This window comes from Micromys minutus (genome assembly GCF_963924665.1).
Source record: "Micromys minutus genome assembly, chromosome: 6".
In the NCBI taxonomy this organism is placed as follows: Eukaryota; Metazoa; Chordata; class Mammalia; order Rodentia; family Muridae; genus Micromys; species Micromys minutus.
The window spans coordinates 51459991-51603810 of record NC_137975.1 but is presented as its reverse complement, the minus strand read 5'-3'; the positions used below and the strand labels follow the sequence as shown (position 1 = coordinate 51603810).

Genomic DNA, 143820 nt, shown 5'->3' with positions numbered 1-143820 from the left:
TGTTTATGCAGTACCATGTTCCAGGCAGCTCAGAGCACTTGGCAGGCTTCTTGCTGGCACTGCCTGACTGACTCTTAGAGAGACAAAGACTGTAGCTGGCCGGGGTCTCTGTCTACACCAAGGAGTCCAGGGGCACCTATCTATGCCTATGCTGGCGCACTGTGCACACCTCATCAGGGGTGTGACTTTTACTACTTTACCCTCTAGATTTCTCCCCTTCCCTTCCTTCCTTTCCCTTCATTTCTGTTACTAGGTCTACTATGGGACCCAGTCTGCTGGCCTCCTGACCCTCCTGCCTCGCCCCCCCCCCCCCCGCCCGCCTAAAATGCTGGGAGTAACAGGTATGCCGCATCACTTCTGAACCATTTGGGGGAGATCTAGCTTTCTTTCTCAATCCAGAGGAACCCTGTCCTAGTTTGTTTTCCGGTTCTGTGATAAGCACCATGGCCAGAACCTGTGGAGGAAGGGGTTTGTTTCATCTTATAACTTGCAGTTTGACAAGAAGGTAAGTCCTAGAAAGAATACAAGGCAGGAATCTGGAGGCAAGAACTCAAACAGAGGCTGTGGAGGGATGCTGCCTGCTGGCTTGCTCTCCATTGCTTGCTCATCCCACTTTCTTATATACCCAGGACCGCCTGCCCAGGTGAGCTCTTTCTCACCCATCATTAGTCAAGAAAATGCTCCCATGGACTTGCCTATAGGTAATCTGATGAAAACATCTTCTTGGTTGGGGTTCCCTTTCCCCTGGTGATTCTAGGTTGTGTCAAAATGGCAAAAAGCTAAACAGGATAATTCCAAATATAAAGATGTCCCTGGAGGAGTTAAAAATGAAATTCCATGATTGTATCCATACTGCCACTGACGGCCATATCTGGGTCCATGGTCCCATTACAGCCAGGGTCATCTGTGTTGATGTCCATGGCCCACGTTACCATGTCTGTGCTGCAGCCTGAACCCATATTGATGTCCGTGGACTATGCTGCCACCAAGGACCATGTTGGTGTGAGTGGCCGTCATTGCCACCTGAGGCCATGTGGATGTCCTTGGCCTGTGCTGCTGCTGAGAGCTGTGACGGTGTCCACTATGTGCAGTGGCAGAGGGCCAGGCCGATGTCCATGGTGTGTACTGCCACAGCAGACTACGCTGAGGCCAGCAGCTAGGGGCCGTGTGTGACTCCATGGTCCATGCTCCTGCTGACTGGAAAAGGAAAGCTACTGCTTTTCATAGAATTGATGACTGCAGACTCACAGTTGAGAAAGAGGAACATAGAAGACTTCTGGTGCAAACCCTACTCCCTGCCCTACCCCCCAAAAAACAACACCGTAGATAGTAAGCCACTAAAGAGAACTCTTAAAAATTGTGATAAGGGGGCTGGAGAGATGGCTCAGAGGTTAAGAGCACTGACTGCTCTTCCAGAGGTCCTGAGTTCAATTCCCAGCAACCACATGGTGGTTCACAACCATCTGTAGTGGGATCGTCCCATCCTCTTCTGGTGTATCTGAAGACAGCTACAGTGTACTCATATACATTAAATAAATAAATCTCTTTTTTAAATTATGATAAGGATGCTGAAGTGTAGCTCTCCAGAACTGATGGCTTTTGGCAGGTGTGCAGGTGAGGAAGAACTCAGTGTTCTTTAAGGGTCTGGTTAGTGAGAGTCTGACCATGCGCCAGTGAGTATGTGAACAACAGAAATTGGACTTCTTCGACTTCTTCTTCTTCCTCCTCCTCCTCTTCCTTATCCTCCTCTTTTTCTTCTTCTCCTCTCTCTTCCTCTTCTTTGGGGGGGATGTCCCAAGGGTGGAAGACAGACTTGGAGGACTGAGAAGTGAGGATGCTCAGGATTCATGATTTCATGATGATGTGAACTTCCCAAATAATCAATAAAACTATGATGAAAAACTGAAACTTCAAGGAAGGTCATTGAGAGACATATATGAGACTGCTGATCAAAGCCACATGTGCATGCAGCAGTTCTGAAGAGCAAACATTAACTGGGTCTACTTGGTGTACAAAGAGAGTTCCCATGCCCAGAAGCTTCCAGAAGGAGAACACCCATTCCTAATCACCTTAAAAAAAATAGTATAACCAGGAATGGCCATATAGCTTAGTTGGCAGAGTATTTTGCCTAGCATGCATGAACCCTTTGGTTTCATTTCCAGAATTGTATAGTAGTGACAATGTAAACCCAGCACTCAGAAAGCAGAGGCAGAAGGAATAAACTTCAAGAACATTTTTGTCTACATCCGTAGCAGGTTCAAGGTCCGCCTAGAATGCATGGGACCTGTTCAAAGGGAAAGAAAGGTGAAAGAAAGAGAGGGAGGAAGAGAGGGAAGAAAGGGAGGGAGAGAAGAAAAGAGAGAAAGAAGGAAGGAAGGAGGAGGAGGAAGAAGAAGAAGAAGAAGAAGAAGAAGAAGAAGAAGAGAGAGAGAGAGAGAGAGAGAGAGAGGGAGAGAGGGAGAGAGAGAGAGAGTTGAGAGGAAAGAAGAAAAGAAGGCAGGAAATCCCAAATCTGACATGGTGACTGTCTTAGTCAGGGTTTCTATTCCTGCACAAAACATCATGACCAAGGAGCAAGTTGGGAAGGAAAGGGTTTATTCAGCTTACACTTCCATATTGCTGTTCATCACCAAAGGAAATTAGGACTGGAACTCAAGCAGGTCAGGAAGCAGGAGCTGATGCAGAGGACATGGAGGGATGTTGCTTACTGGCTTGCTTTCTTATAGAACCCAGGTCTACCAGCCCAGGGATGGCACCACTCACAATGGGCTGGGCCCTCCCCCCTTGATCACTAGTTGAGAAAATGCCTTACAGCTGGACCTCATGGAGGGATTTCTCCAGCTGAGGCTCCTTTCTCTGTGATAAATCCAGCTTGTGTGAAGTTGACAGGAAACCAGCCAGTACAATTGACCCCTTGTCAACTTGATACACAAACATATTTCCATTAAGACTCAACCTTTACTTTCTTATTTATCCCCAAGATCTAAATAACGTTAAGAGTCCCAGTCTTTACAAAATCTTATATATTAAAATTTCAGTCCCTTTAAAATATCAAATCTCTTAAAATTCAAAGTCTTTTTTCAATTCAAAGTCTTTTTAACTGTGGGCTCCACTAAAATACTTTCTTCCTTCAGGAGGAAAAAAATATTATGGAACAGTCACAATCAAAAGCAAAATCAAGCTCTGATCATCCAATGTCTGGGATCCACTCACAAACTTCTGGGCTCCTCCATGGGCTTGGGTCACTTTTCCAGCTCTGCCCTTTGTAGCACTCACCTTGTCTTCTAGGCCCCAGCTGCCTGTTCTCCACTGCTGCTGATGATGGTCATCTCATGGTGCTGGCATCTTCAAAACACTATTGTCAGTCCTGGGGCACTAATTGCAACTGAGGCTGCACCTTCACCAATGACCTTCCATGACCTCTCACAGTGCCGAGCCTCAAATGCTCTCCATGACCCCTTCATTTCTTCGAAACCAATACCACTTGGGTGACTCTTACACATTATCAAGTCCAGCCACAGCACAAGGTACAACCTTGGTTATCTCTGGAACACAGTTTCTATGTGCTCTCAGGAAACACTTCACAGAAGATTTCACCTCAGTAATGTTAGTCTCTTTTTAATCACCACTAATTTCTTAGCTCCAGCTGACCAGCATCAATAGTTCCAGTAATGCAAAGATTTTGCTTTAGCAGTTCTAGTATCGTGTTAATCACAACTGATTCTTCAGTTCCAGCTAACCAAAACCACAGAGTCTTCACAATCAAAATAGAAACAGCCCTGAAAGAGTCTTTAATCTTCCCTCTGAAATTTATAACCCAGGCCCTCGTCTTCTGTATTGTTCTCATTATCTTTCAGGCTTCTACAGAACATCCCACAGAGCTCTCAATATCCCAAATGGCTCTTCTAGCTCAAAGTTCCAAAGTCCTTCCACAGTTCTCCCCAAAACATGGTCAGGTTGTCATGGGAATATCCCACTATGCTGGTACCAATTTGTCTTAGTCAGGGTTTCGATTCCTGCACAAAACATGACCAAAAAGCAAGTTGGGAAGGAAAGATTTATTCAGCTTACAATTTCCACATTGCTGTTCATCACCAAAAAAGTCAGGACTGGAACTCAAGCAGTGACTCACACCTATGATACTAACACTTGAGAGGCTGAAGCAAGAGGTTTACTATGAAAGGTAAAAAAGATTATCATGCATCCAAGACCAGCTTGAATTACAGAATAAGACCCTATTTCCATAAGAGAAAGAAGAAAAGAGAGAGAAAAAAGAAAGAAAAACTCACTTTCAGGTGAATTATACTTTAACAATTGATTGTCTACATTTAGATTGATAGTGCCTTGAGTTATCACCAAATATAAATAATTTGGGATGTTCCTTAGTGTCTTCTGTCTAGACCTTTAAAACTCTTCACAAGTATTGGCTACTTACAATTAAGTTTCCTGCTTTCCAGAGGGGTGCAATTCTGACTTCATCAACAATTTTCATAGTGGTTTTAGGCAAGTGACTCCTCCTCCCTGGCTCTGTTTCTGAATTGCACACAACTGTCAGCTGAATGTTTTAGGACCCTCCCACCCTCTACCATAAGTACATTCCAGACAGGTGGATTTCAGTCATCAAGGTAACTGTAACAAATGGGTTGCTGATACATGGTAGCAATGAGTATGCTGTTTGTCATGCACAGAAAAGATTCTTGTCAATAGAATGTCAGGATCACCAGGGTATCTGCCCTGCTAGACAGTCTCAGGATACCAGTGTCTACAAGTCCAGGCAAAGCAAGATGAAGTTCAAAGTTCAGGTTGTTTAGCCCATGGGTGACAGGTATAATGAGATCATTTCAGAATTCTGGATGAACAGAGAGAAACAGGACACGATGAACAACTTGCCAGCTTTTTAGATGCTCAGATATTGTTTGGTTCCCTATGGCTCACCACTATTTCAACCTAGGTTTGTTTGTAAAAGCCACATAGGATTTAGTGTAGTTCCATTTTTAGTTTATAATGCCTAAACTTTCCAGTGGTAGAAAAGTAGAATTTTGATCTATTCTCATGTTACATTTCAAACTACAATACTAATTGGGCAGCCATAACAAGCTAGAGCCCAAGTCTCTATACGGATATGACAGGGAATAGCTTATATTGCACAGTGTGTTGTGCTGCTAAGTTTCGCTGTCTAGTAAGCTGTATTATGATCTGAACACTTGGTTCCTAGCTCATTGTTTTGGAATGTTATAGAACCTCCAATTTGCTGAAAACAGTGATTCACATTGGACATGGGCCTTAGGGTTTCATAGCCTGGTTCCACTGTCTGTTCAGTATCAGTTCCTGGGTGTGGATACATTGTAACCAACCAAACTCCTCCTGCTGCCATTGCTATGCTTTCATTTGCCTACCTTTCACATCATCATGGACTGTGTCCCTCTGGAACTGTTAGCCAGAACAAACTCTGACTCCCTTAAGTTGAGTTTGTTGAGGCATTTTTAACACAGCAGCAAAAGAGAAACTAAGACAGTTTGGGTGTACTAAACACTTGTGTACAAGTAGAAATGTGTTGTAATATTGTATAATCCTTGGGTTATGATGAACTAATGTCCCAAGGAACCCATCATTTGTGGAACATGTCATGAGTCAAAGATGTGTTCACCACTTCAAAGATAGACTCTGGTTTATGTAAGTGGGTCCCAGATCACTAAGGTTCTAGCTGTCTCCAAACCATTAGGTGACCTCTAAGGGTGACAGTGTTCTGTACACACTCCTGCTGATATTTCTACCATGTTACCAATTTTCTTCAGGTTACCTTTCCCCACAAATCAGCATTTTATAACTTTAGTATAAACTACCAAAATTCTAGTTTCCTGTGTTCCAGTTATATAGAACTTACTATATACCTTATCTGCTAAGTCTGGCGTGGCTACAGAAGGGATGGTGTGTGTAACAAGGTTTCTGCCCCTGGAGCAGAGCCAGCAGGGGCATCGGTCTTCTCAAGTGCTAACAGTTGCTGTAGGCTTGAGGCTTGTTTGTGTAATAATGCATATGTTTTATTTTATGTTCCTCCTTCATGGAATGTTTTTCCTGCCAAGATTAATGACTTCATAATAATCAGAAACAACATGGTTCCAGAAAGTAAAAATGTGTCTGGTGTTCCTCAGCAAAATGGTAACACTGTGACCTTTAGAACAGCCCTTAAGGCTGTGGGAAAGAAATCTGAAAAACATGAGTTCAAGAATATACAAATCAGTGTAGAAACTGTTCTTTACAGGATTTCTCAACTATGCAAAATATAAGGATGCAATGTGAATTGTATGAGGAGCTTCACAGACCTGAAAGAACAGAGGCAGCTGCCCTATGAACCATCTTGCCAGACAAACATTAAGGGAGGAGATAAAGTAGGATCTTAAAGCAAGATCCTACTCAGCTAAATTTATTGTTTGTGTTTGCAATTGAACAAGAAATAGTTTGGCTTTTTAATCTGGAATTAACTACATTCCAGAAGTGGAAGGCACACTTGTGATTCAGATCTTAAGGCTGGAAGACAGGGGCTTTTGATCTGGATCTTGAAGAATAATGGCCATGAAAAGCTTAGGCCCAGGCATGATGGTACACAACTTTAATCCCAGAAGACAAAGGCAAGTAGATTTCTTCATTCAAAGCCAGCCTGGTACAAAGCAAATTCTAGGTTTAAAAAAAAAAAAAAACTTAGGTCTAGGTGTAGTGGTGTAGTGGTACATGCCTTTAATCCCAACATTCAGAAGACAAGAGCCATGCAGATCTTTGAGATCAAGGTCTGTCTACAGAGCAAGTTACAGGACAACCTGTAAGGAAAAGATGACGGGGCACCAATGAAAGGAAAAGTCACAGGGCACCAATGTTGTGAAAGGATAACGATCCGAGTCACGGCACCAATGTTAGGGGAAGGATGAAGAGAGTGGGGGGCATATGGCCCATGGAGGTGCGGCGAGGCCTGAGGGCAAGGAAGATGCCTCTGAGGGGTCCATGTTGAGAATCCCTTCCCTGAGGGACCAGCCACACAACAGTATAGTACGGAATAGAGTTTATTCAGGTCATGGGAGAGTTAAGAGGGTGGTAGAGGCAGAGAGAGAGAGAGGTAGAGGAGTAGAGGCTGGCCATGAGCACGTGGGAGAGAGGGGGGAAGGGAAGGGAAGAGGGAGGCTGCAAGAGCACAAGGGCAGGAGAGGCCAAGAGAGAGAGGAGGGGTCAAGCAGCTCCTTTTATAGTGTCAGGTCACTGGGGCGGAGCATACCTGGCTGTTGCTAGGTAACTGAGGGGTGGGGTTTACAGAATCCCAACACAACCAACATCAGGCAGTGAAGGAGTTAGAAAACAGAAAACTGGTGATTATGTTATAAAACAAGGGGGTCATGTTCCAGTTCCAGCAAGCAGAACATGGCAGCTTTGGCCATTTAGTTCTGTCTTTAGAGTCAAGGGGCTAAGGTTATAAAATGCTGATTTGTGGGATAATCAAAAGGGAACCTGAAGTAAATGATTAAACTGATATGCAATTCCTAAGGAAGTATCTTACACAAAATAAAAAACTGGGCTTTGGTCTGCAAGAGAGAGCAGAGGACAGAGCTGTCAGCCTGCATCCATCACTGATGCTGGGTCATTCTCCCATTCACCCCTTCCTCAGGACCTCCAACCAAGCGGAGGCTGGCTCTCCACACTTATCTACATATTTATCCCTCTAAAACTTAGAGAAGCCATCTTTTTTGGAAATCCCACATTGATCTATAATGTTCTTAAAGACCCAATCTCAAATTATGCACATATACCTCACAATTTGGAACAAAACCCAAACCCCAAAGACTAGGAAATTATTTTCCCAATATATAGGTTTAGTAGCCTTTTAAAAACCTATTTTTAAATAAAACACACAAATCATGAAGTCAAGTTGATTAGCCATAAATACCTATTCATTTGAACCTTTAAACTGAGTTGAGACACAATTTTCAAAAGTTGTTTTTAGGGGCTGGAGAGATGGCTCAGTGGTTAAGAGCACTGACTGCTCTTCCAGAAGTCCTGAGTTCAATTCCCAGCAACCACATGGTGGCTCATAACCATCTGTAATGAGATCTGATGCCCTCTTCTGGTGGGTCTGAAGACAGCTGTAGCATACTCACATGCATAAAATAAATAAATGTTTTTTTTAAGTTGTTTTTAGGACCTAGCTGAATCACACCTAGCAAGGATTATTATGATAGGATGAATCATTTGCTCAATTATGTTCATAGCAGCTTCATTCATAATAGCCAGAAACTGAAAATAACCTAGATATCCCTCAGCCGAAGAATGGATAAAGAAACAGTGGTAGATTTACATAATGGAATGCTACTCAGATATGAAAAACAGTGACTTCATGAAATTTGTAGGCAAATGGGTAAAACTAGAAAAGATCATCCTGAGTGAGGTAACCCAGACCCAGAAAGACAAACTCAGTATGTACCCACTTTTAAATGAATATTAACTGTGAAGTAAAGAATAACCATGCTGTAATACACAGACTCAAAGAAGCTAAGTAACAAGGAGGGCTCAAGGGAAGATGTTTCAGTTGCACTGAGAAGGGAAACAGAATGACATCAAGGGTGGATGCAGGGAGAATGGCACAGGGATAGGAACAGGAGAGACTGGGTGGGTGAGGGGAGGAGGGAGGGAGAGAGTACTGGGAGAGGCAACTGGAATGGGGAGGGAGGACATCTCTGGGACAAGCTAGAAACCTAGGGCAATGGAAAATTGCAGGAACCTATGAGGGTGACTATAGCTAATACTCCTAATAATGCTGGATAAGGAGCTTGATCAGTAAGACTTCCAATACAACCCAGCCACAAAACCTTCCAAGTACAGTTTGTGCCTACGAGATGTGCAGGGGGTAAAGATGGAGCAGAAGTTGAGGTAAATATATATACTGTATATTATACTACTATACTTGCAGACAGGAGCTCAGCATAATTATCATCAGAGAGGCTTCACCCGATAACTGATTGAAACAGTAAAACAGATGCAGAGACCCACAGCCAAACATTAAGTGGAGCTTGGGGAAGCCAGTGGAAGAGGGGGAGGAGGGTTGAAGGAGCCAGAGGGGTCAAGGAAACCACAAGAGAACCTGTAGAATCAATGTATCTGTACCCATAGGGCTCACCGGCTGAACCAGCAGTCAGGAGGCCTGCACAGGGCAGACCCAGGCCCTCTGCACATGTGTAAAAGTGTAGCTTGGTCTTCATTGGGGTCCATAACAACAGGAACTGTCAGAGAGAGAGAGCTGTCGTCTCTCTGCCTTCGGGACCCTTTCCTGCACCAGGCTGCCCTATCCAGCCTCAATAGGAGAAGATGTCCCTAGTCTTACTGCAACCTGATATGACATCCATGGGAGACCTGCCCTTTTTGGAAGAGAAAGGGAGGAGGAGTGGATAGGGAAGGGAAGACTAGGAGGAAAGGATGGAGGGGAAATTGTGGTCAGGATAGAAATTTAATTAATTAACTAATTTTTTAAAAATTCTTTTTAAGTTGTTCTTAGGTTAGGGTGAAGTTGAGTGATAGAGAGCTTACTCAGCATGCATAAGGCCCTGGGTTCCACATGCACACACACACATAAATACATATACATACACACATACATATATACATACACATGTACACATGTGCACATGCATACATACACACATGTACACACACATATACACACATAACATACACACAGGTACACACACATGCACACACATATACATATAGCATGCACACAGGCACATGCACATGTACACACACGCACAGACATATGCACACACATGCATGCACACACATATGTACACATGTGTACACACATACACACACGCGCACAAACACATATACACACATAACATACACACAGGCACACACACATATACACATAACATATACACAGTCACAAACATATACATACATATGTACACACATGTGCACACACCTGTATACACACATGCACACACACATGCACACACATGCACACACACATGCACACACATGCACACACATGCACACACATGCACACACATGCACACACACATGCACACACATGCACACACACACGCACACACATACATCCATAACAGAGGACATCAAGTGTCTCCTATCACTCTCACCTCTATGTCCTTGAGATGGAGTCTCTCTCTGAACTTGAAGCTTCCTGGTCCCACTGGGCTAGCTCTCTAATGAGTGTCCGAGATCATCCTATTTCTATCCCTCAGCAATAAGGTTAGGAACACACATGCATATCTGCTTTTATGTAAGTAGTGAGGATGTGAACTTAAGTCCTCCAGCTTGTGAAGCAAGCTCTCTACTGAGCCATCTCCCCAGCCTGGCACAAAGGCTTTGCCTAGTCAAATACTAATACAAAAAAATTAATACAGGACGAATGGTATTATGACATCTGATCAAGTCTTAATTCTAGTACAAATAACTACACAGACTAAAACACCACTCAGGGCAAATCCTGCACATTTTTATGTGACTGTTTATTTATACTTTTCCTCTCTTGGCTCCACAGAATAATATCTTGTTCCACATTAAGTATGTTTATTTCCCCCTCACTGTCTGGGAGTCTAGTCCAAGAGTCTGGCAGAGAACCTTGATAGGGGACTGCAGAGAGTGGTCTGGCCATCAGACAAAGAGATGCGGAACACCCATTGCCATCCCGGAGGCTGGGCTCACTAGGTGTTGAGTGGGCCACCCAGACTAGGAGATACCAGTTGGTTTCCTTTGGCTTTAGACTACAGTAAATTCCTTGGAAGCAAGGAGATTTTGTGGTTAGAATGGAGTTTAAACACCAGCAACCTGGGCCTGAACATTCACTCTGCCATTCCTCCCTGTGCAGTTATAGGCCAATCACCTGCATCCCATGAGCTCCATTTTTTTCACCTGTCACAGCAGGTTGAAGTGAAGAATGCGCCCAGTGATGTATACAAAGAAGGACTTAGAAAACTACAGTTGACAAGGTATTGCTAGAGGTGCTGCACACATTAGCTCTTGGCAAGCAGGACTAACTTGGAGATTTCCACCGAAAGTCTCTAAGCTCTGATGCAGGAAGTATGGAGTCCAGCTACCGCAGGGTAGCTTCCTTTATGTGGTCTGTTCAAATCAATAATGTGCTGCTATAGCAAGATGCCCCCGGCTCAGTAACATATCATACGTAGAAATGCGTTGCTTTGTCATTCTCGACACTGGCAAGCCCCGGGTGAAGGAGCTGTCACTCCAGTGATGACTCACTCACTAAATCATCCTATGGCAAGAAGGCCAAGAATGGATGAGAGTTAACTCCTTCGTGGGTGCATTTGTTGCCTCACATTTCTCATGAAGTCCCACCTCCAAGCATTGTTGCCTTGGGCTGAGGTTTCTAACACAAGTTTTTAGGAAACGCACTCAAACCAGAAAAATTATCTCAGGGTGCTAGCCAAAAGGTTGATCATCAAACACGAAAGACATGTAAGAATGACCCAGTTAAGATGAAACCTAGCAATATCTGACAGACCTTTACTGGTTTTTCCCTGTGTGCTGTCCCGGACAGAGACCTTCAACTTCTCACTTGGTAAAGAAGGAAAAGGCTTCTTCATATCTACATGGTTGCCAGGAGATAGCTTCTGGTGAACTGGAAACACAGAATACTTAAAATAAAACTCTGGACTGGGACAACGGTTCACAGGGTGAAATGATCACCATATAAGCACAAAGACTTAAGTTCATATCTCCCAAGAATGGCAGCGTGTGCCCATAATTCTACTGCTGGGTAGGCAGAGAAAGGGAAGGTCCTGGAAGAATGCTCACTAGCTCATCCTGTGCAGTTGGTAAGCTCTGGGTTCAGTGAAAGATGGTCCTCAAAAGCCATAATGGCATGCAACAGAGAAAGGTCCCTATCGTGACCCCTCACCACTACACACATGCACACGGTCATTCTCTACCTGAGCAAAAATCTTAAAGATAAATTAAATGATTAAAATAAGACAAATATAATTTTTCAAATGATTCCTGCAAAAGTCAGGGGTGCGACGGTGCATGATTGTAATCCCAGCACTTGGAGGACAGAGGCAAAAGGCTCGGGAGCGCAAGATCATCCTCCATTCTGTGGTTCATAATGATATACTGTTCTAAACTAAGGTAAGCAAATAAATATCTCCTGAAGACATTAGATGCCATAAAAACTTGATGTTAGTCATAAGTCACACACACACACACACACACACACACACACACATACATATACGACCTCATTTTAATAGACAAAAAATTATTCTGTTAACTTGATTTTTTCTTTTCTTTTTTCTTTCTTTCTTTTTTTGTTGTTGTTGTTGTTGTTGTTGTTGTTGTTGTTGTTTTGTTTTTGAGATGGGGTTTCTCTATGCAGCCATGGCTCTCCTGGAACTCACTCTGTAAACTAGGCTGATCTGAAACTCACAGAGACTGGCCCCCTCTGCCTCCTGATTCCTGTTATTAAAAGAGTGCACCACCTTGTAATTCTTTAATTGGTCTCCCATAAGTAGCAAATAAAAAATATATATAATTATAAATGGAATTAATTTTTAAATTTCCTGTGGCCCCTGGTGTTGATGGTGGCAAAGAAATAAGTAATTTATCTAGACAACATACATACATAATTGTATAAGTAACCATTAAACACAAAATGCACACTTACATGGGACAAAAACACTATCCCTAAGACCTCTTCCCAAAATAGGCAGGTCCTCACAACCTTACTCCTCCTTTGCAATCATTGTTGATATCATTGTTACAAGTCCTGTGAGACCCTCCTTATGGAAAGAGGCAAATTCTAATGCAAAGGAGTTCATCATGAGAGCACTCATAGCAAGGATTTCATCGTGGGAGCACCAATTAATTACTCAAGCTGGTGCTGATGAGGTGATCTATCATCAAAATTATTTAATGATTGGATTCTCTAGCAACTCGATTAGGTCTTTTCTCAATTTTCATGAAAACAAAGAATCAGAAATCTCTTGGGATTTGCAGAAAGATGTATTACTCCATCAATAGATCATTCGTTTTTCTTTATTTAAAAACAAAAAAAAAAAATGGTTTTGGTCTGGCTTCCCAGAGTACTCATCCCCTGAGGCAATGAGATGAGGGATGGCAAGGGATGTACCTTGTGTCTGTGATGTGGTTATTAAAGGAGAAAACTCAGAAAGGAGAGCCCTTAATTCCATCTAACTGCTCCTCACTATCCAGTGCTCGAAAGAAGTATTTTAAAAATGAGTAAAATTTAAAATAAATAAATCCCTAGCCCTGTTTGACCTTAGAAGGCATCATCTATTCCTGAGGATCCAAGTACCCAAACTGAAGGTCTTGAATCTATGCTTGGAGCTAAATCTCAATGCAGTGAATGGCTGTTCAGTTGGGGCTCCTCTGACATCTTCAAAGGGCATTTTCCAGGCCAAGCTATGGCCCCCATACCACCCTCCCAATCGTCAGAGCCCTAGGAACTCTCAAAGCAGGGAATTCGGAAGTACGCCCTATTTTATTGTTCTTTATTTTAGAGATTCACAATAAATCTGCTGTGACACTCCAAGCCGAATCTCTTAAGCTTACGTATAGGGCCATTCAGCTAACTGTTCAGTCTCCAGAGAGACTGAGATCCTGGTCTTCTCTCAGTGGACAGCTCTGCCTTCTGCTCTGGCTTTCCTGCTAACTCTAGTCACGCCTTAGCGCTAGCCACGCCTTGTTAGAAGAGTTAATAGATCAGGAAAGTCTGAACAACCATAAACATAAAGATGTTTCCTAAGTGTTTGTATTCATTCTCGAGTGCAAGGTGAACGCGGTGTTTCCCTGGCTACCCTTGCCATTGGACAGTATGGAGCCAGTCAAGAAAGTATTATCCTTAAAATGTAAAATGAAATTTAAAATATAGATTGAGTGTACATATATAGAGGTTCGTGTGTGTGTGAGAGAGAAAGAGAGAGACAGGGAGAGAGAGAGAGACAGAGAGACAGAGAGAGACAGAGAGACAGAGAGAGACGGGGAGGTAGGGGGAAAGAAGGGAAGGAGAAGGGAGGGAGGGGGAGGGAGGGGGAAGGAGGGGAAGGGGAGGAATGGGGAAGGGAGGAAGAGGGAGGGAGGGGGAGGGAGAGGAAAAGATTGCATCTGAGTGTGTAGGCCTGCCTTTCATTATACTGTATGAGCTGTATGGTATTTTTTTAATCATCTGGTTTAAATTTTCCATTTCTCGTTGCAAAACTCAAAGCGTCGGGCTACATTATAATGGAGACGAGGGTACAGATTTCGAGTCCCACAGCTGGGGAGCAAGACCTCCTAAGTTGTTTACTGCATGGGAGTGAGGGTCAGGTCTCCAGAGTTCGTATATGCTATGGGACATCTTAGCAGCTGTGATGTCTTTAGTCCTCAGAAGATACACAAAAATAAGCCCTTGCAGGCTAGAGAAACCACAGGTCGGTGGGCAATGTGCTTGCGGTGTAAGTGTGGGAGCCTGAGCTGAGTCATCAAATCCCACATTCAGTACCACATCTGAACTCCCGGAGCTGGCCTAGGGGCCGGGTGTTCAGCGGGATAGCCTACTGCGCAAACTCTGGGTCCATGATGGGGCTCTGTCCAGAGGGATAGCCTACTGCGCAAACTCCAGGTCCATGATGGGTCTCTGTCCAGCGGGATAGCCTACTGCGCAAACTCCAGGTCCATGATGGGGCTCTGTCCAGCGGGATAGCCTACTGCGCAAGCTCCAGGTCCATGATGGGGTTTTGTCTTAAAAAAAAAAATAAAAAATTTAAAAAAATAAGATGAATGAATCTGAAAAACAACAGCCAAGGTTAACCTAGAGCCTCCACACATACACACACATACACATACATACGTGTGCATCCACAACACACACGTGCTACACATGTCAATACACACACACACACACACTTCCTCTCCTTTTATTCAGCAGCAAGACTGTAAGTTAGAAGTTAACCAGTTGTCTATGCATTCTTTATGTACATTTTGGTTAGCAAAGAAATGACATCAGTCTCTCTATCCATGGCTGGTACTTAAAATCCACACAAATCAGGTGGTATCTGTTGGGGGAACTGGGGGGGGGGGAGAGAGCATGCAGTGCCTATTTGTTTTTCCCTTGCATGCAGGAAGCTATAGAACTGTCAGAAACCTCACCTGTGAAGCTAGAAAATAGCTAATGAATATTTATAAGCCTCCCCCAGCCAAGGAAGGCAGATGAGAACAGTTGGAAGAAATAAGATAAAGAATCAATCTAGCTTTAAAAAAAAAAAAAAAAAAAAAAAAAAAAAAAAAAAAGGTGAGATGTCTTGTAGAATACAAATCCTTTTGCAGGGGAAGCGAGAGCAGGGGAAAAAAAATTCGGTCCTCACAGATGAAGAGGGAATTTAGCACCCCATATCATGACGACAGGACCAAGCCCTTAGTACCCCATGGCCAACGGAAGCCTGGAAGCTGTACCCCAGACGCAGCAGAGCATCTGTTGGGGGAGCAGATGCATTATAGAGCTGATTGAAGGCGATCCCAGGTGTGAGGAGCAGCTTGCTAGAGCTGATTTCCCAGCATGCCTCTGCTGATTGAGTCCCTGAGAGAAAGAAGCCCTGCTTTCCTCTCCTTGGCCTCTAAGGAGGAAGTGCGGGATTTGAGAGAAGCCGGCAAGGCAAGCCTGTAGCTCAGGGGTATTTCTGTTCTAAACACAGTGTTCCATAAATCTGTCCTGAGGATTTCCCTGGAGATCAGCTTCGACCCTGAGCAACGGAAGTGCCTAAAGTTCCCCTGAGTTGGAGGTGTCAGGCGCATCCTTTGTCAGGGCCACGGGTGCAGATTTGTGGGTTTCTGTGCTCCAGCCTGCGAGTGTGTCTGTGCTGACCAACGTCTTATGGATGCACAGGAGAAGGAAGGCATCCCTTTTCCCATCGGTCTGTGAAGCTGTCATGTTGCAGGAAATCAACACGCAGAACGGTGGGTTCTCAACCTGTGAGTCACAGCCACCAGCCTGGGAGAAATCGTTCTGATGGTCTTAGGAACCTCCAACCATACATTTATTTCCGTTGCTCCTTCATAACGGTAATGTGGCTACTGAGTGGTGTCTCAATCCCTAAGGCCGCTGGAAATGGGCGTTTACCCATGGTCTCGAATCACAGACTGAGAGCCACTTCTGTAGGCGAAGGGTGCAAGTTCTTAAATGTTTAAATGGGCTACATATGTGGAAGGACTGGGTTTAGGGGCTGCGACAGGGTCTTACAACACATCAGAATCAAAGTCAGATATGCCCAGCCTATGTTAGACAGCCCATGGGCCACACATGTCCCAAGACAGCCATGACTGTAGTCCAGGACATTTGTAGATGATGATATTATATTGCAATGTGGAGAGGTTAGACAGGACTGCAAGATGCTGGGTTTTTGTTTTTGTTTTTGTTTTTTAATGACATTCTGATTCTGCCCTAAATGGCATCCAAATCTTTCCGACTCCTATTGGTTCTTTTCCTGTTTATCTTGGTCACATCCTGTACCTTAGCTGACTTGCTATGGAGAGAAAGGAGGATCGCCTCACCCAACAAGAGCTTTTGAGGAGTGATTTGACAGTGGTGTACCATTGGGCCCAGTGTGGTGTTAAAAATGGCGGAGGAGTGGTCAAGGATGTAACTCCACTGGTAGAATTCATGCCAAGCATACATGAAGCCCTGAGTATGATACCCAGCACCGCTTACCAGTGTAACAGTGAATGCCTGTAGTGCTAAAGGTAGGAGCATCTGTAGCTTAATGCCATGCCTTTCTGCTTAGCGAGTTCAAGGACAGCATGGTTACATGAGATCCTGCCTTGAACCACCAAGCAGGTGGGGAAGCAGCAAGACCCCAGCACTCGATGCTGGTGGGCCATTGTGTGCAGTTCCAGACCAGATGCTGACCTTCAACTGTCTGTCTCCATCTTCCTGCCTCTAAAATCATGCACTGACCGCACACAGCACTGAGCACCTCTGCCATTACACTGTACAGAGCAACCTAATACCGCCATAGCAGCTACCGCTGTGTGAGTCTTCCTTCAAAACCAAGGTAACAGTCACTGGGGGAACCATGGCACCGATCCCAGGTTAACTGAGGCTCCTTCACAGAGAGAGGCTGAGCTAGTAAGGATAGGGAGGTCGCTGGGAAACATGAGCAGACAGGACGTGTGGGGTCAGCCTCCCAGACGCTAGAGGTGATGGGGTAAGAGAGGATAGCAGGGGATCAACCATGAATCTGAGAGGGTCAGTTCCCAATGGTCAGGTAAAGCGGAATGTCCTGCACTTTAACCAGTGCTTCACAGCAAGGAGTGGAACAGGGTTCATACCTCAGGGGTGCCTCCCACAGAAGACATATGAGGCTGTTCGCCTAAGTATGAGGGCTCCCTCTTGAGGGACCTTGGGGAGACACAAGCTGGAGACACAAGCTACTGAATCAATGTGGTCCCCAAACTTTGTCTATTGCTTTCCTTCTATCCATTCTTTGTTATGGTGGTAGTTCCTGATACGGATCCTGAGGTCCTGTACACACACTATACCGCTGAGGTACAACCTTAGCACTGTGACTGTTTATCCATGACTCATGTTTTTGTACCAGTGTAAACATGCTAAGGGCAGCTTAGATTCAAAAAGGGGCACAGAGAGATCTGGTGTATGGCATTGTGCCTACAGGTAACACTGTATTCTGCACTTTGAGATGTCTCAGCACTTGGGATGCTGAAGCAGGGGGATTACAAGTTTAAGGCCAGGGAGTCACTGCCAAAAGAAGGCAGGAAGGAAGGAAAGAAGGAAAAAAGGGAGAAAGAAACATAGAAACAAAGAGAAAGAGAGAGACAGAGAGAAAGAGAGAGAGGGAGAAAAAAAGGGAGGGAAAGACAGACAGACAGAAGGAAGGAGAAGGGGAAAGGAAGAAATAGTTACAGCTTCTTACTGAACCTAGATCAAAGTTTAATTTTTTTCCCTTCATCCTCAAGTCTGGGTATTCCTGATCTCCTAATTCTAGTAATACTCCTTACTCTAGTAAAGGCTTTTTCCTCAAACTTCAAAAGGATAATAAAACCCAGGGCTGCAGATGCAGGTGGAAGTCAGAGCACTTGTCTAGCAAGCTGGAAGCCCAGGGTTCAATTCCCATTGTGTGTGTTGGGGAGTGGGATTAAGAGGCAATTAAGCCGCCATTTCTTGATCGTCGCCTGTGAGAGAGCGTCTGTGGGAGCAGAGCCAGAAGGAAGCAGGTGAGCCTGTTGGAGTGTTAGGATTTGAACTTGGGTCTTTTGAATCCAGAAACTCGAGATGATTCCTGTCCCTTTGACTATGAGGCTTATGTATGTAATCTTGGAAACAATGGGAACAAGACTGAATTAGAACGGGCTTTTGGCTATGGACCACTCGGAAGTGTGCTAGTTGCTCGGAGCCCTCCTGGCTTTGCTTTCATCGAATTTAAGGGTCCCCGAGATGCTGCTGATGCTGTCGAGAGCTCGATGGAAGAGCACTGTGTGGCTGCCGTGTAAGAGTGGAGCTGTCTGAGGGTGAAAAGAGAAGTTGGAGTCGTGGCCCTCCTCCCTCTTGGGGCGGTCATCCTCGAGATAATTACCGCAGGAGGAGTCCTCCACCTGGGCACACATCACCAAGGAGAAGCTTTTACCAAAGCCCGAGCAGGTCACGTTCTAGAGATAGAAGAGAAAGGTCTCTGCCTCGTGAGAGAAATCACAAGCCGTCTCCATCCTTCTAAAGGTCTCATAGCCGATCTAAGTCAAGTGAAAGGAAACACAAGACCAGTTTGTACAGGAAATAACTTCATTTGACAGGAGCATTACAGGAAATTGAAGTTTTGTTTGAGATTTCATAAGCTCGGTGCATTTTTAAGATGTTTTAGCTGTTCAATTTTGTTTTGTCTCTTGGAACAGTGACACACAAAACGATGTAGTTCTCTATGGTTTCAAATTGATCCTATGAGTCATGTGATATCAAGAATTGTTACTTTATAGTGTTCCCTTAAGCGAGATTGAATTTTCTTTGAATTTTAGTTTTTCATGGACTAAAATAAACATAGATTCTGCCCAGTTTTAAGTGATGTACTAATGATATAAAGCAACAGGCAGAAATTGAATAAAGCTATATAACCTCCCCACCCCACTGGAAAGAAAAAATAGAAACAAAATATATATGATTGGTTAAAGGCTAAGTTATTCCAGAAGTCAAAAGTAAAATAGTCCAACTCTTAGCATTGATGTAATACAATTGTAACATCAGCATCAGGTTGTCATAAGCAATTATACAGTTGTAACATCAGTACCACATTGTCATGAACAATGATTATCAGAACACAGGGGTGAGTGCCCAAGGCTGGGGTAGCAGATCAGCCACCCAATGTTCCCTTCTCCATCTGCACTGCCAACTCCACTGCGCACCGCTCCGCATACATGGTGTGAGTATTTTTAAAACCCCAGCAAACTCACCTCTGTGTTTAGAATATGAACTGTGCTCTCTGTGGTGCTTTGAGAATGTCCCCCATAGGCTCACAGATTTGAATACTTGGAACTATTTTGGGAAAGATTGGGGATGTGACCTAGAAGAGATGTGTTACTGGGTGAGAGCCTTGAGGTTTCAAAAGACTCATCCTCTCTCTCTCATTCTCTCTCTCTCTCTCTCTTTCTCTCTCTCTCTCTCTATCTATCTATCTATCTATCTATCTCTCTCTCTCTCCCCTCTGCCTTCTACTTTCTGATCAAATTATAAGTTCTCAGCTATTCCTGCCACCTAGCATAGGCTCCACCATCATGGAAACTGTAAGCCCAAATTAAACACCTTTTTCTTATATAAGTTGCTTTATAGAGTTTTGTCAGAACAGGAAAAAAGTAACTAAGATGCTGTTGGTTTTTGTGTCATTGAATACTTTATGAACAAGGGGCATAATCATACTCCCAAAAAGAGACAATCATCTTGCTTAGCTATCTTTGTTGGTCTTCCCCCAGTATCTGCCCAATAGGTTGATGGCTATATAGGTAGAAGTCTGAAAATGGAAACTGTAGGTGTCTTAGTTAGGATTTTACTGCTGTGAACAGACACTGTGACCAAGGCAACTATTTTTTTGGAGATTTATTTATTTCATGTATGTGGGTACACTGTCACTGTCTTCAGACACACCAGAAAAGGGAATCAAATCCCATTACAGATGGTTGTGAGCCACCATGTAGTTCCTGGGATTTAAACTCAGGACCTCTGGAAGAACAGTCAATGCTCTTAACCACTGAGCCATCTCTCTAGCCCAAGGCAATTCTTATAAAAATAACATTTAATTGGGGCTGGCTTCCAATTTCAGAGGTTCAGTCCATTATCATTAAGGTGGGAACATGGCAGCATCCAGGCAGGCATCAGACAGGCAGAGCTGAGAGTTCTACATCTTCATCTGAAGGCTGCTAGCAGAATACTGACTTCCAGGAAGCTAGGACAAAGCCCATGCCCACAGAGACACACCTATCCCAATAGGCCACACCTACTAATAGCGCCACTCCCTGGGCAGAGCATATACAAACCATCACAGTTGGTTATCACTGATTTATATAATAATATATGAAGTATCCAAATTAAAGCCTTTTGCAAAAGTCAGAGGTAATGGAAATGTGATGACTGCCACTTCTCCAAGCGAGAGATGTTGATTAGCCTGAAGGACACTTGGGATTCATTTGTCACTTGCAGACCTAAAGCTGAAGACTCATTTGTACTCCACTCAGCTGAAAATGAGAGCTGCCTCTCTTGATCGAGGTACAACGTGGGCAGGCATAGAGATCACACGGTGTCATTCTGCATCCTGAGGCACAGAAGGAGCTGTGCTGGGGAGGGCTGCAGAGCTCTGCTCCTCCGAGCCCCGCTGTGCCACACTGCCTTGGCTACTTCCTCACCACTTTCCTTCCCTCCTGCCTGCCTTCATGCAAGCTCCCAGCTTCCCGGGAGGTGTTTCTTTCTCTGCAATCCCTCAAACTCAAGTAATACTGGTCCTGTGTGTGTGTACATGTGCACACATTCGTGCGTGCGTGGGTGCATACAAGCATGCATGTGATATGCTCACATATGTGTGCATGCTTGTAGGGGCCAGAGTCCAACATTTTGTGTCTTCCTCAGTAACTAAATCCTTTTTGTTCCCTTTTGTTTGTTTTTTGTGCTTTGTTTTGTAACAGTCTCTTTGAGCCTCAGGGATCCTTCTATGCCTCCTCCGAGCTAGAATGGAAGGTGCACACGTCATGCCCAGGTTTTCATTTGGATCTGCATTTTTTTCTCACTGAGCTATCTCCCCAGCCCCCTTCTTTGTGTCTACTGTTCAGTAGTAGTTCCAATAACTAGCTATTTGTTTCCGTTTTAAGATTTAATTTTTATTAAAAAGTGTGTGCACCTGTGGGTGTAATATATGTATGTGAGTACAGGTACCGGAAGGGACCAGGGAAGGGTCTGGAGAGCCCTTGGAGCTGGAGTGACAGAAAGCTATGAGTCATCCGCTGTGGGCTCTAGGAACTGATTTCAAGTCCTCTGGAAAAGGAAGGCCTTTGTCTTTCCATCTCTCTTAGACTTGCCTTAACATCCACGAGGGCAGGAATTTATCTTGACGATCTTTGAGTCCTCCAGGCCTAACTGACTCCATCATAAGGGAATTCAGTGATCTCTTTCTATTGATGATTCTCTTCTCTGTCCTTCTGAGTAATGTTTCACCCCCTGCCTCACCCTTGAGATGTTCACATCTTGTTTAAAGTAGTTATCAGCTCTCTGGTTCACTATTACCACAGGATAAACACACACACACACACACACACACACACACACACACACACACACACAAATCAGTGGCTTTTTGAGTCAAGAGTCTTATGTAACCCAGACTGGCCTTGAACTCTATATCTGCAGCTGAGGATGAACTTAAACTCCTGATCCCTCTGCCTCTACCTCCCCATGCTGGAATGACAGGCATGTACCACCTGGTTTACACAGTGCTGGGCCTCATACACACAAGGCGAGCACTCTACCGACTGAGCCACTCCCACAGCCCTGTTCCATCACTTCCTATGAGTCTATGGGTTGATGGCTTAGCTCACCAGTCCTTCCAGATCCTGGTCACACGTGCTGCTGACTTCTCCTGGGAGCTCAGCTGGGCAGAACACCCATGGAGATGTCACTCAGAAGACAACAGCTGCTGCCAGCCTCTGCTTGGGCCTCTGGTTCTCCCCATCATGGCCTTCCTCCTCCACAAACTACAGGGGGTTTCTCAGGACGTGGCAGCTGGGATCTGAGAAGTTATATAGACATGGGATGATGGTAATGCTGCCTCTGCTCCATTCTGTTGACCAATACAAGCCATGAGGACCCCAGATCCAAGGGAGGGAAACAGAATCCACCTGTCGGTAAAGAGACATGTACAGCAAAGGGAGAAATAGTTGAGCCAAGTATGGTAACTTACACACACACATACCCATAATCCCAGCACTTGGGAGACTGAGTCACAGGGACTAACAGAGTTTGAGAGCAACTTGGGTTGTTCAGTGACTTTCAGGCCAGCATGGGGACCAGAGTGAGAAGGATCTCAAACAAACAAACATGGCGGTAATTTCCCGTTGTGATTATTGTAGGATCTTTGTTTATGTTGAAGGAGTCACTCTATTCCAAGATGCTTGGCAGCTTATTGCCTTCCTAATAAGCAAGCATGGTATAGTCTTTGTCTGTCTGTCTCTCTCTCTCTCTCTCTCTTCATCCTGAGCTAATTTGCATTTTTCCCTGACACCCCCCCATCCCCTGCAGATGTGTCTGCAGATCCAGCTCTGCCTGTTGAACTGAGGAGATGATGCCATTAAAACCTACACTGACAGCGGGCTCAGGTGCAGCTAAGCAGGAGAACACCTACCCAGCATGTGTAAGGCCTGGGTCCCAGCATGCACAAGGCCTGCAAGTGTTGCTACCATCTCCGACCAGCAGAAAAGGAGTGACAACACAGCATTCTTCTCAAAGCAGTTTATTCAGGAACCTTACAGCATGCCAGTGAAAATCTTCCTGTCTCTCCCCCTGCCCCCAAGTGCAGTCCCTTTTATCCTCTCTCAACTCCACCTCCTCAGTCCATGTTGTGTGGCTGAAGTTCATAGGTCCACGTCATCTGACCTGATCTCGAGTCATGGGTGCGCCTGCACAGTTTGCACAGTGGGAGTGGCTAATCTGGGGGAGGGGGAGGAAGTCAGGTGCTAGTCACAAGACTTGGCCGGAGTCCCAAGCGCCATCTTGGGACTGCCGCCACACCTGCTCTCCACATGCAAGCATTTATTAATGAAACTTCTTTTTAGTAGGAAATGGGTTGCAGTATGTTTCTCAGTTAGTATGAACTTGCCTAGCATACATGAAGCCCTAGGTAACAAGCTCAAGGCCATTCTGAGCTATAGAAGACACATTTAAAAATCAAAAAATGTGACACATACCTGTAATCCCAACTCTCAGATGGATGAGGCAGGAGCATTGAAGTTATGGGCAACCTGAACTACACAGAAAGATACCATCTTAGAAAACAAAACAAAACCAAAAAAAAAAAAAAAAAAAAAAAAAAAAAACCAAACAAACAAACAGGGAGAACTTTTATATTTCCTTGACAGGGATGGTCTCTTCCTATTCAGAAGGAAAATTCCCTATTGCAGGAAACTTGGGTATTTTCTATAAATGTCCCCTGAAGGATTGCCCTGTTGAGGGGTTTTTATCAGCTAATGTTTAGATCCATTAGGTTTGAGTAATTACTGTAACAAACCTTATATTTTCACCCTAATATATTGGACATTAATTCTCCCAGTATATTGTCCAATATATTGTCCGTGAAGGCACCAGGCTCCAGGCAACCTTCTAAGACTGAGGACAACGGAGCTCCTTCTTCAACTCTTCACCTCCAAAGCTTATGGAGGAGAAATAAAATGAGAATTTGGGGTTGTTGTTGGTGGTGGTGGTGGTTGTTTGTTTGTTATTGTTTGTTGTTGCTGGGTTTTGTTGTTTGTTGGTTGGTTGTTGTTATTGTTTGTTGTTGCTGGGTTTTGTTGTTTGTTGGTTGTTTGTTTGTTATTGTTTGTTGTTGCTGGGTTTTGTTGTTTGTTGGTTGGTTGTTATTGTTTGTTGTTGCTGGGTTTTGTTGTTTGTTGGTTGGTTGTTGTTATTGTTTGTTGTTGCTGGGTTTTGTTGTTTGTTGGTTGGTTGTTGTTATTGTTTGTTGTTGCTGGGTTTTGTTGTTTGTTGGTTGGTTGTTGTTATTGTTTGTTGTTGCTGGGTTTTGTTGTTTGTTGGTTGGTTGTTGTTATTGTTTGTTGTTGCTGGGTTTTGTTGTTTGTTGGTTGGTTGTTGTTATTGTTTGTTGTTGCTGGTTGTTATTGTTAGTTGTTGATGTTGCTGGTTGTTGTTGTTTGATGTTGTTGTTGGTTGGTTGGTTCTTGTTATTGTTTGTTGTTGTTGGTTGTTGCTGCTTGTTGTTGTTGTCATTATTGTAAGGTCAAATCTAGAAGTTGTATACATCACTTCTTTTTGCATTTTATAACCACAGCTTAGTCATGTAGCCTGATGCTGAAAACCCTCAAATGTGCTGCAGCTGTGAACACAGAAAAGCGAGAAAGTTATCTCCATGGTGGCCCTCTGGTTTTTGCCACCATAAACTGCACACTGTGCCTGATGCACAAGGCTCAGGCTCTTCAGGAGCCTTGGGAAGGACTTGAAAGTGTTTAGGTTTGTGGACAGTGCCATCTGCTGCTCAGGAAAGGAAACTGACGGTGGGTTGCCTTGGGCTTGGGCATCCGGATAGAAGAATCAGAAAATGGTGCTGCTACACTCAAATCTTAACCGGTTTGGTAACCACAGATATCCATACAGCCGCTCTTAAATTTTTATTTATTTTAACAGGCACCAGCTGTGCTGGTTGGTCTTTGTTAACTTTACACAAGCTAGAGTTATTTGGAAAGAGGTATCGCAATTGAGAAAACGCCCCATCAGATTGCCTGTAGGCTAGTCTGCGGGATCAGTGTGTTGTTGATGTTGTTGTTGTTTTGGTTTTATGTTTTTGTTTTTACTAAGTGATTGATGTGGACAGGCCCATGCCACAGAAGGGATGCTATCCCTGGGCAGGTGATCCTGCATGGTAAAACAAAGAAGGCTGAACAAGTCACAAGGGGCAGGCCAGTAAGCAGCACCTACTCCTCCACGGTCTCTGCCTCGGTTCCTGCCTGAAGGTCCTTCCCCGACTTCCATCAATGATGGGCTGTTACCTGGAAAAATAAAATAAAATAAATGCTTTCGTTTCCAAGTTGCTCTGGGTCATGGTGTTTTATCAGCAATTAAAACCCTAAATAAGATACCGTGAGGATGGAGCACAGAAGTTGTTTAGGCTTTGTTCATCTTCTTTGGATTTAAACTAAGAGGCAAACACAGGAATGAGAATCAAGACCACCATATGAAGACTCGGATGTAGGAATGCAGCTACGTCATTCCTGGTGACAGAATGCTCAACCAGGATGGAAAGACCTAGATCTAGCCCTAGTTCATCTCAGTTTTAGGGTGAGGGAACAGGCTGACTTTTAAACCTTTCCAGCTGAGAATTGTAAACAAACCATATATAACACATTCCAAGATGGCACTTGAAGCCAAACCAACATACTGGATCCCTCTGGGATATAGCTGATGAAGTTTATAATCAAACATGATCAATAGGTAATCAACTACCGAGTGTCAGCTACTTACTGTACATGTATCAATTTGTATGTTCTAATCATTTGTGCTCACCCCCACAAAAAAATTACCATTGTGACTCTACGGAGATGAGATCTTTGCTTTTAAAGTTGGTCAGATCCTAAGTGTGGAGCCCTCCTGAATGGGACTAGTATCTCAGTAAAAGATCCTCAAGGGAACTCTTTGCCCTTCACCACGTGAACGCACAGTAAGAAGACATCATCAACTCACCAAGCCTGCCAATGACGTGATCTCGGGCTCCTTGGCCTCCAGAATTCTGAGAAATAACACTGTTGTTTATAAACTACCCAGCCTGTGGTACTTTGTGATAGCTTCCCACACAGACAAAGACATCAGTCAGTCCCACACCCTCTCTGGAGAGTATTTTTGTTGGGTCATGTTACAGGACAGAGAACAGAGACTCGGGAAGAATCAGAAGCATGGAAGGAGGGAAACTGTGCCAGGCAAGTAACGAACTGTCAAAGTTGAGTGCTGTGCTCTCGTCCCAGTGTGCAGGCAAACTGCTGGAACATATGTTTCCTGTGGTGTGGTGTGGTCTTGGGTGAGCCTTCTCTGCTCTCTCCTCTGCACATTTCGTCCTCCATCCGGGAGTTGACATCAGGATAACTTTGGAAGCCAAATATTGAAGGTGCAGGGCCTTCTTCAGTGTTTTTAAGTCTTTGACTTAAAAAAATAAAATAGATGTGTGCGTGCATGGGTACGTGTGTGTGTGTGTGTATAATCCCAGCAGAAGCAGGAGGCTGAGGCAGGAGGATCTCGGGTTCTAGGACACCTTGGGTTATAGAATGAGACCCTGGCTTTTCCACAGAGTGACTGCCTCCTGTGTGGCTCTGAGGATAAGTGTGAAGTAAGTCTTCAGAGTCAATTACAGATGAAGGGGCATCATGGCTTTTCTGGGCATTGGAAAACCTTCCTCTTCATGAAGCAGAGAGCCAAGGTCCAGAGACCATGTGGGTACTAGAAACCAGCCATGGAACCATCTACTGAGCCCCCCAAATTTGCCTTTTGGTACCAACACCAAATGGACTCTTTTAAGCCAAAAGGAAGCATGGGGGGACCACAGGCTTGTTCAGCAGTTAAGAGCACTTCCTGCTCTTGACGAGGACTCAGCTATAGTTTCCAGCACCCAAATGTTCCGGATCCAGGGGACCTCATGCTCTCTGTGACCTCGATGGGTTCATACGTGCAGGTTAAACACTCATGCACATAGCAGGACATACTTTGTAAAGCAAGTTGGTTTTGCTGAGTCAGGCTTCTCCTCCTTCATTTCTCCTCTGACCCTACTTAATGAGATTGGAGCTGTAATCCCTAACCTGGCTTTGCTGCCTGGCTATCTTTAGTGGAGGCTAAAGAATATTAACCCTGCTCATGCTTTGGAAGTAAAACGAAAAGCTAATTCTTCTCCGTGGTCTCCACTAATTTACTGCTCACTCAGAAGTCAGCCCAGACAGCATCTCACCGCAGCCACGGGCCAGTCGCTCCTCCCTCGGCCCAGTCTGCCTTCACGTGACATCCTTCAGACGACCCACAGCACCGGGCAGGGCGAATTCTGAAACCAATGCTGGACAAGTGAAGGCAGGAGGGTGGAGAGTTCAAAGTCATCCTCTCCATTACAGAGCAAGCCTCGAAGCCTGCCTACGCTGCAGGAGACTGAGCCTGAAAGAAAAATAATGAAAATGTACCAATAAGCAAACGCATCCCTGCAACATTGTGTATGTATGTATGTATATATGTATGTATGTATGTATGTATGTATGTATGTATGTATGTATGTATATATGTCTATACTGTACCTGCCTTCTAACATTATAATTATTCACATAATATGTGACAAGATATGCTCTATGTACATATATACGGTCATATATATGCCACAGTGTGTGTGCATGTGTGTGTCCTGCTAGGCAAGAATTGAGTCTGCCTTATATGTACCATGTCTGGTGTCACAACAATAGGGCACAGAAATTGGTGTTGAACTAATAAGCTCAAGGATGAATGAGTGAATGAATGAATGAATGAATGAATGAATGAATGAACGAACACTGAGTATGAAGGCCTCTCCAGTGGCCAGCCTTTGCTTAGGGTAAGATTTCTCTGTGAGACCTCTGGCCTTGCATAGTACACATACTGATTCTAGCTCTGGGGAGAGTTAAGACAGGAAATCCAAACTTCCAGGCCAGGCTGGACAAACAACAAAAAAAACACGTCTTTCTGTCTTCTGCATCTTAAGCCCCTGAAGTTACTGCTTAAAATGTCATCTTGTTTTGACTCACAATGTCTAGAATTAGAACCTTTTATTTCTTTGTTTAAGATGGAGGTCTCCCAACATTTCCTAGACTGGTCCTGAACTGCTGAACTCCAGCTATCCCCCTGTCTCAGCTCCTCAAGTGCCAGGATTGCAGGCATGTGCCTCACACTGGGTTGAGAACCTGTATCTTTAAAAGCAGCTGGTGAGTCTTTAGGACATAAACTGGAGTCACCGATTTACCAGGAAATCTTTCATGGTCTGGTGATTCTTAAAATTATTAATAGGAAGAATCCAGGTAAAGACTGTTCCTCTCTTACAAATTTATAACTACACCCAATCTAGTCACCAGGTGCTGTTCCTTGTGTAAGACACCGGATTTCCTGGCAGGATGGGCCTTTTCGTTTTGGGGTAACTGAAATGGTGGGAGGATGGAAGCTTAGGTCCAGTGTGACGTGACAGCCATTGCCTTTGCCAATGCTCCAAAGGCACTGCCTCCTGGTGCACGTTTTTTTGCTTTCTCTCTGAAATGTCTCATATGATATAGGACATTGAAGTGTGTGTGTAAGTGTGTGTGTGTGTGTGTGTGTGTGTCTTCCAGGGCTTCTTGCAGGGTAAGCACTCACTCCACCCCCAGTCCCCAGAATTTGCTTCTAAACTAGGCAGCCCAGGCCAGTGACTCTGATCCCCCTGCCTCTCTTCTGAGTGTACTGCAGCTCCTGAGGCACAGACTTTATTTTAATGAGAGCTCATAAACGCTTCAGAAAGGGAATGTGAGCTCATGTTGGCTATTTGAACTCAGCAGTGAGTTTCCTGTCCCAGCCCACCTTCTTTAGCAGGCCCCCTGTCAGTGCGGCCAGTCCCAGACTCTAGGAGCGCTGGATTTGAATCTCTTGAAATAAATAACTACACAGGACAAACCCTGAATGAACTGGATCCCCACCCACCCCCAAATCTTCCATTTATACAATATTCATCCAAGATGACTGGAAAAAAAACAGGTTTGAGTAATTTCTTTGGGACTTTTAATGAATGCTTTTATATCAAGGTCTGGTTCTCATATCCACTGAACTCTCTCTCTCTCTCTAACACACACACACACACACACACACACACACACACACATACCTCCAATATTTTAACTCTCTTTGGAAGTTTTTCTAAGTATTGCATGCCAGAACACAGTCCAAGAATGGAGTTCAGTGAGAAGAATTCTGAATGCTTGTGAGAAAACTTGAAGAAAGCAAGACTAGATAGAGTCTTGTGGCCTGTATCTTCCAAACACAGACTTGCTCCTGGAATGTGTTTTCATATCCTTCCTGAGTCCGGGGGCTAGGAGAGAGTTCAGTTCAGAATATTCATCTCAGCTGGCTATTGCTGTTTGTTTAGATACCTGCATCAACAAACAGGTTTCTACCACGCGCTGCCTGTCCTTGTGGTTGTAAAGTGCTTCATGTGACCTTTCTTAGCTCTCAGAGGATAGATTGTCTGATGCTCTGCCTGAGACATTAGTCTATCTCCGTTCTTTTAGGCTCTGTTCTTCCAGGTTCTGCTGACTTAGAGCGGTAAATGATTGAACCTTTGCCATTTAAAAATACATTAAACTTGGGCTGGAGAGATGGCTCAGTGGTTAAGAGCACTGACTGCTCTTCCAGAGGTCCTGAGTTCAATTTCCATCAACCACATGGTGGCTCACAGCCATATGTAATGGGATCTGATGCCCTCTTCTGGTGTGTCTGAAGACAGCTACAGTGTAATCATATAAATAAAATAAATCTTTAAAAAAATGCTTTCTAAAAATATATGTCAAACCTTCCCTTTCTCATCTATTTCATTTTTAATTTCCCTCAAAAGTAAAAACTTCCAAGTATATAGTCACACATGGATATACACATAGACATATGCACACATATACTCATATTTATCACAATCATACACATGCACTTGCACATACAACATGAGCTCACTCATATGTGATCACAGGCACCTACTCATAAATAAACATGCAGACACTATACATAAACCCACACCTGCACATATATTTGTACATACATGCACATATGTACACATATTCACACTCACACATACACTTCTATATATGTGTAGACTCAAAATGCATGAGTACACACATGTATGCACAATCACGGGAGTTCCCTATTGTCTGTATTAGGGTGCTACTTACTGACGTACTTCCTGAGTCCCAGTGAGAGAGGCCATTTTCTTGTGTGTGTGTCTGTGTTTAATTTTGATACATATGTACTATTACAATGGAGCAAATTAAAAGGCCTTAGTCTGACAAAGAGCGCTTTCCTTAAAAATGCTGACCTTGCATAGGTTCAACTTGGATTTTCCCTGACAGGGAATGCCAAAGAACAGCAGCCAGTTGTTTGGCGCCATCTGCTGGACATAGACAGTCTTAGCAAATCGGCGCCAAGAGCACAGAATCCTCATTGAGTGCCTGGAACCTGTCTGCCAATCTGCAACCTCCTGTGCATATCTCCGAGTTACCTCATCCTGAATTTCATGAAGCACCTTTGCTTTATAGCCACAGCCAAGAAGTTGAAGGGACGTTGATGAGACAGAATTTTGTTGCAATCAGACATGCAGTGGGTAAGGTCTCCCTGGAAAGAGGGCTTCCTTGTGTAAGCCCAGCTGTCTAATAACTGAGTCAGGAGAGTAGGGGTTTTAAGGCAGTCTCAAAACAAATACAGAAAACTAAAGGGAAACTTGTGGCTGCCTCTAATGGGTGGAAGCTGAGGAACCCGAGAGGGATCAGGAACAAGAAGAAAGAAGCATGAATTAGTGAGTGCTGTGAGGAAGAGGCAGGTGGGAACATGGCTGTGCTTTCTGATACAGCCTCCAAAACGGGCCGAGGTTAGAGAAACACTAGCTGCTCCATAAACCTTTTCAGTTTTGTAAAATTTCTTCAAATTAAAAGTAAATAAATAATAGGGCTGGAGAGATGGCTCAGTGGTCAAGAGTCACATGGTGGCTCATAACTATCTGTAATGGGATCCCGCGCCTTCTTCTGGTGGGTCTGAAGAAAGCGACAGTGTACTCATATAAAATAAAATAAAATAAATCTTTTTAGAAAAAGAAAGACATATGCCTTTAGTCTGGATCTTGAGGCAGGAAGACACGCCTTTAATCTTGGCAACACTTCCTGTTGCAAGCATGTAAACAGATGTGGAAAAGGGAAGCCGAGACATCCAGCCTTGTGGACTGAGCGTCTGTCAGATTTTGAAGCTTCCATTCAAGATAGCCACTGTTGGATTAGCTATTTGCTGAAAGGCTTTTTGATCATTGAAAATTTATCAGAAACAATACATATTTATGCTACTTTTTAAGATAAAAGGTCTATCGTCATAAAATTCATCCAACATGGAAGCACGTGGTAATTGCAGTTGATACAGCCTCTACTGGACTTTCAGTAGTGTTGTCTTCTAATGTCCCTTTCTTATTTATAACATTTGTCTTACTTAGGGTTTTACTGCCGTGAGCAGACACGTGACCAAGGCAACTTTTAGAAGGACAACATTAATTGGGGTTAGTTCAAAGCTCAGAGATTCAGTCCATTATCATCAAGGTGAAAACATGGCAGCATCCAGGCAGGCATGGGACAGGAGGAGCTGAGAGTTCTACATCGTCATCTGAAGTCAGCTAGGATAAGGGTATTAAATCCCACACACACAGTGACACACCTACTCCAACAAGCCCACACTTCCTAATGGGCCATACCCTAGGCCAAGCATACATAAACCATCACAACACTAGTCAGATCACTTCAACCAGAGTCGTTCTGTCCCTGAAGTAGCCTGCAAATGCTTGCTTTCTTTTTTAACACAATTCCTAAAATGTCTTTTTTTTTTTTTTTTTAATGTATGGCAAAGAAGCTGCCCAAGCTTCCTGTACATGAATTTGCTACTGTGAATTTAAGTGCCTCAACTCCTCTGCTTTGTTTCAGACTCTTGGCTTTGCATGGGCGTGGTCATCGCTGGGGTCTTTGCCTGGGGTGGGTGGCTAGAGAGATGGCTCAGCAGTTAAGAGCACTTGTTGCTCTTGTAGAGGGTCCAGCCTCAACTCCCAGCACCCATATGATGGTTTACAACCTTCTGCAACTCCAATTCCAGGAAATCCCATATCTTCCTCTGACCTTCTCAGACACCAAACATTCACGCAGGCAAAGCACTCACGCACAAAATAATTGAATAAATCTAATAAAATATATTTAAAGAAGTATCTGCTTGACCTGTCTCATCTTCCTTTCAAGATGAAGACACAAAGATAAATTGCTTCCTAAACCTGCAGCCACCTTGGATTTCAGGAACAGTGGTGCCTTATAAGATGGAGCACCCAAAAATAAGGATAATCATCCATTCTGCTGGCCCTTGGAGCATGAGCGTTCCCCTCCAGAAAAATCCCCTGTTCCTTCGAGCAATTAGAACATCTTCATACATGGTGGTGTGTGGAGAGCATTTTTGGTGCCTCAGGACAGTTGGTGGCAGGGTAATATTAATATTAATATAACATTCCAGGACTTCTGGAAGCTAGCCAAGGCAGGAATCTGGCTTCTGTGCTACGCCCTGAAAGGGCTAGTATTATGCACATTTGCATCTATAGCTCTAGGCAGAGCCCCAAAGATAAGGTTATGGGGAAGTACATCTACATCTGAAGTTTGGGGCGGGGCTCTTAAGAAAGTGGCATAGGGAAGTAAGCTCCAGGTATAGCCCTTAGGAATGCAGCTCAAACTGGGTGGATTTCAGGATGTAGGCACAGCAGTATCCATTTTTGTCTCTGACCTTTTCACCTCACCTCCAATAATATGTTTACGGGATCTTTGGTTGTTATCTCGCTTGTTCCCAGTCTCAGAACTGATGTTGCCTTTTTGCTTGTAATTAAAATGATTTAAAAGAGCACCGATTAAACCAAGCTTCACTTCAGCCAAGAGGTTTCGGCCTCAAGTCCAGCCGAAGTCAAGTTGCAATTTTAACTAACTTGCCTTACTTCTTTCAATCCTTGCTCTGGTCCTGGGGGACCCCTGTTGTTTGCCCGAGCTGGTCTCGGACAGTGGTGGTGCACACCTTTAACCCCAGCACTTGGGAGGCAGAGGCAGGCAGATCTCCGTGAATTCTGGGCCAGCCTGCTCTACAGAGCTAGTTCCAGGACAACAAGGGCTGCACAGAGAAACCCTCTCTTGAAAACAAAAGAAAACCACAATAACAAAGAACATCTTCAGGCCACCTTGCAGACCCAGAATGGAGAGAATGATCGGCAGAGCACACCGGATGAGGGCTGCTTATTACACACACCTGTCTGCTGCCCTAGTCCATCTTTCCTTTAAACCTCCCATTCATGTCAGAACCGCAAAGGTGATGTTGAGATCCTTGGATACTGTGTTGCTACTGGTCTTTGTTTCCCTTGCCAGTGTGTTCACTAAATGTCCTCTCGGCTTTTCACAGCTAATCATCTAGAGTTTGTGTGTAGCCCACGTGTGTGCCTGTGCATGAAGGTGGGGGAGGGAGTGGGGGAGGGAGGGAGGGAGGAGGAGGAGAAGAAGGAGGACAAAAGGAAGGAAAGGAGGCCAGGAGGAAAAGGGGGAGGAGGGAGACCAGGCTTATGTATTCCAAGAACAAATAAAAGTTAGAGAAGAACATCAAGTGCTGGTCCTTGCCTGGAACCTTGTTTGAGACAGGGTCTCTGCCCTTCACCATGCATGTCAATCAGATTAGCTGGCCAGAGAGATTCCAGGGATTCTCCTGCCTCCACCTCCCATCTCAACATGGGAGCACTAAGGATTCCAAAGGTGAGCTTTACATGGAAGACATTGAGCCTGGGCTCCTCCCTCGTGTGTGTGTGTGTGTGTGTGTGTGTGTGTGTGTGTGTGTGTGTGTGTAAGAACTGGGCAGTAGTACTTTAATTACTGGTCAGAAGAATAGGACCTGAGTCAACTTTCTGGTTGGTAGGAAACACAATATCCTAAATGTCCTAGAAGGTAATGAATGCATAATTGCCACACATGACTTAAGGACCCCTAATCCTTATACAATCACTGTATTCAGGAAGCTTCCTCAAAAAAAAAAAAAAGCACACATACACAAAGACCACTTTCCCCTTAAGTAGGAATCAAACCAAACAGGATAATCAAATACTCAAACAGGGCAGCACAGTGCTCTCTCTCAAAGCTTCAGTAGGCATGCCACACACACACACACATGCTCACACACAGAGACACATACATACATATACACACCACACACATACACACACACACACATGCTCACACACAGAGACACATACATACATACATATACACACAGACACACATATACATACATGTCGTGCCCCACGTCCAGCCAGCAGGAATAGGCGTGCAACAACAGGATTCTTCTGCGAACAACCTTTATTGTACAATACTCTGAGCAGGGGATCTCTACGTGGGAGAGAAATGCATTGCTTATATATGCCCAGGAGACTCGTGTCACTCCCTGATTGGTGCACTCTCCAGTAGCTCATTAGTATGCCCCGAGAGCAGGCTATGACGTATGTGGCTCATGTGCTCTAAGTCTCTTGGCTGGGCAACAGCTCTGTTTGCTGAGTCCTTGGCGGGAAGCCGGTGCCATGTTTGGGTGCTGCACATATATACACTCTATATATACACAGACACACACATAGACACACACAGACACATAGACACACACACATACACACACATACACAGATACACACACACAGACACATACACAGACACACAGACACATACATACACACACACACAGACACACATAAACATACATACATACACAGACAGACACACATACACACAGAGAAACATACATACATACACACACAGACATACATACATACATAGACACACATATACACACACACATAAACAGACATACATATACATAACATACATTCAATTCATACACAGACACACACAGAGAGACACGCACACACACACACACATACATACACACAGTCAGACACACAGCAGCAAGCATGTGGGCATGTCCTGGAGCTGTAGTGGTAAGCTTCTGATTCATCAGAGGAGGCAGAGGGAGTGATTGACTGGGCCTCAAAGCCCATCCCCAATGACACATCTCCCCCAAACAAAGCCACACCTTCTAATCCTTCCTAAACAGTGCCCCAGGAACCAAAACAGTCAAATTCCTGAGCCTATACTGGTGGTTTCTCATTTAAACAACCAAAAAGGAGAAATTTTCCAAATAGCTCACCTGTTTGAGCTCTTGGTCCCCTGCTGGTGTCACTGTTTGGAAAGGCTGTGGACCCTTTAGGAGGCAGAGCCCCAGCTGAGGAAGTGAATCACTGGAAACAGACCCTGAGGCTGTATAGCCCAGCTGACATCCTGCTCACTTTCCTCTTCCTGCAGTCTACCTGATCCTAACACAAATTCCTCCCTTCCTCCTGCCACATCCCCTTCCTCCCCAAGATGGACTGTATTCCCCCAGGAACTACACTCAAGTAAACCCTTCCTTTCTTAAGTTGGTTTTGCCAAAGCATTTTATCTACATAATGAGAAAGTACCTAAAACAATACTTTAAAAAGACAACTTTTGGTCCGGGAACTTACAGTTCAAAATCGACAACCAAACAAAGTGGGGACTTAACATTTCATCCGTACCCTTCTGTGCTCTGATGGGAAAGATAACAAGATCTACACAGCTTGTACTCACAACGGGAGAGGAGTGGACAGGGGTTTAATAAATGATCATCTTACCGTGGATCTTAATTATTATCCTTGTCTGCCACTAACTGTTTCACAGAAACAACTTATGAGAAGAAGGTTTTATTTAATCCAGCTTGTGGTAGAGAGGAGTTTCGGTTTCTTATGATGGAACAGCTCCATGGGATTCCTCATAGCTTGGTAGATCAGAAAGCAGAGAACAGACCATTCCTAGTGGTCTACATCCCCAGCTAGGCTGTGTCCCGCTGTACTTACCCAATTTAAACGTATTAGCATTTAGCTCACAGATGAATGAGACTCAGACTGTGGTACTTTTATTTGGCTTTGACAATTGCTGAGGGTAACCCCTATTCTACTTTCTAACTTCTGGACTGGCTCCTCCCCCGTGGTGGACCCCAAATACTTGCTGTTTCTTCTGGCCATGTGCTCATGGTTCATCTCCTCTTAAGAAGTTCCTTTTTCATATCTCATTTTATCTCTACCCAGAAATTAGGCCACAAGCCACTTGCTAAAAGACTTTGCTTTCACAGCCTATCCACCTGTCTAAGTCTCTTTGAGACTGGAGGCTACAGCCTCCAGTTAGCATCTCAGAGTGACACAGCAGGAGGCTAGAGAAAGCAGCCTTACCTCAGCCCTTTGTTCTCAGTATTTGTATGACTCTCACATGGTAAAAAGCTCACTGAGAGTTTGCACATAAATCCAGATCATAAATTGAATAAGCAGTTACGACAGAGAATGCCTATGTGCATATACACTAGGAGCGATCATCTGGCTTAATTTTCACCATTTGTTAACAGCTTGGAGGGTCATAGAAAAAAAAACTAAGCTGTCCTTGAAGTTTTGTTGAGACAAACCCAGTAAATATCTTATCTCCTGTTTTTACACCTGGGGTCCTATGGTGTATATCTTCTTTATGACCTTCAGTTAATGGTTTCTGTAACCCCTTGGAATGTACACTAAGTTTTAGAAGTATGTTACTGTCTCAGAAGCAGTCAAGGAATTCTGTTATAAAGGGGGCTTGAATGTCTTTGTGGAGTTTGCCATTCTGCACAGTGGTGACCCTTGCATGTTAGGTGTTACTGCAGAATAAACGCTCTTTATCTTTGCATACTATCTGAGTCTGGGGTCTTCCTTCAGTGATATTCAGACCCTTACACTCTCACGGCAGCTTCCTCCTCTCTTCTGTAAACTTCTCTTCCTCTCTCCTCTCTCCTCCTTAGCTGGAACTCCCAACCAGGTAACTGACAACTCACCTATTTCTATTCCCTTCAATAATTGGTTGTAGCCATTTTTATTCAAGCAATAGATTTAAATTAAGGAACAAGGTTTGCACAAGAAAAGCTGGTGTACCTGAGGGTTTGCTCATCCTGGAGCAGCCACATCTTAGCATTTGAATACAAGCAGCATCAGACCAACCCACTACATCCCAAAGGTTCTGGAACCTCTCAACACCAGAAGTATCTGGGGACAAAGTGTCCAAACACACAAGACTGTGGGAGACCCATCACTCCATAACACTCTGATACTAATATTTACAGAGTGTTGATCCATCATCTGAAAAATCAACTCCTATTGGGATCTGGCTTTTCAGGAAGCACAGCTTTGCTCTTGGAACTTGGGACATTTGCCTAAGATGCAGGTTGGACCCTGAGTCAGAGGTTTTTACTAATGTTGCTGAAGCTATACCCCTCACTTCTCAAACAGGGACAATTACCACCCTATAAGGTTTCTGGAGAAAAGGGAGTTACAACCAGAGGCATATACACAGAGATATTTGCTTAAGTCTCTCTTTTCAGTTTCTTTAGATATATCTGGAAACAGAATTGCTGGGTCATATGCTAACCCTGTTTAAGTTTCAGGAGAGCCTATCTGCTGAATATATGGACTCAGTGGTAAGAAGGGCAAAGGACAGACCTTGTACAAATGCAAAGTAGATAACTAATACAGGTCACAATGATGGCCCAACACCATGGGAAACCCTTTCCTGATCCCTTCCCCTTTTGTCTGTTTCTTTGAGAGTCTCTGGGTAGTCTAGATGGTCTTCAGCTTGTAATTCTTAAGAACTATAATTGCAGGCATGCACTTCCAAAGTTGGGTGGGACATCTCTTATTGGACCTAATTCTTACTACTTCAGTTTCCAGTGTGCTTAATAATAATAATAATAATAATAATAATAATAAAAGAATTATTTATTTTATGTGAATATACTGTAGCTTGTTAGACACACCAGAAGAGGGCGTTAGATCCTATTACAGATGGTTGTGAGCCACCAAGTGGTTGCTGGGAATTGAACTCAGGATTTCTGGAAGAGGAGTCAGTTCTCTTAACCACTGAGCCATCTCTTCAGCCCCTCTGGTGTGCTTTTGTTTGTGACATTGGGTCTAGATATGATGATATGATATGGGTCTTTGATCGCCTTAGCTCAATAATGCTCTCGGTTTATGAGGGTATGGTAAGAGAGAAGGACAAAGAGAAAGGGACAAGAGAAGGGGACAAGAGGACCACATGGCCTAATAGCAGGCTTATATAGAAATGAGAAGCTAGGAGAAGGAAAACCCCATGAGCTGGACAAGCTTAAGATAGAGGGCAGGTAAGAAGTCTGAGAGGAGCCTTCATGCCAGCTTGGGCTCTGAAATAGGTACTTGGTTGTTGTTGTTTTGTTTTGTTGGTTTGTGTTGGTTTTGGTTGGGTTGGTTTAGGGTTTTTGCAGTTTTGTGGTTTTATTCGAACACAAAACATGCAAACAAGCCATCTAGTCATTTTCTTCGTCATTAGCCTGGTGTTAGAATTGGTGACCCTGATGGCCAGATATGCTGCTCTTTTTGGTTCTTAGAGGACACATTGTGAGCGATCTCCGCACAGTAAGATTTGTTGCACATCAGAGGAACTTCCAGCTCCTTGACCTTGTGGACTGGAAACTTCTAGAAGCCGCTAGGCAGCATGTGCTTGTTTCGTTGTTGTTGTTGTTGTTGTTGTTGCTCCTGTAACCGAAGTTGGGCATTGGAATCTGGCCCTTGAATCTTCTTCACACCCTGTTGTTGATGCCTCTGGGATTGTGTTAGCTTTGCTTGATTTGCACATATTGTCTGACTGGTGCCTGATGAACCTCTTGGTCCTCTTTTTGATGATCTTGGGCTTCACCAGAAGCTGGAGGGCAGCCATGATGCCACAAAATAGATGGCAGCCACCTCGCAGGCAGCACCGCTGAGGAAGAAGCTGTAACCGGTACTTCTGATTCTGAGAGCCTGCAGGCCAGCACGCACTTTGGTATGCTAAAAGGTACCATGAGCCGGGTTTCTCTTGGAACTGAGAGTTAGATATCAGCAGGCTTGGAGTTCACTGGGAATGAGCTTTTTCCTCATAATCAGCAGCTAGTATAACCAGGAATTGAAACTATTAAACTCTGATTGCTGGCCCAAAGAATGAAATCTAAACTGTATATCAACAGATCCTGGATGGAGACATGACATTATATGCTGCCTGGAAATTCATATGATTACTATCTAGCTGGCATCTTTTTGGTAGAAAACAAATTCATTGTTTGCGGCGTGCTCCTCGACCAGTGAGGAAAGACGACCACCACCAGAGGATTCTTCTCAGATCACGCTTTATTGTGGGAGCCACTAAGAGTAGACCATTGACATTTGCCTTAAATTTTGTATCTGGCCTAATATTCTACTATAGGAATTTTTCAACTGCAGGACTTAGCTTAGCATGCCTCTAGGTTTCACCAACCCTAAAAGTCAGAATTACATTATATCTGAAATTCATCAGAGATTTCCTCCCCTATTGCTGTATGTAGCTCATCTCTCTGATGTCCCCACTAATAGGATCAGTAAATCGATTCATTTATAATTTTTTTTGTTCTGTAATTAAAATGTTATTGGAAATTTGTGGGAGCCCCACCTTGTATGCTACACGTTACTGGAGAAACTGGGATTCCCCTCTCGGTTTTCTTAGTCTTGCTAATAAAAGAATTTAATGATGGACTCAGAAGAAAGCTTGAAAACAATTTTCTTAGAGTTTAAAAGCAAAGCTCTAGAGCAGGCAAGCTGTAAGTCTCTAGCCCTGTGATTTAGTTAGGGTTTCATTGCTGTGAAGAGACACCATGAGCACAGCAACTCTTATAAAGGACAACATTTCGCTGGGGCCAGCTTACAGGTTCAAAGGTTTAGTCCATTATCATCATGGCAGGAAGCATGGCAGCGTGCAGGCAAACGTGGTACTAGAGTAGTCAGAGAGTTCAACATCTTGATCCGAAGGTAGCATGATACTGTCTGTGTCCCACAACAGGCAAAGCTTGAGCATATATGACCTAAAACCTGCCCCACAGTGACACACTTCCTCCTACAGGCCACACCCACTCCAACAAGGCCACACCCACTCCAACAAGGCCACACCCATTCCAACAAGGCCACACCCACTCCACCAAGGCCACACCCACTCCAACAAGGCCACACCCACTCCACCAAGGCCACACCCACTCCAACAAGGCCACACCCACTCCAACAAGGCCACACTTGTGCGGCTTGTTCCCTGTGGCCAAGCATTCGAACAGATGAGTCTATGGCTGCCATTCCTATCAAATCTCCACACCCTTCCAGTAAGGGAACAATGGGGGAAAAGGAGAAAGAAATCCAGCTTGAGTTAATCCAGCATGTTCAGCAATGAAGGTCAGACATGATGTGGTGGATAGGTGCTTCTGAGAAAGAGTGAGGAAGCCCAAAAGAAGGGGGGAGGGGAATCCTCAGAAAAGTCTTCATGTTTAACACAGCTACACAGGTGTGGCTTAAATGATGTCAGATTCAGGTCACAGACACTTTGATAGACTATTGTAGGGTAAGGGCTTTATTTAGGAAAGTTATTGCTACATGGACAAACAGACAGATATAATACAAGTATGACTGTGACTGTGAGGAGAGTCAGGCCCCCGTGCCAAAGACAGACAGCATGGCAGGCCCATGTGGCAGGAGAGGAATATATATATACCTTTCTGAAGATAGGTGTGGTTTCATAACACAAGCCTACAGCCAGGCAGTCTGATTCCAAGCAGGAGACAGGAAATGAAGGGCAGGATGGGGGGAGTGGAAAGGAGCAGGGAGCAGGATGTGTAACCACCATCACTGTTGAAGTAAACTTAGTTCTCCAGGTGAGAGACCCTGACACCTAAGGGTTTGTTGGCTAGAATAACAGATAGTGTCTCAATAGGGTGCCTGTTGGTATCTGCAAGAGATGGGGTGTGCCGCAGACACAGAAAGTAGGGATTCTGAAAAGGAAAAGCATATTATCTCATCAATAGGATAATTATCCCTCCCATCTATTTATCATGGCTTAAAGGGAAGCAACCTCTTTGAAGACTGGTTCCTTGGTCTTCCTTATGTTACTGGTATTGCTGCAGTGAAACACCAGGATCAAATATCAAGTTGGGGAGGAAAGATTTATTGGGCTATACATTGTAGTCCATCACTGAAGGAAGTCAGGACAGGAACTCAAGCACAGCAGGAACCTGGAGGCAGGAGCTGAGGCAGAGGCCATGGAGGGGTTCTGCTTACTGGCTTGCCCCTCAAGACTTGATCAGCCTGCTTTCTTATAGAACCCAGAACCACTAGCCCAGGGATAGCACCACTCACCATGAGCTGGTCCTTCCCCCACCAATCACTAATTAAGAAAATGCCTTACAGCTGGATCTTAGGGAGGCATTTTTCTCAATTGAATGCCTTCCCTCAAAGATGAGCTCCCTAGCCTTTCTTCTTTAAATTGCCTTAGTCATGGCATTTTGAAATTATCTATAGGAGACAGTTATTAAAAACCATGCTGATGAAACTAACTAAACTGTTTAATCTTTTTATTAATGGCCCAACCAAGATCAGGCTCCTGCCTCTGTAAAGTCTCTTGGGTCCTAAGATGAGGGGCACAGCATTTTTTGTTTGTTTTTTAATTTTATTTATTTTATGTATATAAGTACACTTTTGCTGTCTTCAGACACACCAGAAGAGGGCATCAGATCTCATTACAGATGGTTGTGAGCCACCATGTGGTTGCTGGGAATTGAACTCAGGACCTCTGGAAGACCAGTCAGTGCTCTTAACCACTGAGCCGTCTCTCCAGCCCAGGGTTATCGTGTTTTGTCGAAGAAGAAAATGGAGGAGGAGGGAGGAAGAAAGGAGGTAAAGATGGAGAAAAGACCAAGGCAGAAGCAGCAGCCACACCCCCCCCCCCCCACTGCAGCTCCAGCAGCCCCAACAGGCTGGGCTTGGAATTTGCTAAGTAAGCACCTAGAAAGCTGAGACAGGAGGATTGCTGCAAGTTCCAGGTCAGCAAACTTCACAGTGAGTTCCAAACCATCCTAAACTATGAAGTGAGGCACTGGGGTGAGGGGGGGTATATGTAATTATAGTTGTAAAATAGTTACATGTATATAATTATATATGTAAATATAGATGTGGTTCATCACTTTCAGTTTCGGTTCTGCAAGGTGATCCAGAGAAGTCCTTATAATGAGCTGCAGAATCACTCTGGGTCTGAGAAGAAGATGACTTTTGGTCCAGAGCGTGGCACTTTGGTTATCTTAGATAACTGCCCAAGAATGACGCACAGAAAGATAAACATTGTGGAGATCATGTAGCTAAGGAGTGTGTGTGTGTGTGTGTCACTGTGGAGTATGTTCCAGGAAGAGTAAATTGTCAGAGGTCACTTTGAGTTTTCTACCTGAAACTGCTTCTCCTGCCCTCCCTCTGGGGACCATATAAGCCAGTGTGTGGCCTCTCCCCTGTATCCTCTCTTGCCCCTCCTCCCAAGGCCCTGTAAGCCGGTGTGCAGACTCTCCCCCTGAATCCTCACTGCTTTTTACCATTGTCACTGTACTTCACCTTACCATGGCTTAAAATAGAGTCAAAAGGGAAAGTTATAACAACTCAGTCTAACTATCTGTGAGGGTGGGAGAGGAGAAGAGAGGGAAGAAGAGGGGAAGGAACGGGAAGAGAGGGAACAAGAGGAGAGAGACTTGTAACCCAGACTGGCCTCCAACTCACTATTGTAGTAATAGTAGTCATCATCATCACTGTCAGACAGGTTGAGTTTCTGGTCCTTCTGAGCCTAACATTTCCATCAATACAGGATTCCAGTAAGCGCTATTGTGTGGTTCTCAAGACGCTGGGAATCAAATCCAGAGCAATGCTGGGCAAGTATTCTACCAACTACATCAGCAACCTGAGAGTTTCTAGATATCTAAACTTTTGGGGAAGGAAGGCCTCTAGGAAGGAGGGAGGAGGACACACCCCAACTCCAGACAGAATCTTCTGTCTTAGGGGCACTTCCAGACCTTGCCCTACATAACCCCCTTACCCATTTACACACATCTGTTAAAATATGCTTTTAGAATAAACTGGTAGACATAAGCACCTCCTTGAGTTTGCTGAGCTGCATGGCAAATTCGTAAAACCCAACTTACAGCAGGTTAGTGGGTCAGAGGCTCCGGAAAAACAACCTGGGGCTTCCCGTTGGCTTTGGAAGGCTCAAGCCGATCTGCAGGGCGGTGTCCTTCCCTGTGGGACCTGCCACCACATTCAGGGACATGGTCAGAACTCAGTAGGCTAAAAGGACATTTGGACCATATCTCCTGCTAATACGACTGACTGGTTGGTGGTACAGAAACATGACAAGGGTTCACAGAAGTCTTCTGTGTTGGTTGTGGAGAATAATCATAAAAGTGACAGATCCCCATTCCACCCCTGCCTGCCCCTATGCCACCACCCCCCACACACAACTTTTCACACTTTCTCTGCCCAATTTTAAGATCAACATTTGAGGCCAGGGCTTGGACCAGACAGCAGGTGATCCGGTCTACGCAATTAGATGGGTTGAGTTGGGCTGTCCTATTCCGTGTTGGTGAGGATCCTGGCCTTTCCTTCCAACCTGTGTGCAGGTGTACATGCAATCACAACCACATGTTCCTAATCTCTCCTGTAACCCTTTCTTCGGTAATCAAGATTCTTCCTTGGTTATGACATCCCTTTGACCTTGAGCACAAAACCTAATCTTCCGAACCACCCAGGAGCTGGCCCCAGTTTCTACCTACTTACCTTTCACTGGGGTCTGGTTGTCAAGGCAACGCTTTGCCCAGAGCTCACAGATCAAATGCCATCTGTGTCCTGCCATGCCACCTTGCTGATGCCCAGGGGTTGGGAATGCAAACCGGGACGGTTCTCTATTATTTTCTAGCTTTTCGTTCTACAGTCTCAGCAGAGGTATCTTCCGGTGTAGTATAGCACCATCACAGTGAAAACTGCTTCCTGAGTGTAATCCGAATCAATCCTTCAATCTCACCTGCCTGGGTCATCTGATGCAGCCATATGTTAATAGATCTGGGGGAACAAGAACTCAAGCACATTTTGCAGATTTGGTTTTCTTTTCTGTTATTTTAAATTAAAGCCTCCAAAACAGGACAGAGTATCAGTGGGAATGCATGCCTAGTTGTAAGGTTTATACACACACTCAGGTGGGAGTGGGAAGAGAAGCAGAGATGCAGAAAGATGAACGCCTTACTCTGAGGATGCCTGAGACCTTTCTGAAGGGCTCATAGACCCCCATGTAATTCTGATCTTTCTCGATAGACCAGAGAAGCCCTACTCGGCCCTTCCTCCTCTCTGACACTTGGACTTCCACCCGATTCACTTGCTCCACATCTCCATCCCTAACGCCGAGATCGGCCACGGGGCTCAGGAAGAGCTACCGAGGGGCGGGGCGTTGGGCGGGGCTTCAGGGGCGTGCCCGAGTGGGCGTGGTCTGGGAAATTCCCCCGCTAGGGCGGGAGCGGGCGCTGCGGTCAGCTGAGCGGCGCCTGGCGGGTCGCGAGGCCGCGCGTCACTGTCCAGCTGCCCGGTCGCCGCCCCCTGGCCGGTCCCTGGCGGGCGTCGGCATCCAGAGCTTTGGGACAAGATGCCAACGAAGCTGTGACCTGAGAGGAGCGGATCCCTGTGGCCGGTGAGCGGGGCCGGGGGTGGCGGGCGCTGGCTGAGCGCGGCGACTCTCCCCATCGGACTCTACTCCATCCTGGCAGCGGTTGTCGCTGTCGCCGGCTCCTGGAGCCTGCCGAGGGAAGGGTGAAGAAGCTGGGGCGGCCCTCCTGTAGGACAGCGGTCCTGGGGAGGCTTCCGAGGCCCAGGCAGACCCTGACCTGCTGTGACAGGGCGGCGGGGATGGGAGTGGGGGTGGGAGTGACGGCCACCCCCCCCCACAGAGGACACCCCTCTTTCACCAGGATAGTAAAACACGGGTTTGACTGGCCGCAGGTGACTTCCAGTTCAAGTCACTGAGGTGGTTTGAAGGTGAAGTCCCAGGTTGAGAGTGATTAAGCAAGCAGTCAGTTCATTTTAAGAAGGAAGTGGTTAAGGTACTCACAAGGAATGAAGGTACTCTGAACGCGGTCGCCCACGAACAGTGAAGAATAGAGAGACCCCCTTGCCAAAGTGGCAGGCTTACAGAAGGGTACATAAACTGTTGTGTCTATCTGGGACAGTGTGCTATACCCATGCCTGTATATACACTCGGGGGAAGGGATGTGGGGAAGGGGTCACAGAGAGAGACAGACAGAGACAGTGGAGGTCAGATAATGAGAATTAATTTAATAAAGCTGGGTTTAAAGGAATTGTTTTTTACCACAGGCAATGTGTAAATTGGCAGCGGTAAACAAGCCACAGAGGAAAATGAAACCTAGCCCCTGATCTGGCCTGCACTATCAGGTCTGTGTAGGAATGTATGCCTGAAGTATTTAAGGCTGCAATGAAAAATAGTAAGGAGAGCCTCAAGAAAATAGTGTACGGCAGTAGTGGGTCACTTGCACACATCCAAAGCTGCCCTTTTATCTAAATCCACTTTGTTCTTTGGACCTAGGGAGAGAAGTTTGGAGCCCATTGTCCCAGGACTGATAATGGGGAAGAGCTAAACAGAACAGAGGTCACTGGCAGAGACTGCTCTGGATTTGATTGGACAAGGGAGGTTTCATTGTGAATCGTGTGCAAATTTATATACACTTAGCCGGTTTGAGCAGTTCTTTATGTAGTGTGCAACACCATAAAAGCAGCTACAGTTTTACAACTGACCTATAAATTGTGTATTATGTGTGGGGAGAGAGAGACTGAGACTCTCTTTTGTGAACCTGAAATAAACTTGAAAGGAATTGGCTATTGCCTTCCTCCTGGACGTTATTGAGCCCTCTCATTAAGTAGCACATAGTTGTTCTGACCATGAAATATACCTACTAATCCCCAAATTTGCTTTCCTGAAGTTTTGTTATAGAGACTTAGAATGTTGATGAAGTCTTTGGATTTTCTGGAAAGTCAAAATCCAAAAGAAAAGACATTAAGCCCTTTAAATTTTATTACATTTATTATTTCTGTGTGTTTTTGTGAGACGGCATTCATTCATGGAGACATGTGCTTGTCGTGGTGTGTTCAGGGGGACTGCAGGGGACAGTCTGTGAGAGACCCATGGATCCAATTCAGGCCATCAAGTTTGGCAGGAAATGCCTTCACTCAACAAACCATCTCTCTGACCTGTAAAATCTTTTTGTTTTGATTGGGTTTTGAGAAGGGGATCTCACTATGTCTACCTGGCTGCTCTGAAACTCATTTCTTAGACCAAGCTGGCCTTGAACTCACAGAGGTCTACTTTGCTTCTGCCCTTCAAGAGTTGAGATCAAAGGTGTGCGGGTCAGCATGCCTCCCAAAATCTCTTCTTAATTAAATTTATTAAAGCTTTCTTTGCTTCTGCTTTGGCATGTGTATGATAAAAAGATAATAGAATATAGATACATCCAGATCCTTTGCAGTGGGAGAGAAAAACAGTTCTGATTTTAAAAATAAGTTTTCAAAGTTGCCTTCAAGAATCTGGACGTGAACGAACATCATAGAACTGCGAGAAACTCATAACAGTCCTAACTTGTGGTTTGTGCTTGCACAGCAGCGAGCCCTTTACAGGTGTCAGATTTAAATAGACCTCATTAAGCTGTGCTTTATGTCATTTCAACACTTAACCCAGAGGCTGCTGTCTGCCGGTCTCTAGTAAGAAAAAGACGGAGAGAAAGGAGATGGTGTAAAACTGGCAGTGCTTGCTAGGAGGGCTGAGGCACCAGAAATGCAAAGGGTTCTTAGGTGCTCAGAAGCCATGCTTCTCCACAAAAATGTCATCTTTGAGCTAGACACTGAAATCTCCCCATGGACGTGTGCCAATGAGAGCCAGACCTTGCCCAGACCCAGGAGCACTGGAGAGAGACAAGGACACAGAGGTGACAAATGCATGGAGCCATGAGCCCTTTGATGTGGTATTTGTGGCTTCTTCACAGGAGGTGACATTGATGTGCATGGATAAGTACGCTCAGAACCTGAAAATAAATACAAACAGGTTACTCTCATAAACCTCAACTGCAGTGGGGTCGGAACGGAAAGAGAGCAATACTATTAAAATTCACTCAACAAGGGATCTGTTGTATATATCACAGTACTGGGGACAGAGCAGTAGACAAAATAGGCGAGAGTTGAACTTTACCAATCCTAGACCAAAAAGCCCAAAAAGCTTCAGCCTTTAAGGATGGACGGGAGATGGAAGCGTTTTGAAGGCAGAAGTGGCTGACATGGTGTTTGCTTCAGATTTGGGAGAAGGGGGAATAGAAGGAAACCTTACTCCCATATGTCTGCCTTCAAAACTGGGTTAAGTCTGTATTTTCCATGTATCAGTAGGGCACGGAATAGCCTTCCTAATAACATTCCTAGTAAGCAACAGTGAGACTTCTTTTACCCCAGCAGTGAGATGTGTATGTCTCCTACCTTTCTTTCCCAAGCAGATAATGCGTTAAGCCATCTGGTCACAGAATCTACTCAACCCCCCTTTAATTACATGTATATATTTATTCTGTCAGGACGGGTGTGAATGCACACATGCCATGGAACCTATGAGAAGGACTCAGGACAGCTTGTAAGAGTCAGCCCTGTCCTTCTGACCTGTGGATCCTGGGGATCAAACTGAGGTGATCAGGTTTGACATCAAGTGCCTTTAGCTGCGAGCCCTCTTCCTAGCCACCTTTAGCCCCTCTTGTGAATGGAAGCTACACTTTACCATAGCCAGCTATTGGTTCTCTTTAGGAAGCAGGTTTCCATTGCGTAAAACTAATGTACCAGGGCTGAAGAGGTGGCTTGACAGTAAAACAGTATTTGCTGCTCTTCCAGAGGACCTGAGTTCTTTTCCCAGTACCTACTTCAGGCAGCTCCAGGGAATCCAATGCCTCTGTCACCTGAAGGCACCTGCATTTACACTCACATACACACATGGGAACACACACGCCTTCACATAAATAAATAATAAAAAATAAATGTTAAAAAATAAAAATAAATAAATTGCCTGTGTAGGGAGTGAACCTGATAATACTTCATCCGTAAATCTGAAAACTCATTTACACCAGAGAAAAGGGACCTAGCTCATTTTGCATCCAGTGTCCCATGGATGGAAGTTGGCATACGGCAGATAATGCTAGGCACACGGCCTTCTGGCTGTCAGAGCTGGTCCTATAGTGGAAGAGACAGCGCCTGCTGGGGAAGAAGGGGCGGGACTTGGCTCATGTGTCCTATCACTCAAGCGTCTAAGCCCACTCTGTGCTACCATGTGTCTCCGGAACTGCACAGACATTCTTATACTGAATAAGAAGTCAGAGTAGATTAAGGCCAACTCAGGAATGAGATTATGCCCGTGTCTAAAGGTCAGGTTCTTACTCTAATTACTTGACCTCCAAGTAAAGAATATGAGTGTACATGGTTAGGGATTCGGGGAGCAGAACTAGGGAAGAAAAGCTGGAGATTTTGCTTCTGGCTTTCTCCCTTGCTAGTTCCAGGTCTTTCTTGTTAGTGAAATCTTGAAGAATCCTGTGATCCATTGTTAAGTGTCTTCTGATTGTTTACTCTAAATCTGGGTAAGCTGACACCCAGGCTAGCCTAGAACTTCTGAAATCTGGGTTAGCTATGTCACCCAGGCTAGCCTAGAACTCCTGGCAATCCGATTATAGGTTTGTACCATCACAATGCCTAAAAGATTTTGGCTTGCTAGTCTCATGTTAACTTACTTTTTCTCTCTCATAGTCTCATAGATGATAGATAGATAGATAGATAGATAGATAGATAGATAGATAGATAGATAGATATCATAGTGTATATACCTATCTATAGATAGATAGGATAAAAACTTTAGAGACTGTTTTGGTAAATAAAAGTGGTAACCTTTTATCCCACGCTAGTGCTGGCACCAGTAGGGCCACATGGCACTCTGGGATATCTTTATCTCAACGGCTGCACGCCGCCCCCAAGTACTCACAGACCTTGATTTCCTTTGACCAAGTCGGTTCACTCTGCCTCCCCTGGCTGCTTTTGATCCAATGGTCCATGACTGCCCAGCGTGTTGTTTTTATTCACTTTCCCTTGGTTGGTTGTTGCCAAGCCTTGCACACAGACATCCCAACTCCATGGCAGGCTTTGTACATCTCACCACTACACCCTCTTTTGAACTCAATTAAGTCGCCACGTCAAAGAACACACTAAAATACTCTGATCCAATTGGTATGATATAGTTTGCCCACCTAGATAAGTCAGATCATCCTGTACTATTCCACCCCTTATAAGATATTCATAACAACCTTTATCCATATAGAGATGCGCCAAGAGAAACATATACGTCTGCCTCCATGTTCTCCTCTTGAATCTTCTGCTTTCTCCTTCTCTCCTGCCTTACCAAAACTTTGTCCCCACCCCACTCTCTACTCTCCAATCATGTATCTCTTTGACATCAACCTACAAGAGACTAAGGGATTTAAGCATTCTGCTACTACTGTCTACCAGTAGAATTATCACCATATAGTGATAATTCATAGTGTTACCTTTAAAATACTCAAAATTCCTGAAACATCCTTTGAGACTTCCACTGTTACAAGAAACTGCTTTTAGTAAAATGGTGGTAGTATTTGAATGCCCACGTTTGCTGCATATGCTGGCTTCTTATTCACCACGACATTTGAATTATAAAATTAATTTTCCTAATACCATTTGACAACAGTGTGACTAGGTGAGTATGTATTTGTTAGAATGATCAGTGTAAAGGCAGGGCTGGCAGGGGGTACAAGGGTGAGGAATCTAAGCTTGCCTGTAGTGAAGGGTGGGTGTGGGGCTGTGATCTTTCTAGAAAGTTAAGTATATGTTTTGGAGTCACTGAGCTGAGAACCATGAGGAACATTACCTACCATAAGTCAGTAATTAGCCTGTGGAGGTCAGGTGCCTCCCAAAGCCACACCTTTGGCTGTTGGTACAACTGATTCTTCCATTGTCCTTCCTAGCAGGGCCCTGGTTTTTGTTTTGTTTTGTTTCCAGTGTCCTTGTAAAATCGGAGCAACCTGCACCAGGTATAGAATTATTGCTGGAAATGTTGGGACCAAGGCCATCATTGCTGTGGTTGCTTCTGTAGGCTTAGGAAGGTGCATATGGAGGTCAAGGAAGCAGAGGCAGCTAAGCCTTCTTCAGAAAGGTCTTCTCCCTCCCCTTCCCTTTGCCCCTTTCTCCTTCTCTGATTTGTTCCCTTCCCTCCTTCCTTTTCTTTTGATAAAACCATAAAGATATAATTTGTTGCTGGACCTAAGTGTGGTGGCATGCCTGTTACCCCAATACTGAGGAGGCTAAGGCAGAAAGTTTACTAGTTTGAGGCTAGCCTTAGCTACATAGCTAACCTCTGTCTCAGAAAAGAAAATAGAGATTGAGAGATATTAATTTACACATATAAGATAAAACTAAACACATCCTCTAGGTGTCTGTTTATTACATTTTTACATGTTAAATCTGTTGAGGTGGGCACAGTAGCTTCTCTTGTAATCAGCAGTCTGCATGTGGAGGCAGGAGGATCACCATAAGTTCAAGGGCAATTGGCTCTATATAATGAATCCTAGGCCAATCTGGCTATAGAATGAGACCTTGTCTCAAAAAGCAAAGATAAAAAGAAAATGAAAAGAGTATGTTGGGTATAGGTATAGGTCTCTAGAGTGCTTGCTAGTATTCATAAGTCCCTGGGTTCTGTCCCTGGCATCTACTTCCTAACACACAAAAATCTCAAATGTTTCTATAGCTTTCTCAGATTAAATACTTCAGGAAATGTTACTATTGCTCCAAAGGCGGGGGGGAGGGGGGCTGGTTTCATAATAGACTACAACATTTTTATGAAATGTCATTGTGTACAAAAATAAAATTTTAATTACTTTTTAAATGTATGTATATGCATGTTCACATATATGTAGGTGTACATGTCTAGGTGCAAGTCTGAAGCTGACATCAGGCATCTTCCTTGATTGCCGTCTATTTTATTTATTGGGGCAGGATCTCTTCACTGAACCTGGATCTCACAAATTCCAACAATGTAGCTGTCCACCTTGCCCTCGGGATCCCAGCTCTGCCTCCCAAAAGCTGGGATTACAAGAGGCCACCATGTCTTTGTGGCTTTATATGGGTTCTGGGGATGCAAATCCCAGTCCTTGTGCTTGCACAATGGGACTCAATCCCCCGGACCATCTCCTCAGACCCTTCATGGATTTTGCAGGGGCAGGTTTTCACCATGTAGCCCACAATGGTCTGAAATATGTGATCCTCCTGCCTCAGCCCCCTAAGGCAATGAATAAGGTTGCACCACCACACTCAGCTGCAAAAAAAAAAAAAAAAAAAAAAAAAAAGAATTTTATGGAAAGTCAGAAGCAAGGGCTTTACCCAGAAAGTGTGTAGGGATTGCATCTTAAATCAGTTCAGTTAGGTAATCTTGTATCCATGGAGACGCTGACAAGTGAGAATGCCTGGTGGGTGTGTTCCCTCTGCAAAGTTACCATCTTCCTTATGTACTTCATGGGATGCATTTCTTCTAGCCAGGTGCTTCAAGTAACACTGTGATTCACCTACAAGGTCTCCAGCCTAGAAGCAGTGCACCAGACCCTTGATTTTAGACAACCCACAGAGAGCCCAGGATCGTGCCTCCTGCGGGCAAAGAAAGCAGCTCTCTTCTGTGCTTCTGGCCTTATTCTCGTATGTGGGCATGAAGCGTGCACAAGTGATGTTGTGATGTGGTTGCACAGCAGGACGGGTGGTTCTCCTCTGGTCAGAACAGGGACCGGTTTCATAATAGACTACAAGTCAGTGGAGTCATGAAGCACCTTAATCACGAGCAAACAGCAGTCCGAGAGCACCAGTTAGAAATAAGATTGTGTAGTGGGGCTGTAGCTCAGTGGCGGAGCACTTTGCTAACATGCCTGAGGCTCTAGATTCAATTCCTATTGAGTGCGGAAGAGCTCACCAACCCGTTCCCATGGCATCAGTGGGCTCTCTGCTTCATCACAGTTGTGAGGTAAGCACCATCACATGATACCGTTTGTTGCATAGATAGATTTAAAATCACCTTATAATGAATTATTAGAGATAAACTTTTAAGTTTTTTAAAAAATATTTTATGTGTATGCGTGTCTGTGTGAGTATGTATATGCCGTGTGTGTGTGTCTGTGGAGGCCAGAAGAGGACATCAAATCCCCGAGAGCTGGAATAACAGGCAGTTTTGAGCCATCTGACAGGGCTTCTAGGAGCCAAAGGGGAGCGAATGCTTTTAAATGCTGAGCCATCTTGCCAGGCCCAAGAAATGGTGTATTTTAAGTCATCTCTCTGGACTTCAGTGATTTGCTTTTAGAGTAGGGCCATTCCTGATGGGAGTACCTATTATTTTTGTGAAGTATGAAGATATATATATATTGCCTAGAATATGTATGTGTGTAGCCAGTGATTGGGAAGATGCCTATGTTTGCCTGAGTGGTAGATGATGAAGAAGTGGAATCGGCATTTATTCTTATGTATGTGTTCACATTGTCGTGTGTATGAAATAAACCATATCCAAGGAAGTGTTTTCAGGATGTGCAGTGGTTAACAAGCTGCCTCGGTGTCTTATGTGTGCACACTGATGAATACCATATCAAAGCCTCAATAAAAATAAAACTTCACACTATACGGTTTCTGTGTTTTATAAGATGGTGTCACTGAGTAGTCCAGAGTCAGCAGGAACATGTCTGCAGGAGTGTTTCAACACATTGTGCCTAAGAATCCAAAAATAAACACTACCGTCTATTCCTTTTAATCAGAGATAAACTATGGAGATCTTAATGGTTTTTAATAAATACAAAATATGCAGGGTTTAATAGCTTTCAGTAAGTATAAACTACGGTTGTTTTAATAGCTTTATTGGGATCTAATTTCTAGACAATACAATTAATTCACTTAGAATAAAGATATGTGGACTTGCAGATCAGGGGATCCAGTAGTGATCCTTCGACAATGCTACAGACATTACCCTCTCGCCTCAGCTTATACTTCCCTTTCCCACTCCACCCCTTGTATGGTCTGGTGAAGCTGGTCAATGTTAACTGGAGGGAAAGCCAGCAACCCTGGGATTTTCTTCCTCTGTTCCTAGTGGAATTGTGGTCCTTTTAGAGGACTGTGGTAAACCATCAACAGCTATATTTTTAGCTTGTGGCTTTTCCATAGGACCGATTGCCATGTCCCATCAACCTCTGAGCTGCCTGACTGAGAAGGGGGACAGCCCCTGTGAGACCCCAGGAAATGGACCCTCCAATATGGTTCACCCCAGCCTGGACACATTCACCCCTGAGGAGCTGCTGCAGCAAATGAAGGAACTCCTGGTCGAGAACCACCAGCTGAAAGGTGAGCTGGCCGTCTGGACTCTGCACTCAGGAAACACAACCCCTTCTGAAGACTGCTTGTCAGTGAGGTCCTTTCCCAGCCTGTTCCCCTAGAGGGAAAAACAGCTCAGCAAAGACTTTGGGCAGGGCTAAGGGGCTTGTTGTTTACATCTGTTTACAGGTTAGACTAAAATGTTTTCTGTTTAGGAACTAAGAGTATAGATCAGTGACAGCATGCCTAACATCTGCAAGGATCTAGAACGGATCCTTATCACCATATCATACCAAAAATAAAGCACTCCATCTCAGGAAATAGGATAATGACAGTTACCCCTGTTTAAAAGGAAGTAGAGAGGATCTACTATAATGATAGAGTAAAGCATTCTGACCTAGGCATGATGGTGCAGGGCTGAATCCTAGATCTAGAACAAAGGCAGAGTGATTCCAAGTTCAGTGCTACCATGTGCCACATAGCAAGCTCAAGGCCCTCTTAGGCTACATACATAGTGAAACTTTGTTTCAAGGGAGGGGTTATATTCTGGTATCTCAAGCCATGGCTAGTCCTTAAACTTTGTAACCAATGAATGATAAGACCTCCCTCAGTCTCCTAGACTTGCAGTCATTAATAGGTCTTTACATCCCCAGGTCACTTTTTATTCAGGGGATCTTGTTGTTTTGTGACAGTGTCTCCTGTAGACCCGGATGGCCTCCAGCTCATTCTGTCTGTAGCTGAGACTGACTGTACCTCATTTTTCCACCTCTTGTCTCCCAAGTGTTGGGAGTGCAGTCATGAGCCACCATGCCTGGCCTTTCTCATGACCTCTAAGGACTCGCAGCAATGTTCTAGCTTGTCCGTTAGCAAACTCTGCTCACATCACTGTGGTCCTTTTTTCTGCTGACATCCCATCCAAGGCCACTCGAGAATGTTTAGATCCAGAGACCCAGGGTATTGAAATGACCGGAGGGGAGGGCTGATTCATGAGATTCCATCCATTCCCTAGTGGGTGACTCCCTCTCTCTGAACCCCAAACAGAAGCCATGAAGCTAAATAACCAAGCCATGAAAGGGCGATTTGAGGAGCTATCTGCCTGGACGGAGAAGCAGAAGGAAGAACGCCAGTTGTTTGAGATGCAGAGCAAAGAGGCTAAGGAGCACCTCAAGGCCCTGAGCCTTAAAAATGAGAGACTGAATGAAGAGCTCAGAAAACTAAAAGAGAAGGCAGAAAGGCCGTTTGAAGTGAGTACGTGATCCATCGTGGTTTTATGTCCCGAGTATGCACAGTTGCTATAAGACAAACCTTTTTTCCTGGGGGGGGGGGGATAGATGTTGTCTACTCACCCAGAGGAATCCCACAACAGACCCAAGTAAGGATTCCACCAAAGTTCAACTTGGTAAACCAACGAATTTTATTAGGGTTGCTTATAGGAGTATGACCGAAGAGGGGCTACTTACAGGAGCAGAGATGACCTGCAGCTCACGGTACAGCCTGCAGGCAGCTCATTTTATTGGTTTTTTTTTTTTTTTTTTTTTTTTTTTTGAGATTTATTTACTATATATATAATGTTCTGTCTGCATGTGTGCCTGCACACCAGAAGGAGGCACCAGACCTCATTATAGATGGTTGTGAGCCACCATGTGGTTGCTGGGAATTGAACTCAGGACCTCTAGAAGAGCAGCAGCCAATGCTCTTAACCTCTGAGTCATCTCTCCAGCCTGAGTCCTTTGCTTTCCTACAGGAAGGAATGTTTCTATCTTCGAGGAAACTGTTACACAATAGAAGGAGAATCTTCTTAGTCTAGACTGTCAGATCAAAACTTTCAATGGCTCAGGTTAGACTGGTGTTTTACATGGTCTTGGAAGCAGTGTGGTTTTGCTAGAAGCACTGCCTGGATCACATGTAAGCTCTGTTGGGGAAGGATATTTGGAAGGGCGGAGCTGAGGAGATGGCCTGAACGGAGGAGATTGCTTGCCATGCAGTCATGAGGGCCTGCTCTCTAACACCCATGTAAAATCTGGACTTGGAGATGCGCATCTGTAAATTCAGCACTAAGGGCCAAGATAAGCAGTTCCTGAACTTCATTAGCCGGCTAGCCAAATCAATGAGCTCCAGGTTCAATGAGAGAGAACTTGTTTCAAAAGAATAGGATGAACCGTGATCTAGGAAGACACCCAGTGTTGATCTCTTACCTCCATAATATATACCCACGTGTGTGTGCACCTTCACACACGGGCACATACCCACAAACATATAATTATGATGCCATCCCAACACTGTAAAGACTGAGCAGGTGGCTTGAGAGTCCAAAGCCAGTCTGGACTATGTAAAGAGTTCCAGGCCGGGCTGGTAGTGTGAACCATGGCGGGGGTTTAACACAAAGAATGGAGAACGCCAATAGCAGAACAAAGGGGAAGGTAAAAAGTTCTCTTATACGGTCTTTAATGACCAAACAAAAGGATTTGTAAGTTCCCACAGGTTGTTAGGAGAGCCTCGTGACTTAGGAAAAGAAAATTAACCTAATAATGTGAGATTCTAATGTTGTGGCCTTCTATTCCAGGCTTTCAGACACTTGTTGAAAGCTCTGTTTCCTTCCCTTCTACCAAGTATGGTTGTATACGACTTTTTAATTAATTTATGCATTCTTCTCTCATACAATATATCCTGACCCCAGCCTCCACTCCCCCCACTCCTTCCAGCCCTTCTCCCCTTTTCCTCTCCCTTCTCTCCTCCCCCTCCCCCAGATCCACTGCTCCTGCATGACCTCCCGAGGATGTCAACCAAACACAGCAAAACAAGATGCAATGAGACTAAGAACAAACTCCATATCAAGGCTGCACAAGAGAAAGCAAAAGAGTCAGAGATACCCCCACTCCCATTGTTAGGAGTCTCACCAAAAAACAAACAAAAAGCAAGCTAAGCAACCACAGCATGTAGACAGAGGACCTAGTGCAGACCCATGCAGGTTCTGAGCCCCTATGAGCCCTGCTTAGTTGATTTTGTGGGTTGTATTCTCCTGGTGTCCTTGACCCCTTTGGCTCTTATAATCCTTCCTCCTCCCCCTCTACTGTGGGGTGCTCTGAGCTCTGCCTAATGTTTGTCTATGGATCTCTGAAACATCTCTCTGATGACAACTGGGTTAGGCAGCAATCTATGAGTATAACAGAATACCATTAGGAATAGTCATTGATTTTTTTTTTTTTTTTTTTTTTTTGGCCAGTTGTATTTGTCTTTACCCTAAGTTTCTGCCTAGGAGAGTAGCTGAGCCTTTATAGCAAACATTCAGTTGCCCATGGAGATTAAGAAACCAGATGGACTAGTAGAGTCCCAGGCCTGGATTAAACCTTGGCTCTGAGGTTTCCTGGTTTGGTTCAGTTCTAACTGGTTACTCTTTGTCCCTCCTTAATTGAAGGAAGATGAGGATTGAATGAATTAATTTATGTGGAGCACCTAAATCAGCATTTGCCTTGGATCACTGTATCCATCCTTAACTGGGAATAGTGCATGTATCCTGAGCTTTTTGGAGCTTACTGGTGTGTGTGTGTGTGTGTGTGTGTGTGTGTGTGTGTGTGTGTGTACTATAATAGTTGATGTGTTTAGGCATACTTAGTTGGGGCAGAAGACTTACGAGATAGTAGACATGTGTACTATAATAGTTGATGTGTTTAGGCATACTTAGTTGGGGCAGAAGAATTACGAGATAGTAGACAAGGAAATTACGAAACTGAGCCTAACTTATAAGGACATTTTGTTGGTATTTTTTCTTATCAGTGATTGGGTTAATCTTAGATGCAAGTTGCTCTGCTCCCTTTCTTCTTCCCTTCCCAGCCCCTCTCTTCCCCACAACCTTACTGTGTAACCCAGGCTGGCCTCACATTTGCCTGAGCTTTTGCAGAAGCTGTTGAATCTTACTCTTAGATCAGAACCCTCCACTGTTCAGACTGCAGGGTGTTTTATGTGATCTGAGAAGTGGTTTTTGGCTGAAAAGACTGATTGCAATTCTAAGGATCATGTATAATCTCTGTGGAGGGGAAAGAAATGTGTAAGGCTTTAGCTGTATTAACCCTGCCTACAGCCATCCAATTTGGGGTTTTGGTTTTAGTTTTATTTGTTGGTTTGTTTTTTTTTTAAGACAAGGGTTCTCTGCATGGCCCAGGGTGTCCCAGATTTTTCTTTGTAGATTAGGATGACCTTGAACTCAAAGATCACCTGCCTCTGCATCCTAAGTGATAGGATTAAAAGTGTGCACCACCGTGCCTGGATGGTAGGGTGCTTTGTTGCTTTTTAAGTTTACCTAACAATCCATTCTAGGACAGTGTAATGAACTGATACATATCTGATCTCAGGACTCAAAAGACCGAGGCAGGGGGACTGCCACAAGTTGGAGTCCAGCCTGGGCTACATAATGATTTCCAGGCCAACCTGGGGTACATTGCAAGGTTCTGTCTTAAATAAACAAACAATAAAAATAAAACAAAAGCCAGGTGTGGCAATGTGAGCTTGTAACCCACACTGGATAAAGACGGGTATAGAAGGGGCTCCCTGGCTAATCAGTCTAGCTGAAATTGTGAGGGCCAGGTTCAGTAGAACAGTGTCTCAAAATAATAAGCTACAAATAAAAATAAGATGAGGAAGATATCCTGACACTGCTCTGACCTGGACTTTCACAGGCAATTGAACCTGCACATGTGTATGGATACACCATACACAAACACAAAAACAATAAATTTATGCTAGGGCTGGGGAATAGCTTGGGGTAGAGCACTTGCCTAGCATGCACAAGATCCTGAGTCCAACCCCTAGTACTGCACCAACAGCAACAAAGGCTGTAAGACTTCTGCAAAATATACTTAAAGAGGCGAAGAGTGAAGACTCCAGATAAGGCAAAGTCTTCGGAGTTCCCTGCCAAGTGCACTTCCTGGTTCAGGCTAAGAAGGACTCCACTCTGTACTCTAATTTTGCCCTTTTGCTTTGTTTTTCAAGACAGGGTTTCTCTGCATAGCCTTGGCTGTCCTTGGACTTGCTCTATAGACTAGGTTGACCTTGAACTCAGATTCCTGCCTATCTCTCCCTCCCAAGTGCTAGGATTAAAAGCTTGCACTGCTAGGCTGGTTTAAACAAGTTTACGTTTGTTTCCTTCTTGAGCCATTGCTGAATGCTATCACGTGGGACTCTGACCATTCCCTGCAGCCTGACTCCATGTTCTCTGGAAATTTGCTGGTTCCCCAGCAAGAACTAGTTCACAAAAGAGACTAACCCAGTGGTGTCACGGACTGTCAGGCTCACTTCTAATATTTTGTGGACCGCATGGTCTATGGTCAGAGAAAGCACACAGAAATGGAAAGACTAAAACTCAGTTCACCAATGGTGAGTACAAGTTTGGATTCACATATTTAAGTGACTTACTTAGAGAATCTATAGATGGTGTTTAACCGTGGTATTCATTCCCAACGAGAATAAGACTTCTCTTTAAAATTTTGTCTGAAATTTAAGTGAGTGTGAGCCAGATATGCTTCTTGTTATTCCAGGACTCAAGACTCAGGCTAAGGCGGGAGGATCATGAAGTCAAGTATAGCCCAGGCTGCTGCCTAAGTTCTTGGCCAGCCTGGGTTACATAGAAAGAGAGTAACTCAGAAAACAAATGTCTGTATATGTGTGTGTGAGAAGGGGGGTAATGCATGCACAGGTTCTTGTTTCTCCTGGGTATTTGTACTTGAGTTTGAAAGGGGAAGTAAAACAGCGTGTACTGTGCATTGAGGTATAGAGGTTTCCTGGGGAGAGAATCACATTTTTCTTTTGACCCAAGAAGACTGAGGCCAGTACTTTAGAGAGTCTGCTAGGATCACACCCCTGGTGGTCAGGGAACACAGACAGGTCTGTTCGCCCTATGCCCCAGGAAAAACGCACCCTGCCTGAACAGTCTTGTCCCCCGTTGTTGCTGTCCTGCAGTCATTACAAGGGGCTGAAGTCAACACACGTGTTTATACTTCGCGGTGTGCGGTACCACTTAATGTGCACCATTGATCTTGGATAGGTTGAGATTTAATTTACTCTTTGAGTCTTTTTGTCTCCCCCCCCCCCCCACCCAGATTTACCTTTATCAATCTTACAACACCAGCAAGGGTAGAGCAGCCAGCCGCTGGTGTCCTGGGATGGCCGCAGACCTTTCCTTATCTTGCCACCACTGAGCCACATGGCGTTCTGGGTGCTCTGACTTCTGGCTGCACATAATGACTGTGGGGGACATGGAGAAATGTGGGTGTGTACGTTGAATACATTTGAGACAAGCTAACACTGGGATGTGTCACTAGCCCCCAAATTCTCATTTTTATGTAGTATATCAGAATATGTTGTTAAATAACAAGGAGAACCTTCTACTTAGAACACAGGGAACAAAGATGTTAGAAAATTGCCTTTTCTAAAAATAGGTGTGGGGCTGGAGGAGCTGCTTAGGACCTGAGTTTAATCTCCAGAACATACATGAAAAGGCTATGCATGGTGATGTATATATATAATCCCAGTCCTGGGGTGCAAAGATGAGCTGGCTAGGCTCACTGGTCTAGCCAGCTTAGCCTACTCGGCAAGTCCTCAGCCAATAGTAGATCCTGTTTCTAAAAAAATCGAAAGAAAGAAAAAAAAAAAAAACAGAAAAGGTGAACTAGGTGGGTGGTACCTAAAGGACACCCAAGGTTTTCCTCTACCTTTGCACATGGCACACACACACATGCACGCACAAAACAGACAAAAATAAAAGCTGGGCCTAGTGGTACATGTACACAATACCAGCACTTGGGAGGTAGAGGTAGGAGATTCCAAAGTTCTGAGTTCAAGGTCAACTTGAGCTACATGATATTCTGCTTTGAGAGAGAGAGAGAGAGAGAGAGAGAGAGAGAGAGAGAGAGAGAGAGAGAGAGAGAGAGAGAGAGAGAGAGAGAGAGAGAGAGAGAGAGAGAGAAACACATGAGAACAACGCTCTGATGGGGATGCTTGGCCATCAAGTTTACTAGCCAGACCTTTGGTTTGATTTGCATAATTGCCTCATTCCTGGTCTTCCCAGGACCTGGAAGGTAGCTGCAGGTCTCCCAGAGCCGACTTGGAGCAGGAAGTGGAGCAGCTGAGGATCCAGGTGATGCGCCTTCAGGCTGAAAAGGCGGACCTACTGGGTATCGTCTCAGAACTGCAGCTCAAACTCAACTCCAGTGGCTCCTCTGAAGACTCCTTCGTGGAGATCAGGATGACCGTAAGAAAACTGTGGCTCTTCTTACAGGAAGCAAAGGTCTAAGTCCCCTCTAGACGTATGAAACACCTGAATGTGTTGCCAATGCAGCGGATCCCAGCAGCGAGATTCCAGTATAACAGAAATAAATTAGCTCCCATTTTTTAAGTATAGCATGCTTAACAAGGTTTGTCTCAACTGAAAAAACATACCACTCAGCTTTTTGATAAAAGATTAAGTCTCCACCCTAACTAAACATGTGCTCCCAAGTTGGACTGACTGCTCTGAAAACAAACAAAATGTTCCAAACAGAAGCCGTAAGCATAAACTCTGTCTTTGGGGGGGAGGGAGACAAAGTTGTGTAGAAGTGTGAGCAGATATTTGGATGGCTTTTAAAGAGCTTGAATTATGTTTACGCACGTGAGCGCCTGGCAGGGCCTGGTCTCCTACGATGTGGGTCTAGGGGGTTGAACTCAGGTCATCAGCCTTGGTGACAAATGTCTTTACTCTGAGCCACCTCACCAGCCCTGAGACTGCATTTAACTGTGTTTAATAGACTCTTTCCAGAGTCTAGTGAGGAAGCATGGTAATAAACAGTAAGGGGGGAGGGGGGCACCCTCTCGGAGGCAAAAGGGGCAGTGGCGGGGGGGGGGGCGACACCTGGAACATAAATAAAATAATTTAAAAACTAAGAGAGACTGAAAGGATGGCTCAGGAAGGTGTTTGCCACTGACTTCCCAGGGTTGTCACCTGCCTTGCACCTGAGCCATGGCACAAGCACACACCCCCACCCCACCCGGCACACTCCCACACACATACAAATCGTAATAATAAACACCATCTCAGTGATTTAAAGGACTGACTGTGTAGCTGAACTGGTGAGAGTGCTTGCTTGCAAATTAGAGTAGGAAGCAGGCTTGGAAGCCTGGGGGGGGTGGGGGGGGCACGTGAAACAATTACCAGGATTTAATGTCAGCGTGGCTGAGCCAAACAGTGAGAAGTAAGACTAATGGAGATGAAGTGGCTGTTAAGTGTGGCCAAGCCAGTTGCCACTGTCATAAAGTAAATAGTTCGGCAGAGAGAACAACTCTGGAGGTAGACTGAGGAGATCTGCTCTTTACCCCCCTGCCAGAAGCCATGGTTTAGCTTCTGAGAAGAGAATTTGAAGCCAGAGGTGTCAAACTGATGTTCTGTGAATTGGCCAGCTGAGGCAGTAGGTACCCCACCCCTGAGCTCCCCCAGGGACCCCTTTGGATGGGTCCCATAACAAAGGAAAGCAGGTGAGTAGGCTTGGGAGGACCTCTCCTGTGCTGCTAAGAGACATCTGAAGTGAGGGTGAAACCACACCAGGACAAAGTCCTTCAGTAGAAGTGTCATTTCCACTTTGTCAAAGTTCATTATCTGATGGAGGGAGAGATTAAAGAGAGAAGTGTACTTTGTAGATAAAGCCAGTGGTGAGTTGCTTCATTAGCTTATTGAAATGGAGCCAGCCCACAGATCCTGTCAGTCTTAGGGACTTTGGTTCCCTAACAGGCCGCTGGTGCAGGCAGACGTGTAATGGCCGCCCACTTGGCAAAGGCATGGCCTTGTCAGCCAAATCTGTGTTTGTGGGGTTGGCTCGAGTGTATTCCAGTGCAGGAGACTGACCTTCATGCCTTAGCTTAGATATTTATAATCTTGCCAGGGAGTGCAGGCCCTGGGGAGAGTGTTTTCTGTTTCATTTGAGTGTCCCAATTTAGATCCTATCTCAAAGAAAGGCTGACTGAATATTATCCTTGAATGGAAACTTTTGTCTTTCTTTTGAAAGGGTCTCTGGCTTGCAGATATGTGGTGCTCAGTTGCTTTCTTCTCTGCTTTCACAGGAAGGAGAGACTGAAGGGACGATGAAGGAGACAAAGAGCAGCCCTAGACCCACAAGAACAGACTCCGTCAGCATGTAGGTGCTGGGACTCCAGTGCCTTGTCACTTTGAGCCTGTCACTGAGGGTCAGACATGATGAAGAAAGGTTACTTTGCTTTTTGAGGCAGGGTTTTGCTCTGTGATCCAGGTTTGATCTGAACCTGCAACTACCCTCTGCCTTAGCTTCCCAAGTGCTAACATCCATTTTCAATGGTATTTAATGTCGCAACTCAAACTGGCAGAGAGAATGGAAACAAAGTCCAGTGCCTCTTAAAGGCTGACAAATGCTGACCTCTCTGTTATAGAGGTGTTCCTCTGTTAGACGTGTAAGCACATTCACCCTCAGTCAAAAAGGTGTGTTCCTAGTCAGCAGTCCTGTGCTTGATCAATTGTCAGAGCTGCTTGAACAAAACAGGCTGCCTGGTTCCTAAAGTGTGACACACCCTTTTGCATTTTCCTGTTCTGATTATCGGCCACAGTAACAGATGCTGGTGCTTTTCTGAGGCCGTGGCTATGAAAGCTGTCAATATGTATGTGTATAATATGTATGATGGAGCGGGAACATGCCACAGTATACACGGAGGCCACAGGACAGTAGCAGCAGTCCTCAACCCGTGATTTACAACCCCTTTGGCAAATAGCAAAGTATGACTAGGAAGTAGCAATGGAAGTGATTTTATGGTTGGGTTACCACAGCATGAGGAACTGTAAAGAGTCTCAGCAGTAGGTGGAGAAGCACAGGTTTATGGTCATTTATTTTCTGTACTGTGTGGGTTCTGAGGATCAAACTCAGGCCATCAGGATTGGTGGCAAGCGCCTTTACCCACTGAGCCATCTCTTCTCAAAAGTGCCCAGGTTCTTACCTTTGGAATCTCAAGTCTGCCTGTCCCAAGCAGATTCTAGGAAGCAATAGGTAATGGAAGGGCCTTGAGCAGAGGCAGTAGAACTAGGTCCTGAACTTCTTGGTTCTTGAAGGTGGCATTACCCAGAGCTGGTGGTTTGCCCCATCCTATGTGTGCAGGCAACATCGGTCCATTTGCCTGTCAGCTTGCGCTGAATTTCTCTTACGTCACAGACCTTTAAAGCCATTTTATATATTTGATAAATATGCATGGGGAATGACACAGAAGAAGTAAATCAACATTTTTTTAGGCCTGTCCCTATGTTCTCCTGTCAGGAAGAATGTAAATAAGACAATAATCTTTTACCGAAAAGAGTAATTAGTATAAGAGAATATTATTCCTGTTTTTAGTATTTTTTTTCTTTTGGTTTAGAAGTCAACTTTCCCCAAATTGCTGCTTTTAATATTAAGACTTTGCCGGGAGCAGAGGAAAGAAAAACTGTATTTGGAAATTTTTAAGCCACTTCTGGTTGACTTATTTTCATATGCAGAGACCATGTCCCCTTTCAAGCCAATAGCTCTTAACCTTTATGAGGCTGCTAAGGTCTGAGGTTGGTTTCTAGGCTCGGGGCTCCGGCGCTGGAGTCTAATCCTGGCGTTCAGATATATGTGAGCCTAGCATAGCCTGAGAGACTAGCTGCCGTTCTTGGCGTCTTCCTCATCACTCCGAACATTCCGTTACTGGGCAATGCTCACAGTTGCGTGTTTGTCGTGAATGTGCTTCTTGATAAGATTCAGAAACATAGAAAAGCACTTGCCGGTAGTTTCTACGTATCTCTGCTTCATGGGAAAACCAAAGCCAGAGAAGTTTTGGTTCCCTTGCCTCACAAAGGTGATAGTATCTAAGAGGCTGGAGTGGGTAGTGTCCTGAATGGACCTGAATAGTCAACCCAAAGTCATCTCTGAAGCTGATCCCTGGAGATGCTGAGCTGTCCCTGTGGATTCTGTGGCTTTGTGGACACAGTATATCTTTGAAGTGGGTGCTTACATTAAGAGGTTAGCTTCTCTGAAGCATTGTTAGTCCCCACAGCCTTCCCAGCATGCGTACAAGGATTAAGTCAGCCATGCTTGGCGGGGTCAAGGGTCCCATACTGAGTGTGCCATGGTGTCTTTTTAGGAGCAGATGTACAGAGGATGCCAGGACGTGTGTGGAGTTTGAAGAACTGACTGTGAGCCAACTCCTGCTTTGCCTAAGAGAAGGAAACCAAAAGGTGGAGAGACTTGAAATTGAGCTCAGAGAAGCCAGAGAAAGGTATGGCCAATTAACGTGCAAAATGAAAGGCTTTGGTAGATAAAGTAAGGTGCCATGGGAGGCAATGCACGGGGCTGTGTGCCCACTGCACAATACAGTCTTAGGACATTCTCCCCACACGTGGGCCAGTGCCCCTCGGCATTCACTACCCAGTTCTCCCAGTGTCTTGGAGATCGCTGCATCTTGCACAGTCATATATGGACTCAGACAGTCTGGTCTTCTGGGATGAACTTTTTTTTCACCCTCTTTATCCACAATGTTCTGTTTGCCAGCACTCTGTCCTTAAGGCAGGTGAGTGACAAAGAAGACTTGTATACTCAGCAGCTTGCCACTTATATATTTCTAATCTTTCTTTCTGCTTTCAAACAAAACAAAACAAACACGGCTTTCTCCTGGATACCAAAGGTGTATAGTTCTTTAGAGTATTGTTACTGGGTCAGGCCTGCCTCTGAAGAAGGAAGGTGCACGCCCCACCTTGAGTACCCTGGAAAGGTTCCTTGTTCGAAGACATTGAACTTCTTGCGAGTCAGCTGACCCAGTGTTTAACAGGATAAGCTAGTAAGTAGTTGTGGATACTCCTGTTCTCTGCATGGGTACCAGGATAGCGGCTGCTTCTCAGACAATGCAGGGCTAAAGCTCAGAAGCATCAGAGACACATGGTCAGCAGCCTGATTGGCACACACACATTGCAAGATGCTGTATCTTCCTGAAATAACTGAGCCAGTCTTCAGCCTTTCTCCCTAATCACTGGGAATAGGAATATAGATGTTGTAAATTTAATCTTTCTGAAAAGAAAATTGGGTGATATATGGGAGAGAGGAGTGGATGTATGTGTGCCTTTCTGTCTTGGCATGTGTGTAGCGTTCATGTTTCACCTAATTTATTGGGTTTTCTCAGGGTTTGTCCATCATTTGGGGGTTTGGGTATTATTTATTTGTTATTTTGTGGTTCTATTGTTTGGGTTTTTTAAGACAGGCTCTTGCTGTGTGGTCCTGACTGGCCTGGAACATGCTGTGGTAAACCATGCCGATCTCACAGACACCCCCCTCTGCCTCTGACCCCTGCGGGCTGAGATTAAAAGTGTGTGCACAGCCTCAACCGATTGAATTTATATTTTCTAAATAAGCCAGTAAGGAGAAGAGGCTGTATATGAAATGCAGCCCTTGTTTTGTTTTGTTTTATAAATCAAAAAATAACAAGAGAAAGATGACCCAAAGTGAACATTTGCCCAAGAAAATTAAGATAACTTGTAATTCACATATAGGTCAAAACCTGTGCCAAATGTAAACCGTCGTACAGTGTCAATAAACCCACCCTCCTGAGAGTACCATCTGGTGCCTCGCCCATGTATTCAGCCTAGCCAAAGGGGCAGTACCCGCATACCAATTAGGGTTGACAGTTTGTAACAGAAAAATGATAAACAAAAATGACTACAGACCTCCTGTGGAGAGCACTGTTTGGCAGGAGCCTGTGGGAAGCAGTGCTTTGAGCGGCCCTTCCACACCCATTTCCGGCTTCTTAGTCATGTCCAGTCCATCTGCTTGCTTCTTTCCACTTCCATGGATAAGGGTTGAACTGTTATTAACTTTTTGAAGATTTTAATTGTGATCGATTGACCTCTAGGTATGAATGAGGAAGACTGAACTGTCTTGCACAACCATCAGCCGCCCAGTACATGCATTTCTAGAACTTTCTCTACCTCTTGTTCCTAGCTGAAATCGATAATTTTTGAGCTTGCTTCTTGTAAACTACAGAAATGGTTTCCACCTATAGTTCTGGGTTGTTTATTTTATCCCAGCCTTTTGTCAGGAACCCACTCCTGAGATAACTTTGAAGTCAGTGCTGAGATAGTGCCATGGCAACCAAGTGTCAACATGGAGGGCAGGAGAGATGCTCAACAGTCAAGAGCATAGACTGCTCTTCTGGAAGACCTAAGTTCAGTCCCCAGAACCGACACTGAGTGACTCACAACTGCCTGTAACTCCAGTTCCAGAGATCTGCTGCTCTCTCCTGACACCTGCATTCACAGACACACACACACAGAGAGAGAGAGAGTGTGTGTGAGTGTTAAAAGTGAAGTTACCTTACCCTCAAAAATAGCACTGTGGGTCTTGAAAGGGATGTTTAGTTGTAGCTCCAAGTTTTCCCAGGGAGGCAATCTCTCAATTACATGCAATACACCATGACTCAGATTGTTCTTAAAGAATCTTGGTTCCACTACATTGTAGTCATTTCTAAGTCTCTTAGACAGCATCCTATGAAATTCCTCAGCTCTCCTCTGTTCGATCCCAGTTCCTTAATCCAATGCCTTTCTTACTCTTTCTCCCCTTAATAAGTACACTGTATCTCTACTGACTTACTGAGGAAGACTGGGAGAGGAGATTGTTTTGTAAAATCTGCTTATCCAGAAATCTTTCCCCTTTATACTCAGTGAACAGTTTGGCTCAGTGGAGACCTCTTGGCTGGCTGTTTTCCTAGTGACCTTTGAAAGCTTTGCTTCCTTGTGTTTGGCTTCTGGTTTTACTGCTGAGAAATGTATTGCCCTTCTCATTCTGATTCTTTTCATATGGAATTTTATGGTGCTGTTTTTCCTCACCCCTGCAAGTTTATTGTTTGTCCTACAAAGTCTGGAATTTTTCACATTTGTGTTGAAGCTGTTTTTCATTCATTTGTTCTAGATATGACTGAACCCTCTCATTCTCCAAACTCCTGGTCTTCTAACCTTAGAAAACAATTTCAGATTAATGTAGGGATGGATTACCTCTTAACTTTGTCCTTAATCATTTTTCTGGAACCTGCTATCATATTATTTTAGATAGACCAAGTCATGTGATTTTTCTTTTCTTTCTTTTGTTTTTGTTTATTTGCTTGCTTGGTTTGGTTTTTGTTCTGTTTTTCAAAACAGGGTTTCTCCGTGTAGCCCTGGCTATCCTAGAACTCACTGTAATTAGACTGACCTCAGACTCAGAGAGATCTGCCACTGCTCCTGAGTTCTGAATTCTGGAATTAAAGGTGTGCATAGCCATAGCCAATGGTTTGTTTGTTTGTTTGTTTGCTTGCTTGCTTTTTAAATATTTGTTTATTTATGTATTTATTAATTATGAGTACACTGTAGCTGTCTTCAGACACCAGAAGAGGGCATCAGATCTCATTACAGATGGTTGTGAGCCACCATGTGGTTGCTGGGAATTGAACTCAGGACCTCTGGAAGAGCAGTCGGTGCTCTTAACCACTGAGCAATCTCTCCAGCCCCCAGTGTTTTACTTAGCCTGTGTTCCTTTGTGCCCTCTGTGTTCTCTTACTTTCTTTCAGCTGACCAATGCCCATCTTTTTATGGTGGCTTAATGTTTATATTTTAATGATTGCAAATAACTCCTTGGGTCTCTAGGAATGTTAGTGATAATCTCTTCTCTACACTGATCTGTTTTCAGTGCAGAATATGTTTTATCCCAAAATTTCCCTCAAATGTTCCTCAAACGTCCCATGACCTTGGTTGGTGGAGTTTAGGCATGAGGCGAGTCATGAGCTACTTGAAGCTTTGGAAGCAGCTGTAGGAAGACTCCATTGGGCAGTTCTTTGGCAAGGCTTTGTCCAAAACTTTAAATGTTTTCCTTTTTCCTAGCCCAGTTCTACAGAAAGATGCCTCCTGTCTCTTGCTTTAGTTAGCAAGGAGAAAGGGGGCAGGGGGAGAGCTTCATCCTCTAATACAAATTCCTATAAGTAGAAAGCACAATCCCTCAAGTGCTGAACGTCCCTGTATCCTAAGCCCCTTGTTTTATGATTTTCTAGGTCTTTATCCCCCATCCTGAGGGTATACATGGTATCCCCAGTGCCCAGGCCATAAAGGGTTTCAACAGTGTGACTTATTGGCCCTCCCTACTCTTGGTTTAGGGTCTGGCTTTCTTAGCACACTAAGGCTGCCCTATTCGTTCACTGCTGCTGCTGGCTCTTTGCTCATGCAGGCATGTGGCTGTTTGAAAGTCGTATTTGTAGGATTTGCAGTGGGAGAAAAAATACATGCATACATGAAACCTATGTGCATATATTTATGTACTGGAGATTGAGGGCAGGAATGCAAGCATGCTAGTCAGGGAGTCTACCACTGATCCACATCTCCAGCTCTAGTTTTGCTCTATATTTTGATACAGGGTCACATGAAGTTGCCGAGGATGACCTTGAACAACTGCTAGATCTCCCAGGCAGCCTTTAAACTTGTGACTCTCTTGCCTCGGGTTCCCAACTAGCTGAGATTTCAGACCTGCACCACTCTGCCCAGCCAGTCCCCCACCTTTAACCACAGTCCCTCTGCTTCGTCTGTATTGAGATATCTGTGTTCTGTATGAACTCATCTTAAGTCATAGCAGTTCTAGTCAGCATCAGGATAATAACAAGATGACTGCTAATAAGACAGAAAGAGACACTGAAATCCCCGTCTTCCCCAGGCTCTGACAGCGTGCATTCCAGTGCTGCTGCAGCTGCTTGTCCTGTGTACCTAAATAGAAAGTCAAACTTCTCTACAGTCTTATGTCATTGGCTGTTGGGTTTTTTTTTCTTTCAGAATTTCAGATTTTGAAAAGAAAGCAAATGACCATTCTGTGATTGAGGCCCAGACAGAGGGGAGCACAAAAGAAGAAGAGGAGGACAAAGACCCAGAGAGTGTGGGTACAGCATGTCACGTCTCTGTCATGCCCCTGTCACACCCCTGTTGGTGATGTGGCTGCTGGGTTCAAGTCTTATGATGCTATTTACCTTAGAAATGGAAATTTGTTACTGAATACTTTCTACTTCTCTTTCATTTCCTTATCCTGGATTCAAAGTGCATATCAGTAAGATATATCCTGTCCATACTCCATAAGACACTCTCATATCTTCTTGACTGTTGTCGTCTCCTAAATCCTCAAGTACACCACCAGAAAAAGACATTTTGACTATGTTATGATGAGGTGTTCTTTGTGGACATGGCTCTGAAACTTTTAGAATGGGAAGATCTCGGCTCTTCTCAGCACTGGTAGGAACACGGGAGTTGGCATTATTTAAAAAAAAAAAAAAAAAATGTTCCTGAATAACTTAAAGATATACCTGTGAGCCTTCAGAGTTTTAAAGCCAGGAAGTTACAGAGCCCACAGTAGTCTGTGAGAGAGAGAGAGAGAGAGAGACATAAAATGATTCTTTTGTTCATGTATTCATCAGTGCCCCCTCACACACAGACCCCACTATTGGCTATGTCCTTCCTTTTTCTTTCATCTCTCTTTTATTTTTTAATTTTTTAAATTTTGAGACTGTATCTTATCACACAGCCTAGGCTGAGCTCAGACTTACTATGTTTTCCCAGGAGAGGGACTCTTGATGTTCCTGCCTTTGGTATGCTAGGATCCTATGCACCAGCTTCTCTGGCTCTGAGTCCCTACCTTAAGACAACGGAGAACACTGTGAAGACTGGTACAATAGCCCATACCCCTAATTCCAGGGCCTGATAGGCTGAGGCAGGTGGATTTCGGATTTAAGGACAGCTTATGTGACACAGCAAGTTCCAGATCAGCCTGACTACAGAAGCAAAAGGAATGGGTGGGGGAGGTACAGAGAGAACAGGGCGCTTAGATGAAGAGCGCTCTGCCAGAACAGCACTCCATTAACTGAAATGGACCAACAGCTAATGGGAAAGTATTGACTTTTTAAGCTCTTATGCAAATTGACAACAGGCAGGCTTCCAGGAAAGGCCGGATATCAGAAATAACTGCATAAACTAGAAGCAGACCTTGGCAAGGTAGTATACCCTCTGAGTCTTTCCTCACCTAAGTAAGGTTGCACTTTGACCTGGTGACCTATGATTCCGGAAGCATGCAGAGGTTCAGGGTTAGCAGTATGAGTGTTAGCTGGATGTTAGAGATCCACACAGTCTTCTCGCACAAGGTTCATCTCCTCTCTGACGACCCGTCTCTCATGAATGTCCAACATTGTCTCTGACAGGTGGGAATCGAACTGGAAACATTGAACGTTCAAGTGACCTCTCTGTTTAAGGAGCTTCAAGAGGCACACACAAAACTCAGTGAGGCTGAGCTGATGAAGAAGAGACTTCAGGAAAAGTAATCATTCGTTCATTTTATTGCATGATTTATGAAGTGTGTTACTGTATCAAAACAGCTTTGTATTGCTGACTAAAACAAAAGCAGGTCCTGATATATGCTTCAGGAAAAGGGGTTTGGTGTATATTCCTGAAGCCATTGTTGTCACATGGGTCATGAGGGCACAAGAGGGCTTAGATTGGGCTGTGAAGAGCACCGGCCTCTGTGACCCTCGTACAGAGCTCCGAGGTGGATAAACAAAACAAGAGTAGGGTGGGACTTACTTGGAAAGGCCCATCCAAATCAACCGTCTCAGTCATTAAAACTGACCTAGAGGTTGACCATCTGGTCCTTGCTTATTTTTCTTGATTGAGGGAACCATCTGAGGCTAAGGATGGAGCTGATGGAGCTGATGTGTTTGAGTGTGGCCTAGTATGTACAAGGTCCTGCTTAACACCAATTCCTGAGACAGGCCCGAGCCAGGAACAGTGGCTCAGTGCTTTAATCTCAGCACCGAGGAGACTGAGGCAGGAAGGCTGATAGCTTGAGGCCTTCCTCAACTAATAATGAACTCAATTATGTCCATTAAAAAAAAAAAAAAAAGGTGGGGATGGGGGCGGGGGGGGGGGTGAGGTGGCTCAGTGCTCTGACACTTGCCACTGAGCTTGATAATCTGAGTTCCTCACTTTCATTCCCAGGATCCACATGATGGGAGGACAGAAGTAATTCCTCCAGTTGTCCTCTGACTTCTTCATATTCACCTACACACAAAACACAAGGAATAAAAATGCTAAGAAGAGTTAACCAGTGCTTAGCAACCCAGTTAATCTAAGTTGACTGCTCAGCTTAGTCACAGTGGGCAAGCAGTTTAGCCCGGGCCCAGCCTCTTCACACTTTGTATGCTGTACATAGAGTATTGCGATGTGAGGGACCTACTCTGCTTGGTTCGAACACCCTGCCCGTAGCTACGATTTGGTTTTATTCCACTCAAGTTGTCTGTCTGCTCTAAAGAGACGCTCAGGGGCTTTCCTTTTCTCTTACTGAATCCTGGTCAGAAATCCAGTCTTTGTGACAGACAGACTAAATTCTGAAGGGTGCACAGGGATTTTGCTCTAAGATGCTCCTTAGTTCACTCCCAGGTTAGGTTAAAGTATCACCATATTTAAAATATACCACCCACCGCAAGGCAGGAAGAAACAAAGCAAAAAAAGCAAATAAGAAGCAAAGAGATCAAAGTATTTTGCCTTCAAAAATCCTATAGCCCCTACCACACTCCATATTTTATGTCCTGTTGATCTGTGCAGAAGCGGGGGGGGGGGGGGGGGGTGACAAACCACTGTCTCTCCTCATGGAACGTTCATCTGTTGCAGGTGTCAGGCGCTGGAAAGGAAGAACTCTGCAACGCCATCCCCATCCGAGCTGAACGAGAAGCAGGAGCTCGTTTACAGTAACAAGAAGTTAGAGCTACAGGTGGAGAGCATGCGCTCTGAAATCAAGATGGAGCAGGTTAAGACAGAGGAGGAGAAGTGAGTGTGCGCACGGGCGTGCCGGTGCACGGGTGCTCGGGCAGGGCGGCAGCTTACCCAGAAGGGGAAGGACAGCTGGCCAAATACAGATCAGAAGGAGGACCCGAGATCATGGCATAAAATCTGTTTTGCCATCTGGAAACTAGATGTGTAGGAGACTCTTCGGGAGATTTAAATTTTTGAGTTGTATTGCAGCAAAAATATGAAAATTGTTTTCATTCTATCTTTTGGAGGAAGGACAGTCTTTTGGAAGATGCCATTTTCTGAGAGTAAGAAAAATGCTGATGTGTGGTGGCTGTAGTTTCGTTTCTGTTACGTGATAAAATATCCTGACAAAGCAACTTGGTGGACGGAGGGTTTCTCTTAGCTTACAGTCCATGGTCCAGCCCCTTACTGGGAGAGAGTAGAGGTGCCCTGGGCTGGAAGCAGCCATTCATATCCCATTCACAGTCAAGAGCAGAGAGAAATGAATGCTGGGCTTGAACTCACAGAGACCCCCCTGCCTCTTACACCCAAGTGCTGGGATAACCTAGAGCCCTAAGCTAGTGACTAACAGGTGTCACCGCCTTCATGTGGCGCGTCATTCTACATGGGTGAAGGCAATCCAGACAGTCCTCACAGGCAGGCCCAGGATGAAAGCAATCTCTCACTTTTCTCAGGTGACTACAGGTCGTGTCAAGCTGAGAGTTAAAAGTTGGTGGGATGAACAAAAAGAAAAAAGAAAAACAGATTTTTCTACTTGCGTTTTCAAAATCTGTTAGGGAGACAAGAGGATGAGTTTCTGTGATATTTCACTCATTATTCCATTTTTAATATCTTATTTTAATAGATCCAGGTTAGCCGCTCTGCAGGCAACTCACAACAAGCTTCTTCAAGAACACAATAAAGCTCTGAAAACAATTGAAGAACTAACCAAACAACAGGTATTTATAGAGAAAAGGGTACTTCCATAGCGTGGGTGGATGGAAACATCAAATATTATATGCACAAAAATCATTGCATGACCCCTCAACTAAGTCAACTTTCAAAAATCGCTTTGCAGTTTATCAGTTGTAAGATAATTATAGCTTTTCATGCTCAGCCTATATATAAGGTGACATCTACCAGGCAGGGCATGGGCTTTTCCTGCTCCCCGAGAGTGTCTGTAGGAGAGCTGAGAGCTGGGGCTCCTTGTCATCAGTGTACAGGGTGACAACTGGCTATGGCCATCTGCTGAGTGAGGTTGTACAAGGGTGCCTTGCCTGCCTGCAGTGAACTTGGAACACTGGATTTACAGCATTTAATTTAGATTAGTAACAATGTTCAACATGGTATAAAATCTACAGACCATGGAGTCTTTGAATTAAGTCTCCATTTATAAAGCTATAAATATTCTTCTAAATATGCTCTCTCTCCCTCCTTCCTTTACTCTGTCCTCTCTTCAGGGAATGTTCCTTATTCCTATGAGAGGAATAAACTTCAACTATTGAGCTACACCCTCCTCTGTCTTCGCCTCTTATAGGGTCTCAGAGTTACTCGAGCTGACCTCGAACTTGCCATCTTACTGCCTAAGCCTCCCAAGTAGTTACAATTACAGGCCTCTGCCATAAGCCCATGTTTTCTTTTCCTTTTCCCGAGGGGGCGAGTGGAGGTGGTGGTATCCAGATACATTTTGGTGTGTACGTGTGGAGGCCAGAAGTTGATGTTTGGTGTTTTTTGAGACAGGCCACCTTAGTTTCTGAAGCTTGCCAATTGGCTAGGCTAGCCAGCCAGCATGCCAGGGACCTTCCTGTCTCTGGGTCCCCAGCATTAGTGTTGCAAGCAAGAATCATTATCATATCTGGCCTCAGGTCCTCATACACACAGCAGGCTCTTTAGTGACTGGGTAATCTCCCAGGTCTTTTTACTTCATTTAAAAAAATATATATAACTCTCTTAAACCTATAGCTTAAAAAAAACATTTATTTATTAATTTATCTATCTATTTAGAGAGTCGTTATGTGGCCTTGGCTAGCCTGGAACTCACTACATAGACAAGGCTGGCCTTGAACTCAGAGTTCTACCTGCCCCTGCTGCCTCCAGATTGCTGAGATTAAAGGTGTGGGCCCAATGCTCAGCAAAGACCTGATCCCTTTTAAATGTAAACTTGTTTCCAAAGCTAAAGCAACAAAATAAATAATAGTATCCATGCCTTACAAGCGCATCAAAGAAGGCTGTCACCATTGCATGTTTCCGTTGGTGTGCTGGAGATCTGAACCCATCTGCTGGGAGCAGTGCTGTACTCCCTGGCTGGGTGTTACCTTTTAAAAAAGTGTTTTAGCGGAGAAAGTGACTTCCTGAATGAATTGTCACAGCTAAGTAACAGACTGGAGCTGACAGTTCGTAAGTGTAAACCTTTATATTTCCTAAAATAGGCTGCATCATTTCCCAGCCATTTCTAGAATGAAGTTGTATTTTTCAGGCAGAAAAAGTGGACAAGACGTTGCTGCAAGAGCTCAGCGAGAAGCTGGAGCTGGCGGAGCGGGCTCTGGCATCCAAACAGCTCCAGATGGACGAGATGAAGCAGACCATCGCTAAGCAGGAGGAGGACCTGGAGACCATGGCTGTCCTCAGGGCTCAGGTGAGATGCTATCTAGAACCTGAGCAGATTTCAAGTGTGCGGAAGGCAGTGCTTAACAAAACAGGGCCTTTTGTTTTCTGCCAGCTTCTATTCTTGCTCTGTTCTGTTTTGTGAATACATGGTCTCAATGTTTAGCTCCGACTTGAAACTTACTATGTAGACCAGGTTGGCCTTAAACTCTCAGATACTATATAGACCAGGTTGGCCTTAAACTCTCAGACTTCTCCTGCCTCTACTTTCCAGGTGCTGGGATTAGAGGCCTGTACCACCATGCCAACCAGGTGGATTTTTTTAAAAAAAACTTTTAAATGAAAGCCAGTCATGTTTGCGCACACCTGAAATTTCAGCACTTGAGAAATAAAGGCTGGAAAATTAATAGTTCAAGGCTAGCCTTAGACTCCCAAGTACTAATATTAGACTTATTTCTAAATATTTTGTAGTTTATACTGTTCATTATAAATGGTGTTTTGGGGGAAATGGGTTCTTTTTTTGAGACAGGGCCTCAAAAAACAGGCTAGCCATAAATTTTCTATGTAGCTGAGGATGACCTTGAACCCCCGATCTCTCTGCCTCTATTTTGCAAATACTAGAATTACAGGCATGTTACTATGCCTAGCTTCATATGGGTCTTTTTCTCAAAAGTTTGCTATTAAATAGAAATACTAGACACAAGAATTTTGGGGTTTTGTTTTAATTGGGTCTGGTAGCATTTACTTGTGATCCCAGTGCTGAAATTCCTGAGTTCCCTGGCCAGCCAGTCTAGCACACTTGGGGATTCCAGGCCAGTGATGGATGCTGTCTCAAAGACCAATGTGGATGGCACCTGAGAAATAGCTCAGTTCTCTGGCCTCTACATGCTCACATTCACCTATGAGCGTGCACACACAGATGCACACACAGATGCACACACACAAAGAGAAAGAGAAAAAAATTACATCATTAAAATTAAATAAACTCTACCAATTGATCTTACAAAAATACATGACCGGAATTCTCTCAGGGGGCCCCTAATGTCTTTATATCCTTGTAAATTTTACTTAGAAATCATATCAGCAGTTTCTATGCAACCTAAAATCTCATTATCACCAGCTGCCCACTGTGGATAAACCCCACCAGGAGCATCATAGGAGCCTGCCTCCGGGAGCCGTGTCTTCCCTTGGGTAGCCCACACTGCCCAGTTTACTGCTGCCCTGTGGTCTTGTGTCTGTGTCATGACTGTGTATGGGAGCTGGTTTTGGTAGACACTCTTATTCATTCAGAAACTCTGGCTTCTGCACAGCAGAGGGAGATTCTGCTCTCAGTCCTGATACAGGAATGGATAGCACAGATTCCACATCATAGAAGTGAGTCTCCACCATAATCATTTACCATGCACCATAAGATGCTGCATCATACACACACACACACACACACACACACACACACACACACACACATCTCTTTTGGTAATTGTAGTTTTGATATAATAGTTTTTTGTTGTTGTTGTTGGTTTTTGTTTTTGTTTTGATTTTGTTTTTTTTTTTTTTTTTTTTTTGAGACAAAATGTCACTATGTGGGGCTAGAGAGATGGCTCAGTGGTTAAGAGCACTAACAGACTTTCCAAAGGTCCTGATTCCAATCTGTAATGTGAGCAAATGCCCTCTTCGGGTGTGTCTGAAGACAGCTACAGTGTATTCATATACATAAAATAAATAAATCTTTTTTTAAAAAGATGTCACTATACAACTCAGGCTGGCCCCAAACTCATGAGCCTTTCGTGTTGGCTATCCAAATGCTAGAAAACAGGCGTGTGCCACTATTCGAGGCTCGGGTTTTATTTCCTTTAAAGAATAATAGATAATATATACCAAAGCCACAGAATCCAAAGGCTAGTTTTAAACATAGTACATTGAAAACGTGGCACCAGGGGACTGGAGAGGTAGCTTGGCATGTACAGCTCTTGCAGAAAACGTACCTACAGTTCCCGGCACCCGTGTCAGGCCTGTGAGTCCCCTGCCTCTATCACCCAAGTGCTGGTTCTGAGGACTTTTGATGAGGTAAAAGAAGCAACCAACATAAGACAAAATAATGTGTGTTTGTATATTTTAAATTTAGCTTAAGACCAACATTCTAGTAAGCCATTTACTAGAAGGTGTTCCTGAATACTATTTAAAAAGTATTTTACTGAATTAATGATTCCTGCACCCCTTAAGCCATTTACATCAGTTCAGTTTAGGAGGCCCCGTTGTTTAAAGCACCCACATATCAGAAACTTGTATCTACTGTTCAACGGCATTGGAAAGCCATAATGTATGCCCATTCGCAGCAGAAGTCTCTCACTCCCAAAGCCCGTCTACAGGTGTAGCACGGACCCCGCTCTCAGGTTGGGGCCAGATCATTCCTGAGCGCATGCGCATCTCCATGGTAACTTAACTTCTCCCTCTAACAGATGGAGGTGTACTGTTCAGATTTTCATGCTGAGAGAGCCGCAAGGGAGAAGATTCATGAAGAAAAGGAGCAGCTGGCCTTGCAGCTCGCTATTTTGCTGAAAGAGAACAATGACTTTGAAGATGGAGGCAGGTAAGAGAAAGCGCAGGCCAGCGCTGCAGAGGAATTAGTGATGTACACGCTGTGTCCTTAGCACGGGCCAGCGCTGCAGAGGAATTAGTGATGTACACGCTGCGTCCTTAGCACGGGCCAGCGCTGCAGAGGAATTAGTGATGTACACGCTGTGTCCTTATCCACATCTGAGACCTGCTCTCCCACACCTCATCTGTTCCTGTTCCACACTTAGTTCATGTGACACCAAAGGTTGACAGAAGCATAGGAACCTGGCCAGCTTCCTTGTATTGAAGTACACTGTGAAAATGACATTCTGTGTCCCAGCATCTTACCTGGCTTTAAATTATTTGTCTTAAAAAAATACTTAACCAAGTTCCAACTTTAAAATTTATTTTTACTTACTTACTTTGTTTTGAAATTGGTCATACACTTTAATCCAGTCTGGTCTAGGAATTGCTACTGTGTGCTGGCCAAACCTAATCCTCCTGTCTCAGACTCTGGGGTGCTACTTGGAAGTACAGGCATATACCATATGTCTGACTAAAAAATTATTGAGAAAGGTCTTAAAATATTTTAAATAGAAAATAAAATAACACAAGTAATATGTATGCCATTCTAAATTAACTGTTTGCTTTGTTTATTTCATTTGCTTCAGTATTTTTTTAATTTTCTTTAATCAACTTTCATTACATTATTTATGCGGGTGTGGATGCTTGCCACAATTTGTATATGGAGGTCAGAGGACAGCTTGCAGAGGTCATTTCTCCTCTTCTGCCCCGTGGGTCACAAGGACTGAGCTCAGGCTTGTCGCAAACGTCACTCCCAGCTCATCCATCGCTTCAGCCCCAAGTCCTTTTTATCAAAGTGTTATCCAAAGCTGCTCTTTTTGATTTCCACACTTCAGTACACCCCTTTCCCCCTACTTCACGAGAACAGGCATTTGGTGAGCAGCCATACACCTGCATTATAATCTTACATACGGATATGCACACAAGTCCCTGCATCATATTTTTAACCAACCTTTTAGATGGATTTATGTGTGTTTTGCCTGCATGTACACTGCACGCATGCCTAGTGCCAGCAGAAGTCAGAAGAGGATTCCAATCCCCTGAACTGAAGTTACAGACTGTCATGAACCACTGTGTGGGTTTGAGGACCAACCTCAGGTCCTCATTTAGAGTATAAGTAGTCTTAACTGCTGAGCTATCTCTCCAGCTCCCCACATGGTGTATTTTAAGGAAGATGATGCCGATTTGTTTTCTGTGTTTAAGTTACAAAATGATCATTATAGATTTTGTTCTGCAAATTAATTTATATCATGTGATTTTGAACTCCGATGCAGATTTAAGTCATTATTTTTTGGAAAATTGAAGGTTTTTTCTCTTAGGTAATGAAATAATTTATTCTCTTTAATTGCCTTGTAATGTCTTGATCCAGAAATATGCCACTTTCTCTGACCCACTTTACTATCAACAGTTTGGTAGCTGGGCAGTGTTGGCCCATGTCCCTAATCCCAGCACTTAGGAGGCAGAGACAGAGTTCCAGACAGCCAGGGCCGCACAGACAAGGCCTGTCGTTTACAAAAAGGTAGGGTGGGCGTCCGGAGAGATGGCTCAAAGGTTAAGAGCACTGGCTGCTCTTTGAGAGGTTTTGAGTTCAGTTCCCAGGAAGATCTGGTGCCCTCTTCTGGCCTACAGGTATATATGTAGGAAAATCAATAAATCTTTTAAGGAAAAAAAAGTAGAGATGGGTTATTTCCTGATTTTATACAGCCCAACTTAGTATCTTCATCACATTCTATCCTGGTACCAGCGGTATAAAAATCAAGTAAGTCTTTTGTTCTGGGTGTTTTACTTCACTTTTCCGCACTGGGGGTTTTGGTGCCTTGTGCATGCTAAGCAAGCACTCAGCCCCTGAGCTGAAGGTCGCTTTTCTTATGAAGTTCAACCTTATGTTTTTGCCTTGTTTCCCACACTCACACTTCTGTTGGCTGCTTACTGGTGTCCCTTGCAGGGCTACAGAACATCACACCACAGGTGGTCTTGGTTTTCATCCCAGTAGGCAGTCCTTGGTGGAAATGCAGTGCCGGCATGGGGCGCGGACCAGTGACTCTGAGCAACAGCAGGCTTACCTGTTTCAAAGAGGTGAGTCACCTGTGAGCTAGCATTTCAGGTTACATTGTACAGAATGGCTCCCAAAGCAAAGCAGTCAACATACAGCACCGCTTCCTTCCCCAGAATCTCAGCTCTGTTAGCCTCCCACTTCATTGCACCCAGACTGTTCACCAGCCAGGCAGAACCATGAGGAGCAGTGTTCTGTAATTCATATAAGTTATCAAAAGGGAAGTGTTATCCTTGATTTTTCATAAAAAAAATTTTTTTTTCAAAGACCTAATGTGGATAGGAAAAATGTTAGTGGCAAATGCTCTACTGACAAGATGCCATCTTAAATTTCCCCGGCATAAAAAGGTCCCTACAGCAACCTGAGAACGTTCGGCCCTGCTTCCATTTCTGTTGCTCTGCCTACAAGATGAGGGGTGGGCTTGTTTTCTCTCACATTCCCAGGTAGGTAGGTTATCAGCCATCATTGTGGGAGAGTCTGGGCAGCAGGGACTTAACAGTCACGCCACATCCACAGTGAAAAGTAGGTCTCTGCGTGTCATTTCGTATTTCCTGTCTGTCCTTCCCTCCCCACCCCACCCTCCAGCAAAGTCTTTTTATAGGAAATCAAGTTAAAAAATAAGTTTAGTAGCCAAGTGTTGTGACTCATGCCTGTAATCCTTGTAGGTGAGAGGCTGAGACCAGAAGATTGAGAAATCCAGGCCAGCCTGGGCTAGTCTATGCTAATAAATAAATAAATTTAAAATAAATAAACCAAAGGTTAGTATACATATGTGAGCATACCACATTGAAACCACTATTTTGAATAATTACTATGCATCGATAAAAGAGCCAGAGAGATGGATACTCATTGATCTTCCAGAGGACCAAGTTCAGTTCCCAGCACTTGCAGCTACGAGCTGCCTCTAACTACAGCTCCAGGGGATCTGACTCTTTCCTCTGGGTTCTGCAAGCACCTGAGCACACACAGCACACATGAGTACAAAGGAAATAAATCTTTCTACCTGTGTGAGTATATGCTGATTAAAAACAATGCAAAAATCCTAAATCACAAAATGAATCCAAACAGTAAATATGCATCCCTGGAGCACACATCAGTGAGAATGTCTTTAATTGTTTGCCAAGCCATCCCTTAGACTTGTATGTCATACATTTAAGTAAAGTGCTTTGAAGCAAACAAATGTTCAAGGTCATTTTCTTTGTCATACATACTCTAAAAAATAAAAAGACACTTTAGGAGCCAAGCCAACTACTAGGCTAAAACTGAAAAGTTTGTTCCATAAAGGTCAGGTGAGAGAGGCCCTGGAAGCAGAAGCACCTTTCAGCAGTGATAGACAAATGCACTGATAAAGATCTATGTAGAGTTGGGATGCATTTCATGTATGTTTTGTAAAGAACATCATAGGAACCGGACATGGATGTCTCCTCAGAGGCTCCCCCAGAATGATATAGATACAGATGTGGATGCTTGCAGCTAAACAACAGACTGAACACTGGGACCCCGGTGAAAGAGCTAGAGAAAGGACTGAAGGAGCTGAAGGGCACTGAGGTGGAGTGATTGGGAGAGGGAGTATCTTCATGGAAGCAAGTTGAGGGTATAACATTTGAAATGTAAATACAGAGAATATCCAATAAAATTGATAAAAAGAGAACATGACACTGTGAACATGTGGAAGGAGGAGGCTGTTCACATCACGGCGGGCAGGAAGCAAAGATGAAGCTAGGGTCAGGGCCTGAGCTCCAACACACTTGCCACAACCCAATTCCACCTTCTGAAGGTCCCACCCTCCTGCCCCGTGATAGTGCTGCCAGCTGAGGATCGGTACATGAGCCCTGGAAAGATGCTTTCTACCTGACAGAACAGGGCCTGGCTGCAGAGCCCCTGGAGCCTGAGGCTACACCTACTGCATTTTCCCACCTCATGGGTAGCCCAGCACAGAGCAGAACTTCAGAATCCTGGAGGTTCTCCATCAACTGAATAAAGGAGATTGCTGTCTGCTTCTGAGAGATCCTTCGACAAGCCTCCCGGCTCCTCTCCTCGCTCCCTCTGGTTCATATCCTCTGTCTTACTGTCGTGGATTTAAGGCTTAGTAGACCATGTTTTGTCCTGTCCCTACAAGTGGAACTATGTTTTCACAAACCTTGAACCAGAGATATGATTGAAGTAACAAACACTGGTTCTAGATTTCTCTATGTTCACAGAAAAGATGTCCACTAGTGACCCAAAAGTGTGCATTTGTATCCCACTCGAGACGGATGCTCACACTAACCGTCCATTACTAACTCCAGGCCCAAGTGCTCTTGAGATGGAGCTGACTGACAGCACATGTCACTTCTTGTTTCCGCCCAGGAGCCGAGGACATGAGCTGGCAACACGGGCAGCAGCCTCGGAGTATTCCAATTCACTCGTGCCCCAAGTGTGGGGAGGTCCTGCCGGACATCGACACACTCCAGATCCACGTGATGGACTGCATCATCTGAGTGCTCCTCCTCCACTCCCCACAGCTGTTGGTAAACGCCAGCTTTCTCCAACACTCGTACTTCTGTCTTCTTTATTGTCACACAAATACTTTTGCCACATTATCCTTATTTCTGGAGAAAGGAAATGTACCCCTCATAAGGAGAACATCTTCTGGACTGACTGGAAGTCACACAGAAGAATCTAGTTAGCACCCTTCCAATAAGAGAGCCAGAGTCACTGAGAGCAGTCAGCCAAAATGGGACACCATATGACCAAGCTCATGAAATGACATGGGAGAAACCTGTAAGAGGCAGGAAACTGAAATGGTTGGAAACATGGCTGCAGTGTTTTTCTAGGTAAATCTTCACCCAGCAGGCATCTTGTTCTGTGTGTAATTATGTGGAAGTTACATATAGCTCTTTCTGACTGAACACTGGTATCTGTTAACACCAGGGCAGATGAGAGCCGGAATGTAGCTCAGGACTGGGGTTTTTACCTCAGCTGTTCAGTGTGACATTACCCTCAGTCTCTGTACTGCAGGCGTATGGGCTAATACCTTACATAGTTTAATTTGTAGAAGAACAGCTATTTTCTTCACAGATGAAGTAGCAGGTTACAGACATCAGTTATTACAAAGTAAACTTTTGCAACATGTCTGTTCCATTGCTCATACATGGCCAGCAGCACTGTAGGATGTATGTTCTGTATTAAGCTCACTAGACTTAGTATAAGCTTGATACTGAGATGTTTTAATTATGATAAATAGGAGCCAGGCCCTTTTAGTAGAGGCCAGTGCATGTTTGAATGAGATTACTGATAAGAAGGTAAACTGAGCCATGTGGCAGTGCATAGCACACCTGCAATTCCAGCACATGGGAAACTGAGGCAGGAGATCACCAGCTCATGGCCAGATAGGTCTACACAGAAGAAATGAAGATTTGCCATATTTTGTGTTTCAAAAGTTATCAAGAACTAAACAAGTCCAAAAGTAAACAGCATCGAGTCCTAAAACGTTTAAGAAAATTGTTTTGTGTTTACCGTAGGACCTCTGGTTAAATACACATGGATGTGTGTTTAAATAAAATCAAAGTAGTTCATTCATCTCAATGAGACATCTTCTCATCTGAACAGTTACCCCTTCCAAAACAGTAGAACATTTTCCTGTTCATCAGTAATTAGCTCAGATCCCCTCTCAGACCCCAGAGACAATATTTGCTATGACATTTCTAAAATTACAATGACTTTTTTTTCTTTTCTTATTGTTTCTAGTATAAATTTCTTTCCTATTTTATACTGGATAAAGTAGGTTTCTACAGTATCCCAGATACAGGAGGAAACCAAACCGTGTCACAGTGCATTTACTGGGAAAGTCCTTTTACTTTGTTCAAGTATAATTAACTGATAAATCCAAACTGTGAATTGAAAACTCAAATGGTCTTAATAAGACTGTGACCAAAGCAATTGTTTGATCATGAAGAGGATTACAAATGAAGGCAAGTTTAGACTAAGACTGTTGGAGAGAGATCTATGTATAGCATCTTGCGTAGCAGCTAGGTTACAGCACAACCTGAGTATCCATTCCCTGGGATTGGATAGGGAAAATGCAATACACAGATACCATGACGTAGTAGTCAGCATTGAAAAAGGGGATTATGTCACTTGATAACATAGATGGGCCTGGAGGACATCATGTCAAATGAAATAAGCCAGACATTGGTATCACATGATATCACTCACATGTGGGCTCTGAAGAAACATAGCTTGTAGATGTTGGAAGCTGAATGGTGGTTAGCAGGACAGGGGGAAAGATGTTGCTCAAAGGTACAAAGTCTCAGGAGGGATAAACTGTAGTGATCTACTGTACAGAATGGTGACTGTATAGTTTGTATATTAAGGCTATATCCCCAGTTTAGTAAACAACTTGTAAACCCTCTGTGTGTTATCTGATTTATTTAATCTACTGTCTGCTCTAAGACCTTGTTACATGTCACCAGTTAGCTACAAGTCGTAGGAGTTTGCGCATGTTATTTTCCTTCTTTCTTTTTCTGTTTGTGTTGGTGTTTTTGAGACAGAGCTGCGTTGTGTAGCTCTGACTGCCTGGAACTCATTTTGTGGACCAGGCTGGCTTTAAACTCATAGAGATAAACCTGCCTCCCTTCAGAGTGCTGGAACTGAACCTGGCTTATGCATGATACCTTCCTGCCTGAACAGTCATGACCCAGGTTTAATAGCATGGTTATCTGCATGTGTGATAAAATATCTCATTGAAAATGGAAAAGGAAGAAAGGTTTCTTATGGCTCAGTGTATCAAAGGTTTTGGTCCTTCCTTGTGGGGAGGCTGTGGTGGAACTGGGCAGCTTACACCATGGGAGGCCAGGGAGCAGAGAGAGAGATGCCTGATCCTGCTGGGCTCCCCACCTGCCAAGTAATACTGCCCACATATGATGTCAGCTCTCCCCCCCCCCCCAGAAGCTAAGAAAAGAGGTACTGATCTCCAGGGCTCTTTGCAACACCAGTCACACAGACAATCAAAGTTAGCGACTATCTTATTATTCTCTGAGCAAATCCCTTAGGTTGCCAGGCTTACAGGGCAAGCACATTACCAACCTGGTCATTTCACCAGCCCCTCATCCTTAGTAATATTTGCTGTCTGTCCATTCAGCCATATGGCTGTCCTTCCTTCTGTTTTCTGGCAATGCCATCTTAGCAGGTAAGATAACATGTCGTTTGGCTTTGTGTTTTCTCAGTGATCAGTTATCTTGAGCCTTCTATATACTTCTTGGCCACATATAAGTCTTTGGAGATATGTCCAGCTCTCTGACCATTGTAAAATTGCATTACTTGGTTTACTGGGTTTTATTCCATTTATAAGTGGCTAATATTTTATACACTGACTACTTTGTATACACACACAAAGTTTGCTTTGCAAATATGTCCTATCATTCTGTAGTTGGTCCTTTCAGCATTCTGTAGTTGGTCCTAATAACTGCTGACTATTTCTTTGGCCAGGTAGACGTCTTTTATTCTGATAGAGTTGAGTTCCACTTTCCTATTTTTCTTTTCTTCTTACACTTTTAATAAATGAATAATACCGAGTGACTGTTGAGCACCCAGATTAAGTAGAACATCTGTATTCCCCAATCCAAGGTGCAGGGAATGCCACAAGAGGAAATCAGTAGATGGGGAGGGGTGTGATGATATTCTGGCCACTACTCCCATGAACTCAGAGCAAGTACGGACACCTGCACGATCCTACACAAAACAGGGCTCCCATGAACGTTCCCTCATGGAGGAGGGAAGCGTTCCAGTGTCCTACCCATCCTTGAACTATTGACAGTTAATGGGTTGCCAAAGGAACGGGGAGTCAGTCTCCTTAGAGTAACACTGGTCAGTTGCCCACACATTACTAAGAAACTCCCCTCTGCTCATGAAGGCAACACTAATGAAGCTCAGTGGGTTTATTGACATGAGCATAAGAGAAGTACTAGGAAGGAGTTCAGCAGGAGAGGTGGGAACGAGACAGAGTGATGGAGACAGTCTACACATATAAGATTTCAAGATATTGGTTCATAATTCTGACAAGCTAAATTTTGTCGATATCAACAAAGTAACATCTGAATTTTAAGTGGGAAGGTATTGTTATAAAAGACCTGAAGTAGCTGGTGCAGTATTGAATAATGAAGTCAAAGCCTTTCCTAAGTTTCCGATTGTTGCTTTGTTTTTAAGTTGCATTCATTATTTAGTGTGTGTATATTTACACACATATATACATGTATACATGCATACATATGTGTGTACATATTTTTCAAATACTCTCAATACACTGGAAAACTACAATCAAGACTAGAGAACTGGCAATGGAACAGACATACAGAATGGCACACCCAGAAAGAACCACGCCCACACAGGTGCGATGGGCTAATTCTTGAGCATGAGAGCAGGACCACATGAAGGGCAGGGCTTCAGGATAGAGACAGCTCATTGTCCTCGCTGCTCGGGCTGTTTTGCTCATTGGCTCCTCTTCCCAGTTTCTGGCCTACTGAAACTCACTCTGTAAGCTAGGCTGGCCTTGAGCCCACAGAGATCTACATGGCTCTGCCTCCTGAGTGCTGGGATTAAAGTGTGTGCCACCACCCAGCATCAGATGCTCTTAATTTGAGAGTCATCTGGACTAGTTTCCAGGAAGTATACAAACCACTAAAAAGCATACAAACTCTTGACAATACTTGTTTTTCTAGAATGGGAAACAAACCCCACTAGATTATTTTCTCAAAGAGGTCTGTGAGCACTTCCCCACAAACAACACTGCTTCCACTCCTCACCCCCAGAAATTAAAAACCACTACAAGGTGCATCCCTGTTTCAAAAACCACCATTTTGGAGGCTGAGACAAAAGGACTACCAGGAGTTCAAAGCCAACCAGAGCAACACAGCAAATCAAAGCGAAGTAAGAACAACCCTGCAATGGTTTAAAGCTGATGTGCAGGCCTCAGTTCTTCTAAAGAAAATGCAGCCTTTCCTCGGAGCCTCAGATTGAAGAGGAGCAAGCTGCTCCCGGGCCCTTCATTCTCTTATTAGAGTATGATTTCAATATGAAGTGTCCTCAAAAGCCCCCAGGAGAAACAATGTTTAGAAGAGCTTTTAGTCGGGTGAATTAATCCACGGTGGGTTTCCAGTTTGAGTAGACTACGGGGAGCTGGATGGTGCAGTGACAATTTTGGAAGTTTGGGTTCTTTCAAAAACACAAGATTATATCTTGGTGTGTAGAATGTTGGGCTGCTCCAGCTGTGACAGCAGCTGACTATCATTTGCCTCGTGCTGTGGTGGTGGTGGTGGTGGGGTGGTGACCCTGCCAGCTGCAGATGGTTTCTTTGATTTTGTGATGTTTGGAACTCTGGGGACTTTTTGGAGGGTATATAAATGCTAGAAACCTGGTGGGTTGTTGGTTGGTGTTGGTCACAGCTTGTTAATTAGCCATGTGCAAAGAAAAAAAATTATCCTGACGGCAAAGATCAGACTTGCTCTAAGGAACTCAGACGCCCCTAATCAGCAGGAAGTAGTCTAACTAATGCTACCCCATTTCTGACCCTGGCTTCATTCAGGGATCTCTTTCCTCTATATCCTTTTCTCTTTCATCTAGTGTGGGGGGTTGAAAGGGTGGAAGAGAAAAGAACCCAAAAAGTAGCCGAAGACCAACTACACACACACCTTTAATCTTAGCATTTGGGAGACAGAAGCAGACAGATCTCAAGACCAGCCTAGTCTATAGAGACAGTTGCAGGACAGCCAAGCCTACACAGAGAGACCCTGCTTCAAAAAACAAAACAAACAAAAGGCTCCTGGGAGGTGGTAGAAGTGTGGAAGGCAAGGCCTAGCTGGAAGAAGTAGTCACCGAGAACAGGAGTCTGCTCAACCGCAGGACACCTTTCCACCTTGCTGCGCCTTATCAACCATAGCCTTTGGCCTCCCCAGTGTCCAGGAGCAATAGAACCAAAATCCTTCCAGCCTTAAGTCCTCGTGGGTATTTCTAGTTTGAAATTCAAAGTCAGGATATCTAATTCTTGTTGTAATCCTTCCTGCTTGAAGTTGTCACAGAGGGAGACGCCTGACTAACATAGTCAGATGTCATTCTGAAACCAAATGGACCCTATAGTGTCCCTTAAATTTGGACTTCCCACGTTCCCTACTAAAGTGTGTTACTTCAAGAAACAACTAGTTGCACAAGTCAAAAATTGATCTGCAAGCCTCCGTCTGACTTTCCTTTGCCCTCTTTCTCCATATCCCACTTGCATTTGATTCCGAATTTACCTTATTTTTTCCCAAAATCACTACCTCCTCTTTCCTCAAACTTGGCCACTAAACCAATAGATACAAATTGCTTGGCTCTCCATATCCGTTTGTGCTTGAGCCTTTAGATTGATACCGTTTCCTATTCCTTGAATCCTGTGGGAAGCAAAGGTTACCTGTAAAGTCATGGCGAAGAAAGGAATTACAGAATACAGACAAGAACTGGGCCACCTAATTATTGAAGTCACTATTGCTGTGAAATTTTCACACTAGAATTACTCCCAAACCTGGGCCAGTAGCATAGGCTTTAAAGATGGAGTTCAGAAATGGAGCATTAATACCCATGGTACAAGGGGGAAAATCTCTGTACATCAGGATTCTTATTAGTCATCTTGAAGCTTGTCTTACTTTCAAATGAATGTAAACACAGTGGGCAGAGACGCCAATGCTGTCTTATCTCTAATCAACTAGTGAATGTATTCAGTACCTAAACAGTAATCCCAGCACTCCGGAAGCAGGGCAGAAGGTTTCAAGAATTCCAAGCCGTGGCTGTGAATACAGCTCTGTGGGCTTGCTTAGCATCCATGAACCCCTTAATCTAATCAGCAGCACAAAGGAAAAAGAAGTGAGGGAGAGGGAGGAGGAGGAATTCCAGAACACTCCCAAGTCCTGCTACTTGCCATTTTAAAATAATCCAGCAGGCACTCTGATCCCAGCACGTGGGAAGCAGAGTCTGAGTTCAAGGCTCACCTGATCTACATAGAAGAAAAGTTCAAGGCCAGACCCTGCCTCAAACATCAACAAGACTGTGCATGGAAGTCTTCGGAATTGTGGCGGCTAAATATTCTGCATTTGGAAAACGGTTTTAGTACTATGTATAAACACTTGTAAATAAAGTTTGAATTTTATTAAAGAATGATCTGATAAACTATTCTCAACTCTAACATACTCTATTTCCCCGAATCTGCACGATTCTAGAATTGTTGAGAGAGAGAGAGAGAGAGAGAGAGAGAGAGAGAGAGAGAGAGAGAGAGAGAGAGAGAGAGAGAGAGAGAGAGAGAGAGAGGAATAGAGGAGTAGAGGCCGGCCATGAGCACGTGGAGAGAGAGGAGGAAAGGGAAGAGGAGGGATAGGGGTGGGAGAGCAAGAGAGCCAGGAGGCAAGAGAGGCCAAGAGAGAGAGGAGAGGGCAAGCAGCCCCTTTTATAGTGTCAGGTCATTGGGGCGGAGTACTTGGCTACTGCCAAGTAATTTAGGGGCAGGGTTTACAGAATCCCAACACTCTCTAATTTAAAACATCTAAACTGGACACGGGATGAGCAAAACTGGTTCGGACTTTGATAGGTTTGTTTGTATCCGGGAAACCTGTGAGGACCTCGGTGAGTGTTGATTTAGAAGTTTAGGCTTCTTTAGTCCTTACCCTCCATTTATGGAGATGGGCTGGGAGTAGGTAATAGTGCTTGAACTCCTCCGCGCTAGAGGACGCCAGACCCTCTATTTTAGTTCCGCGAATCTGAGGCTTCACCAACCGGAAGTTCTTTGCCCATAGCAAAGATGGCGTCTGTTAGCCTACGCCAATCCGGCTGCTCTGCTGAGAGGCGGTCCTTCCCGGCCAAGGAGCTGTGTGGTCCGAGAGTTCTGGTGTAGCCAATCAGAGCGTCCTCCACAGACGAACGCGTCGACGTCAGAGGTGGGCGGGGCCCAGTTGTAATTTTTGGCGGGATCCGGTGTGGACCGGGAAGAGGACTGGATCTTAGGTGAGCTTCACGGGCTTTTCGTGTGTCGGGGACTCGGAGCGTCCACGCAGGGATTGGGGTCTGAGGGAGAGGAGCGAGGCTTTGAGGGTGAGAGGCGCAGAGATCTGGATCGGGCGGAGCAGGCGACCTTCGGCCGAGGCTGGAACGGGCAAGGCGCCGGGGCTGGAAGATTGGTTTGTCTCTGACAATTTCATGTGTGCACATGTAAATATGGCAATTCAGCCCTCTTCCTCTTTTAACCTCTTCCCTTTTCTCTAAACTCCTTCACCTTTCCCACTGGATGCAGCTAGAGTTGCTTGCATAAAGAGCACCCTTTCAAAATGCCCGCGGTCTCACGGACTCCTCCCTCCCTGATCCCTATTGAATGCTCTCCTTGGGGCTCCTACAGAGACACACCAAATCTGCCCTACCGTTGGATTACGAAGAGGCTCCAGATAACAAGCACGCAGTAGTGGACAAATGTGCAGTTACTAGGGCAGAGGGATTTCTAGAGGGGACCTTAAGGGTATTGCCGATTAGAAAGGCTCAGCAATTCGCTAATTGGAGATGAGAAAGAACCGAAAAGCTTTTCTAGATAAAGTGCATGAAGCCAGAAGCAGTTTAAGAAGCCAAAAGCAAGCTAATCTAGCAGGAAGATGTTTAGAAGGTGCGGGTAGAATTAGGATGGAGTGAACACATAAAGGATGAGGAAATAGGAAGAAGACACCTAGTGCTTCACCCGGTTTGTGAATGTTGTTCTAAGGATGATCAGAAAGCATCAGAATGTCTCAACTGAAGGAACTCCATGGCCTGACTTACAAACCTGAATGTCACTGACCGAAGGGATGAATGGCCAGGGGTGGTGGCAGCATTTGGGAGGCAGTCAAGGTGAGCTCTGCTTTTGAGGCCAGCCAGAGCTACGCAGAGAGCTCCTGTGTCAGAGAGAGAACGTTGAGAATTAGTGAGCTGTGGGGTTTGGTTGTGGGGAACAAAGTAAAAGAAGGCCTAAAGTTAATGGAGACTTAATGAGGGTGTTAGCCGTGAGGTTGGAGAAAAGTGGAAAGTATTTTGTAGCTTGGAGCTGTTGTACTTTTAGGATGCCCCTGGATGTCAGGTCCAGAAGGGTATGCTGGTTTGATTTGGGGAAGCAAGGTAAGACACTGATAGGAGTGAACCCAGTTTGCTCCTAACCTTTAAGCTTACAATTGGGAAATCCCCAACAGATAACCCACCTCCTGCAAGGGTCCATACAAGCATTTGTCGGGTGAGTAAAGATGAAGTAGGGTACTTAGCAGGGTCATGGTGGTATATGCCTTTAACAACTTCAGTTGTTTCAACGTGCTTGTGTGCACAAACGTAACAGAACAGTGGTTCAAGCAAGGTTGTCTTGAGTTAGAAGAATGTGTAAATAAGTGTACAGTGAGCACATACTAAATATTAATAGGACAACCCTTTTCCAGAATGTTCTCAGGACAGTTTAAGCACAGTTGCCTGGCACATACTATATAGTTTACATCTGAGGAATCAGTAAAGCAAGGCAGAAGGCCGTCTCCAGACTCAGGGTGTTCCGAAGACAGCCTGTCCTTTCAGCAGACGGGGTTCTATAGCCATGTTCCCACATCCAACTAGAACAAACATGTCTTATAAACTAAATGCAAATATTTGTCACACAGGCTAGAAATCAGGTCCAAGAGCAATCCAGGGAGCAAACTATACTTGAGGTAAAAGGCCTTCTGCCCTTTTCCCCCTGGAGCCTCTCTCAGAGTTCTCTGTTTGGCCAAATGGCCAGGGTTCTGACAACCTGCTTCCGCCTCCCCAGGTACTATGATTAAGGGAGTTTGGCACCATACCCGGCTTCAGTGTTATCTTCCTATCTTAATTGTTCTGGCCCTCTAGACTTAGCTAACTGGAATGGAAGTAAAATCCTAGTAGAGGATTTTATGTGTCTCGTGCTTCAGTGGATAAAGTAGACCTCCAATGCATTATAACAACAAAACAGGATAGTGACCCTAACATTTACCCCAGTCTGAATGGTTCCTGTTCACACTGAGTCTTAGTCTACCTCGCACTATACTGTACCGGGCTGTTGGTGATGTGAGGGGCATGAGACGTGCCAGGTGCCGGGCGAATCCTAAGGTGAGTGTCCCAGAACCACTGGGATGTGGATTTGTTGGGATTGTCTTGTGAGAAGAGTCGAGAGTGACTTCTCTAATTTTTATGCAGCCTAGAATCTTCATTGAGTTTCTCCCGGGATATCTACCTGATCCTCCTTCGCCTCCCTCAGCTCAACTATTCTCTTGACAGCATGGATGGTAAGTTGGCCTTCTAGTTTAACGACTTCCTCTTTGGTTTGTGGAAAACTACCTTGTCGTCCTTCATTCTACCAGAAAATAGCAGGGAGTCAAGGCTGCTGAGTAACTTAGACCTGCAACTGTCTGACCAGGGAGTTGAACTCCAGAGTTACTTTGCATGTGGAAATCTTTTGAAATGATTCTAGTCTGGATCCGTTTTTAAATTCTGGAAGTCCTTTGGAATTTTGCTTGTCCACCCCCTCCACTCAGGGATTTGTGCAAAGAAAAAAAAAAAAAACCCAGTGGAAAAATATTGTTCTGTTCAGCAAAGCTCAGTTGGAGCAACACAGTGCTTGTGCTGATTGTACAGGTCCTGAACAAGCAGACTGCATGGGGGGTGGTTCTCTTTGATTTTTGACGGGGGAGGGGAGGTTAGACTTTGGCCTCCTCAAGAAAAGTAAAGACAAACATTGAAATTAATAATACTGTGTTGGGTGTGGTGGCTTAGCCCCTTAACCGTTTAACCTCTGACTCAGGAGTCGAAGACAGGTAAATCTGAGTTCAACTACATAGTACTAGGCTATATGAGATCGTGTCTCAAAAAAAAAAAAAAAAGAAAAAAAATGTTCTGAGCAGTGAAATAAATTGTTGCTTAATGATTAAAGGTCAAATAAAAGCAAATATGACAGAAATGTTAATGATAGCTAATTCTCAGTGATGAGTGTTTATATATCTTTCTCCATTTAAAAGTAACAGTTGACCAGGCTGTGTGGTACCCGCCTTTAATTCCAGCCCTAAGGAGGCAGAGGCAGGAGGATCATTGAATTTGAGGCCAGCCTGGTCTACAGAGTGAGTTCCAGGTCAGCTAAAGCTAAAACAGAGGCCCTGACTTGAGGTACAAACATAAATAAAACAAAAAATAACAGGAAGTAGAAAAGTGAGCAAGGTCTGTCTGTGTTAAAGCGTTTTCAGTTATTCCTTACCGGTCAGATCTCGTGTCGTCAGAAGGTAGATTGTTAAAGCAGTACCGGGAAAAAGATCTAGCCTAGTGCCTGGCCCTTTCTTCACTCTCCTCAGTGTCTTCTAAGAAGCGCTCAGGCCGGAACTTTGTAGGTGAGAGCGGCAGGCAGAATGGCATATCCGGAAGCTCCTTTCAATTACCACTCAGGGCTGACTGAGCGAGGTTGAGTGCAGAGTGCTTGTCTCCGCCTGGGGTAGACTTAACCTTCCCGTTTCTTCTAGTGGAGGAAGACGACTTGTCTCTGCTCACATCTCTGTTGGAGGAGAACGAGGCAGCCTTACCTCTTGGTTCAGAAGAGAATAAGTCCTTGTCTCTGGAAGATGGCGACCCTGATGAGTTTGATGAGCTTTTTGATGCTGATGGTGATGGTGAATCTTACACAGAAGAGGCTGAGCTTTTTGATGCTGACGCTGGTGGCGAACCTTACACAGAGGAGGCTGACGGTGGGGAAGAGGGAAAGACCGGAAACCAGGAGGAACGTTTGGCCACTCTCTTTGGCAATGTGGAGGACTTGACAGATGATGAAGCTCCTACGTTGCAAGTTGAAAACAGCGTCCCCCCTGCCCCTGCTCCCAGCAGAGAGAAAACCAATCAGGAGTTGCAAGGTAGCCCCGATTGTGATCGATTGTGATCGCTTGCTTTCTCCGATTTATTCATGAGACAGTAGGTGACCCCACGTTTGACAGTTTTCATTGAAATGACTTCAGATGCAAGGTGGTTTGTTTTTGAAAAGGATGGAAAGATGGCTCAGTAAGATGCATGCATGAGGACCCAAGTCCAGAACCCCAGTTTGGGAAGTTGGGGACAGATGGGTCCCTGGGGCTCAGAGCCAACCTAGCTGAATCCATGAGCTCAGTGAGAGATCCCGAAAATAGGTAAGAGCAATGTAGGAATGCTCACCACAAGCCCTTTGTGTGCATGCACACACACGGCGGAACGTGAATGAGGAGAAGGGACTATTAAAGTCAGCGTTGCAGCGTTCATGGTCCTCCTTACATCCCCGTCAGCCAGCTAGACTTCATCCTCCACAAGACGACTCTAACACTGTTTGTACTTCTCACAGAGTGTATTATTACTTTAGGATTGTATGTAGGGACAAGGCCGCAAAACTATCACACAGTTTGGTTGAGCAAGAGACTGTTCCTGAACTGCCACTTTGTTCGTCCTGGCCCTGTCTCATATATCTAACACAGAAGCCGGCACTGGCCGTACTAGTTACGGTATTTCAGTTTTTGACTGCTAGACCTCTGTAACGCATCCGTACGAATTCCCCTTCGGGGATTTTGTTGGGAGGTTGTTTTTCTGACACAGGGTCTACTAGCAGCTTAGACTGACCTCATCTCCCTCTGTCCTCAGCTTCCTGAGTGCTGGAATTGCAGGTTTACACCACCGTGCCCCACTAGTAGTAGAATCTCCTGGCTAGCTCAGGTGTCAAAAGGCTTGATTACTAGTGATAAAGTTTTTTAAGGAACCTCTCTGAAGGATAAAAGTATTGTAGACCTCAAGGTCTGGGGGTACGGATAACAGAAATACAGCCAGTGTTGTGTCTGCACAGCTCGCTATCCTGTCTGGTTCTTAATATACCTTTCTTTTGTAGATGAATTAAAGAAGTTGCAAGAGCAGATGAAAGCCTTACAGGAGCAGCTAAAAGCTGCATCAATTAAACAGCCTCCAAGTACAGCCCGTTTGGGGGAACCACCTGGTAATGTGACTCTAATTGTAGGGATCGTATGCATTTTTGTTACCAAGAAACAACAGCATTAGTCTTTTCACCCAGCTCCTGCCAAAACTGTAGCATTCCTTTTATTTTTAATTGTGAAGGTGCATCTCTGCAGCCCCCGCTTAAGGAGAAGAAAATGCGGAGAATTCAGGAGTCGGCGTGCTTTTCTGCAGAGCTTGATGTCCCTGCCTTACCCAGAGCCAAGCGGGTAGCTCGGATGCCCAAGACTCCAGCAGGTGTGGTGCTCAAGGCCTAGCTGCGTTTCACTGCTCGGCTCTGTTGAAAATACACCATTCTACTGGGGGAGGGTTGTGAGAGGGGGTTGCAGGCAATTGAGCTGGTGTGTGTGCAGTTGCTTACAGATCCCTGGAGGCTGGAGTCACAGGCATGTGTGAGCTGCCCAGCTGTTGCCACACCAGGGTCTACTAGACAGTACTGCAGAGACCTGATGATAGTCACTTAGTGGTCTTGTTCTCTGGCAAGATCTGATTCCATGGAGCCTGTGGTTACATGCTTATACATTTGGAGGAACCTACCTTCTAGGCCAGCCTGGGCTTCTGATTGAGACCCAGTCTCAAAATAGCAACAAGAAAGAAAGTATCCGGATGTGTTGATTACAGAAGGAATGCTGTAAGCAGGTTTTATAGCCTCAGTCATTCTCCACTTCGTATGCTCATTTTCTAGAAACACCTTCAAGGACAAGGACATCCTCACAACCACTGCAGGTTACTTCCAGTTTTCTAGAGCCTAAAAGCTCCTCTCCGAGGTCAACGAGCATGCCCTCTCTGAGGTCTGTTCCTGGAAACAAACTTAGTGGGATAACTAGAAATCCGAGCACGGCAACCCCTGGGAATTCTGGGGAACGGCCCACCCAGGTTCCCCAGGTCTCTGTGGAAGCCTTCTCAGGCCTACGCCTCAGGTCAGTAGCCATAACTTCCCTTTGCACCTGTCTCGCTAGATGGCTCTTACTCCTGTGAGAAGATGGGTCTTTAGAGGCTTTGCGTGCATGTGTGCATGTCAGGTTCACACAGCAGCAGCTCTTGACTGAGGGGTCTTAGTGCAGTGGGCTGCACTGTCTTAACTCAGTGCACTGTGGTGTGGACTGTTTAAGGAAGGCTTGTCTACACAATGAAAATGGTGGTGCATACCTTTAATCCCAGCAATCTGGATCCAGAAGCAAGAGGTGCTTTGTGAGCTCAAGGCCAGCCTGGTCTACATAGTGACACAGATTTCATTATAAAACTTCCCATGTTTGTATGGCTGTGGTTTAATCTAAATTTATTGTGTACAGAATTGGGATCCTAGACAATTTTTAAATGTATACAATTGAAATATATACACTTTCGAAACATATACAATTCAAGTATATGCAATTTTTAAATATATAGTCTTTAATTCCCACATGCAGAAAGCTGAGGAAAAAGGATTGGAAAGTAAGGCTAGCCTGCATAAGTGCATGGCCAGCCTGAGCTGCAAAGTTAACCACAGTCTCAAATGCAAAAACAGGTACAGAATAGCAGTACCTTCTTATAATAAGATTACGAAAAATTATAAGGTAAACTTTGTAGGTAAATCTATGTCCAGGGAAGAGTAACCTTCACTTAAAAATTGTTTTACATATATAAGTACACTGTAGCTGTCTTCAGACACACCAGAAGAGGGCATCAGATCCCATTACAGATGGTTGTGAGCCACCATGTGGTTGCTGGGATTAGAACTCAAGTTCTCTGGAAGAGCAAACAGTGCTCTTAACTGCTGAGCCATCTCTCCAGCCCTAAAGTTAATTTTTTAAATGTACTTTAAGGGGGAAAACACTGCTTACTGAGGCAGGAAGATTATGATGTTCCAGGCCAGTCTGGGCTACATAGTGAAGTCCTATCCCAAGAAACCAAAACTAACTAAATAAAAATAACTATATGCTGTCCATATGATATAGAAGTACCCTGGGACACTGGAGAAATTGATGCCTGTAATGTTCGCCTGACCACCTGGTAAGGTGCCAGGTAGTCTGTTACCAGAATGATGACCTAGAATTACTGGCTTCTCCACCCAGGCGACCTCGAGTCTCCTCCACAGAAATGAACAGGAAGATGACAGGCCGGAAACTGGTCAGACTGTCTCAAATCAAGGAGAAGATGGCAACTGAGAACCTGGAAGAAACGGACTGGGTGACATTTGGGGTTATTCTGAGGAAAGTCACTCCACAGAGCACTCAGAGCGTAAGCTGCTTTACTGATTCCTGAGCTGCACGCCTGCCAGGTTAAGGGGTCCCCAGGTCGTCATCTGGTACCTGCCAGCCTATCTTTTGAAATCACTTCTAGTGGGCACTCGTCTTTGGGTTGGTGTGCAAGGGTACTGTCTGCTGAGAGACAGTGGGACTGTGGCTTGTCCAGCCGTTCTGACTGCATCTCAGTGGTCAGAGTTTAGGGGACGCCTCTGTTGGTCCCTGAGATACTGTCACCTCTCCTTTGGAGAAGGCCACGTAATTGGAAGCTGAGCCCACAAATCCCAGTGAGCATAAGGTGCTGGTATCGCTGGCCAAGTCAGTGAGGTGTGTACCAAGAGCTCTTAATAGCAGCACCGGTGATGAATAGTCCCCCGCTCTCTAGTCTGTGATCGCTATAAATGATTATGCTGTAGCTGCCTCTTGTCTCATACTAGGATGGCAGTGGGACGTTGTCACACACAATCATGTGCCTGTGACCCTGGGTGGCAGTGCTAGGCTACCCTGCTCAGTTACACCCTTTACTAAGTTTGCTTGTGGCCTGCCTTGCTTCCGCTTCGTCTCAAATGAGGCAGGTAATAAACGCTAAAGCCTAAAGAAAGAACTAATTTATAACTTGAAAGCACTCTGACAACCATTCATTTAAGGGGAATTCAGATATTCTTCCACAATACGACTCCATAACGTGGAGTCACCATAAAAGCCAGGGTTCAAACGTGACTGAAAGACTCTTATTCACTCCAGGGAAAAACGTTTAGCATCTGGAAACTGAACGACCTCCGAGACCTGACGCAGTGTGTGTCCTTGTTTTTGTTTGGAGAGGTTCACAAAGACCTCTGGAAGACAGATCAAGGGACCGTCATAGGGTTGCTCAATGCAAATCCCATGAAGCCCAAAGATGGTTCGACGGAGGTGAGTCTATAGTTACTTCTGTATCAGAAACATGTTAGTCTTCCTCTGGGCTGTACCCGATTCTGTCCCCAATATCTTGGCTCTTCATTTGTTGGCTCATTGTCTACCAATATTCTGTGAATCTACTTACTCTAAATGGATTTGAATTAGCATCACCATTTCCAGAGTTTACTGAACTCTCATTATCACTGCTATTTTATTCATTATCAAAGAGAAATAGAGAACACACACCTTTGACACAGCTCACATGTGGAGGTAAAAGAACAGCTTTATGGAGCCACGTTTTGTACCTTTATGTGGGTTCAGGGATCAAACTCAGAGCTGCAGCGTTTTACAACAGGCAAGTACTGGGCCATCTGACCAGCTCAACTTTGCTGACTCTCCCACACAGGCTCCTTAGGTCTCTTCATACATGTCCATGGTTGTATCAAGAGGTCAGTGTGATGCACTGAATGAATTTTGCTTCATTAATTTTACTGGCCTAGCTGGCTCTTCGAGTCAAAGTGAATCTTTGCCCTCCCGGCCTGCGTTAGAGTTTTGTGTTACCATTGCTTCCTAGTGAGTTGCTAACCAGTATAAATCGCAAAGCATAGATTTTTCTGCTCTGTCCTGCAAGGGCTTTATTTCCAGTAGAGAATGGCAAAAGTCTTCATTTGTTGGTTGGGAGTGTATTTGATCTTTTGTAAAAAAAACCCTTCTATATGGTTTCTTTTAAACAAACAGTGGATTTAGATGGGTGTGCTAGTTCACACCTGTAATCCCAGCAGTCCTGCAGCAAAGGCCAGAGGATTGCCATTACTTCAAGGCCAGTGTGGGCCTATGATCCTGTTTCGTAAAACCAAATAACTGTGTGTGTGTGTGTGTGTGTGTGTGTGTGTGTGTGTGTGTGTGTGTTTCTCTGTAACCCAAATTCTAGGATTCTGGGTATAAGTTACCATTTTCAACTATTTTTCCTTTTCTTTCTGTTTTCTAACTTACTGCCTTTATTAGTTTATTGTGGGCTGGCAGCGAGGTGCATGTGTGTCAGCATATATGTGGAGATCAGGGGACAGCTTGCAGAATGGGTTCTCACCTTCCACCATGTGGGTTCCTAGAGTTGAACTTAGGTCATCAGAGTTATTAGCAAGTACCTTTACACACTGAGCCATCTTGCCAGCCCAACTTTCTTCTGAGTCTAGTCTAGTCTATAGGTATGGGGACAGTCACAAGTCTTGGGCCAGTCTGGGCTATGTGGTTAATTTGGACTATCCTCTAGTATACAGCAAGACCCTGGTCTCTCCTCCCTCCCAAAAACAGGAAACTAGAAACAGGCAGCTTAGTGATACTGTATATCTGATATATCTATGAGTGTCTTAATTACTTTTGTAGCCCTGTGAAAGATACTACAACCACAGCAACTTATAAAAGAAAGCCTTACAGTGTCAGAGGGTGAGTCCATGGCCAGCATGAAGGGGATTCTGATAACAGACAGGCAGGCATGACACTTAAGGTAGAAAGACTGAACCCAGTTTTTGAAGCATCAAAGCCTACCCCCAGTGGTATACGTCTGCCAACAAGGTCACACCTCCTAATTCTCAAAATATTTCCAGCCAACTGGGTACCAAATATTCAAATACATGAACCTATGGTGCAGTGTTTAGTGAAAGCACCACAGTGAGTTTCTGCCTTTCCCTCTTGGTTACAAGATGGCACTGAATCACTATGAAGCAGAATACTGTATCTCCCTATGCTGGGAGGGGAATCTACTCATTGGTTTATTGATCCTGGCTTGGGAGGCTCGGAACAGCTTGATATTTTCTGCTAAAATTCCTAGATCTGGTGGGAGGTCTTGCACAAACTCAGCTATCAGGGTGTGAATGCAGTTAGGCAGAACGACTCTGTTACAGATGTGCAACAGGGTGCTCTGTGGGCCCACCCCCCTGGGCTCAGGAGAACTGTCCAATGTAGATAGAGGTTTACCTGTGGCCAAGTTTGCTTGGAGGCTGGCTGGGGGATTTGAAAGTGTTCAGATCTAGATTCTGTTACCTAGCAACCACTGGGCCCTATGACTTCAAGTGACAGGGTGCCCTGTTCTGGAAACAAGGACAGAGCCTAGTCACTTGAGGACAGTCCTTATCTCAGCGTGAGAATTGGCTGCAGGGAGCAGGAGAACTGAGTCAGCCAAGGTCATTGAGACTGTCCCCTCACACTCTTATCACCACTGGTGGCAGGATGAAAAGGGGTGAGCCAGGATGTCTCTAGTAGGAAATCAAGAACTTCCTTATTCCTGTTCCAGTCTAATTTGCCAAGCCGTAGCCATATGACCATTGTGAGCAGTAAGGAATGCTGGGAAAACAGGGCTGCATCCATTGTCTGAGGCTAAGCATTTGGCCAGCCTGGGCAGCCAGGATTCCAACAGCCTAGAGGAAGGAAAGGTTGGTTACAGAAAAGGGAGCTGAGACTGAGTCTTCTGCACTGGCTAGTCTACAACTGTATAGAGCACTGGCTGCAAGATGTCTTCCTAAGCCAGCTGCTGACATACCTTCGCTCATTCTCGGGATAAAGACCTTTAGCACTTACCTACGCTCTCTCTCACAGGTGTGCTTGTCTATTGATCATCCTCAAAAGGTCTTAATTATGGGAGAAGCTATGGACCTGGGAACCTGTAAAGCCAAGAAGAAGAATGGAGAGCCGTGCACACAGATAGTTAACTTGGTGGGTGTCAAATCCTTTAGCATTTGCCTATGAAAAGAATCGATCCTGAGGGACAGACTTTAGGTGCCGCGTGGCCATGAGCACAGCCGAGCCCTGGAGGGCACAGGGACTCACTGAGCACTTGGTGTGAGCGGGGAGAGATGGCCACACTGCTCGTAGGCTGCTGACCTCTCCGTTGCTTTCCCTGCAGCACGACTGTGAATACTGCCAGTATCACATCCAGGCCCAGTACAAGAAGCTTAGCGCAAAGCGGTCAGATCTGCAGTCCACTTTCTCCGGGGGACGCATTCCCAAGAAGTTCCGCAAAGGCACCAGCCTGAAGGAGCGGCTGTGTCAAGATGGCTTCTACTACGGCGGGGTTTCTTCTGAGTCCTTCGCAGCCTCCATGTAAGGCATTTCTGGGGGGCTGCTCTTGGGGAAAGATTTTGCTTCTCTCTTAGGAGGAAGCTGGTGGTGGACTGTTCTGAAACTGTCCTGGGGTGACTCTATGAGCTTCTTCGTAGCTAAAGTCGCAGTGGTCAAGGACATCTTTTCTTCCTAGGGAGAGAGAAGCACATTGGGAATGAAAGGACAGTGAGTCATGTGATCTGACAGAGCCCATGCTTACGTTTAGCCAGATGTGATGTCTCGTACCTGAAATCCCAGCTCTTGGGAGACTGAGACAGAAAGAACATGAGCCGGCCTAAGCTGTCTAGGGAGACCCTGTCCCAGTGGAGAAACCAGTCTGGAGAGATGGCTCAGAGGTTAAGAGTGCACACTATTTGCCAGAGGACCAGAGTCTGTTTTTCTGTACCATGTCAACGACTCGACCATCGTTACTCCAGTTTCAGGAGATCTGATGCTATTTTTTGGCCTCTCTGGGTCAGTGTGCACAACCCTACTCTCAGACACATAGTAAATGAATAAAACCTTTTTAAGTAAGGAGATAACCAAGAGGGAAGGGCAGCAGAATCAGGAGTCTGTTCCAGCCACAGCAGCATTCCGGGCCAGCGTGGGGTATATGAGTTCCTGTAGCAAAGCAATGTGGTGACACTCTTGAGCCCGTGTTATTTGTCTCGATCTCGTAGAGGGATGTTGCTGACCTCCACCTATAGAATCCACCTCTAACTTTGTCACGCGTGATGTGGCCCACATGGAGGCATGGTGATACAGGACAGGTGATCATGGCCCTCTACCGTGAGTCTAGACTGTCTAAGGAACCCCAGGTGATGTGTGGCCTTGTCATCTTCCCGTAAGGATGGCATCTGAGCACATGACAGGTCAGAGCAGGTACAAAGAAACCACGATTGAACTAAAAGCAAGCAAACAAACAAAAATTTCCTGATCTTAAAGAATTAGGAAAAAAGGCTTGTACTTTATAGGAAGTAATGGCTCTTTAGTCATTTTTAGTAGCTATAAAGTATCCTTTAATGGTTATTTACCATATTCCATATGGGTAAATGCTAATGATGTGTCTAATAACATTGTAGTTTTTTAATAATTTAGGACAAGATTTCATGTAGCCCAGGCTAGCTTGAGCTCTATGTACACTCAAGCCTGACCTTGAATTCCTTACCCTCCTGCCTCCATCTCCAGTACTGGGATAGCATGTATGTGCCACTCTGCCCCCGCGACTGATAACATTTTAAAGGGACCTATAACTGTAACATACTAAACTAATAGTCACTAATTATTTTAAGACAGGTTCTTAGGCTTCTGTATCACAGTATTGGAGTATTGTTGTTTCTGGCCCTTTGGCAAAGCTTTTAGTCGAATCACGGTTTATTTGTGCCTGTTCTGAACTGTCATATGCTCAGATGCCATCCTTATGGTAAGATGACAAGGCCACACATCAGGGATTCTCCAGCAACTCCGTAGGCTCTCCATCTGGGATTTAGTGTGTAAACCAGAACTCCTGGGCTAGCAAAGCCTGCATTCAAGTGTGGGCCAATGAACTTGGACCGTTGGTAACAGATGCAATGGGAATCTTCATATTTTGTTTTGGAAGGCATTGCAGCCCAGTAACTCTGCTTTGGCTCTTGTTACAGGGCGGCAGCCGTTGCTCCTAAGAAGAAGGTTCAAACCACACTGACCAATCTGGTTGTGAGGGGCACAAACTCGATCATCCAGGAAACAAAACAAAAGCTCGGTAATTCTCCCTTCACCCATCCTCTTCTCCAGTGGGTGCAATATTTGGGGCTGAGAATGGTTACGGCTTGCTCATGCTCTTCAGTGATGACCTGAGCTTAGTGGCGTAGGCTAAAGAAGAAAAGCTTGGTGACTGAGCAGTAAGAGAAATGTTCAGCTTGATCTTAGCGGGTCAGCCTTTCAATATCCAGCATCAGTACTAGGTTCCCTTTTGTTAAAATAGGCTTGGGCTAGACAGTGCCATTCCACCCATACCTTTGGTCCTGACGTTTAAAAGTTCTGCACTGGCTAGAGAGATGGCTTAGAGGTTAAGAGCTCTGACTGCTCTTCCAGAGATCCTGAGTTCAGTTGCAGCAATCACATGATGGCTCACAACCATCTGTAATGGGATCAGATGCCCCCTTCTGGTGTGTCTCATATAAAGTAAATAAGTAAACCTTTAAAAAAAAAAAACTCTTGCCTTTTTTTTTTTGTATTCCATCTTATTCCCTAACAGTTTAACTAAGTTATGACTAGAATTTAAAAAGTGATCTCGCATGATAGCGAACATTTACTCTTTGAATCCTCTAAAATCAATGTCTGCATGTTACAGGAATTCCCCAGAAGAGCTTGTCTTGCTCTGAAGAGTTCAGGGAATTGATGGCCCTACCCACATTTGGAGCCAGAAACTTACAAAAGCATTTAGCCCGAGCCAAGTCTTCAGGTACAGTCAGTGTGTGTGATTATGGCGTATGCCCATGTTCCCAGACCTTCTCTGCAACTCTCAGTGTGTGGCCTGTGTTTTAGGGAGCTCCAAGGCCCCCATCCAGTCCATCTCAGCGTCAGCCCTCTTGAAGCAGCAGAAGCAACAGATGCTGGAAATGCGGAAGAGGAAAGCAGAAGAAATACAGAAACGGTTAGAGGCAGATTTGTCTCTCCCCCTCTGATTAATTCTACTGTTTCCAGAGCCTGCTGGAGTTGGGAAGAGCAATTACTGTGGCCCTGGAAAGGAGGAAGAGAGACTTTCTGAGTGCTGGCCTTGAGCTCAATAGTTTATCTGCAAAATGAGAGATTTGGGTGCTGAGGTTCTGAAATGAAGCCATAGACTTTGTTATTTCAAAGGTGTTGGGTGGGCAAGGGACTAGCACGATTGCTCAGTCAGTAAATATGGCTGCCACCAAGCCATAGAGACTGGGTTCTATCATTAGATATTTTTGTTTGATTGGTTGTGTTCTGTCTTTGGTTTGGTTGGTTGGTTGGTTGCTTGGTTGGTTGGTTGGTTGGTTGATTGGTTTGATTTGATTTGGCTTTTTGTTTGTCTTTCAAGATAGGATTTCTCTTTGTGACCTTGGCTGTCCTGGAACTTATTTTGTAGACCAGGCTGGCCTTGAACCCAGAGAGCTGCCTGCTTCTACCTCCCAGGTGTTGGGCTTAAAAGCATTTGCCACCACCACCCATTTTAGGTTGTTTTGTTTTGTTTTAATTCTCTGAGGGTTTCAAACATGCCTATAAGGAATTGTAGTCAATCCACTCCGTGCCATTTCAACACCTCATCCCTCCTCCCTTAGGAAGGGTTCCTAGGCGTCCCTTGTGTATTCCCTTCCTGTAGGATGCAGTGAGGCCCTGAGGGTCTTACAGTTAACCACAAACAGATGCCTCCACATTATAATTTTAGATGTGTGCTGTAGACAGCATCTCCTGCCAAGCCGGTTGGTAAAAACAGTCATCAGTTAGGGAGCGATGGAACATCCACAGCATAGTCAGGCAAAGTGGGTGGACCTGGTGTTCTTAGCTGCTAATTTGAATTATTAGCCAAAGAAAGGAAATTGTTTACCAACACAGTTGTCTTCTCTAGCTTATCCAGGGCCTCCTGGTCTGCTTTGAGTTCTAAGTCTTTTGAGCCTTGGGTATCTAATTTGGGTTTTGGCTGTAGCATGGAGCCTAGGGGTTAAGGCGTGCTAGACAAAGAAATGATTTAGCCCTGAGCCATGTACTTGAACCCCGTATTATTTTCTTCATATTCCTTTTAAGATTCCTCCAAAGCTCAAGTGAAGCCCCAAGCCCAGCAGTGCCATCTTCCTCTCGACAGGCTGCTGCCCAGTCTCCTCAGACCGGGGCTGAGTTCCCCAGGTCGGAAGGAACTGCAGCCCCACGGACACCTAAGCTGGGCAGAGGCATCTCAGAAGGGGACGACGTTCTCTTCTTTGATGAGTCACCACCACCCAGACCCAAACTGAGCGCAGCAGCAGAAGCTAAAAAGGTAACTGGAGGGTCAGGCAGGCAGTGAAGTGCTTACTGTGCTTGAGGACCTGCGTTTGGATCTCTAGCACTCAAGTAAAAAACCAGGCACGGTGGCTGCGTGTGACCCTGGGGGCGAACAAATGGATCCATGATGGCCAGCCATTCTGGCCAAGCTCTGAGTTCTGGGCTCAGGGAAAGATCTTATCTCGAGATAAGATGGGGGCTGGAGAGATTGGCCGTTGGTTAGAGTACTTGGATGGCCTTGTAGAGGACCTAGGTTAGGTTCCTAGCACCCGCATCAGGCAACTCTTACAACACGTGACTTCAGTTCCAGGGAATCTGACACCTTCCTCTGGCCCTCAGGGCACCTGTACACATATGACACACATAGACAAGCAGGCAGTAGAAACTTTAAGGTGAGAGTGCGGAAGGAGGAAAGACACTCGTTAATTTAAACACATTCATCCATACTGTGCACACCCAAGACTCTTGTTTTTAAAACAAAAAAAAAAAAGTAAGGATTTATTGATTTCTGTTGGCTTCTGTTTTCATCGCTTGGCCTTGCATTCTGTGACGAGATGGCATTTGAAACTGTACTGCTGGCCAGGAGAGAGTCACTGAGCAGCTGTTAGCCAATCATCCTAAGCAGTTTCAAAGTAAGCGCAATGCTAGTGGTGTCAGCATCGTGCCGAGCTTAGCTAAGAACTCCAGAGCCATCATTGCCGTACAGTGTCTTGTCCGGCTAGAGGAGGCAGCCCTCGGGAAGGTGTGGGTAGCATTAGGCAAAGATTCCTGTGATGGTTGTGGTAAGACTACAGACTAATGGTTACCCAGGGCTGCAACTGTATTGGAGTCATGAAATGTTTATACTGATAAAAGGCTGTGGGCGCACAATGTCCGTAAATTAACAGAGTCAAACATGTAACAGATTCAAGCTATTCCTGGTAATCCTTGCCTGTGCCGATGAAGAGGCTTCACTGCAGGCTTGCTTCTGAACCTACCACATGCACACTTTGTCTGACGGACGCACTATCACAGCACCAAAGAGCACTGTCTGACGCCTTGGCTCAAGTTCCATGCTGTTTTATATAGTCTGCAACAGTTCTGGTATATCCTCAATTCTCTACTCTTAAAGATGGCTTAAATGTGGAAATTAAAGATAATGCCTTAATTACAGCAAGCAAAGACCTTCAATATTTCCCTCCTGTTATTCCTCAGCATACATGTATCAAAATTAGTTTTATCTCTGAAATGTAGTGTTAAAACATTTGATTTTAAAAGTTGCTAAATGAATTTTTTGGCCTGATCCGTGTGGACAGACTTTCCAACAATTTCCAAAGGGGCCCTAAACATACATGTGCCTTTTTATCGTGTGTATTTTCCTGGAACATCATTGTTTATGGACTTACCTTTGTCCTGTGTGTTCGTGCACATGACACTCGAGGGGTCATCAGACAAATTGCAGGAATAGGTTCTCCGGCCACCATGTGGGTTCTCGGGTTAGAATTCAGGTCATCGGGCTTTTTCCACTCATCTCAGCAGCCTGGTGTCTGTCTGATAGAGAACCAAGGGTTGTGAGACTCTAGGTGCCTGTCCTGTCTCAACTGTCTCTTTGCTTGTTTCTAGTTAGCTGCTATTGCAAGATTAAGGGCAAAAGGCCAGATTCTTACAAAAGTAGATCCAAACAATGTTGTGAAGAAGCAAATGGACGCCCGAGCTGTGCTGGGAGTGAAGGAACGTGTGGAGAACAGCCACTCAGTTTCTCCTGAAGGTATTGTGGCTTCACTGTCAGGAGTGGGGGGACAGATCCTGTTTAGAGAGGCCATGTTTTAAACATAAGTTCTCCAACATCAAGTGTGGTTTAGGTCTCTAAATGGTCCAGGTTGCCTCGCTCCACCCGTCTTCTTGCTCCCGAGTAACAAGAGTTTCAAGAGGAGTTTCCTGTTTTCACTTTGTTAAGCATGGGAACAGCCAAATGTCATTTACAGTTGGCTGGTATGTCACAGTTTTGTTCCTCTGTCACTGTGATCAAAAGTCAAGCACTCCACCTCTGTGTAGGCTCCTTAATCTCTGCTTAATTTTTTTATTATTGCTTGCTTGTTTGTTTTAAGCAAAGTCTCATTCTGTAGCCAAGGTTGTCTTCAAACTTGGCAATCCTCCTGCCTTACCTTTGCCAGTAATGGGATTGTAGACCATCATACCCAGCCTTCCGTACACTGGGGTCACCTTTGCCGGTTACAGCTGGGTTCCCCGTGTCAGGGCTGAAGAGGCTGACAGGGAGAGTTGGGGTGGAGCACCCTGCTTCTCCCGATCTGCTCAGTAATAGCCAGTGCTGTTCTGCAGATGAGCTGGAGCCTGCCAGGAAGAAAAGGAGAGAGCAGCTTGCCTACTTAGAGTCAGAGGAATTTCAGAAAATCCTAAAAGCAAAGTCCAAGCACACAGACATCCTGAAAGAGGTAAGCGGCCCAGGGAGCAGGCCAGTGTCCTTCCGAGCAAAGCTCTATGAGGACTGAGGATCCATTTCTCTCACAGGTAAAGAAGTAACTGTATAATATATGATTTGCTTTAAGAAGCAGGAGCATTATGAGGTAGGGGTGTGTGTGTGTGTGTGTGTGTGTGTGTGTGTGGTGGGGTGTGTAATGGGTGGGTGTGACTTACTTTGTGTGACTACCTCAACTTCGGAGCTGTATCATTGCTCTTCAGAAAAGCTCCCTGTCCACATCCCTACTGCTCTAGTTGCTTGGGACGTTCTTCTTATACCCTGGCATTCTGAGTGGCCAGAACCTAGCCATGGGCCTGTCATCCATGGGACCTCTGGAGTCTGTCGGAACAGTGTGTTGAGCTGTCGCTCATGAGCTCTCAACTTATGGCCACTGTTGATGATCTCACTGCTTCTTATCTGAACTTCTAAAATCCAAACGCCTTTAGGTCTTTATCTTCTTTTATTCCCTATTTTAAGGTTTTGGGGTTTTTTGGGCGCGGGGGGGGGGTTAACCTAGTATGATCTTTGGCTTAGCCTTGGTTTACTCTGTGTAGGGTTCTGACATTTTGCCTGTCTCTTCAGCTCTGCTTTGATGATGATTGAGTAAATCATGGGAGTCATTATTCTGAGCATATATTGGGTTTGGTGCCATTACTCATGTGGGTTTTGTCATTCAGACCGAGGCTGAGCTACAGGAAGCCTATTTTGAGCCACTGGTGAAGAAAGAACAGATGGAAGAAAAGATGAGAGCCATCCGAGAAGTGAAGTGCCGTGTGGTGACTTGCAGGACGGTGCGTGGGGGCAGGACTCCAGCGTGAAGGCGGGGTTCGGGGGAGGGGCAGAAGCTCCACTCGATCTGAGGAACTGTGGGATGTGGGACCATAGCTTGTAATATGTCATTTAGAATTGAAAATAAATAGCACAAGATAGACAAAATTCAGGTTCCCTGCCTGATCTAGAGCTGTGCAGTGGAGTGTTATTTAACTGGGACAATATTTAATTGATTCTGAGTGTCCATCCATTATCATCAAGGCAGGAACATGGCAGCATCCAGGCAGGTATGGTGTAGGAGCAGCTGAGAGTTCTCCATCTTCATCCGAAGGCTGCTAGGAAAAGACTGGCTTCCAGGCAGCTAGGATGAAGTTCTCAAAGCCCATGCTCATAGTGGCACACCCACTCCAACAAGGCCACACCTCCTAATTGTGCCAGTCCCTGGGCCGAGCATATGCAAACCAGCACAGTCGAGAACTCCACTTGAGCCTGGTGTGGTGACTTGTGCCTCCCATCCTAGCATTTGGAAGGGGGTGATGGGAGCCTGTAAATGGCCATGAGTTCAAGGCCAGCCTGGGCTATACAACCTTGTTAGCAAAGAAAAGCATCATTAAAGATTAGGTGGTGAAGTCTGGGCAGTGACAGAATATGGGGGTCCTGATAGCAGCCCCTCTTCCCGCCTTCAAAGCCCCTCACCCAGCGTGTGGTCTGTCTGTCTGCAGTGTGCCTATACCCACTTCAAGCCTCTGGAGACCTGCGTCAGCGAGCAGCATAGCCTCCACTGGCACAATGGCGTGAAGAGGTTTTTCAAGTGTCCGTGTGGAAACAGGACTATCTCCCTGGACAAGCTCCCAAATAAGCACTGCCGGTACGAACGTCACGTGGGCTTCTCTGTCTCCCGATAGAGCCTCCCCAGCAGAAGACTGTGCATGGTGGTGGGCTGACGGGTGTGTGTTAGGGTGAGCGGTGGGGGCAGCCGTGGAGAGGGGAGCGGGTCCTTTTCGGCAGGCAGATGGTACTTAGATGGATGGGTCTCCTCTGCCTTGTCTATTACCAGTTCTTGACCTAGGACGGTGTTCTCCAGTAGACAGAAGTTAATGCCTAGATGGCACCCCTCACTGGGACACACGTGGCCCTGTAGTGTCGTCACCTGAAGTTTCATCTCTGAAGCTCCAGATTACCGATGAGTAGAAGGCTGTTTCTCAGGTCTCGGAAGTGCTTATTCTGTGTAGCTTTGAGCATTACCATGATAGGGGTACCTCCGAGCAGCTCTTCCTTGAATGAAGGGGCAACATTTTCCCTGTAACCCGCACCCCCCCCCCCATTGTCTTCATGTGTATGGGGTTGGGAGCTGTTAATACCTTACTATTGAGTGAAGCCATTTATTTTCTGTTTCAGTAACTGTGGCCTCTACAAGTGGGAACGAGATGGAATGCTAAAGGTGTGTGTGGTCATTTGCTTCTCATACTGGAACAACAGTTACCTGACATAATCAACTTTAAAAGAGGGAAGGTTTCCTTTGGCTCACAGTCCTCCGGTTTCTGCCTGGTTGGTCTGTTTTTGGACCTTTGGTGGGAGAAGATGACAAAAGACTTGTTTATCTCATACAGAACTAAAAAGATCACTGGGTCCTACTGTTCCTTCGGGGTCTCATCCTCAGGGATCTAGAACTCCCACTAGGTTCCACTGCCTCCCAAGGGCACCAAGCAGGTGCCAAAGCTGTGACAGATGGCCTTGGGAACATTGTAGACATCTAGCTGTGCATGACTGCATTCTAACTCCTAATTAGAAAGTAAGGATGAAGTGTGTCTCACCCGTTTGCCCTCCTGTCTCTAGGAGAAGGCTGGTCCAAAGATAGGAGGAGAAACCCTGCTGCCTCGAGGGGAAGAGCACGCCAAGTTTCTCAACAGCCTTAAGTGACTGCAGATGTCTCCCCACCAGCCTGACTTCTGTGGCTCTGAGAAGCAAGAGATTGGCTCCGTGCTGTCCTTTTTCCTGATTGACACCATGAGGACGAGGTGCTTGGTAACCGCAGTGCCTACTCCCTTTCCTCTGTGTGCTGGTTCAGTGGTAATGTGCACGTGGGTAGCCAGGGCACTGCAGCCTTTCCTCCGTTACAGATGCCTTACGCAGCCACGCAGATTTTTGCCCCAGAACTGAAAGGTGGCACAAGAGCTTTGCTTCTGGGTCTCCTTCACACGTTAGCATGGACACTGAGAGACCAAAGCGCTAACATGGCATGGTTATCTCCCTCTTCCATACATCGGGTTCTGGATGATGAATGTGCTGACACTGGAGGCCACCGTCTTTCCTTCTGTTACACTGTGAGTTCTGCTTTTTCCTTGAGATGAAGTCACGGAGCCAGTTTGTATAGAGAAGGAAGTTGCTCTGCCTACATACAATGCTGTGGGACTCAGAAATGCCTGGCTCTTGTCACCTTTCGTGCAGATTTATTTAAGATGACATTCGGTGCTCCTAATAAAAGCAGATGTACAACTTGAGAAGCTGTAAACATGACTCAGAAACCAAGGGTACAGACAGAATTCTGAGTACTTTGGGTAGGGTTACAGGTCTACTTATTGTGTGTGTGTGAAGAATCTTAAAGGTCAAAACATACACAGCTAACCCTGGGAAACAGTTCTTGAGATTAAGCAAGCTAGCTGGACAAACTATTTCTCAAACAGTGTTGACACGCGTGAATGCTAGTACTGTCTAGGGGTAATGTAAGTTGGCAGGATACTTACCCTGGAATCTAAACTCTAGCTAGACATGTAAAATAAGTGTTAGTAGGAACCAAAGGTCCTGGACACCAGTCTGAAAGGATGAGGTACCTGAAGTCAGCAGCACAGCTGCACGGAACAGGAAGGACGGATGGCTGAGAGCTGTCTGCGCTGTGTGGGAAACGTGTTCTTGCTTACATGCTGTCTCTGAGATGTTTAGATGCTTACAAAGCTCTGGGACCTGCGTGTGGATGCCTTCATTTATTTATTGTTTTTAATTTTAATTCCCAAATAATTAGAAACCCAGCGGAACCCCTTCCCACTCTCACAGATACTGGAAAGTTAGGTTTGAGTGCATTGTGTGTGTGGTTTCCCATAATATTCACAGGGGAAGAGGGGTAGAGAGAGCTACCCATGACCTTAAAAATATTCATTAACGGAATTAATCTTTTAATCCTACCTTTTAGTGCTTTTACCAACTATTAAAAACTTTCATCAAATCCACTATATGTTGACCTTTCTTCCTGACTTACTATCAGAGCCCATCTCGTCATCAGGCTTAGAGCTGGCTGAGCACTCAACAACTGGCAGAAACCGGCTGATCTGAATCTATCTTTAAGATAGTTTGTTGTTTTAGGTTTTCTATTCATGTGGGGTTTCTTTTCCTGTTTAGAAAAAAAAAATAACTTAAAAAAAATCCAAACAAGAAAAAGAATTAAATAACAATCTTTTAGAATAGAAAATAGGGAACTTCTAATAGGTAAATTGTATAGGTAAATTGTCTCCAACCCAAGCTAAGACACCAAAAGCCTCAGGGTGGCTGGGGTTTAGCAAAGTAAATGGGCTGGTTAAATAATGTCCAAAGGAAGGCATTTATGTATTAGCATTGGGTGCATGGGAGACAGGGCAATGACTCAGCAGTTATGAACATTCCATGCTCTTCCAGGAGAGCTGGGTGCACTTCCCAGAACACACGGACTAGCAACCGGCTGGAACTCTAGTACCAAGCAATCCCTCTCCCCTACTTTCTAGACTATGTAGTGCACTTACATGCAGGCAAAACACTCCTGCACATAAAATAAAAATAAAGTCTGTTTGCTTGAGTGAGTCACTGATAGCCATCGACATGTGTTCTCTGCTGTGAAAGTCAGTATTACCACCCTGTGACCAGGCTTGTATACGCCGGAGTCCCTCCAAAATGGTGGAGAGTTCAAACACTGAAATTCTATATTGGCCAATATTTGAAAAAGGAATGAAAGGCCGATTGGCTAAAGTTAGAAGCAATTTATAGAAAAACATTAATTTTTTTTTAAATCAAAAGCACAATCATTAAGACATTAGCCTAAAGCCAGTTTCTAATAAAAGCCCAACCTAGACTCTGCCCCCATTAGGATAAGTGTAGAAAATAATCCATTTCATACCACTTTCTACCTGTCTTTCCTAGAGTTTAAGGTAACTCATAGAACACACTTCAGTGTCTGGCATCTTTCACTTGCATGGTATTGTGAGATTCATCCATGTGGCCACATATTATTACCAAGCATGCTGCTGAATGGATGTTTGTCATTGGTTTATGTAGTCGCCCATTGGACATTTTAATCAAAGCCATTAGAACTTTGACCAAAGCTGCTATGAAGATCTATTCAGAAGTATGTTGGGTCTTTTAGGTAAAAATAAAAAAATCTAGAAATGGAAATCTAGGTTGCATCATAAGTAAATGTGTGTTTTAGCTTTATAAGACCTGCCAGCCTACTCTACAGTAGTTGATCGAGTATATGGATGGAAATTCCATTTCCCATGTGTTCCATAGCTTCACCAACACCTGATATTGTCATTTTCATTTTAATGCATATATGAGTGTGTGCCTGTCTGTCTCCACGTGTGCACAATGTGAATGCAGTAGCCACAGAGGCCAGAAGAGGACATCGGTTCCCCACCAGCTGGAGGTAGCAAGCTATGATGACCTGCCCTATATGAGTGCTGGGTACCACACTGACCTTAAAGAGCAGCAAATGTCTTAACTGCTAAGCCATCTTCCCAGCCCTTTGTAAGTTCAGCTATTCGAATCAGTGTATGATGACATCTCACTGTGGTTTTAATCCTTACCGCCAATACCACTGAGCATCTTGTCATGTGCTGTTGACTAGCCAAATGTTTATACGATTAGGATGAGTGATAGAAAGGATGTTCTGAATACAAATGCTTGCTTTAACCATGAAGGACTCCGATGATTGCTGTGTATAGTCTACAGCTGTGGTTCTCAACCTTCCTAAATGCAATGACTCATATTCTCGTGTTGCAGTGACAACCCCCTTCCCACCATGAAATTATTTTTGGCTGCTACTTTATAATTGTAATTTTGCCACTGTTACAGATCATAATGTAAATACTGAAATGCAGGGTATCTGATATGCAATCCCTGTCAAAGAGTCATTCAACCCTCTCCCCACAATGGGGTCACGACTCAAAGGTTGAGAGCCAGTGGTCTAGAGGCAGTCTACACTGGCCATATATTTTATTTTGAATGAGTAAGTTCGGTGTGTGTGTGTGTGTGATTACAGAATAAATAGACTAATGTGTCTGAGGTCAGAGGTTAAAAGTAGTTGGTTCTCTGCTTCTACCATGTGAGTCTTGGGGATTGAATTCATATTATTGGGCTTGGCACCAGGCAGTTTGACTCTTCAACCATCTCACCAACCCAAATTATGATGATCTTACCAAAGCATTAGAACACTATTGTTTGAAAATTAGTTGGAATTTGAATCACCCAACCAGACAGGGAAACACAGGAAAAATATACAGAAAACACAAGATGACTCATTGTGGGGGCTTAGGAAAATCACCAGCATCTTTTCAGAAAGTCAGAGCACACAGCTTCCTTAGTCACAGCCTTAGTTTGCTTTGGGTGGTGCTGGGAATTGAGCCCAGAACCTTGAACTTGGTGAGCAAGTGCTTTACCAGACAACGTCCTGGTTGAACCTCACCTCACTATATTTGCAAATAAAACATGTGAGACTAATGGATAGAAATTACTAAGGAATTTTTGACACATTTGTTCTCAACCTCTTCAGAATGAAGGCATGGAGACAAAACAAAAGGGAAGAGAACAAGCAAGCCCTGAAGCCACATTGACAAGGGCAGCCTCAAGTACAGATAGCCCTATTGCTGCTTGATTATGAAATGTGGTCACTCAGAGTCCTGGTTTTGTTTGTTACCTTTGGCGTTGTTCTCATCGGGAATGACAGTGCTTGGCTTTTCACGAAGGAATCCTAGGCTGAACTTGAAAAGCCGAAGTATAATGGCCCCCTTGTTAAGGATGGGTGAATGAGGTTAAAGGACCCGTACCCAGCCAGAATTCTTTCTCTAGAGCCAGAGTGCCACAAGCGATGTTGAAGAGGCAAGGTCAGTCTGTCCAGGGTTTGTTTGCATAGCTTTTAAACTGGCTGTTCTCCCACACCTTCCTTGCTTTTGGACATTACTTGGTGTGAGCATTTCTTCATCAGACACATGACAGGCAGGGGGATGTGTGGGACTTGGCTCAGAATGTGACCATCTATATTGGTATCAGGAACTGGCTTTCACCTCCAAACCCAGGGACAGGGATCTGCATATCTGTTGCCATGGCAATGGCCATATATTCCTAGTATCCATTTGATTTAGCTCCCACTTTTACCTGTGAGCGGTTACATCACAGTGTAAATAAAAGGCAGACCCTCCTCCCCTCCCCGTCTCTGCCATCCTCAATAAACCTCTTCCATGTGGAACTGCATTGGCCTAGTGTGCTCTGTCCAGATGTGAGCCATGGTTCTATCACAAAATATACCTGTGTATTAGCGTGTAAGAGGAGATGCCAATCAGAAGGTGTGGATGAAAGTGGGCCACAGGCTAGAGAGACAGCTCAGTGGTTAGGAGCACTGACTGCTCTTCCAGAGGTCCTGAGTTCAAATCCCGGCAACCACATGGTGGCTTACAACCATCTGTAATGAGATCTGATGCTCTCTTCTGGTGTGGTCTGAAGACAGCTACAGTGTACTTATATATAATAAATAAAACTTAAGGAAGGAAGGAAGAGGGTCACATGACAGGTACTCAGATTAGGACCCTTGCCTTGATGGAAAGTCGAAGTGTTTTGCCTTCTGTTACCCAATTGGGTGTATAATAGAGCTTTGTGTGTGTGTGTGTGTGTGTGTGTGTGTGCGCGTGCGCGCGCGCACACATGTTGCATTCACCAGCTCAACAACCACAGATTAAAACCATTTAAGACAAAGATCACATCTACACTGACTACAGACATTTTTGTAATTGCTCTCTGTAATTTGAGAATAATACATTGCATTACATTTACGTAATCTAGAGATGAACTGGAGCACACAAAGGGATAGGAAGGTCATATGCAAATGTTGTTCCATACATGTTTATGCAAGAGATGAGCATCTAGATATTGGTAGGTCTGGGCCCCAGTCTTCCTCAAATACCAAGAGACAACTGTAGTCAGTTTGGAAAGCACCTTCCTAATTGTCTTCCTAATTACCCATCAAAGGGTAAAGGTTCTCAAGGCCTGTGTTGTCTTCTAGTTCCTGGCCAACCAGAACAGTTTAAGAGACCACAATCCAACCTCCCTTGGATCACTAGCCCAGTAACATGTAACCTAACCTCAGCCCAGGAGCTCACAACAAGATAAGCTTGCGTCTCTGCCTACATCTTAGCCCCAGTCAAAAGGTTTATCACCCCTCATGCTTGGTGGCCCAGAAGGGAAGAGTAAAGTTGGGTCACTCTCCAATTTCTAGTCTAGGTGTGGATCAGGAATGTAAAGGAGCCACCCCTAAGAGAAGAACTTTAGTAATTAAATGTAGAAACAGGTTTGCTACACTCTTACTCTGTCCCTGTGGGGTGTGACAGGAAGCAGGTGGAATCTGTGAGTGAATCTCTTACCTAGTAAATCAGAGAAGTACATCTCTGACATTTGCTCTGCTCAAACCTAAATGCTCAAGGACTGAGCTGAGATTTTATCTTCCAAACATTGAGATATCGTGTCTCCCATGTAACTCCAGCACCCTCAGGTAATAAAGTAATAAAAATGACTACAGAAGAGTGAGGTACCTGCCAAGCTTTTAGTGTATGGTTCTACCAGTGTTAGCATATGCCAACTTCCAGCTGCATGGCATGTCCAGAGGGCAACTCAGAACATGTTAGCTCTCATTCCTGTAACAAATACTTGTGGACAAGCAGTTCATAGGGAGAATGTAGTTCTGTTCCTTCTTGGTTTGAAGATTTCAATCAGTGATTGACTGACCCTGTGTCTTTGTATGAAGCCTGTCATTGTGGGGAACATAGGGCCCTCATTTCATGGTCATTGACAAGAGAGAGGGGAAAGACATTAAGGAGCCAGACCCCTTGAGGTGTTTGTCCCAGAACACCTCCTTCCAGGTAGCATGGAATCAAAATGGAATGCCGATGGCTCCCAGAACAGCCTTTCTGCTGGGCCTCACCCAACAGTGAGGGGGTAGGAATATGCAACTTGTACAGGCGGGGGAGCACTGGTGACCTGCTGAGGTCATAGGTGACAGAGAGGTGGTAGTGTTGACTAGTAATAGTGTTGAGAGCCCAGGCCTTAGGGAAGGTCCCTGAGTCTCCCTCCCTGCCCAGCCAATTAATGTAAAGGTCACCAGGACCACCAATCATTACGTGCCTAGTTGCTGTTGCTACAATCTGCCCTCAAAAAGTGTATTAAAAGCTTATAAATGAAAGAAAAGGAGTCACCTCTCTGGGTGCAGGACAACCGCAGTGTGTTGGGACAATAAACCTCCAACTTTTGCAACTAACTTCATTCTCGAGTCTCATTTGGGAGTCTCCCGGTAGCTAAGGCTAACTTTGAGTCTTACAGTGTATGTTTTAAGGCCGTCTTTTCTCAAGACTTTTTCCCTGTAAATGTTTTCAAATCATTGATGTCTCCGTGTTGGAAGTGTAGAAGTTAGGGCCCACATGTCACCTTACTGAAGAAAGAATGGAAACAGTGACACTAGACTGTCCCATGGCATGTGAGGGTAAACACACCCCCAAAGGCATCAATGGTTTAGATATAAAACAGTTAAGGAAGAAAAACTTGAAAGCACAGAAAATTCTCTAAATACCTGTTATCCTCACAGAGAAACTACCTGGTATGGAAATTGGACCAACCTGTACCATGACCACTGTAAAGAAGCTTCCAGTAAAGAGGCTCACACAAGTACTCCACAGGGAAGGAGAAATGGGGAAAGAGATGGCTATGTACCCATGCCGCCACAAAAGTGTGCCTTGGGACCTGGATATGGGTTTGGCTTTTGCTGTGGTGGCACTTGTGTTCCAAGGTTGAGTCTCCCAAAACAAAAAGCTCTGTTTTCAAGACGGAGCACCAGGCACTTGGGAGAGGGTGGTCCCTCCAATCTGGCTGTCCACAGTGTTTCTGTATTGAAAGTTAGAGCTGGGGTGTAAGCTCAGTAGTAGAGCATGTGCTTAGCATGACACTTGGACACACAGCAGGTCCCTTGTAGTTTTGTGGCAATGATACACAAGGTTGATTCATCACTTTTATTAATAGGCCATAAGCAAGCTTAAAATCTTTACGCTTTGATCCTTAGAGTGTCCTATGAGATGGGCATTCTAATTCCATTTCCGGTGACTAAGCAAGGGGGCGGGGTGTAGATTTGATGCAGGGAAGATGGCTGCTCGATCAAAAACAAAACAAACATCCATAAAGAAGCAAAAGCAGACATCTTAAGACATCAGAACAAAGAGTGTGTTTCCTGGAGCCAGGGCTTCGAGGGAGCTTCACTTCGTGGGTCTTCCATGGAGAAGCAGGAGGCGTGTCTCGAACTTCTCTTTCAGGTTGCTTGAGGGTGAGGTCAGATGTTTTGGCGGTTGTAGAGGTAGGGAGGATCCAGGCCGTCATAGTGCCACTGTCGCCACTGCTCCACCGCCTCCCTGGTCCTCTCCTCCTGCTCTGCGGAGGAAAAAGAAAAGGCCATTGTGCAGATTAAAGCACCTGTAGGAGGAACATTGAGCTGAGCATGCCTGTGAGCCCTGGAGGCTTCCAAGCCTGAAGCTGGGTGGGGCCGATGAACACTTGTACAAAGGTTTCTGTTCTGGAGCAGGCCAGAGGATAAAGGTCGTGGGTGGCGGTCAGCAGAACTGAAACCAAGGCCAACACCCGCACCTGAGCTTCCTCCTCACCTCTACTGTCAGAAGTGGGGGAAAGAGTCTAAAGTCTCTGCCTTACGATGACTAGACACCAAAGCAACAAGGAACAACACAAGGGACACATGGAAATACAAGCCACACCTTGAAATATTCATGGACCAGTGAGATGGTTCTTCTGGGGGTAGTACTTGCCTAGCAGCCTGAGTTCCATTCCTAAAACTCACAAAAAAGAAGAAAACCATCTCCCACAAAGAGTTCTCTTCACATCCATGTGCATGCACAGACACACACACACACACATACATACACAATGTAAAATAATGTAAAGCAGGGCATGGAGACTGTTATCAGCATGGAACAGTACATCATGGGTACCTTCAGTAAATTACCTTCTTGTTTTGCTTGTTTGAGATAAAGTCTTATTACGCTCCTCATGCCTCGACTTCCTGAGTGCTGGCTGGCACCACAGATGTGTGTCACCATACCTGGCATGGTCTATATTTTGTAGGTTTCAAACATAGATTTGTGTTGTCAAAACGAACTGGAAAAGGGACAGATGAAGCCAGTGCCTACAGATGACACCATGGCTACTGAAGATCCTCATTTCTGTGTGAGCCTACAGCAGATGCTCCCCCTGGCGCTGAAAATCCTCTCTGTATTTTGTACCTAAAACAACCAGGTACACACAGAGCCCAGCCCTGGTGAGGGTTTTAGCCTTTCAGATGCTTCTCAAGCAACTCCTTCCTCTTCCAGGTCTGACTTTGACCTAGAAGCAGAGTAGGCATCTTTTTGTTGTTGACTGGTATCCCTTTTGTGAAGCAGCTCCCTGGGCGAGCCCAAACCTCCAGTGGCTTAGCATAAAACCACTAACTGGAAGCAGATTGGCGTGGGGGAGGGGGGAGTCAGAGGAAATGGCAGGTGACAGTCCAGCCAGCTGGACCCCTGTGACCATCATTCTAGGGCAGAGAATCAGGAGGCTGGGGTAATGGGGTCAACTTTTTTTTTTTTTTCCAGAAACTAATTCTATGGTAAGCTAGGCTAACTCTTTTCCCCTTCCCTTGTTAAACTCTGGAGAGACCCTTTGGTTCGATCTGTTTTACCCTGCTCATTCCGTCATCCTTGTGGACCAGTGGGAAGATTCCCGAAGGTCCCCATGGATGTGGTTGTCCACACTGAGCACCGTCTCCTAGCACATCGCTGTGTGGATTGTGTTACCTCTGTAAGCCTCACTCTTTCGGTCTGTAAAGTGGGAGTGGTAAGGCCTGTCTCCCGAGGAATGTGGCAGGAATTAATTTTTGTACAAATGCTCAGTGCCAACAGTGCTCTAATGACAGTCCCCAACAGCTTCTGCCCTGCTGCGCTTCTCTGTGTGGGCGGAGCTCAAGGACCAGGGTCTTAGTATCCTCTGAGTGGTAACCCCACATCCCAACTCATCGTGAAAGAGAAAACAGTGAGTTTTTTCACCCATGTGCTAGAAATATGATTATAATATCTTATGCTTGTTACTGTTTTTTTGGTTTTTTTTTTTTTTTTTTTTTTTTGGTTTTGAGATCCACCAAGTAAGTGCTGGGGTTACGAACCAGCACCACTAGGCCTGGTAAGGCCCTGAAACATTTGAGATGGCACTGAGTCGAGTGTTATTAGGAACAGTGTGAGTAAAAATCCCACCGAAGGAAATCTGGATTCTAAATCATCAGGTTTTAAAAACAAGACAGCCCTCCTCAGCTGCTCTCCTCAGCTGCCCGCCAAGGTCAACAAATCTCTGACAACAGAAGTATTTGTCCCTGAGGTGACAGTCTGAGCTCTTTATATCATGTTCCCAACAAAGTCTGACTTCTGACTTCCCGAGATGGGAGCCCAACACCTTGCAACATTTAGCTAGGTGACCCCTGCTGAGCAATGGGCACAGCCTTCAGAGTCCCCAGAGCACCCTTTGCACTATGCCCTTAGGGGAACAACCTCTGTACCCATCAGAGCCCGTGAGCCAGAGCCTGAATAAAAGCATTGTATCCAAGCCGTGCACCAGAAGCTTACAAGCGTCCGTGTGGGAATATGTCAGGCTTGAAATCGGAAAGGACCAAAAGAGAAATGTCCATACTCCCATTCTCACCCTCAACCCTTTCTTCCATGTCTCTTCCCTTCTCTCCCTCTCTTTCCAGTAAGTGTTCCTCTGGATGTTTGTTGGAGGTGACACTTGAGACCTCTAGCCAGTCTTGGTTCAGACAGATCTTCCCTGAACTGAACTGTCTCCACCCACACTTCTGCTGAGGCCTGGTTTGTGTCCAGAGGGCAGTTAGGAGGAATGAAATGGGCCTCTTGCTTCATCAGAGACCGTAAACTGTCTGTAACTTTTCCCTCCACTGACAGGAGTGAGGGCTTAGTTTAAAAGGGCACCTCTAACAGGGGAGAAGAGACACAGAAAACCATGCGAAAAAGCCTTTTAGGAATGCATTTGATATTGGGTGATTGAGAGGCCATGATGGAACAGAGCTATTAGAAGTCAGGTACAAGGCAGGTAAAAGGAACAGGTGCTTTTGTGATATCAGCTCTCTTGATCACAGTGTTGAATTGGGCTAGCAAGATCAAGTATTGGATAATGAGCTTGCCAAACACAAGTGTGAGCTCCAAAATCCACATAAAATGCTGGGTGGACATGGTGCCCTCAGAAGGTGAAGACAGGGTTGTCAAAACAAGCTGGAGAGTGAGATTAGCCATATTGGCCAGCTCTAGATTTGATTGAGAAGCCCTGCCTCTGTGGATAGAATGGAAGAACAAGGGCTAGAAAGATGGCTCAGCAGTTAAGAGCACTGACTGCTCTTCCAGAGGTCCTGACTTCAATTCCCAGCAACCACACGGTGGCTCACAACCTTCTGTAATGAGATCTGACGCCCTCTTCTGCTGTGTCTGAAGACAGTGACAATGTATCCACACACATAAAACAAATCTTTTAAGAAAAAAAGATGGAAGAGTGATTGAGAATTCCTGACCCCAACCACAGACCTCCATATAAAAAGGCAGAAAGGAAGAGGACACCAATTAGAATGAATAGGTAAGTGGGCCTCAATTTCCCCGATAAAGTAGCACCTGGAACTGGTACACTCATGTTTGAGGAACTCATGACAGTGACTTTGATATTCCCTTCTGCAGGAGCAGAGTCACATTTCAGGTTCTTAGATCCACAGTGATTCCAAAACAGAGATGGGAAGGTTTTACTTCCACACAGTCAGCCAATAATGCCCTGGTCTCCACTGTCCCCCGGGGCCAGTGTGTCCCCAACCCCTATGTCCTTTACCCTCTTCCACAACGTTTTAAGTCTGCCAAGCCATTTCGGTTGTTTGTTCTCTTCACATCTACCATGGATAGGGGTTGAAAGTGGATCCCCCCATCCATGCCTCCTCCTTCCAGTGAACATCTGGGAAACACGAGGGCGAGCCTGGGATTTCCTTCCTTCCCCAAGGCTGCGGCTGGAGAGCGCTTACCATCTCTCTGTTCCTCCACGAAGTTCTCAAACTCGTTCCTTTGCTCCTCATAGTACTCTCTCCGAAGTTCATCATCCCGCAGCTTCTGCCTGTTTTCCACTGTGAAGACAGAGTTGCTCTTGAGAAAGCAGAAGGAAGGTGTGTTTGTGTGTGTGTGTGTGTGTGTGTGTGTGTGTGTGTGTGTGAGTGAGGGATGACACACCATCCTCGAGAAACTGGGTCTGGTGAAGAGGGATTTTGCTGAGATGGTTTGTATCTGCCCTGGACTTTAAAACACAAAGGGTCTGGGACACTATTCTATCCAGTGACCCCATTTTACAGATGAGAAGATGGAGGCCCAAAAGGGGGTAAAGTGCTTTGGCTCTAGTTAGTGATGTGATCCAAGTACCAGACTACTTGGAAACTTGAACTCAAAAGATGGGAAAAAGATGAACTCTTAAGATTAAATGTCTTGAAAGTTAACCTTGGGGCTAGAGAGATGGCTCTGCTCTTCCAGGGGATCTGCATTTGGTTCCCAGCACCGACACTGCATCTCATAATCATCAGTACCTCCAGTTTCAGGGAATCCAGTGCCCTGTTCTAGCCTCTGTGGGCAGCAGGCTTGCATGTCCTGCACAGACATGCATGTAGGTAAGACACTCACACACGTGAAGTTTGTGAAAAGTGACTCTCCCATTGATAAATAGCATTGAGTCCATTCTGAGCACCTGTCTCGGACAGGACAGGGGATTAGCACTGAGATTAAGAGGGAAGAGGGGCTGGCAAGATGCCTCCGTGGATGAAAACACATGTCACCAAGCCTGATGCTATGATTCCGTCCCTAGAACTCATACGGTAGAAGGGAAAGAACTGGTTCCCATAAGCTGAGCGTTGACACCTGTGCGCTATAGCCAGCAGGCACTTCCTACATACAAATACATGTACACATCCAAAACATATCTATAATGTTGTAAGAAAAATTAAAGGCAGAAAAAGTCAATGCCATAAACTTCTTAAGAGGGACGGCCCCGTCTCGCAGTTAAGAGGGTTGTGAAAAGAATATCAGCAGGCTCAGGGGGGTGACTCTCTGGTATAGCACTTGCCTAGAATGTACAAGAGCTTAGGTTCAATTCCCAACACTGCAAAATAGCAACAACAGTCAAATAGGTCTTTACCTCCATGACGGCATCTAGAAAATAAAAAGACCTAGGGCAGATGCTCTGGAAGACAGTATTGAAAGCTCCTTAAAGGGTCTTAGGACATGTCCTTTAATTAGAAAATACAGTGAAGGACCGTGGGTCACAGAGAGGGCCCCTCAGATCGCCTCGCATTGTCAAGGAAGGGTCCCTCCACGTCACTACACTACAATGCCTGTTGTTCTACGACACCCATATGCAAAGGGAGAATGAGACACAGAAAAGCCAAGGCAAGACTCAGGAATCAGTACCCACCACCACTCCACAGTACAGTGTTGGGTTTGCCCGGCATGCGCGAGGCTAAGTCCAAACTTAGCACTGCAGGGAGAGGGAGAGGAGAGAGACAAAGAGGTCTAGAAGATGACTCAGCCATAAGGTGTTTACCACCAAGCCTGACAACCTGTGTTTGAACCCCAGAATCTACATGTGGGAGGAGAGAATCAGCTTCTACAAATTGCCCTCTGACCTCTACACACACACACACACACACACACACACACACACACCAAAGAGTAAATCAACAAATGGGTTTTTTATTTGTTTTGTTCTGTTGAGGGAGGAAGAAGGAAAAAGAAATAAGCAAGGGCTGGAGAGATGTGGCTCAGTGGTTAATAGCTTTGAATAGCTTCGATTGATCTTCTAGAGGTTCTAAGTTCAATTCCCAGCAACCACATGGTGGCTCACAACCATCTATAATGGAATCCAATGCCCTCTTATGGTATGTCTTAAGACAATGTCAGTATACTTACATAAAACAAATAAATAAATCTTTTTTTTTTTTTTTTAAAGAAATAAGCAAGTAGAGAAGAAAAAAAATCTCAAACCCCTCCTGGAAGTGAGAGGCTTATATTAATAAGTAAACATGTGAGCGCTAATTAACACATTAAAACCAGGTTATCTGTGAGTTTGCCTTAGGCCAAGTTTCTGAGGGAAGTCCTATGTTTCCTCACAAAGTTCTGCCTTCACTTACAATGGCAGAAAACTTTCTCCTGACGGAAATGATGCATAGTCCAGTCTATCCCCACACCCTGCAGATTTCTCAGGAGGTGACTCAAGCTCAGAGAGGTGTGTGGCCTAATGGAGGTCTGCCTGGCCCAGAGCACCATGCTTGGCAGTGTCTCCCTTCGACTCACTTGAGGCTCCAATGTGTCTCCACACATCACAAAGCTGTTGCAGGAAGACTCAGTTTTTAGGAAGGACTTCATGAGTGACTACCAGGTCCTGAAGAAGCATCTTTGTAAAAAAGAAAATCCAAAAATTGGACATCTGACCTAACAACCATTCTCCTCCAAAATGGTATTTAAAGTAACTGGGCATGGTGCCAGTTACACATGGTGTGTGTGGGTGTGGGTATGGGTGTGTGTGTGTGTGTGTGTGTGTGTGTGTGTGTGGGTGTGTGTGCGTGTGTGGGTGTGTGTGTGTGTGCGTGTGTGTGTGTGTGTGTGTGTGTGTGTGTGTGTGTAGAAGTCAGAGGAAAATTTGCAATCCCAGAGTTGGGATGAAGGTAACACAGGTTCTAGGGGCTTGCTGGTCAGCAAACTAGACTATCTGGCAAGTTCCAGGTCACTGAGCGACCCTGCCTCAAAAAGAAAAGTGGACAGCAACTTAGAAAAACCTGAAGTTGTCTTCCGGCCTCTATCTGTATGCACACACATGCGCACATACACACGAATGCACACACACACACACATCCAATTCTTACTCTAAAGCAGTTCTAAGTTCGAGTTAATTCCAAGTCATGTTTCCCTACCTGTCCACAGAACTTGGCCTAGTGACTGCTAAATAAATATGTGAAGTCCTGGTTATTCACTTGGATACTCTGGCCCTCCTCCACTGCCTGCCTGAGTGTCTATCTAAGGTAAAAAGACCTCAGGCTTAATCTGCACAGACTTTCAGTGAGGCTTGACACGAACCCACTTCAAATTTCAACCTGTGTGCAGTCTGGCGATCTTCCTACTGTGGTTGTTGGTTAGACTTCTTCAAGTTTCCAAAAAGAATGATCCGCAAGCATTTCCATCTGTTCTTCCCCATCATTTGAAAATAATCCTGCTGTTTTCGCTGAGCAACAAGCCACCTTGCTGAGTGTGGTAAGGGAACACAAAGAGTCTATTCACCCACACTCACCAGGAAAGAATCAAACCACACACTCAGCCAGGATGGCCTGAGCTCAGAGGCTTGGGGGAACCAATGGGGGGGGGTCGGAAACTCCAGTGCCTCATGGACTGGAGGAAGGTCAGTGACCAGGATATTCAGAGGACTGGAGAGTCTGAAATTCACAAAGAATAAACTGAAGAAAAACAAAACACACACATATACCAGCTCCCTCCCTCAATGCATTGTCACCAGCTTTTCGCCAGGTTTACAGATAAAGAAATTGGAATCAGAGTCAGAGCCAGTAGCTAAGGCCACTCAGCAGCGAAATTGTCAGCAGACCTCCCCTTCTCAGCACGTGGGTCCCTGTGCTCCCTTGAGTGACACGTCGTTGTCCTGGGTGCATCAGGACACTTCCCTTTAAAGCACACTGAAGTATCCCATTCCCCTTCCTCCTAACAGACATTCTGAGTTCTTTACTCTCTGAATCTGGATACATCCCAGTGTTCTTGATGCGGTTTATTTCATACCGTTCTTTACTCTGGTGCCACACTCAGTTCAACCTGTGGCCCACAACCAGCGAAATATGATATCGTTTCTATGGTTTTTTTATATTTATTTATTTCACTTGCCGGGGACACATTTGTACCACTGTGTGCTTGCGGAGGTCGGAGAGCAACCTGTTGGGGGCGGTCGTCTTTTACTACCACGTGCTGTTCAAGGATTGAATTCCACTCACCTTCACCCTTGGAGCCATCTCACCTGCCCCAGATATGGTTCTATTGCTCATAGAACTGTAATTCCCCAAGGCTTTGGTCTTCCAGTGTGGGAGGGAGACCATCAGGCATCCTTACCATTGACTTCGTCTCGGGACTTTGGAGACCGCTTGCCACGCCTCTTGAGGAAATTCGAGGCATCAGATTCTTGCATGAAGATCTTCTGTTTCATGCCTGAAAACCAGAGAAGAGCTCTTCACCCCCAGCATGGGGTGGGGAGCGGGATCCATCTCTCCCACATATAGGGATAGCCCTAGACTCACCTTTCTGCACCTCCTCTCCAGATGCCTGTCTGCTGCCCACGGAAGCGCTGGTCCCTTCTTGTAGCACTATAGGGTAGGGTACAAGGAAAGGCTGCAACATCCCCGGTGGGACTTCAATAGTTCTGGGTACAGTCGCTTGCCAGACTGCATGTGGGGCCCTCTGCCCCTAGGCATACCACCAGCCACATAGCCAATCCGGATGGGAACCCACCATATGAGCTGAGTTATTTCCTATTTTTTACCTTTGCTGCTTTTCTCTGTGTCACATTGTTTGCACACACACACAAACACACGTCAAGAGCAGTTACCATACTAAACACACCGCTCTTAGCTATGCTACCTGAACAAATTTACCTATGCAGAGCAAGTCTTATTGTGTAGCTAACACGGCCCACCCTTTGACCCTCCCGTACTCACTACACAGGAGCACCAGAGCAGAGAGACATGACAGGAGGGTGACCTGTCTCCAGGACATCTTTACAGTGCGTGCACCCCAAGAAACCACAGGGCAGATAATAAGATGAGGTATCTTGGAAGCCCCCGGTACTGCTGAAGCGGCTGCTCAGTAAGTCCTCACTTCTGAGTCTGGCAGACAGGCAAGAGAGAGAAACAGGAGGCAGGAAGCAGGGATGCCCCTGGAGGAGGGTGGGAGGGGTCCTGGCTGTGGTTTCCATTGGCTGTTCCAGGCAAGAGCACTGGAGATGTTTTTTGGCGACTGGAAAAACCTCCACAGAAGTGGAGCTTGTAGCTGGTGGAGGCCCTGGCAGGGGCGGTTTTGAACTGTCCTTGCCAATATCCATGCCCAAGGAGGTGCTATGAGGAATACTCAGCCTGAGTCAGAGTGGGAGAGGCAAATGGTGGGTTTGAATGAATTCTTTGCGTGGCCTCAAGGTGGGATAGGATGCTGGTAACCGTGGCTGAAACATACGGGGCCAGAGGAAGAAGGAATTACTCAGAGATCATTTGCAAACAAATGTCAGACGAGGATGGCTCCTGGTATCTGAATACAAGATGTCTGGTGATGGTCACTGAGACACTGGGCCATTCTGATGACACGTTCGGGATTTCCTTACTTGATACATTGTTCCCAAGGATGATTACTTCAGAGTAAAAGATAGAGTCCTTGGCCTAAGGATATGGCTCAGTGATCATATGCCTGGCAGGTGTGAGGCCCTAGAACTGCATTGATACGCATTAGTTAATTAATGAATGAACTGTATTAATATTAATGAATTAGTTATAAACAGCTGTATAACATGAAACTCTAGGTTTGTGGAGATGGAGAAAGACAATAGTAGCAAAAATGGTTATACTTTATTACTGGGCTGGGGAGATGGCTCAGCCTTTAATGTATGCTTGCTGCTCTTGCAGAGAACTGAAAGAGAACACCCTCTTCTCACATGAAGGGGAACCAGTTTACTAGCAAGCACGCGCACGCGAGAGCACGCACGCATGCGCACATACACGAATAAAAAATACTTCCTAGTAACCACTGGCATCCAGCCTTTTCAGCCCTCTGGCCTATATGGTGCATCAGAACACAGTTTCACAGTGTGTTTCTAGGCTGGTAGCCCATATGAACCATGATTCTTAGCTTCAAGCTAAAGAATTACCCTTTGGACAACTGGAGTTTTTCCAGTAGTGACCATCATTTGAAGTGACAATTTTGGAATTTTGGTTTCCGTAAGGAACACGGAAATATAAGAATGTGTTTTCCTTTTAGTCCCAGAGGTGGGATAAGGGGGTGCTTCTGACCAACTGCTGCAGCTGATTACGGTTTCCCTCATGCTCTAGCAGAGACATGGGGTTGCCAGCTGCAGAGAGTTTCTGCAAATGTGTGACATCTGGAATTCTGGGAACTTTTCAGAGGGTGTGTAAATGCTGGGGCCTGAGAGGCGGGTGGGGCCTGAGAGGTGGGTGGGGCCTGAGAGGTGGGTGGGGCCTGAGAGGTGGGTGGGGCCTGAGAGGTGGGTGGGGCCTGAGAGGCGGGTGGGGCCTGAGAGGTGGGTGGGGCCTGAGAGGTGGGTGGGGCCTGAGAGGTGGGTGGGGCCTGAGAGGCGGGTGGGGCCTGAGAGGTAGGTGGGGCCTGAGAGGCGGGTGGGGCCTGAGAGGTGGGTGGGGCCTGAGAGGTGGGTGGGGCCTGAGAGGTGGGTGGGGCCTGAGAGGTGGGTGGGGCCTGAGAGGCGGGTGGGCTGTTATTGGTCATACGGAAGGGCTGCTTGTGGTTTGTTAGTCGTGCTCGAAGGAGAAAAAAAGGAAGAAAAGATAAATTATACTCAGGGAACTCTTTCCTTTCCTCTCACCCCTCTCTTTTTTCTTTCCTATCTAGTGTTTCGGGTGGGAAGGGTGGAAGAAAGACGAATCCACAAAGTCACAATGACAGCCATAACATTAGCTCTGGAAGCACACCCACCTGAAGCTCCCTTTTCGTAAGATTTTATATGAACACCTTCCATAAACTTGCCTGGGGAATAAATGCTGCTAGCAGCAATGGAGGTTTTCCAGTGGGTGAAGACACAGCCGCACTGGTTCTCTCTGCCTCTTCTTAGAATCTCAGACCTTCCTTTAACTAGAGGTTCTGGCTTCTTAGGACTGACCCAGGAGTAGCCACCTCATAAGAATACATCAAGAGTCATCTCAGATTAAACAGATTGTCTGAGAAAGAGCCTTAGAGCAGAGCCTTTTAAAATTATTATTAATTTATCTTACATCCAATTGGAGCTTCCCTTCCCTCCTCTCCTCCTAGTCCCTCTTTATTGCCCCTCCCTCATCCTCAGAGAAGGGGAGGCCTCCCATGGACATCAACCCACCATGGCATATCAATCTGTAGTAAGCTTGGTGTATCTTCTCCCATTTGGGCTAGACAAGGCAGCCCTGTTAGGGGAAAGGGTCCCAAAGGCAGGCAACAGAGAGACAGCCTCTGCTCCTGTTGTCAGGAGTCCCACATGAAAACCAAGCTGCACATCTGTGACATATGTGTAGGTGGCTCAGGTCCAGCCCCTGCCTGCTCTCTGGCTGGTGGTTCAGCCTCTGAGTCCTATGGGCCCAGGTTACTTAATTCTGTAAATTTTCTTGTGGTGAGCAGAGCCATTTTGACAGGAATCCTGGGTGACACAGTGAACACATGGCAACTTTGACATACTCGATCTGCCTGTGCCCATTTAAAGACCGTTCCATCCAGCCATAGACATTTACTGAGCAGTGACTTTCTCTCCAAGCAGTCAGCTTTCGGTGACCGTTACCAACTTTCTCCAAGGTCACTTACTTCCTCTTTGGGGTTTCATGAACCCACCGTCTCTACCAAAAGGCTTGGAGAGTAATTTCCATGCTGTTCTCTCAGAGCCAGGCTGGGAGAAGATGGCCAGGTATCAGAAGTCACTGAGCAGAGTAGAAGAGCCTGCTAATGAGAGTGAAGTGTGTATCCCACCTTTCTAAGCTGACATTTGTGCGAGCCAGCCTAGTTGTTGTCTACAGGTGAATAGGTAAAAATAAAAATGGCTCAGGAAGCTGGCTCAGTTCCTAAAATGTCTGCCAAGCAAGGATGAGGAGCTGGGTTTGTATCCATAGAGCCTGTGTGAAAAGGCAGGGGAGGGAGGAAGAGCTCTAGGGTGCAGAGAGACAGGCAGGCCACTGACCCTCACTGGTTATCGAGCTTAGCAGAGTCCATGAGCTCAGTGAGGCTCAGGCTCAAAAGGATAAAAGTAGAGAATATTCAAGAAAAGACCATGCATGCACATGCACATGTGTGTATACACACACTAACAAGTATACTTGCAACACTGAAGTGAGGGAAGGAAAGAGGAAGGGAAAAGTGAGAGGGTGTAGTTGATATTAAGGTGAGGGTGGGCACAAGATAAGGCAATGCCCGTGATTGGACAGTGAAAAAGTAAAGTGGAGACAGAGTTTTGAAAGGAGGAGAGAAACCAAAAGAGGGGTAGAAGCCAAGATGAAGGAGGAAAAAGATGACCCTCCTCTGTGTGGCTTTAAATAGCCACAGGTAGCTATGAATATCTTATAAGGGATGGATTATTATGGGACAATTAGTCTTATCTAGGTAAGCAGATTGTATCATATCAATTGGATCTAAGTTTATTGTGAGGACTTTTGGTGGAGTGAGAATTTACTGATACAAATCTGATTGATGAATTACAGGCCTCGAGAGTCTTGATTTTACTGGGTTACTGGGAATATAAGCAGAGTCTGTGGTAGGGAGTCGTGAGAGGGCATCTGCTGATGGGACCAGAGAGTAGCAAGTGGCTCTACAATGCCAGCAATAGTGAGGGTTGGTGGTTCTTTTTTAACATTTACTGCAACAAGAGGGAGGGAGAGTGGGAGAGAGAGACGCACATGACCGAGTCTTATTTAGCTATAAGAAAAAATAAAATTATGTTATCTGTAGAAAAAATGGCTGGAACTGGAGAACATCACTTTACATAAAATAAATCAGACTCAAGTTAGGCATGGTGGCACACCTTAGTCCCAGCACTTGAGAGGCAGAAGCAGGTGGAACTCTGAGTCTGAGGCTAGCCTGGTCTACTTAGTGAATTCTAGGACCAATGGGGTTACATAGTGAGACCCTGTCTCAAATAAAATAAAATAAAAGCCAAACTGAGAAAGACTTATCACATGTTTTTCCTCATAGATGAAACATGGGTTGTCTATAAAATGTTATAACATGTATATTTTATGTAACATATAGATTATATTGAAGGACCTCTTGGAGGTGGGAGAGGACTAGAGAAGGAAAGCAGGGGTGAATCTGGTCAAAGCATATGTATAATTGTAAAGTTCACATAAAATTATTGTGCACAAATAATATATCACAATGGTAACAATTATTATTATTATTGGCCTTGTTGGATACACACAACAAAGTTTTATTTAGCTATAAAAAATAAATTATATGCATAATAATAATAGCAGGCTTTGTTGGATTCCACGGGTACCATGTACCAGACTTGGCCAGTGACATGAGTTTCAGACTTCCCTCTTTTTTCTCTTTTCTCCATTTCCATGAATGATCCTACCATCCACCCACCCAGTTATTCAAACCAGAAATGCAAAAGCAGGCCAGGTGGTGGTGGCACACGCCTTTAGTCGCAGCACTCAGGAGGCAGAGGCAGGTGAGTCTCCGAGTTCGAGGCCAGACTGGTTTACAAAGCAAGTTCCTGGACACTCAGAGATACCATATCTTGAAACACACACACACACACACACACACACACACACAAAGAAACAAGCAAAGCCCTCAGAAGCCACCTAGAGGCACACCTCCACCCCTCCCTGCCCATAGCTTATTAGTCATACTAGTGCTTCTTCTCTTTTTAAAATTTTTTAATTAATCATTCTATTTGTTTACATCTCAAATGATATTCCACTTCCCAGTTCCCCCTCTACAAGTCCCCATTTCATCCCCCCTCTCCCCTCCCCTTTGCCTCTATAAGGGTGCTCCCCCACTTACCCACCCACTTCTACATCACCCCTACAGCATCCCTCTAGGCTGGGGCATCAAACCTCCACAGGACCAAGGGCCTCCTCTCCCATTCATGTCAGACAAGGCCATCCTCTGCTACATAAGTATCTGGATTTCTCCATGTGCACTCCTTGGTTGGTGGTCTAGTCCCTGAGAGCACTGGGTGGTCTGGCCAGTTGACATTGTCCTTCCTATGGGGTTGCAATCCCCCTCTGCTCCTCCAGTTCTTCCCCCAGCTCCCCCACTGGGGTCCCCATGCTCATTCCAATGGTTGGCTGAGAGCATCCACATCTGTATTTGTCAGGCTCTGGCAGAACCTCTAGGGAGCAGCCACACCAGGCTCCTGTCAGCATGCGCTTCTTTGCAATGGCAACAGTGTCAGGTTTGGTGTCTGCAGACAGAATGGATCCCCAGGTGGGGCAGTCCCTGGATGGCCTTTCCTTCAGTCTCTGCTCCATGTTTTGTCCCTGGTTCAAAACTTTGGGATGGATATGTGGCTCCAGCCCTTGACTGGGGTGGAGCCTGTCTGCTGGAGGTGATCATTACAGGTTCTATCTCCCCTTAGCTGTGCATTTTGGCTGAAGTCATCCCCGCTGGGTCCTAGGAGCCTCTTAAAATGTTTCAAACATTCTCTCTCCTTGCCACCCCTGCTGCTCCAGACCTCCTCAGCCATCATCCTCTCTGGAAAACTCTGACTCCTCCCATCTCATTGTTTTAGCCTGGTCCCTCATCCCTTCATGGGAATGAGTCACTTGACTGTGATCCAGCGCCATGTGATGTCAGCACACATGTCCAGATACTCAGAGCCTGCCAGGCTGCATTGCCATTCGGGGATGTAACATCCTCTTCCTCCTCCATCTTGGCTTCACCCCCCTCCTCTCTTAGCTTTCCTGCCTTTCCAAAACTCTGTCCCCACCTTACTTTTTCACTTCCCACAGGCCTTGCCTTATCTTGTGCCTACCCTCACCTGCATATCAACCACAGGCATGCATCAAGTTCATTTCTAATATAACACCAAGGTCAAATGAGCTGCTTCATAAGTCAATCCAGGACAACACGCTTGCCTGAGAATATGAGAAAAAAACACATCCATGAGCTCATTTCAAACATGTGTCCTCTCTTCTCAAATGGCTGTGGAAACCTGGGCTTTCAAGCTGCAAACTACCTTCTCAGGCATCACTTCCCCTTGCATCCCTCGTGCTGAACCCTGCTCTTCGACTCCCCCACACGAGGACTTGATTTTATTTGTATGTGCCTGCATCTGTGTGAGTGTACGTACAGGTATGTGTGGTGCCCGAGGAGATCCAAAGCAGGGCATCAGACTCCTTAGAACTGGGGATACAGGCATTTAGGGGTTTTGTTTGTGTGTGTGTGTTTGCTTGCTTTAGTTATTTGTTTGTTTTTTTAACCAAGTGCTGGAATTAAAGGTGTGAGCCTCACACTTGGAGGCAGAAGCAGGCAGACTAGTCTACAGACAAACTGACAGGACAGCCAAACTCTGTCTTGCATGTGCCACCACACTGTAGGTTATTGGAATTTGTGAGGGGCCCAGTGTTGGTGCTGAGATCTTAACTTCAGGGCTCAGGATTGAGCAGCAAGTGCTCTTAGCCACTGAGCCATCTCCGAAACCTTCGCACTGACAAGCTTTTTGAGATGGAATTTGTGGGCCATATAATTCGTTCATTTAAAAGTGCACAACTCAACAGTTTTCAGCCTAATCACAAAATGGGGCATCCTTCACCACAAACAACTTTACTTTGTTTGTTTTGTTTAAAGGAAACCCTATATCATCACCACCCGTCTTGCTATCTTCCTCAACCCCAAGTCAATCTCTCACGCTTGCTCTGTGACTATAGATTTGCAGAGTCTAGACATTTCCACCCAACAGAATCATACAACATGTGACCTTCTGTGCCTAGCATTTTACATTTGCTGCAATGTTTTCTGGGTCTACTCGTGGTGTGGCATGAATTAGGAATTAGGCTTCATTCCTTCCTTCTCATCGGTGACTAATACTAAATAATAGTGAATGCTACATCTCCCTTGTCGCCATTGGTTCAATGTGTGGTTTCTCCCATTTGCTCACTCAGAATTATGCTACAGTGAACTTTTGTGTATGGGTGTTTGCATGGCCATCATGTCTCTTGGGGATATCTGGATCCCAGGACTTTATGATGAATATTTTTTCTCATCTGTCTCCTTTTGGTGTTTTGAGGTCTCTTTGAGGAGAATTTCCACCTGGCTCATACCTAACATACCATCTGGCACAACCGAGCCACCTCATAAATGTTTATTGACTCACTCAATGAAAATATCCTTCCCTAAGAACATTAAAGGGAACATTCATGTGTTCCTCTCAATGGGCCGTTTATGAGAAGTAACTTGTACAGGGGCCCGAGAGTTCCCTCAGATAAGGTCGTTCTCAAACAGCAAGAGTGAATTGTGGGATGTACTTATGAAGAACTGCATAAAAGGACCATCTAGATGCTCTTAGCATCCCCACCACCCTGTTTTAGCTAAACTTTAGACAACATTCTTCCTGCCTCCAGAGTTACCTTTTCATGAAGCATTTGATTTAAAAGATAGATTGGCCCTTATACAAAAGTGGTGCCATACATGCATACAACCTATACACATTTCCTATGCACTTCATTTTGCTTGTTCTTTGAAACATTGTCTTGCTATGTAGCTCAAACTGATCTCAGACTCACTCAGTAGTCCAGGCTGACCTTGAACTCATAATTCCATTGTCTAAGCTTCCCAAATTCTGGGATTACTGGCCTGCATCATGGTGACTGGCTCCCATACACTTCAGGACATCTCTAGATTACTTATAATATCCAATACAATGTACATGCTATGTAAGTAATTATTATATTAGCTGAGAAATAATTGCTGAGATTGAGACCAGATCTTTTGGGTTCAAACTCCATCTTAGGGTATCTGACCTAAGGTTTAATTTGAGTTAACTAACAGGCCAGTACCTAGTACCAGTTTCTAGGTTATTCTCCAACAAATCTGCACCTCTGGGTTACAAGCCTGCTCCTGGCACTTTACTTCCTAACAACCACCAATCAGGAGGAAAACAGAAGTTAAGTTTATAGTTTGGCTCCCAGCACCAGCCAATTATGTTAAGGGCCATAATCCGCCCCCCAATCAAATGTGTGCCAGGCTGGAGACCCGCCTTCTTACCTCTATAAACACTTGCCTAAAACTGGTCTCAGGGCTCCACCCTCCCATTCTACTTTGTTAGAGATGGTGTTGTGGCCCAAGCTCAAGCTTAAGTAAAGAGACCCTAGTGGGATTACATTGGAATCCGTTCCCTGGTGGTCTTTTGGGATTCATGAACACTTTCTGGCACAACAAGTTCATCTGTAATTTATTTTTATCTTATGTTTATGAGTGTCTTGCCTGCACGGAGGTCTGTGCATCACATGTGTATTGTGCTCAAAGCAGTCAGCAAAGGGAATCCGGTTCCCTGGAACTGGAGTTACAGACAGTTGTGAGCAGCCATGCAGATGCTAGGAATTGAACCAGATCTGCCTGCCTCTGCCTCCCAAGGGCTGGGACTTATTGAGTGTGCCATCATATTAAACACACCTAAAATCTTTAAAATGTATGTTGGAGGGACTGGAATGATAACTCAGTGGTTAAGAGCACTTACTGCTTTTCTAGAAGACCTGGGTTTGACCTACACGGTAGCTCAGAGCTGTCTGCAACTTCAGTTCTAGGGGTTGTGATGACCTCTTCTGGCTTCTCCAGGAACCAAGCACTAATATGGTGGTGGTATACAGACACGCATGCACGCAAAATACTCATAAAATTTTTGTAAGAAAATATATTTTGAATGTTTTTAGAAGAATTACAGCTGCGACACTCAGGATTCAGAAGAGTTAACGACATGTGTGACTTCTGGTTTCTCCCAGGAATGTCATTTAAAGGGCTCTGGGATCCATCTTTTTGCAACAGAAACTTGGAAAGATCCAGCATCCCTGTCTCCCAGTCTTGGTGAAAACATAAATGCCGAACTTTAAAGTCCTGAAAGCCAAATGATCACAGATATCCTGTGTTTCTCCCATGAGGCTCCTTAAACCCATCTGGCCCTTTGGTTTTGGTGCAGTTGTCTCAGGCCTACTCAAATGTTAACAATAGTCTTGAATAAAGACTAAAATGGTTGGATCCATTTTAGCTTTGACAATATCATTGACTCAGCATGTCATCTAATCCTCCAAGGACATTGAGTATAACTCATATGTCACATGGAAATGATCCTAGCGGAGTGTGTCTGTGAGAATGAGATACATAAATGCCCTGGCCCACTTATAATGTTACATAGTATAAACATACAAAGCCTTGTCTATTCCTAATGTCAACAATACATGGCTCCTAATTTCTGCAATACATGGCTCCTAATTTCTGCAATACATGGTTTCTAATGTCAACAATACATGGCTTCTAATGTCAACATTACATGGTTCCTAATGTTAACATTATATGGTTCCTAATGTTAACATTACATAGTTCCTAATGTCAACATTACATGGTTCCTAATGTCAATATTATCAGGTGTACTTTCACTTTTCTTTTTTATTCTTTTTTCTTTAGACAGGGTTTCACAATGTACCCCTAGTTGTCCTGGAACTTGATCTGTAGATCTGGCTAGCCTTGAACTCAGAGATCTACCTGTCTCTGCCTCCTGAGTGCTGGGATTAAAGGCGTGAAGTAGGGGTTGTATCACAAGAGGAATTCGTGACACTTGGAACCAAGGAGTTTCCAGAATTGAGCTCCGTCTGGGAAGACATGGCCTCTTTCCTCTGTTCCCCATGGAAAGGAAACATCTTAAATGCAAGTGTGAACTAGACCTGCTTACTAGACTCGTGCTGTAATAAAGATAAACTGTAAAACTTTTGTTAATCAATTCATTGGACGTCCTTTTGGAGCTGTGTTGACACAGGTGGTGTGGAAAATAAGAGCAGTCCGCAAGTCAGGACGTTTCTAAATCCCACCTGGTGCCTCATGTTCCTGCGAAAGCCATTCGTTTCCCTGAGTGCTGACCCACAGCCCCACGGGCATTTAGAGATCACCTTCCCTCCATTCATTTCTCTGCGATAAAATATCCCGACAGAAAGCAATACACAGAAGCATTTGTGTGGTTCTTTTTCTTCTAATTCCAGGTTCTAATCTATCTTCTTAGGGGAGCCAAAGTGGCCAGAGCCTGAAACAGCTAATCCCCACAGTCCAGAGCAGAAACAGATCTGCACAATTACTGCACAGCCAGATCTCTCTAAGGCAGTCCCGATGGCACTGCTTACAATCAGGTGAGGTCTTTCGAAACCAGTTAGGGCAATCAAGATAATAACTCACAAACATATCCAAGAACCACCTATCAAAATAATCACTCACATGCCAGATGGTGGTGGTGCACGCCTTTCATTTCAGCAGTGGGGAGGCAGAGGCAGGGGAATCTCTTAAGTTTGAGGCTAGCCTGGGAGTACCAGGACAGCCAGAGCTACACAGAGAAACCCTGTTTCAACTTCTCCCAAGAGATAGTCACCCTCAAACATGCCCACAGGACAACCTGATCCAGACAGTCCCTCATGGAGACTGTCTTCCAGGTGACTGTGGGTTGTGTCAAGTTGACCATCAAACTAACCGTCACAGGACATAAGCACTATTACAGCTACACAAGTTATTCAAATATCAAGATACTTCCTTGCCTGGCAGGATTGCACACAGTAATTGCACAGTAATTCCTCACCAGAGGCTATGGTCGGAGGAGCCTAAAATCAGGCCCAGCTGGGCAACTTAGCAAGACTGTCTCAAAACTATCTTTTGATTGTTTTTGAAAAGGGTCTGAGGATACAGCCCTATAGGAATGCATCCATTAGCATGCATAAGGCCCTAGGATCAATGCATCTACCCTCAATCTCTATCAGTTATCAATAGCCTGGTCCCTTTCCCGGTGCCCTCTACTGCTGACCTCATGTCTCACTACCCACAGTCCCTTACTTGAAGGGTGACACTTGGCCCAGCCTTTAGAAAACTGCTCGTGCTTACAGAGAGGCTTGGTTCTAGATGGTAAACGTCTGTCTATGCCTCGGAAGTCTTCTTAATTCTTTTTCTCTGAATTCACAGGGTCATTTTAGTGCTCACTGTTCTCTTGAACTTGTCCTATATGTTTCCTGTCTCTTCTTGGTTCCCATCCTGAAATTCTACCCCCAGCCCCATCAAAATCTCATCTCTCACATGCAAGTAAGTTGAGAGCATCTTTATCTATGAAAATGCAAAACTGGAGACGGCCAACATAGAAGACCAAGGGGTATCCTATGGTATACTGGCTTGAGAACAGAACATGCATTATTTAAAATGTTCCCCCTCTCTCTCTTTCCTTTCCTGCCTCTCCCACTCCTTCCTTCTCTCCCTCCCTCAGACACAGGCCTGCTTTCTGATCTATTGACAGAATTTATGGGGAGTAGGCAGAGAACGGCTGTTGGCAGAGCCTCCAGAGGAGCACATAAATAAGGTCTGTGGGTGAAAAGCATCTACCCAACAGACTGGCCCCGGCCTTCCAGGAATCCGTGAATGTGTGGCTTATGCTCCGAGTTCTCATCACGATTGGGCAACCGAGCCTAGATTGTGCTGCAGCCAGATCCAGCAAGCAGGGGACGGAAAGAAGCCCAGGCCTGACTGAGCCATGCCAAGGGATAAAAGAAACATAGGATTCACTCTTCTCCTGAACATGGCTTTGAAGGCCAGCCTTGTGCAGACACTCTGCTTGGTAAAGTCCTAAGTAGACCTAGGGAAGCAAGGAGATTGGAAAATGGCCACTCCGACCCCTGATGACCTCTGGATTCTTTTCTCCTATTAGAGGTCAAGAGACATCTTACTTGGAGAGAGTGTGCTCTGTAATTTCCCAATTTCTGCCTCTTTCTCTCTCCTCCCCCCCTTTCCTCCTCCTCCTTCACTCTTATATCTTGACTACAGTTCCCTTTCCTCCTCTCCTCCCAGCCCCCTATGCAGCCACCTCCTCCCTCCCCCAAATCTACTCCTCCACTGACCTTCAGAAATTCTCTCCCCAGCTTTTCTCAGCAAGTGCAGAAGCTCAAGGATCCACCTCATCACTTCCTGGCCTGTCGGTGGCTGCCCCTCTGCCCTGTGATCTCCCACTGCCCTCCTCCGCTCTGGTCTCTCCCAAAAGATCAAGTGGCAAGCACTTCAGGATTTTTCAGCTTTTCCAATAGGATCGACTCCTCAGATTCCATGTCTCCTAGTGTTTAGACGTCTTGAGATTTTTGGACACCACTTCCTTGCTCTGTTTAAGAGAAAACAGAAATGCAGTCAACACAAAACAGATTCTGAAACGAAGGTCTTTAAGTCTTTGTTTTATTTATTTATTTACTATTGTGAATGTGCATACACACAGATGTGTGAGTGGGCATGTGTGTGTCATGGTTCAGGTATGGGAAGATCAGAAGACAACTTTTGGCAATCAGTTCTCTTACTCCCATGATGTGGACTGACAGCCACAGTTTTGTTCTGAGTTTAAGTTATTATGAATATTTTTAGCCATATCCTAGTTATTAACGTTTTAGGTAAAATGGCTACATTGTAAATCTGGTGGACACCAAATACAGTAGTAGGTTTAAAGCCACTACTAGCTTTTTTTTTTCTAATATACACGAAGAGGGTAATTTTACAGTTAGAAATTGGACATAGTTCCCTCTCAGAACTTGGATTCTTACAGTACACCTACTGTGTGAAACTGCATGTAGCATGGGTCTTAGGGTCTTTCTGTTCAGATTCTTAACACATACACTTTTTTCTGAGACAGAATTTCACTATCAGTCTTGGCTAGCCTAGGATTTACTATGTATTCCAGGCTGGCCTCAGAGTCAGATCTGCCTTCTTCTGCCTCCCGAGTGCTGACATGTGCCACAACAGTAGGCACAAAATATTTCCTTAATGTTAACATATCTTTACACTGTTGTGTGGCTATGCTCTGATACCAGAGTTCCTAGTATTCATTATTTCCTTCTAGATTAGTTTGTCATTATGACTCATATTCATGTTAATCGCTGATCAAAAATACAATTATTATGTGCTCAGTGGTGAACAGATAATTATGTTAAATAATCATTGAGCATTTCTTCATAAAGCAAGTGTTATCATTTGAGAATTATATTGTGTATGGGTGCATGAGTATTCCTCATTGCTAGATTGAGAAAGAATTTAGTGAAAATATTTTTTCCATTTTTGCTTATGGACTAGCTGGAGAAGCTGTTTCTCACAAGTCTGTAGACAGCAAGGCAAAAATATATTATAAAGACTGTCATATGGCTATTTGAAAGTTTTCTGAGTTAAAGCCCCAAAATCTCAGTAATCAGTCTCATCAAATAGTATTTGTAAGGACCTATGTAATATAGAAATGTTCTCTGTCCTAACTGCCACCGTCTTCAGTCCTATGGGGCTTCTTGTAAAAGAGTGTCACAGTCAGGTCTGCATTACCTGCCCGCAGAGAAGGAAGAGTGGGGAGGGTCACGGGATCCTCACCCGAGTTTCTAGTCACTTCTCAAAGGCTATGAATTTCTGCCCTTATTGCATGTGGTCCTGAGAGACTGGCTAAAGGCTATTGATGGTGAAGGACGAGGGAGAGGCCTCCTCTGGGTATGGGAGTAGGGAACCCAAGGACATGCCCAGCACAGGCAAGTGCTCCATTTTACGGAATACATCTTGTCACCTGACCACACTGAAGAACCCACTTTATCATAAAGTCACATCAACCCATTCTGACTTGCTGTCACCAAAACTTCGGCTGCATTTTTCAGGTCTGCTCACACATCTCTCACTACAACCATATTGTTCTAAACTATTCTGGGGGACCTCTGGAGAACGCACACAGGCCTCACCAAGAGTCGGTCCCCTGACCTTTCCTCTCACTTTGCCTTCCTCTCAACAGACATTCTCAGCAGCAGATATGCCTAGAGGGCTTTATGTCCTTGATGAATGAGTCTCACAGAGGTTAAAAGATTTGGGGCTGGAAAGATGTTCAACCTGCTGCTCTCACAGAAGGCCTGGGTTCGGTTCCTGTCACCTACATGGCAGCTCATAACCACCTGTAGCTCCAGTTCCAGACGATCCCATGCCCGCTTCTGACTTCCAATGGGAACTGCACACACATGGGAACCCATCAACACATACATAAAAATGCTAAGCAAATACATCTTTGTTTCGAAGATCCAGAAAGTTAAAGGGACTCATTATCTCTTTCTCCCCCGATTTTTAATTATGGCAAAATGCACATAACATAAAATTTACCAGGACAGACCAGAGATCCAGTAAAAAAAAAAAAAAAAAAACAGCAGCAACCTGGCTTTTCTGTCACCACTGGGCATCCCTTTTCCAAAAAGGGTGTCACTATGCAGCCCTGACTGGCCTGAAATTCACTATGCAGAGCAGGTCGCCCTCCACCTCACAGAGATCTGCCTGTACCTCTGCTGCTGCTCTTCCCTGTGTTTCTGCTGGGATTAAAGGCACACACCACCACATCCACTGGACATTCTTTATTCTGGCATTCCAGTTCCATAGAAAATACCTTTTCTTTCCTGGTCAAGCCTGCAGTATAGATTCTTTTTTCCTGTGATTTACCACCAAAAGCATCACAAAGGACTGAACACATTTTTAAATGACTTGGCAAGACAAGACAACATTTTTGTTAACTGTTTCTCCAACCACATGGCTATCCTCTCCTCTCCTCTCGGGCACGTCACACTCTGGCCTTGAATTCCCTTCTCCACAGACTTTGGTGAGCAGCTTTCTCTTAAAAAACAAAAAAAAAAAAAAAACAAAAAAACAAAAAAAACAAAAACAAAACAACAGCAATAAAAACACAAAAAAACAAAAAAAAAACTTTAGCAGTTTGCTGCGCCCCCCCCCCAAAGGTCCTTTTATCTTGGCCTCTGTCCTCACTTCCAGGTAGACACCATCTTCCTTTCCTAGAACCCCTCTTTCCTATCTCTTTTTTAAAGGTTTTTGGTTTATTTATTTTACGTACGAGTGCTCTATCTACACATACACCTGCCTGCCAGAGGAGGGCGTCAGACCCCGTTATAGACAGCTATGAGCCACCATGTGGCTCCTAGGAATTGAACTCAGGACCTATGGAAGAACAGCCTGTGTTCTTAACCCCTGAGCCACCTCTCCAGCCCCAAAGCCCCCTCTTCTCATCTTTCCCTTTGTCCACACTTTCCTTTGTACTTCTCATGTCTGCAGCCCGCCTCTCTCTGTACCCAAGATTTCATGGGGTTTCCTCAACCCCTTTTCCCTGAGCTCAGGCCAGGTCTCATCCTGTTCTGTGTCTCCCAGCAGTCCCAAACGGTGCTGGACACATGTGATCAGTAAATATTTGCTAGCGGAGATTGATCTGGAGATGTTGACTAGAAGCCAGGAGAAGGAGAGCTGTGGCCAGGCAAAGCAGGGGGACCAGGCTGGAAGCTGGTGTGCAGTGCACACACGCCCAAAGAAATGCATGAAAGGGTAACTGTGAACTGCTCAAGTGTTAACTAGGTGAGTGAGTGAAGGCTTGTGCGAGGCAAGCCTCCCGTGAGAGGAGGTATGAAAGGGAACTTGTTCGAGGGACTAGAGACATCTTTGAGATGGTTGGCATCAAGACTCTGAGACTGGTCAGAGGCATGCCAGGAATGCACAAGAATGTTCCAGGTCCCTCGCCATTTGGACAGTCTGAGGCCATTTCCTTGGGCTGGCTTTGCCCCTCATGAAACCCTCATTTCTAACCCTTTCATTATTTTTCTTCCCTCTCACAGGGCTGAGCTCACCACATCCCTTTCAAGGAATGAGAATTTACCAAGGCAAACGGTCCCAATAACAAGCAGTGTGTATGCAGCCCAGGTGTCCTAGAAAAACAAATGATGGCTTTTCTGTCTCGACACCTTAATATTTATTAGTATGTATTGATTACACACAGTAACGTATTTCAATATGTTATTTTCATATGTTTACCTAATGCAATTGAATTCGTTCCTGTTACCCCTCTCTTGTCCCTCTGAAAATTTGGTTTTGTACTCATTCTTGGTTCAACGTTTTAAATGGAGTTGTTGCTGACATGGGAAAGCATCGTACATTTTCACTGTGAGAGGTCAGGGTTTTTTTGTTTGCTTTTAATCAGGGTCTCATGCACCCCAGGCTGGCCCCAACTTCACGTGTAGCTGAGGATGACCTTGAATTTCTGTTTCTCCTGCCTCCTACTCTCAAGTGCCCAGATTAGTGGTGTGTGCAACCTTGTTCAGTTTTATGCAGTGCCAGGGATCAGACTCAAGACTTTATGCATGCTAGGTAAGCTCTCTACCTGCTGAGCCATGTTCCCTAGTTTGGATTTTTGGGTTTTTTTTTTTTTTTTAGTTTAATTTAATTTAATTTTAGAGATAGAATCTAGTCTTCTACCACAGTCTAGCCTTGAACCTGATGATCCTCTGGTTTCTGCCTCTCGAATGCTGGCATTATAGATGCCCACTGTCATACCTGGCATGACCTCCATTTTAAAGATATTTACCCAAAAACCTCTGAATGGGTTGTTCAACAGAGAATAAAGATAGGCGGGGGGGATTACCCAACACTCTTAGCTTACGATTAATCTCCAAAACCACTTCATAAGGTCCATTCCAAAAATAATGTCTAGAGATGTCTAGTGACTCACAAAGGTACTATAAAATGGCGCTGGAGTTTCCCTCCAAGGAGCTCTCTTGTCTTTTGCACTTAGGACCATTTGTTTGCTTGCTTGCTGTGCTTTAAGAGAGTTCTTGGAACTGTGGGGCGAGCAGACGGTGCCACCAGACAGAAGAACTGGTAAGGCTGAGCCAGCCTAAACCCTGGGAAATTTCAGAATTGAAGATGGTAGGCATTGAGGCCAGCTCCTGCCAAACTACAAGATCTGGAACATGTAACCATGACACCCCACTGAGAGGACCATGAAAATCGGTCATGTAGTATAAAAAAACCAAAAGTTCTCCACACTAATGAGGTATCCAGATAGGCAATGAGTGGAGTGTTTAGCCAATGGGCTTCCCTTCCTGAAAAAGGTATTTCATCTCTGGTTCACCCTTCATGAGATGTATGAATTCATATCTACCATCAAATAAAGCAGTTCAGGCAAGGAATGTCTCCTCCATCGAGGATTGCCTGGGGTAGGGGTGGAGGCTTTATCATAAAGAGCCATGCCTACATCTCGCAGAGGAGGCCTTCTCTCTTCCAGCCCCTCCATACTCTCTGAACCAAACTGGATTCTGCCCACTCTCCCGGACAGGACAGAAGCTCAGCATCCATCCAGACCTTGCTGTTTCTCATCCAGGAAAACATGGGCTGGGACCCCATCACAGACTGTGCTCTGCCTCCCCTAAGCGAGTGCCCTGGGGCACCCCAGCATCAAGGCGGACATGCACCTTGACACTGAGCATTGTAAGGTTTAGAGTTAGCCATGTGGCAGGTGGGTTACAGTGACCTTTGGATTCACTGGATGAGGGGGGTTTAGGCTGATGACGATGCATATTTGGGTCTTTTCCATGAGACCCCCTGGCTATCAGCTAGTAAATTCTGTGAGTTTTCGTCCTTGTTTTGTTTCTCAGAATTGGGTGTTTTGAGCATGAGCTAATTATGACATGC

At 45.0% G+C, this 143820-nt stretch overlaps 3 protein-coding genes and 2 pseudogenes across 12 annotated transcripts; 3 read left to right on the top strand and 2 right to left on the bottom strand.

Annotated features, from left to right (window-relative positions):
- The first annotated feature begins 933 nt into the window (after positions 1–933).
- On the top strand, positions 934–18797 carry LOC308422005 (serine/arginine-rich splicing factor 3-like; annotated as a pseudogene). The gene is made up of 3 exons: positions 934–1002; positions 15849–15963; positions 18287–18797. The product of its transcript is annotated as a serine/arginine-rich splicing factor 3-like (transcript).
- Positions 18798–24578: 5781 nt separating this feature from the next.
- LOC308422004 (large ribosomal subunit protein eL32-like) lies at positions 24579–38859 on the bottom strand (annotated as a pseudogene). The gene is made up of 2 exons: positions 38443–38859; positions 24579–24593 (listed from the first exon to the last, which is right to left on the bottom strand). The product of its transcript is annotated as a large ribosomal subunit protein eL32-like (transcript).
- Positions 38860–44539: 5680 nt separating this feature from the next.
- On the top strand, positions 44540–83945 carry OPTN (optineurin). Of its 4 annotated transcripts, none has more exons than XM_080918595.1 (14): positions 44540–44679; positions 53286–53462; positions 54474–54676; positions 60493–60675; positions 62514–62587; positions 64569–64703; positions 69262–69361; positions 70671–70786; positions 72136–72291; positions 73121–73214; positions 74732–74890; positions 77319–77449; positions 79493–79575; positions 81902–83945. In XM_080918595.1, exons 2-14 carry the CDS (start codon positions 53297–53299, stop codon positions 82030–82032), a joined length of 1731 nt encoding a protein of 576 aa, XP_080774721.1. In that variant the 5' UTR covers positions 44540–44679; positions 53286–53296; the 3' UTR covers positions 82033–83945. The 4 variants fall into 4 exon arrangements, with proteins under 4 accessions (XP_080774721.1, XP_080774720.1, XP_080774718.1 ...); XM_080918594.1 differs by having other exon boundaries at positions 79490–79575; XM_080918592.1 differs by having other exon boundaries at positions 79445–79575.
- A 7893-nt stretch (positions 83946–91838) lies between these two features.
- MCM10 (minichromosome maintenance 10 replication initiation factor) lies at positions 91839–109915 on the top strand (the record flags this gene model as incomplete). The annotated part of the gene is made up of 20 exons (XM_080918488.1): positions 91839–91845; positions 92902–92937; positions 93067–93450; positions 94443–94547; positions 94667–94801; positions 95250–95484; positions 96619–96784; positions 97534–97701; positions 100279–100395; positions 100586–100782; positions 102423–102523; positions 103115–103225; positions 103309–103417; positions 104533–104761; positions 106369–106513; positions 107086–107198; positions 107902–108015; positions 108718–108863; positions 109394–109436; positions 109832–109915. The coding sequence occupies 20 exons, from the start codon at positions 91839–91841 to the stop codon at positions 109913–109915; spliced, it is 2745 nt and encodes a 914-aa protein (XP_080774614.1).
- A 7603-nt stretch (positions 109916–117518) lies between these two features.
- Positions 117519–126150, bottom strand: UCMA (upper zone of growth plate and cartilage matrix associated; the record flags this gene model as incomplete). 5 transcript variants are annotated; one of them, XM_080918074.1, is made up of 5 exons in its annotated part: positions 117519–117694; positions 121371–121469; positions 125491–125586; positions 125676–125741; positions 126093–126150. In XM_080918074.1, the coding sequence occupies 5 exons, from the start codon at positions 126148–126150 to the stop codon at positions 117597–117599; spliced, it is 417 nt and encodes a 138-aa protein (XP_080774200.1). In that variant the 3' UTR covers positions 117519–117596. The 5 variants fall into 5 exon arrangements, with proteins under 5 accessions (XP_080774200.1, XP_080774202.1, XP_080774201.1 ...); XM_080918076.1 differs by lacking the exon at positions 121371–121469; XM_080918075.1 differs by lacking the exon at positions 125676–125741.
- Between the last annotated feature and the right edge of the window lie 17670 nt (positions 126151–143820).

Coding starts and splice junctions, on each gene's coding strand:
- OPTN (XM_080918592.1), top strand. CDS start 53,297: ATGTCCCATCAACCTCTGAGCTGCCTGACTGAGAAGGGGGACAGCCCC. Junction 53,463..54,473: donor CGAGAACCACCAGCTGAAAG/GTGAGCTGGCCG, acceptor AACCCCAAACAG/AAGCCATGAAGCTAAATAAC. Junction 72,292..73,120: donor GTTAAGACAGAGGAGGAGAA/GTGAGTGTGCGC, acceptor TTATTTTAATAG/ATCCAGGTTAGCCGCTCTGC.